The 121,896-nt window shown below is 35.3% G+C and overlaps 7 protein-coding genes across 9 annotated transcripts; 4 read left to right on the plus strand and 3 right to left on the minus strand.

The window, feature by feature from the left end:
• Positions 1 to 38,899: 38,899 nt before the first annotated feature.
• Positions 38,900 to 121,347, minus strand: LOC6643372 (potassium voltage-gated channel subfamily H member 8). The gene is made up of 17 exons (XM_002066168.4): positions 121,310 to 121,347; positions 120,279 to 120,375; positions 77,694 to 77,879; positions 73,408 to 73,518; positions 73,036 to 73,155; positions 70,581 to 70,718; positions 64,045 to 64,310; positions 63,425 to 63,653; positions 62,952 to 63,115; positions 55,494 to 55,695; positions 54,295 to 54,474; positions 54,090 to 54,208; positions 52,901 to 52,981; positions 46,170 to 46,265; positions 43,993 to 44,146; positions 43,639 to 43,763; positions 38,900 to 40,881 (listed from the first exon to the last, which is right to left on the minus strand). The coding sequence occupies exons 3-17, from the start codon at positions 77,767 to 77,769 to the stop codon at positions 39,019 to 39,021; spliced, it is 3,924 nt and encodes a 1,307-aa protein (XP_002066204.1). The 5' UTR covers positions 77,770 to 77,879; positions 120,279 to 120,375; positions 121,310 to 121,347; the 3' UTR covers positions 38,900 to 39,018.
• Positions 82,219 to 82,722, minus strand: LOC6643371. Its single transcript, XM_002066167.3, has one exon. The coding sequence runs from the start codon at positions 82,720 to 82,722 to the stop codon at positions 82,219 to 82,221; it is 504 nt and encodes a 167-aa protein (XP_002066203.1).
• On the plus strand, positions 85,166 to 87,133 carry LOC6643370. Its single transcript, XM_002066166.3, has one exon. The coding sequence runs from the start codon at positions 85,267 to 85,269 to the stop codon at positions 87,040 to 87,042; it is 1,776 nt and encodes a 591-aa protein (XP_002066202.1). The 5' UTR covers positions 85,166 to 85,266; the 3' UTR covers positions 87,043 to 87,133.
• Positions 92,501 to 93,131, minus strand: LOC6643369. Its single transcript, XM_002066165.1, has 2 exons — positions 93,069 to 93,131; positions 92,501 to 93,013 (listed from the first exon to the last, which is right to left on the minus strand). Exons 1-2 carry the CDS (start codon positions 93,129 to 93,131, stop codon positions 92,501 to 92,503), a joined length of 576 nt encoding a protein of 191 aa, XP_002066201.1.
• Positions 94,093 to 96,603, plus strand: LOC6643368 (phenoloxidase 2). Its single transcript, XM_002066164.3, has 5 exons — positions 94,093 to 94,487; positions 94,542 to 95,172; positions 95,250 to 95,883; positions 95,951 to 96,203; positions 96,289 to 96,603. The coding sequence occupies exons 1-5, from the start codon at positions 94,132 to 94,134 to the stop codon at positions 96,488 to 96,490; spliced, it is 2,076 nt and encodes a 691-aa protein (XP_002066200.1). The 5' UTR covers positions 94,093 to 94,131; the 3' UTR covers positions 96,491 to 96,603.
• Positions 108,170 to 112,640, plus strand: LOC111518724. 3 transcript variants are annotated; one of them, XM_047009653.1, is made up of 2 exons: positions 108,170 to 108,248; positions 109,402 to 112,640. In XM_047009653.1, the coding sequence occupies exon 2, from the start codon at positions 110,051 to 110,053 to the stop codon at positions 112,529 to 112,531; it is 2,481 nt and encodes an 826-aa protein (XP_046865609.1). In that variant the 5' UTR covers positions 108,170 to 108,248; positions 109,402 to 110,050; the 3' UTR covers positions 112,532 to 112,640. The 3 variants fall into 3 exon arrangements, with proteins under 3 accessions (XP_046865609.1, XP_023032019.1, XP_046865610.1); XM_023176251.2 differs by having other exon boundaries at positions 108,199 to 108,248; XM_047009654.1 differs by lacking the exon at positions 108,170 to 108,248 and adding an exon at positions 109,152 to 109,170.
• On the plus strand, positions 112,822 to 114,126 carry LOC111518752. The gene is made up of 2 exons (XM_023176368.2): positions 112,822 to 113,997; positions 114,066 to 114,126. Exons 1-2 carry the CDS (start codon positions 112,864 to 112,866, stop codon positions 114,069 to 114,071), a joined length of 1,140 nt encoding a protein of 379 aa, XP_023032136.1. The 5' UTR covers positions 112,822 to 112,863; the 3' UTR covers positions 114,072 to 114,126.
• Positions 121,348 to 121,896: the final 549 nt, after the last annotated feature.

Here is a 121,896-nt window from a genome sequence, read left to right on the forward strand (position 1 = left end):
ACTACTAAACAAAAAGGCAACAGTCTCCAATGGCATGGCAACCGTTGATAGAACACAAAGAACCAATCTCAATGAATCTGTAAGGTTAACCGTCTTATAGATAGCTCATATAATTCCTGTTTTCATAAGTGTACAATTGAAAATGTATTTTTATTTAAAATGAAATGTTGAACACATGTTAAATAGGGCTCCGTACAAATATTTGCCACTTTTTTCACTTATCGCACAAGTGAGTCAACATAAACATCAACAACATGAACAACAACAGTCAGCAATTAACATTAACAATGACAAACAAATTGTCAGTGCATTAACCTGGCTAACTGACTGACTCACTGGCAGGCTGGCTGGTTGCCTCACGGGTTGGCTGAATGAATGACTGAGTGAGTGAGTGGAGAAAAGTCCTTCGCCCGCTGGACTTTTGCAACAACATAAACTGGGCAAAAAAACAACATCAGCAGTTGCCTGAAAGTGAGTCAAAGAGTGCTTCATGTTTTGCTCATTAGCGCAAATGAGGGGGCCCAAGCAGTGCAGGAGTGAAAATCTGTGAAAACCTGTGGAAATTGTGCAAAATATGCAAGAGAGCCAAAAGACGGAGAATGAAATACAGGAAGACCATAGAAATGCATAAGAATGACGAGAGACAGACAGTTTTGAAGCTTGAGGGAAAATTATGTTATCTGAATCTTTCTCTCTTTTTTTTTTCACTTGCACAATTTCCAACTAATTGGCCGTTGAGGGTGGGCAAAGAACTATCTGGCAAGAAAAAACTAACCAACTTTAATATTAGCATGTGTCAAGATAGTTAATTGAATTGACCACGAAGCAAGCAAAACTACAGACGAGGGACAAGCAGCATAATCAGCATCTCCATCATGGTCGTCATTATTCTTATCATCATCACCTTTATCAGCTTGGTAGACATGTTTTTTGGGGCGTGTATCTATCTTTAGTTGGGACTTGTGTTAAAATTACAATTAAGCAATTTCTCACCTGTTCAACACAGAAGACACCTTGCCTGACCACAACACTAATACCAACAGCAAACGGATAGCTGAACAATGCCTAATGACTTAATGAACGCCTGCTAGGAGGTGGTTGGCGGTCCTATCTACCTGTTTCAGCCGGAGACCTGAACCTGTCCGGCGCATTAAGTTAATGCCTAACCAAAGACATGACAAGCCAAAAGGAAGATGAAGCCAAGGCTGCAACTGAAGCTAGAGAAGAGCAGGAAAGACCAACAAGACAAGGCCAAACTACTAAAAGCACTTCTGTGGCCAACACGGCATTGACTCTCCCTTACAAGCCGCCCTCGACTACCAACCTCGTCTCTCCGCTTTCTCTATCTCTCACTTTCTCTCTCTCTTTCTCGTTCTGTCTCTTGCTATTGAGGTAACCACGACAATAACAACAGCACTAGTGAAACAATGGCTTTTAGCTGGAAAACACAAGACATAAAGGTGGCCAGCCACCTCGACATATAAAGCAAAAACCAAACTGAAAGCTGCGGAAAATGCTAATGTGAGTCCGGATCTCTCTTGTTAGTGATGTTGTTGCTGTTGTTGTTGTTGTGGATGTTGTTATTATTGTGGCTTGGCCTGCTCCTGGCCCTATCCTGGCGATGGCCCCGGCCTTGGCGTCGGATTATGGCAAAGTTCGCATTGCGTGTAATGAGTATGTCCTTGAAACACAATATGTCTCTCCATTTCTCTGTCTCTTTGCATAAATTACAGTTATTTATGCCGGCTGGCCGCATTAGAATTGAAGTTGAGACACCCACACACATACACACACACACACACCCTCAAAAGGTGAGAAGTGTCAGAGAGTTGCCTCTTTGTGATGCCTGTTAGCATTAACTGGATTGCCATTTAATTTTCGCCATAATCCATTCGTGCACCGGAAATGCTGTTAAACAAAAATTAAGCCAATTGAATGTTAATCGCTGACTAAATGAAATGGAACCGAAATTAAGAGAAAAATGGTAATATGTACAATTGAAATAAATCACAACATAATATTAATACAAAGTGAAACCCAAATGAATTTAGTTTGCGTTTTATTTAAAAAAAAATGTTCTTATTTTTATACGCATTTAAATATAATAAAATAAAATTTATTATAATGTTTGGCATTAGCTGACTCCAGGTTATTTATTGCATTACTTGCTAAGCAAATATATAACTGTAAATTAGTTTAATGAGCAACCTATATAACTTATATCACGATGCATCGGCCGATATTCAATCAAACAATTTGGTATAACATAATTCATAACTGGGACCACATACAAATACTTATGTATATTCCATATACTTACTTACGGAAGCTTCAATTGGAATACTTAGTACCAAAAGAGATAATTATATTTTATGACAGTTATACGCTATTAACAAGAAGCTTAAACAAATTGGCAAATATCGGAAGTAGTGGCAATCAACAGCTGCAGTAGACGAATTCATCCACAGTTTATTAATTATCCATAGAATCGGTTAAAACTTTTTCGGTTTTAAAACATTGCTGATTGTGATTCCTATAAGCAAGCTAGAGTATGTGTAATTAAAGAAATATTTGTATTTTGGTTAAAAAAAACAATTACTAATGCGTCACTCCTAATTTGATTTGCTTTGAGGCATGAAAATATTCACATAATGCAAATAAAATCGAATTTACTTATTAATTTCAACACAATAATTCTATATGTATATAGAATTTTAACTATTATGAGAGTTCAGTATATTTTTATTAATTATTTGTTAGTAAGACTATTGATTAATGTGAAAATGAATTCAAAACGTCTTCGATTTTGTGTCTTTTACATCTTTGTCTTATGCGTAGACACGTCTTTTTTGACTTAAGCTTTTCGTTCAACTTTCGCACGCTCTCAGCTTGACTGTGTCTGCTCGTCGTTTTGTTTTTCTTACGTCGCGACGTCTCTTGATCGTCTTTGAAACTTTGTCGACTTTTTATCATCTTTGCAGTTCTCACGTCTTTTTGTTTTATTTATGATATTTTTGGGGGTCAACCTAATGTCCTTGTGTGGGTTTGATTAACTTTTGAAGCAGTTTTACCACACAACATACCCCCAAAAGATTTAAAATAAGCCCTAATCGTAGTTACATACAAAAGAAAATTTATATGATAAAGTATTTTACATTTTTAGTTGCTGAAGTAAAATTTAATCTGCAACTATATAAAACACCCTTTTGGATTTTTATTTTTTATTGAAAAGAAATGTAAACAATATTTGAAAGCTTTCATTGTTCCAACAAAATACGAAATAATAAAACTAAAGCCTATTAAACCAAATTGGTGGGTCTGATTGCTTAGCCTGAGGGCTCCAATTTCCCCACACACACACACACAAAACATTTCACGTGCCCGGGATATATTTCCTCGAAACCAAAAATCAATTACACCTGAAAACCGCTAACCGCATTTGAAATTTATGATAAGCTGGAACATCGAGATGCAGAATGGCATTGCAGGCACACGCACACACAAACACACACACACACACACACAGGCATACAGAACAACAATTCGAACAGTTACAGTTAAAGCAACATTTACCGTTTACCGTTGCGGCGCCCATTGTTTAGCCAAGCGACTGTAATGACGATGACGACGACTACGACGACGATGGCTACGACGATGGCAACAACGCGTCGTCATCTTGGCTGACAAACAATCCAACATATGGCGGCACACGGCATTCAGAATTTCGCATTGGCAAATTACACACACAAAGGTTGAGTGTGTGTGTGAGTGTGTGTTTCAGTCTTATGTCACGCAGATGGATAGATATCTGTATAGATACGGTTATATACGATTTTTATTATCATTTTGTTACGTGTGCTTTTATGGCCAAAAAGCAAAGAGACAAGCAAGGATTTGCCACACTTTTCCCTCTTTGTCTATCTTTTGATTTCTCTTTTTCTTTCTATGTGGCACAAACATTGTTGTTTGTTGCTCTTGTTTACCCGTGAATGAAACTCAAATACCTTTGACAATGTTTTTTCGTAGAAATTACATCTTGGATTCATTGTTGTTGTTGATTTAATACCCTCTAATCAGTTGGCAAAAGTATATATAGCGGGGTAAGTGCACACAAAAAAAAGGACTCTGCATATATTCATTAGCTGAATTGATCTAGCAATGGCCATCATGGCATAGTTTTCTTCTTGATATCTTAATTAAGTTTCTTGGTCTTTCTTAGAACTATCCACCAATGAAGATATTGGGTTACGAAAGTAAAAGCACTCAAGTCCAGGCCCTACTAAGTCTTAGTAAAGTTGTCAAGCACGAGTTGTGGGGGAGTATTTAGTTACACGAGTCCGAAATTCCCGGGTGAGAACAGTGTCCTGGCATTTTACACGCTACTTAAAACATAATTTTGTATATTATACTACTTTTCCATTAAATATATAAACATATTTCTTTAAGAAGTTGCAACCCTAACTACTGGTAAAGGGTAACGTTAAATCGTTCTGCTGGTTAATTTTTGTAAATGTTGTTGTCGTTCCTGCTGTGCCAGCAAAATATATGGTCATATTATGTACCATTGTGACCACATTTGTTAGATTTCTGTTAAAGCTATCACTTAAAGAGACCCTTCTCCTTACTGATTCTCTTTCCGGCATCAGGGAAAGGCAGAACTCTTGATGGTGGTGACGTGGCTGGTGGTGATGGTGGTGCTGGTTGTACGTGTGTACCCGTGCGCTGATTATTTAAAAATTTATGAAGCCAACCAAGCGCAGCTGAAAAACTTTTGCACAAAACTAAACAAACTGCAGCAACAACAAGAGCACCAACAACAGCAACAAGGACAGCAGAGGGAGTAAGTAACAAACACGGCAGCAACATGGACGACTATGACGACAGCAACAACACCAACAACACCAACACCAACAAGAACAATAAAAACTACGACGTGAGCGTGAGGAAACATCAGTTTGTTGTGTTTGTTGTTTGTTCCTTTTGGCGAGTTTTAACCACAAACGGAGGCAGCATTCGCTGCTGCTGATGTTGTTGCTGCTGCTGATAATGTGCAACGTACAAAAACTTTCAACATAGTTTGCTACTTAACTCGAGCGTAATAATAAAAGTGCTAAATCTTTGCTTATATTCACTTTGAAAATGCTGCGAGGACAATGCCAGGGAGATGGCTGACTGGCTGGCTGGATGGCTGGCTCGCGGGTGGTTCGGGACAAAGAGGATTGCGCAGGAGGCGGAGACCAAATGGGGCCGCAGGTCAGTCAGGCGGATCCACAAAAGAATGGTATTACAAATAGAGGGAGAGGCAAGCTTGGGGCTTAAAAGGTGAAAGCAATTATACAAAATGTTGTAAGGGAAACCAAGAATTAAGAGAATGGAAAAAAATGCAAAATAAAATAAAAAAAAAAGGAATCAAAAGTGGTGAGAGGGGGGGCGAGCAAAATAAACGTAAAGTGAAGTGTGAAAAGTTTTACAATTTTCATTAGATTTAATGAACAAAGTTGATCAAAAGTTGATGCAAAAATGTTAAAGACTTTTGCATTTTAAATATACATATATTTATATCCCTATCAAGAGTTACACATAAATTGCTAAATCCCACTGAAATAGTTGCAACCACACAAATCAATTTAGTAACATGAACTAATCTCGCTATTATTACACGCATTACAATATATTTACTTTACATTATGTATTAATGCATTTATAAACAATGCATACAAATGCCAAGCCAGTGACGGATTTGCAGGTGGAAAAGAGATTACAAATTCTATCCAACAAGATGAGAAAATTTCCTGCACATTTTAATAAGAAAAGATTAGCATGTGTTTAACAGCTTTTTAACCCAATTACTTAACGTTGGAAATAATAATTAAGTTAAGAATGTAGGCCGACAAAATAAACGAAGACAAGAGTTACAACGTTCTATATGTATAAATCTGAATGAATTCATGTTTTACTTTATTTAAGAAGCTCAACAAAGATATCCATATAATTACCCAGTTTTCCTCAAACATAGTATTTTACACATATTTGCATAACTCAAAAGTAATTAAAACTTTTTATTTGGGAAGCTAAATCACTGACTTACTGTGAAGGATAATTCTTAATAACCGAAAATCATCATTTAAGTATGTATATGCGATGTTATGATTCAGACAAATCGTGTATAGAATGTTACAAATTAATATTGAAATACATAATGGCATAATATATAGAAAAAGCATAAAGGGTAAGTTGTTGTTGAAAATGTGTAACAATTGAAAAATTAAAAATCGACTTTTAAAATATCTTCAGTGAATAAGAATTTTACGAGTTGAAAGCCTTGTAGCTAGTACTGATATATTTTGTTTTTGTTTAGGTCTAGTATTAATACTTTATCTAAAATTGTAAATAAATAATTATTCGAAGTAAGAAGTGCAAGGAAACTGCTTTAAGGTTTTTGATTTTAATGATTTTAATGTAAAGTCTGTAATTCCACCTTTTGACTAACACACACACAAACAGTGATTTCCTTTCAATCACTGTGTCCTTTAAGCACTTTTTATCGCAAATTTAGGATATAGAATGTATTATTTTGGTATATGTACCAAACCGTTCCCGTCTTCGTTTCTCATCAATGTGTCACTGCATTTCGAGGATTGCTAAGTCACTCAAGCTGGATTAACATTATGGTTAACAACAAATAGAAGGATGCATCTTCGCTTTGTCACCTCCCAAAAAATTTGAGTTTTAAGATGAATATTTTCACTTCGATCCCCATTTTGGTCGAGTAATAGAAGGAGTAATAGAAAAAGGTTAAAATGGCCAAAGGTATCCCGGTTTATGTCTTATTATCCTTTTAAGTTACCTATTAATGTAAATCTCAAATCCGCTACTGGTATATATATATGTGTATATGTATGTGTCATAAATAATCCAGAATTTTAATTAACTTTATTTATTATTTGGGCGGGGGATGGCCATGGCCAAGGCAATATTCCATTTGATTTCGAGGATGATGATGATGATGATGATTTCCATTAAAACGGGCTTAACACACCCAAAAGGCAGTCGCGGCAGCAATAATTGATAAGCTTTAATATATATAAACATTTATATTGTATAATATATGTACTACACATATACATATATGTATATATATGTATGTATATATAAATTTCGATTTCATTGCGTACGTTCGATTTCAGTTAAACGTAAATCCGCTACGAAAGTTGTTTGCACATTTTTAATTTGATTGTAATAATGGTAAACATTAAAGACGAAGGATTTACCTGATGCGGATTTCGAAAAATTAAGCGCCATAAAATTGCATTTGCTCACCCTCAATCACCGATCAGTGAAAGCTATAAACCCCAAAACGAAAAGTCTATAGGCAGAAATCATAAATTAAGCACATAGCATGAGTAGGAGAGGGGGGGAGAGAGAGAGAGAGAGAGAGAGAGATGAAAAAGAGCAACATGGACACAAAATCATTTCGTCCTGGAGCCTTATCAGGCAAACGGCCATTGGTCGCCTGTAACAAACAATAATTTTTTTAGCTTCGACCAACATGGAAACTGAACGGAACGGCCCGGAACGGAACGTAGCTCTGGCCAGTTTATTATTTATTTTGGCGTGAATTTTACGAGCTGCACGCCAGACTTCGATGCCGTGGCTCAGGTTCAGGTTCAGGACTGTCCGGCTGCCATATATATTTTATGACCCCTCTCCTAGCCCCAGCTTAGCTATGCTTTTCCCCCACAACATTGTTATATGGCGGGGGTTGAGACGGGCTATACGAAAAATGAAAAAATTAAATTTATTTTTTCACGCGCCAATAATCACAAAGCGCCGCGTAATCAAATTTATTGAAAAATAAAAAGCCATAAAAGCAACCAAAAAAAAAAAAAAAACACAGAAAAAACGAGAACGTGGCAAGAGAGGAGTACATCCGTATCTATATATTTTCCTATATTCTAAATTCATCATCATCGTTTGAAGGTATCTATGGTGTCCATGCAGTTCGTCCACCTGTTCTTTGTTTGTGTTCTCTACTGTTCAAAATATAGCTAAGGGAAATTAGTCGAAGTTTTTAATACCCTAGTTTAATTAAGAAATCGTTCTTCTACATGTTTTAAAAGTATATCAAATAGACAACTTCATCTGAAAAGACGTATACAAAGTTTTGGGAAGGCATCGAAACTGATTATTTGAATTGTGAAACCTTTCATTCTGTAAATATATGATATGACTCACTCCCAAAATTTGGCAAGCATAAAGAGACTCACTCACTCAATCTAAACTTTTCAGTTGCAAACACAGGCAATAAAATTAATTACTTATAGCAATAAATCCATAATTCGTTTAATTAATTTAGACAGTGTAACTCTCGTTATCGAGTAATGTATATCTTGACTTTCTCATTATTAATTCGTAAAAAAGTGTCAAATTTGACCAAATTGCATACTTTTATGCGCTTTTTTAATTATTCGATAAGTCATTTTAATTTTGCATTGTTATTACGATGCATAAAATGGATAAAATACGATCTAAAATTAATTAACTTTAACTAAAACTCTTTAGTAAAGACCAAAAAGTCTACAATTTCGGCAGAAATTGACAAAATACAAGCCACAACTCAAGCATTTTAAGATAATTTAAATTTAACGTTCCTATACATAACGAAAATTTGCGAAAAGGGGGACGAGTGGGGATGAGTTTTTGGTTTGGGGCTTAAGACAATACTCACAAGTACAAACTGGACCAATAAGTTGCTTTAAACATGCAACAGCTTATTAGTATGTTAATTTCCTGAAAAAATACACTGAAATTTGACATTACACAATACTAAATCATTAGAACTACACATGATATAACAATATAAGTACATTAACTGGACAGTGCTTACCTTGAAGATTACTTTCCATAATTTAAATAAGTTTTCTGCACCAATTCGACGAGTGTGGCAAATCATAAAGCAACTAAACACTTTTAAAAACTCTCAAAAACTATGGTGGCGCTTTTTTATCTTTTTATTATAATTTTTATAATGTATAATGATTTTACTTTAGGATTAAAATAAAAAAGAATGATATATTATCATCAAAAACTTATGGCAAAACTTTGGTCATCTGGACCAGTTTGCAATGGTGCTATTATGACTTTCATGACCTCTGAAGGTATGTGTACACAAATTGTATAATTTTCTAATTATATAAGAGATAAAAGATGTAAAAAAAAATTATGCTTATTGCTAGATCAAAACAAAATATGGCAAAAGTTGATGCGTGCTCACTTTAATTTAGGATTTTGCAGTAATTTGGTAACCAAAATTCAAGCTGAGAAATTATCCCAGATACTACATCGAAGGTCCTAAAAAATTGTCATTTATTTTCACCTAATTCCATAAATTGATATTTATAATCAATAATTCTAATAAAATTTATGTATAACTAATTTTCGCTATTTTTATGAACCCCATTAAGACGATATTTTAAAGGCTCATCACATATAAATTTGTCTATCTTTAAATACTTATTTGCTTATTCCAAATGAAGAACCATTCACATGTGCATTCCATTATACCTTCACTTTAGACTGAAGGGCACTCAAAATACAAAAGCAAACTAAATATTCGATTTTGTTGGCAATTACTTTCGCCATTTTTCATGAAAACATTTACTTCCACAATATTTGCTTATTGAATTACTCTATGTGGAATTTCCAAGAGATATAGAGCGGAAGTGAGAGAACGGAAGGGCAATATTTTTGTGTAGGAAATGGGAATGACCTGAAACCCCAGAAATATTTGCCCGCTTCAAAGTGTTCAGGGTCGTGCAAAAATTAATTTGATTTGAAATTTGAATCTGGCAGCCATAATTACATATTGATTTAAGTTAATTAATAGATTTCAAATTGTTTGGTTTCACTTCTCTCTTTTCCTCACTTTTTTGTTGCTATGTTTTTTGCACATTTAATCAAGCCAAGTGGCTTTTACATAACGCTTAATTAAACTATCAAATTATATTGGAAAAACACTCGACATACTGATGGCAGCACATATGCAAAAAAAAAACAAAATTGACTCATTAAAAAACGTTTAAATCACTAAAATGCTTTCACAGCTCGAGAGTATTTCTGATTAACATTAGATACTGCCAATAAACTGGATGGGTTCATCTAGAAATATATTTGGTAAATTAAAATAATTACATAGATAAGTCTTATTTTTGCTTTTCGTGAGCTAAATTAACCTCTACTAGACTTCTGTTAGTTAATCTGCTTTCTTTTAATACCCCGATAACAATTCGTGGTAGTATTTTTTTTAAGTGATGCATTAATTTGTTTATACACAGGTACACCAGAATATAGTTGTCACTAACTTTAAAATAGTGTAATACTAAATAGTTAGGCATGCAGTTTTTGCTCATATTACAATTCTAATTCTTTACTCTGTATTAAGCTCAGAGTTGTGTCTCTTCTTTCACTGAAATCTTCTACCCTTTCCAATTTAGCCCGCAATTAGCTGTAGTTTAGAATAATTTTAATCGGCTCTTTGGGGTAAAGGTGGTCAGCTCTTAGCACAACTGTAATAGAATTGTCATCCAAAACATATCAAATATTTAAGGCTCTTGGTTTTCCCCAAATTTAGTAGACTCAGGGGGATATTAGGTTGCATCACATAATAACAACTGTTGAAATATGCCGTCAGCATTTATGCGGAGTGTCAGACAGTCGTATCTAGGGAATACATTAAAACCATTCAATGTGATTGACATTTATTGCTAAATTTGTGGAGGTTCGCATGACTATTTAAATTCCTAACAACCATTTATTAGAAAATATAAATAACAATTGCATTATATTAAATTTACTCTACTCTATATCAAACTTCAAGCAACGGTGGATAAAAAAAAAAGTAATACAAGGTATTAATGATGGAAGCAAAAAACTTGACAAATTTTGAATTTTTCCAAAAGATACGCAAGCACGATCTTGGACCATTGCACAATAGTTTCAATCTATCCATTATAATGTAATTATACCATGCACCCATAGAATGAAATGGTATACTAAAGTCCCCAAATTGTATGTTACAGGCAGAAGGAAGCTTTTCCGACCCCATAAAGTACATATATCTTGTCGATTCGATTTAGGCATGTCCGTCCAACCGTTGCACACACAGATCTCGGTGACTATAAGACCTTGAGCCACCATATTTGGTATGTAGACTAGTGTTCGCCCCCGAAAATTAAACAAAACGAATTTTTTGAAAACTAACAAAGTTAAAGCCACCAAATTTGGCTTTAGATTTACTTAGTATGCGCGAATCGAGAAAAAATCGATTAGCTGCTGCAATTTTTCGACTATCGAAACTACACACTGATGAGCCTTATTAATATCAACCAACCTACTAAATTTTTATAAAATCGGACTAGAAACATGGAAAATATACGTATAAACGAGTTTATGTAGCCGGTCCTTATGGGCGGAGTTGGCCTTAGGATAGTGACGGCCAGGCCCGGACTGGAACCTTATGGGCCCACCGGGCATACAAGTTGAAGGGCCCCGTAAACTATATGCTTGAAAACTTATTTCCGAGGAAAATGAAAGGTACACATTTTTAGGTTTTACATCAAGTTTGATTGTTTATGTGAATAAAATAAAAACGACTTTTAACATATAATTTCAAACGTATCTTCCGAATAAGGGCCCTCCTACATCCATTTGCCCGGTTGCCCGGTGGTCCAGTCCGGGCCTGGTGACGGCGCTTGAGTGCTAGTATGATAGTAAGCGTGAGCCTGATAGCAAATTCATGTAAAAAGATTTAAAAAGTACATTGAATTTTAAAATATTATTTTACCAGGTGCATGGTATACCGAAGTCGCCGAGACATGTTTCTTACTTCATTTAGTTTGCGCACATCATCTTTGTTGTTTTCAGTAACTAAACCAAGCCTATGCTTTAAAATGCCAATAAGTTGTGACTAATTTTAATTGATTTATAAGTTTCACAATTCAGGATTACTAGACTTTGGAAAGCTGTCAATAAAGAATAATTAATTGCTGGACAACAGTCCTAAAAATAATCTCTAATTGAAAAAACCAAAAGTCAAATGTAACTCATTATAAAATAGAATTTGACAACTTATTTATTGTAGGTCACAAAAAACCTCATGGTTTGATAGATTATTTCTATGTGTTGAATAAAAGAATATAAAATTTAAAATTGCCGTCCGCTTGACTTGGCCACTCCTTTTTGTAGTATCACATTGACACACTTTCGATTTCAATATATAGTAGATGTTTTTACGATGCAAACGATCCAGCAATTTGCACTTTTATCTCGCTCGGAACAAACGGCACTGCACTAGATGGGAATAGCGTGATTTATGGTCTGTGGGTGGTTAGACAAACCCCTCCCGATCCCATCTCCCGCACCGCTATATGCCTGCATACATAACAAATGTTAGTTAACACTTCATTTATCTATGTCGCGCTAAACAAAATTCAATTTGAATTGCACTGGCAGAGACAAAAGAGAACTGGTATAAGAAGAAGCAAAAGATGCTGGCGAAGAAGAACTTAAAATGGCATAATTAATGCGGCTCTATTAGGTTGCACAAAGAGGGCAAAAAGCAGCTGCTGGTCCACTTGCCACTTGGCCGTTGCCCGACTTTAGCTGATGCTGCTGCTGCTGCTGCAGCTCCTTAAAAACAAGTTTATTGGCATTGTCAATGTGCTGGAAGCAAGTTTGTTCACTTGCAAGTAATTGAAAGTCATTCTTTATGCAATAATAAATGAGTTTTTCGCCCAGTTGGCCAACAGTAAAAGGAGCAACAACTACCCAACCCACGCCGCTCCCATCAGACAACAGGCAAGAGGCCACCAGCCCAGCAGCCACTAGAAATGGCAGCAACAACTTCAATTTGCAGTTTGAGCGTCAGTTTGATGCATGCTTCTCCGCAGGCTGCATCTGCTCCCACCTACACTCACACATTCACATCCAGTCGACTCCTCTTGGCCATCTACATATCCCTTTGCTTGAGATAAGCAACTGATTGCTGGTCGTTTGAGCGCCATTAGCCTGAGAAAGTATACAGAATACGACTGACACATTGCCAGTTCATCTCACACGCAGTCAATGACAGATTTAGTCTTGGTTTGACTTGACACAAATGGCCTCAATGTGTGTCTCTATATCTCTCTCTGTCTGTCTGTCTGTCTGTGTATCTTCCTCCTTCTCCGTCACTCGGTTTGTGTTACAAATGTTGGCAAATCTGTGTCCTAACTGCGGCCATCGAAAACAAAAATCCTTTAAACGATGCCTCAATATTCATTCGGTTCATCCATCTCTTTTGCGTTCTTCATTTAAGTCGCTTTATGCAATCAAGCTGAAATTTTTAATTTCCATTTAACAGTCGCAACAAAAGCAACAGCAAATTTTAATACTGGCATAAATCTAATTAGTGAAATCAAAACCTAATCATGCGTTAACAATTTATGCGCTTCAGTTTCAGTCCTTTATCCTCCCTCTAGGGTCTCCTCTGCCATCACCCGTCCCGAACTCCTACTCCTGCTCCTGCTTTTCTTGTTACTTTTTCCTGCTCCATTTCATTGGAAATTTTCCCCATTATGCGAAAAGCGCAACGTTGGCAGAAATTTACGTACTATATTTTTCCTGTTTTTTCTTCTTTTGTTGTTTTGTGTTTAAGGGCAACCGTTTTGCATTCAATTTCGGCTGTGGCATTCACATTCGCATAAAGTAATTGAGTGCACAATATTGCGAAAACGCAAAAAACAAAAAGACAATTTTTTCTCCAGTCTAATTGCAAATTCTTTGACTCGACTCCATTGCGACCCTGTAAATATCGCAGTTTATTGAATGAATTGAATCACTTTAGCGTTGGAGACGAAAGGGTAAAGTTACAGAAGCTTCTTTGGGACCTGTTTACATCTTGCTTAAGGACATCATAGGTAGAAAGAAGCTTGACTGAAATATTATTATATCAAGTTACTAATTACTCAACTAACCAGTTTAATTTCCTTAATTACTTTACACTTCAGGGGACTTAACAATTTTATGCGTTTCTATTTCATATTGAATTCCCAAAATACATCGTGTGAATTAAATGAGTGAGGGAGTGGGAGAGAAATTCTTATAAGAATGTACCTAGCTTATCCCTACATTTATAGTTAGGCCGAGCTGTTTAAAATTAATTAGTTAATTTACTTAAAAACTTTTTTAAAAGAAGGGATGCTAAATCCAAATACATGCCTCTGCGACGTCTGTCAAAAAGCCATGTCTCAATAGGGATAATTGTAATAAAGACCAAATAAAGTTTTAATCTTTCTAAAAAATAGCTTTGCTAACTTTCCAGCACCTTGAGGCTTATACAGTGCCGAATTAGTTAAAGGGCAAAGTGACCACGACTCCTTTAAAATGGATTTGTTCTCACAATTGGAAACCAACTCCTTATTTTCCCTTTTTCCACATAGAAATTAACTAACCAAGTGTTATCATTGTATACCAATTTATAAAGCTTGATATACCTTTTAACATTGTAAAATTAAATTTAATTTTAATAAAACAAAAAGTAGTTGACAAATGTCGAATATCTGTATAACTTATATACCTTTTCGAGAGCCCATTATGCGCAATAAAAATGCAATATTCCATAGGCCATGCACTTACATGTATAATGCCCTAGCTAAAAGTAGATTGATTATGACAAGTATAATGTTAATATATTGAAATTAATATAGTATACATTTATTTTGCAAGTATTAATGGGTTAATCAAAAAAGGTAATTTATTTTATTAACTTAGTTCCTCTCATATAGTTAGGATTAAGTAAAATTTCTCTTTTTCGTGTGTAATCAAGTGGACAATTTAAAAATGTATAGCAAAACCTCTTGGCCTAGTTTCTATTCTCTTTGGATTTCTAAAAACTTTTTAACGCTTCAAAGAAAGGCTTACCTCCTTCAGAGCGAATCAAAAAGAATTTAATTCTTTTTGGCTGTTAGTTTCGAATCCATTTTTGTCGATCTGGATGTGGAAAAATTCGGATTTATTTTAATTTCGTAATTTATTATCAACCTAGCTAAAACAACGTTATATGAAAAATTGCATAACAATTTCTTTTTAAAGATTTTTGCAGACCCAACTATATAATATAGAGTATTTAAACATTAACATGGTTTAAGCAAAGGGAGTTCTCTTTTATTTTATTTTTATTCCTTTTCGTATATCAGATACATTTTCAATGGTTCGTCACAGTTGCCAAAAATGGAAAATACATGTAGTTGCACTCGGGCTCACCCTGTGAATATGTGAATACAAGTGTATCAAGTTTTAAATTTTCCATCAGCTTTAACAGCCGCAAATTTGTGGGGAAAGTGAAAAGCGTTTATCATTTAAGTGCTGCAATTACACATACATTTCTTCCATTCAACGAAGCTAAACGAAACGAAAAACTAAATGAAACTTTTATGTACCATGGCCATAAACATTTGTTGTCGCTTACAGTTCCCCTCCCCGAAAAACCTAGTTTTACATCCACTCTCCCCCTCTCCCTGTGTTGATCTCCTTCTCACCAAGCTTACATACTATCTGCCATTTAGATTCTATGGTTGAGGGCAGGCCTATTAAAATTTTATGCTCGATTTTCAGAAATGATTTACACAAATGATGTGTAAATGTGCCAGAGCCAGACAAGCAGAAGATGTATCTGGATAAACTGATTTCAATTTGAGATTCTTTTGGCCGGCACTTAATTGGATTTTCACAAAGCTTAATTACCTTTCGCCAAAATTACAATCAAAGTCATAAAAAAAGCAAAGCAGGGATATAGAATGCAGAGGGGGATGAGGTATGGCGTGAATGTGTGTGTGTGTGTGTGTGTGTGTTGTGCGTCCTTGTCGATGTCCAACCAACAAGTTGAAAGTTTAATGCAAAGCAAACTCTGTTGTCGGCATAATGAAGCAGCAGGCGGGATAGTGGGAAGGACAACAGGCGGCCAGAAGGCGAACCAACGCGCTGGCCAACAAATATTTACACAAAATTTATAGCACGCGCACCCTGTGTTTTGTATGCCGTCCCTGGGATAAGGGTAAGCAGCAGCAACTCCAGCAGCAGCAGCACAAAAGTTGACAAACAATGCGTGGCCCCAAACAACAACAAAAACGAACAAAAAAAAAAATGAAGTAAGTAAGTCGTCTCGCCGACTTGGGTATACCATACACCAGGTGAAACAAGTATTTAAAATTTTGAAAACCAAATGTACATATGTCTATTAAATTATTTTATTATGCTCATACCATGTGCTATCTCGCTCACTCTACAAACACACGAGCACTCTAGCGCCGCCACTAGCCAACGGCCAATTCTGCCCTTTTGGATCGCGTAGCAAAATACGTTCATACGTATATTTTGTATGTTTCTAGTCCGATTTCAATCAAATTTGGTAGTTTGATAGAAATAGATAAGATTTATTAGTCTGCCAAATTTGATCACGATGGTCAAAAAGTGTTTAATTTTCGGGGGCGGAAATGGGCGTGTCAAAATTTTTAAATAGTCAATATCTGCGCGTCTATTAAGCTAGCTTACATACCAAATTTAATGTCGGTAGCTTACATAGTTTTTAAGAAAATCTGTTTTTTGTGAATTCCGGGGGCGGAAGGGGGCGTGGCAAAAATTTGAAACAAACTCGATAAGCGTACATACTACACGAGACTGCATACCAAATTTGGTGGCTCTAGCTCTTATAGTCTCCGAGATCTAGGTGTTCATACGGACGGACGGACGGACGGACGGACGGACGGACGGACAGACGGACATGGCTAGATCGACTCGGTTGTTGATCCTGATCAAGAATATATATACTTTGTGGGGTCGCAGATGCTTCCTTCTGCCTGTTACATACATTTTGGCGACTTTAATACACCATTTCACCCTATGGGTGTATGGTATAAAAAAAGAAGAAATACCTACCAGTTTAAAATTAAAAAAAATTAAAGAAACAAAAAAGCAAACCCAAGCCGGAAAAACAAGAAAAATCTGGCCAAAAAGCCAAGAGGAGACTCGCATAGGAAAAGTCACGTTTCATACGCAAAATTATGAAAATGCCAAAAGTGGCGCATAATTTTTTGACCCAAACCTACAACCCAAAAACCAAAAAAAAAGCAAAAGTTCTCCAAGGGAACAGACGGAACATTGGGAGGGGGATTGGGGCATAGAAGAGTGGCAAGGTTACGGCTGATTGCGCTTGGCAAATGAGGCATTTTTAATTAATTCATCAGCCTCGACAACAACGATGACGACGACGACGACGACAACGACGAATTCTGAGTTCAACGATGTGAAATATTTTATGAAACTAAATCGCATATTGCTGAGCAATTAACAAACAAAATCAACATTAACTTCATTAAAGATTTCTATTTGCATTTCTACGTCAAATGTTGGTTTAACTAATTCCCTTCGAAAATATTTTGTAAATTACTTAAAATTTCGCATAATTTTTCGTGGAAAATGGCTGACTGAGAGGGAAACTCTCTCTGATGACATGCAGGATTGACAGTTCTATGTTATTGTCTGGCAGCCTGTCAAGGCTTTGGCTTAATTAGAAACTCGTCTCGCAAATTCTCCTCCTCAACTCATCAACTGCATTTGGGGAGCCATCATCCTCACCCAAACTTGTACATCTCATCTTCATTTCTCCATCGGCATCATCATCATCATTATCATCATCATCGTGAGTAGAAGCTGGCGGCAGTTTCATACTGTCAACGGCTTAATTCAACCTAAAACCAACCAGCTCACCATCTTTCCCCAACGACCCACCAAAAACCACCCAATCATCAGGCTCTAAAACTGACTGGCATTTTGTGTGAGAACGGACGTGGGACTTATGTTTCTCGCACACTCATTAAAATTCAAACAAAATTGTTGCCAAATTAACTCAAACATAAGCGAGCAATAAAATTTCCATATTTTTCCCTTCTCCTACATCTTCAACTGAGAAAAGCTCAATTCCCTGCCGTCCCCCTCCCACCTTGCTGCCCGGAAGAGAGAAGCAACAACAACAACCCTCAAACTACCCATTGGTAGAATAAATATTGATATAGCTCTACCAGAATCACCAGCAGTTCCAGAAACCAGGCCTTACCCATCATCATGAAGAGAAAACCTCAGATTGTTAATTACTTGGGCAAGCTTAAAGTTTACACTTTAATAGGATCCCCCCGAAAGAAATTGACAGGAAATGGGTGGAGATAAAAAAAATATATACATGAGGAAAAGATACATGTGCAGTTGGTACTAAAGTGAAAAGCTTTCCCTGAAAAATAATTACAATGTGCATGGAAGTATGTAGTAAGTAGTTGAAAGTCTTGAGTGAATAATGAATAAGAATTCACAACCAAGAAAAAACGCAACGACTAACTTTAGTAGTGGAGCAGTTTCATATACCCCTTTAAAATGTTATACACTTTTGTTAATAAAAGTATTCGATTTTTATGAAATTTTATGATATGCTCTAATAAACATAAAGATTACTTACTTTTAGTTAACATTTTTTAACTAAAGCACATATTTTAAAATCTTCTTTCGTTAATCAACACCAAGAGAAAGCGAATAGATCGAAAAGCGAATTCTTTCTCAACCCTTTGTTGTTGTACGTTGATGACAAACTTGGCCATAAAGGTTTTATGACACTTAAGTTAATGTGAAAATGATTTTAGAGTATGAAATATAAAAAAGAAACACAAGAAGTTGAAATATGTTTACAGTTTTTTTTGGATGTGTCTGTCTATTAAAAACTAAGCGTTTGCCATAAAAAAAAATGTTTTCTATATTTTTTAATTTTTTTCTATATTTTACTATTTTTTCAAGGGAAATACATATTTAAAACTAATTGAATTATCTTTTTATCAGTAAATGTAAAAAACGCTTGACAATATTTTCACTACTTTAAAAAAAAAAAGAAAAGGCTGTCATGCCGACTAGGGTATTCCCTATAATAAGATGGAGAAGCAATACTTTCAGCACATTTAACATTTTCATTCATTAAGATCTGATTGATTTTTTAATCATTTGTCAACGAATCTATAAAAACTCGTCTATTCTTAGAAATTCTTTTATTCATTTTAAGTTTCTCTGTTCCATTTACATCTAAAACTTTCTCTATGTCAACGACACCATAAGACCAACATCAATTTTTTTCTTTTGCCCAAAATTGATTCGTTTATTCTCTTGGCACCACTTTCGGCCGTCTTCAATTTTTTTTCATGTCGCTTTTCTTTTTGTGTCGAGACTTTTCAGTGAACCGCGTTTCATTGAAATGGGCGATAATTCACCATTGATTGCACTTTGTCGCCAAAGTTTTGTGCCGCTGACAAGTTTGGCAACTGCAGTTTGCCTTTTTCTTTATTTCTTTCGTTTTTTGTGCCCTTTTTACTGGCCCTCAATGCAATTTGGCTATTTTCATATTGGCCGATGGAATCGTTTTCTCTTTTCCCTCGTTTTGACACTTTTAGTTTTTGCCTAAAGAGAGAGAGAGAGAGAGGTGGAGAGAAATGAAGAGAAAGCAAAAGTTCATCTAGAAAAGCAATTAGTTAAGATTTCCTGTCTTGCGGTGTGGAAAGCCAAAAACAGAGTGTGTCAGGGCGACAAAATTGTTGTTACAACAGGCCATGGATAAATCTTAAAGATGCCATCATCAATAGAGGCTCAAGAGCAAAATTTTGGTGAGATTGTTGACTTGTCACTTGCACTTGGCAACTTCATCAATTTCTGCTTAAGCCCCAAACAAAAACCCAAACCTAATGACAACGGGAAATTATCTAGCCTAGCCCACCAATCCCAATCTCAATCTCCCACTCCTCTCCCACTGCTCTCTGATTGGATTTCAGGCCCAACAGAGCAGAGAGCAATGAAATAAAATGCCTCAATATATTGCGTATACGCAGCACTGCCATAACCAAGGCGTAAAACTTTCAACGAATACTCTAGCAAGTTTTGTCTATAAATTTCGTTACCATTATTTGACCTGCTTGCATACTATTTCAACACACACACACAAAAATATGCCAACACCTTTATATACACACACCTGCAATTTGTCCAGGTTCATAGGCAGAATATATTCTTTAGAGGGGGGTTACAAAAGAATATTTGGAGTGAAAGATACTCATTGCAAGAAAAAAATTTTTACTTGTCTAACTTATTTTGCTTCATTTTTGAAATGTAACATTTTAATTGTGGTATTTGGTTTATTTTTGAAAAAATAAATGTAAAGCAAATCTATTTTTATAATTATAGTTCTTCATTTAGAAGTGCATCTTACTAAATTTTAAAGGGTTTAATTGTTTTACATAAATTATAAAGTTCTTATGTAAGAAGAAGCTGTCAGATTAATATTAATAAATCTTTTTTCTTGTTGTCATGCCAAAAACATTATTCCACACTGGACAAAACTGGCAAAAAAGTTAAACAAAATTAAATGTTAAGCTGAATTTCACATAAAATTTTTCACCAACCATGTTACCAATCAAGATCTATTAGTTTTGTCCTTTTCCAAAGTGTTTAACACTGGAGATTTGTCCTTATATGTCAGATTGCGCTAATTTGCAAATTGTGTCTAATCTTTAGGTCGGTGTCTTTAGACAAGTCTTTAATTCGGAGGTTCACTTGATGTAATTTCTTTTTATAAACTAGAGTAATTTGTACGTAGAATATATATACATATACACATTATTATAAATTACATATAAATAAGTCATAAATCAATTGTTCCCTTGTAGAAAAATGCTTAAAACTTGTGGTTAATTTGTATGCTTTGCAATGTTTTAGCACTAACCATAGAACACATAGATGGGACAAACTCATGATTTTTTGATTGCAAACGCTAGCCTAGTCATGGAACCCCAGAGAACTTCGGGAAAACCCGAACGCTCTCACTCTCAATGAGAGCGTAAAATGGGGAGAGGGCAAAGCAGCTACGAAAAAATTTCAGTCTAGCACAGACTACCGAACGACGAAGGCAGGCCTACGTCGCTTGTGATTTCGTTCTGTCTATGTATGTGTACGCTCGTCGGTACATGCTCAGGCTTCGTAGTGTGTGTGTGACGTGAAGTTGTACAACATCGCATTTCAATAGCTCGCTCGACCAAAATTTTTCATTTTCGACAAAACAGCGGCAATGCGAATAGGATATGCCCCTGTCGAAAGAATATCAAGAAATATTGGCATCAGCTACGTATGTATCCCGGTGGCTGTGCCGATAGAGTGTTTGCTTGGCAATAGGAATGTCGCTGGTTCGAATCCCAACTCGATTCGATTATCGTTAACGAAGTTTTTTTTTGTCTATTTTTTTTATTTATATAAAAATAAAAAAATAAAAATAAACAAAAGGAAAAAAAAACAAAATGAAAAATAAAACAAAAAAAAAAAACGACAAAACCAACAAAAAAAAATACAAAACAAAGAAACATTATTTATATTATTATTAGGATAACCCCCTAAGACTTCAAAATTTCTATTTTCCGAACGCTCTTTTCAGATGCACCGCATAATTTTTCCAAAAGCCACAACACTACTAAAATAAAAAAAATAGACAAAAAAAACTTCGTTAACGATAATCGAGTTGGGATTCGAACCAGCGACATTCCTATTGCCAAGTAAACACTCTATCGGCACAGCCACCGGGATACATACGTAGCTGATGCCAATATTTCTTGATATTCTTTCCACAGGGGCATATCCTATACGCATTGCTGCTGTTTTGTCGAAAATTAAAAATTTTGGTCGAGCGAGCTATTGAAATGCGATGTTGTACAACTTCACGTCACACACACACTACGAAGCCTGAGCATGTACCGACGAGTGTACACATACATAGACAGAACGAAATCACAAGCGACGTAGGCCTGCCTTCGTCGTTCTGTAGTCTGTGCTGGACTGAAATTTTTTCGTAGCTGCTTTGCCCTCTCCCCATTTTACGCTCTCATTGAGAGTGAGAGCGTTCGGGTTTTCCCGAAGTTCTCTGGGGTTCCATGACTAGGCTAGCGTTTGCAATCAAAAAATCTTGAGTTTGTCCCATCTATGTGTTCTATGGTTAGTGGTTTTAGGTAGCAAACCAAAAGAAACCAGCGGAGAATCTATTGATATCTATATTAAGAGGACTTACTTTAAAACAATACTAAGAGACTTTACCAAAAGGCCTTCAAAAATATGTACACAGTTTTGTATGGTATCGTTTTGTCGGTTGACGGAGTATTGAATACTTCAGATATCCTTAGGTGAATCCCATTAGAATCTTGCTGATCTGTGATCAATTTGGCTTGGTTAAGACTCCTTAATAACCCCTCAGCCTTTGCCACTGTCCACACACACAAACACACACACACACACTCTCTGGGTCTGGTATACCTAATGCAAGCAGGCAATAGCCATGGCTATGGCGTTGATAGTGGTCGACCTCAAGCGGCCTCAAGACAGGCATTCGTGCATGGCAAACACTTGAATTGCAATGCACCAATTACGAGCATGCTGCAGCCTGCCGAGCTGCCGAGATGCTGAGCTGGTGACTAGCTGGTATGTTGCTGCTGTGTTGCAGCTTCTGGGGCCGCTTCTTGGCACCGAAGCATAACTAATCTTTTGAGATTTCCAATTAAAAGTAAAACAAGCAACGCAACAACAGCAGCAACAAGCAAAGAGAAAAACTAGCGGGGAAAAAAAATAAGAGAAAACTTGCAGCCTGCAGCAAAAAGGAAAAGATGTAGGCGAAGGCGAAGGCGATGCCTCCAGAGTATTTCATACATTTTACGTGCAAAGTGTCTAAATTAACAAGGACGACAAAGTCGACAGAGGGCAGAGGCGAAGGCAAAAAGGAAAAAAAGCAACTTTATAATTATGTTAAGCATGTTTTCAGCATGCCCCACAGTGTGGCAACAGCAGCAGCTTATTTTGCCGGCACGCTCCACGTATTTGTCTTGCCTTTAGTCCATTTAGTAGGCACCAAGTCTCCACTAAGATGACTGATGCCAATGTCTTTCACCCGCGCTTTCCTTGGCCATGCCACTATCGACACACAAACACGCACACACAGGCATCTCAGGCGCAACCAAGTTATGCCTCGGCTTTACCTACCCAGTTGATAGTTGCTGAGTTTGCAGTTTTTGGCTTTTGTGATGGGCTTTAAGTTTCTTTAGATTTTGGTTTTCTCACTTTTCCTTCTACTGAGCGCAGTATGAAAATTACTTTTACGTCACTCATATGCACTCGTTGGGCACCCGGTGCGTATGAGTAACTTAATTAGAAAACTTTACCATAGCCAATACAGCACACCCACACACACACACACACACTCATGCACAAATATAAAAAGAGATAGAACAGATGATGAGGTATAGGAGTGAGAGAATGGAGGCTCTTAAGCAAGGCATCTTTCTACTGTAAGCAAGTTTTTGTCAGCTCGTGCAGCAGGCAGGCTATTTATGCCAAGTTAAAGCAAGAAAAAAAAATGAAAAACATACAGATTTGGGATAAAGGGAGTAGGAAAATTGCTGCCTGCAGGCCTTTGATACACACTCACATTTGATATCAAGGATGTGTGTGTGTGTGTGGAAGTGTGCTGGTTTGGCTTTTCACAAAGTGCATATGATGTGGTTTTCCTTTACAGCAAAATGACTTTGAACTTTGCATTGATGGCAGAAGCAAGCAATAGAAGCTGCCAAATTGTACTTCGTTTTCCAGAGGTAATTTACTTGCCAGTAATACAACTTTGCATGGCTTAAATGCTTGGCCTTGCCTTTTTTTTTTGTGTTGGCATAGTGTTAACAAGCTTGCCAAAAGTAAGGGTTTATTAATTTTAACTCACATATGTACATACATGGTAATTCTGGTCTCTACGGTGCTGTCAAAAATGTTACTCTACAATTTTGGTGAGATGATTGCAATCAAAACCATCTCATGTTCATTTTCAAAAATTCTGTAGTCCCTTGACTAGTGCTTACTAATTGGAATAAGTGCCTTTGACTGACCATCTATTTAAGATACAAACGATACGAGCAAGAAGAAGCCCTTTTAATTGATTGGAAAAAGTCCTTATTATCTTATGCAATTACTTGAGCTTTTGTTCTACTTTAATTTGTTGTGATAACCATATTTAAGTTTCAACCTGTGTCACCACATATCGCAGAAATGATATTTCTCTCCCCCTTAAAAGCAAACACAAAGTATACACTTTAATTTTAAATGACTGGCAATTGAAGAAATTAATTTGTTAATTTTCCACGACTGCCACTTTCGTTCCTTTGTGACGAGGGCTCAAGTGAAAAGTTGCCACAATTTGTAAGCTCTTCATGTCTCACAGGCGAAACAAATTTCCAGCAATCATTCAGTATATAGAAAAGTGTATATATATAGATCTCAATATAGTAAAAATCACTCATGCCAAAAGTGCAAAAACAAACAAACAAATAACAAGCAGAAATCAACTGAACGGAGAACGTTTAGTATCAAATCGATTTCAAGTTTTTGGTCAAAAAAACAACAAAAACCGGACAACAAAAAAAAAATGAAAATAAATAAAAACACAAATCTGAAAAAAGGGAAAGGTCTCCGACCCATACACACACACTTACGCTTTAACACACACACACACAGGCACACATATACATGTTCATATAAGCACACAAACTAGAAATCGAAAAGCAGCCAAAAACAAATCCAATGAACAAACAAATGTGGAATCAAGCCGAAAGCTTTTACAGTTACAGCTGCTGCTTCTGCTGCTGGTGGTGCGTTCATTTTTTATTAGAAATAGAAACAGAAGCTGTAACGGGTGAAAGAAAAGCGGGTAAAAATGGAGGGAAATGGCATGTGGAGAAGAACGAGCATCGGTTGACGCTATTGGAAAATGGTGAACATATTTGTCCCTGGACGGCAATTATTGTTATCGTTATTTGGCATCGCATCGAGAGATTGACTGAAATTTATTTCAGTTTGGAGAGTGCAACACAACAAACGGCAAACGGGCAAAACGAAAAGGGACAACGTGCCCCAAAACATGGCAGCAAATGGCAGACGCAGACATGCTTGACCAGTTTCACAGAACAGCATCTCTAAAACTCATTTTGCAACAAGCCAGCTGCAATTTAAAAGCGTCCAAAAATCCTAAAGACCAAAAACACAACAAAAAAAACGAAAATCAGGCACTACCAACAATTAGGTCGACTAGGTGATACCCAGTAGTGACAAGAAGTTCCTAAACTGGAAATGTCCTTTAGGTCCTTTTTCATTTTCTGTTGTATTTAATTTAATTGGAAAATGGACAATTAATTACCCTTCTGGACAATATTATACAAAAAGTAAAAAGAAGTTAAAAGTATTATTACTTACAAGAAGGTTAACTAATTAAATGTTTACCCCTTGATGGAAAGCATTACATTCGAAAACAAGATTATTTATTTTATAAAGTTTACAATAATTAATTAAAAATTTATAAAAATTGTATTTAAAATATGTAAGTAAAAGTTTAACAATGATATTTGGAATTATATATGGTAAACTTTGCAGTTGGAAAGTTTGATTTCCTTATAACTTTTCACATAATTGTAATTCCCAACTAGTTTTAGTGGAATGATATTGAAATTATAGAGGGATAAGAGAAGTGCAGTAATTAAAGAGGCTGCTTACTAGCGAGTTGTCTTTACTTAAACAACCTACTCATATTTATTCATTTTAATAAATGAAAATTAAAAAGTTTATCAGTTAAACAATTTTGTTATTAACTTTCTACAATGGGGTAAATACCTCAGATTTTAAAGTATAAAGTATAAATAAGATATCCTGAGTAGAACGAGGACCAAATAAGTTACAGACTCCATAATGGTTGAAGGCAACTTTCGATCTACTACATAGACCTACTATAGATCTATATAGACATGGCTGACATCAATATTGATGTTTTTTTCACACGTTAATAGTACACTTCAAGTTCAACATCATAGGGTATCAAATAAGGGACACAGACCATCTAGCCATGCAAAGAGAATGAACGAAAGAGAAACATACATAGTTAGAGATAGAGACAGGGGATAACTTGAATCGAGGCCTGCCGCAAAATGGGCCACAGTTTCCTGGCCTTTGCCATTTTTACCTTTACTCTCATTTCTTTCTCTTCATTCTATCTATCTACCCTTTGTATGCATGTGTGAGGCATGTAGAATATTTAAGGTGTCGCTGGACTAACTCGATTAGTTTTACAGCTTCTCTTCTTCTTCAGCTGTTGTCCTGTGCCTCAGTTCTGTGTCTCAAAGTTTCTTTCTCTTTCTCTTGCTATGTCTGGGTCTGGCTGCCCCACGCATTAGGATAGCGTGTCAGTTTCGATTTTAACCAATACACGCCCCAAAGACACAGATACACCGTAACACAGATACATTTACAGATACAGATAGTAGAGAAAGAAACCCAGCATCTTTCCCCTCGTCTTCATTGCTTCCTCCCGCTTCTATTTTTTGGCTTTTGTTTTGTATAGTTCCTTTTTTTTCCTATTTGACTTTTGTTGATTTTGTGTGGGTGCTTCCCAAAATCATGGCCATTGTTGTTTTTGCAAATTGTGCGGTTTGTTGTTTTTTTGTTAAAAGGAGACGGAACAAGGCAGAGCACAGAGGGGAGAGTGAGTGTCTATACGGCTCATGATGGTGGTGGTGGTATTACCAAAACAAAGATGGGTGCTTGGCTTTTCGACCAAGCTCAGATTTTCTAATCAGTTTTGTAATTGTTTCTTTTTGGTTTTTTGTCTCGTTGTGGGTCAACTTTTGGGGTAAGCCCCAGTCTGCTCAACCCTTTAGGGCTGCCAGACGCAGACTTCTGAAAAGTTTGCCATATACTTACTGTTATTGTATTGTATTGTGTATATATATTGATATCATGCCGGTTAGGCCATTGCCATCGCTTTGATATTTTATCAAGTTAATGAAACTATTTTCACATTCTTTTTCCTTAAAAATTAAAGTTGAAGTTTCATACTTTGTTTTCGGTTTTGACCCTTAAATTCTTTAAAGTTCGCGAAAAAAATGTATCCTTTGTATTAAATATTTATGCATTAAAGGGTCCTATTATTCTACTTTCTTATCGTTAGCGAAACAATTTTCCTTCGCCTCTTTCCTTCTAATTAGCCAATAGTTTTGATTGCAATCCTGGTTCTTCACATATTGTCGAATGTATTTTTTGAAATGAAATTTAAAGAAAGGTTTATTTGATACAAATCCATTCTCTGCAGAAGTCAACTTTGACTTCATTCAAGTTGAAATACCATTGAAAACTGAATTACCTCAATGGCAAAAAAGTCACGATTTTTCTTAAACTTTGGTGAGAAGAGAAACTGACTGTGACAACGGATAAAAAGGAGCAATGTGAAGTAAATTGAAGTATTGAGAGATTTCTTTGACGAGTGATTGTAACCGCAAAAGCTATTCCATTTACCTTTGCCCCCTGTGCTATGCTTCACTTGCTTTACTGCAACACTTTAACCACTCAATTGAACAAAGTCAATCGTTCACATCATTATTGATAAACACATCATAAAAAATCAATTTCATCTGACCATAATAATGACTTTAAACGTGTCACATGTCAAATGAAATTTGTCGCCTTTTAGTTTCTATGGCAGCCTGTTGCTCTTTGCCATAATGTGTAGGAGCAGCAGTATAAATTGAATTGGATTACATATAAATTAATAAACAAAAACACAAATTGTGAGTTTCAGCATTAACATTTTTCCCATGAAATATAAAATTAAAAAAAAAAAAAAAACAAGGGAGAAAAGAAAAATTGTCACATCAAAATGGATTATTCAGTCGTGTTGAGAAGGGGACAAATAATCACCGCTGCCGTCATTTACATGTTTACACGCCGCGGTTGCCAAGTTGCTAAGTCTGAGGTTAATTTTCGTAATACGATGTAATTTTTTAATGTGCCACAAAAATGAAAGCAAAAAGGAACATGGAAAAAGAACGAAAAAACGGTAGCAAAAGGGTTGAGCAAATAAAATCAACCGTACGAAGGGAAAATGCGTTAAAATTCATGGCCAAATAAAATGTAAAATCGACTGAAAATGAAATAAAAAATGAAAATCCTATTAACATAAGGAAGTCAACGGCTCAGGGATACCCTGTATCAGGTCAAGATACAGATTTAATATGTTTTTTTCATGAAATTCTGAAAATATTTAGTCAATATATATTTAATCTGGTAATAATTCCAAAATATGTAAGTGTTATCAATTAGATTACGATACGAAAGGAGCCCATTCCTAAGTTCTTTGACATCAACTCCTAAACTAAGGAAACGGTTACGAAAACTGTGAATAGGTGAATGGATTGGTCTTAGCCAGATGGGTATGAAAACAGTTAAGAGATTGCAAAGAAAGATCTGAACAAACAGATAACTTAAAAAATAGGCATTTGGAGGAAGAGTTGAAAGATAACAATCCTACTTTGGCATATTTACATGATTAAATGCTGGTGAAAAATATGCCTCTATGCTTTCTAGGGTCGAATTAATTTGACTGCTTTGAACCTTTAATACCCTTACATACCATCAGGATGCGCGGTATAATGAGAAAGATCGACCTTGACGGAATTGAAAGGCGCAGCATTGGCAAAAGAGTTCAGTACAAATGACCTTTTGGGCGGCTGCATACAAAATTTCACTTATTTATTTGTTGTACTTGGTTTTTTATGTGTTTTTTTTTTTATTTAAACCAAAAAGGGGCCAGCAGTCGGGGGTGGACAGCAGACGAGATTGGCGCAATTAACAAGAGTTGGTCTCAAATGGGGAAAAGCGAAACAAAAGCCAAAAAAAAAAGAGAAAACGAAAAAAAGGAATGCAAAAGCAGCCGCTAGTTGCCTGCAGGCAGGCAGCCAGCATCAGCATCAGCAGCATCCACTTATTTATCAAATCGGCCTTCTCCCAGTGAACTGCCATTTATCTCAAAGACAGAAAAGGGCCAACAGCAACAGCAACAACAACCTCAACAACAGCAAATCCGAAAAAAATACAAGCAACAAAAAAAAAAAAACAGCGGCATATTTATTTTGACCTTAATTAAAGACGCGAACGCATATTGCCCGGCTCGTTATTTTTTAGTTTGCCTGCAATCTGAAGTTCAAATTTACTGCCTCTTGTTTGTTTTAGAGATTCAACTGTTTCTCTTATCCGTAGCTTCTTTTTTTCTCCACTCTTCTTTTACTGCAAATATTTGGTTAGGATGAAAATCTAATTAAAGCAACTTTTTTTGTTTTCACTTAATTGCAAACTAATGAAATTTGACCAATCTGCTGTCTACTTCTGGCATCAAAATGAAACAAGCCTCATCTGAAGTAAAATTCTAGTGTGAGTTGCTTAATGTATTGTCTACTTTTAGGCTTAACCTCAAGTTAATCCTTATTTGTGTTCATTATCTCTTGGAATTCAAAATACCTTGACTGATTGCTAACATTTCTTGTTCTTACGGTAAACTATAAGTGAATTAAAGTTTTTACCTACTTAATGTGAACTAGACTAAGACAATAAGGCTTATATTCCAAATAAAGACTTTATACTAGTTCTTATAAATAGGTATGTAACAAAAATGTACATATATGTATATACAGTGAAACCTCGATATAACGAACTTCGTTATAACGAAAAACCCAATATAACGAATTTTTTGTTAAGTCCCTTGAAAGGACTAAGGTTTTACATTTCAGTACCTATAGCGAATCAATAGATATAACGAATAATTTTGCGATCCCCCTCAGATTCGTTATATCGAGGTTTCACTGTAATTATAGACTCACACTGCAATGAAGAGATGAGAAAATTAGTGGCAGAAATAGTTTGTTATAGCTTCAAGCAAGTATTATAGCAAAATCTTGACAAAAGAGAAAATTTAAACAGAAGACTTCAGCTTAAGTCATAATGTCAAACTAATTCTAACCCACATTTTTAGTCTCTCATTTCAATATCAAATATTATAAGCTAACAAAGTTAATACTAATTAAATGAACAAGCTTAAATGCCAAGTCTTGATGATTTTGTACTATATTAATCCATTTTAACATTGACAACTTTATTACCACATTTTCCAAGGAAAGATATTTCACGTGAGGTTTTCTACTTGGCGCACAAATTGTGGCTATTATTTCACATTAACAGTATACAAATGCTGCTAAAACGATTCGAAGACCATTTAAAATAATACTTAGAGATCGCTATGTGCAAGATGTTGATTTCTTCTTATGATTGATGACATTTTGTTGTTATTCCATTTTCCAACTTTGTTTTTCCTTTCTTCTTAAAGTATTCATTACTCAGGACTAATTAAGTTGACCAGTTAAGATGGCAGGTAAACATTTGATCGAACACTTTTAGTTTCCCACTTTCATTTAGTTGACTGGTTTTAGCTCATTAAATGCCACTCATTTCTATTGCTGTCGCCGATTCTCTCCTCCTTTTCGATTTCTCGGTGCGCTAAAGTTTGTCACTTTGACTCAAAAGTGGCCTCGGGGTTAAAACGCGAGACCTAAACTAAGCTTCAGAAGAGTTATGCTATTACATTTCTCAGCGTGTTTTTCCTGTATATTTTTCTCGTTTCTTTTTTTCTCTTTCCTTCTTTACCAGCTGCCACTTCAATTACATAAAATTCACATTATTGGGGGGCATGAGAGAGAGAAAAAAAATAGAGAAAGAGCAAATGGGCGCATTTGAGGCGAGACGGCGTAAAAGAGTTTTTTTTATGTTTTGTTTTTGTTTTGTTAAATTAAAATGCCCAAAGGCAGCACAGCAAGTACTGTGCACAAGAGAAAGGGAGATAAAGTGTGAGATAGAGAGATCAGATTGATGGCATTTGTTCTGACATCAGCCGGAAACATTTTGCCCACCAAAAGCCCAAACCGAGCACACAAAGGGCGAGAGACAAACATGGTCAAAATGAATGCCAAGGGCCAAAGCAATCGACACAGCACAACAAACACCCAAACATGGAACGAAGCAACAACAAAAAAGAGACGAAACCAGCAGAAAAAAAGCTTTGACCAAAAACAATGGCAATGCGCTTCTAATTTACATGCTGGCTGAATGGCTGCGAGGATGGCTCCTCGTTATGTTTTTTTTTCGCCTTTTCTTCCATTTTTAAAACAATACAAAAAATCTTCCCTAAATGTGTTACACCGACTCTGAATCACCCTGTAACTTCATCAATTCATTTTTTGTAAATATTCTTTTGAAAATTAATAAAGTAATTTAACACAGAAATCATTAAATTATCACAATTATCACAAATTAATATATTGTCCTTATTTAATGACCTTCTTTTGCCAAATTCTGTTCTTTCATTCTTAATAAGAATATAATATGTTAATGTTTGATGTATTTAAAATAAATGCAGCGCTTAAAAATAAGATTGGCAGTTTAATATATAATAATAATAACATATTTGGTTAATTGATAGACATGTTTAGGTAATGCTTGAAGGGAAAATTTAGTAAAGATGGAAAAAGCTCGATAACGCTTAATTAAAATAAACTTGCTAAAAAAATTCGCCCTCAAAACAATTCAAATACGAAATAAACATTAGCCAAGAAGCCAGTCTATAGTTGCTTTTACTTATTATTCGTTATATAACAAACGAAACGTAGTATTTCTAAGTGCAGAACATACAAAGCAATCTCTGCTTGATCAAAGCAACTAAATTAATTCATTGTGTGTGCCTTATTGGGATTTACACATTTATGCGAAGGCTTTATATAAAGGCAATATGTGTAGAAACATCCTCAGATCTCGAACAACATCTGACAACCGATTTCTTCTTTTTTCGTAGCATACATTTGTGCGAAACTTAATATGCTCTTATTCCAAAATGCCTACGCGGTACAAAAACACAAAACTGTGCCGCTTTTCGCGCATTTACCGTTAAAAATTAATGCCATACCACTTTGCGCAGAAGAGGCAACCAAAAAAAAAATTACGCGCCAAAAAGGAAGTTTCCAGTTGCCAACTCAATTTCGTAAATAAAGCAGAGGGAGACAAAAAAGGGTAATTCATTTCCCTATCTCTGTATCTTCTTCTCACTCACTCGCTATTTCTTTATTTTCTCTATTCCTCTTACTCCCTCTCTCCCGCTCTCGCTCTCCCTGCCAGCCTTTGGGCAAAACAATTAAATCACAATGTCTGTCTGTCTCACTGTCTGTCTGCTTGCCTAAGCTGCGTTAAGAATTTTGCCCCGCCCAGAAAGGAATTCTTCTTTTTTTGGTTTGGCAAAGATGAAGAAAACTTTTTGCCATGGGAAATTTGTGTATAAGTTAGTATATTTCTTTGTATGTATATGTGTGCGTTTGGTCTAAGTAAAAGAAAATCCCATTCCAGACAATTAGGCGCAATTTGCATGCATCAAACCAAAGCCACAAAGAGCATGTTTAAGTGCCGCATATGCGGCAACAACAACAACACAAAACTTTCACCAACTCTTGAGGAAAATTGAGGCTGCTAAATCTCTCCGTCTCTCTTTTTTTTTTTGTTATGTGTGTGCTTCCACTTAAACGCTTTCGAATGAAGTTTCACGCGTAAAAGTCATAAATAAAAAGACAACCAGCTTTGCTGTATATGTGTGTGTATGTGTATGTGTATGTGTGCGTGTTCTTGAGTGTGTGTGTCTGACAAATCTGTAGAACAACGCCCCAGTGCCATAACCGGGCAGGCGACTGTCAGCCAAGCACTCGCTCATATGAAAAACTCATTTAACTCATAAATTATGCACTAAAAAACAAATAACTCATCATTTTTATGCGTTCGTCGAAGTTCTCTGTATGCGTATGTATTTGTATGTGAGTATCTGTGCGTTCGTATGTGTCGCTTGCATTGTGTGGGTGACACTTGCCCCATAAATACACTCGTGGAAAAATGTTGCTAGACACAAAAATGACAAAAACAAAAAAAACACAATGAAGAAAAAAAACAATCATAAAACAAAGAACGAAAAAGTTAAGACAGACCATAAAATCCCTATAGAACGCAAAACTAAATGTCAGGAATTTGTAACTAGACCTCTTCAAACGACTCACGAATGCCAAACTGGCAGCTGCTTTCATTTCAATATTTCCAAAAAATTAAAATTGAAAAAACAAACTTATAAAAGATAGAAGCATGAACCTTGAATAATCGAAAAAAAGTATTCAAGAGACTATTAACTTTGGACATAAACTATGAATAACTTTTTGATATTTAAATGCAAATCTTCTAAAATCTAATTTCATTTTAATCTTATTCTAATTCTAATTTTATTCTAATCTAATACATCATTTCGAATATCAGATAGAACAAAATTATATTCTTTAATTTCTAAACCTTAGAAAAACTGAACGAAAATGTTGAGAAAACTTCAATTTATTTAAAAGATTCGTTTTCAATTTTTAGTAACATTTTTAATCAATAGCTTTGATAATTTCAAACAAATCTATTTTCTGAAAATTCGAAATGTTAACTAACTTTCCGATAATAAATTCCAATGAGAGAAATTTAAGTCCAGCAAGCTTTAGAAATAAAATTCCGACATTGAAAAGCAATTCCCATTTTGTCGAGTTTAACTAACATTTTTTCCTTGTCCGTATGAGTTTCTCTCGATCGCTTATGATATATAAGTGGTCGGAGTATGTATAATGTATTATATACATATTTATATATCTATATTCTTTTCATTGTATGCATGCATGCTTTCGCTTAACACATATCTGACATTTAAGCACACTCGAACATATCTTGAGGCAGCCATTTAGCAGTATTTAAAATTTATGACTTGACTATTAAGTACGTATTAACTGGCAAAGCAATGAGGACAAAAGCACAAGGCGAATGCGATAGAACAAGTTGAAGGAGCAAAAACGTAGAAGAGGGAACTTTTAATGCTATTGGGTAAGAGAATAAAAAAAGGGAAAAGTGAAAATTACCACAAATATGGCTGCAGTGAAAGTTGCAAGAGGTGCAAAAGTTTACAGCACACAAAAAACCAAAAAAAAAAAAAAAGGATATTTTACCTCATGTTTTTTGTTGCAGCCACCTGGCAATGGAGACGTTCGTTTTTTAAGTGAGTGGGTAGGATGAGAAAGTTGGGAATGATGAGAGTGCAATTAGAGCGGAACTACATTAGCTAATCAAATGTTGGGGGCGTTGCCGTTCAGTTTTGCAAAACGGCAAATGCCGCTTTGCTAATTACTCCCATGAATCCTTTTAATACGATTACGCGAATTGACACAAGCATCTCCCCCAAATGTCCTTGTGCCACCTGTAGTATACAATGTGTGTGTGCGTGTGTGTGCACTGAGTGTGCGGTCAACTTTGTCTAATGAAGCGCATATTAGAGCCGGGGCGACATCAACATTGCTGCCGCCAGCCAAAGCACTTGCCATTGCCCGCTGACTTATTGGCATTTTCTTTACAAACGCATTTAACGCGCAGGCCAGAAAATCCGATGCTCCACCTCTGCAGTCAGCATCATCCTACAGGCAATAGCCTGTTAAAGGTAGAAGAGCTTCGAATGATGGCTCGATGCCTTGCTGGTTAGTTGACTGTGAGCCATCCAGCCGTTCGTTGCCGTTCAATTCAATTTCAGTGTAAAACTTTTGCAGCCAGCCTTAACACACACACACACACACACACAAGCACACACATACTCATTTAACCAACCGCACAGTGCATTCATTTTGGTTTGCCTGCCTTTTCTCCCTCACTTGGGTTTCCATTTCGTGTTTTTTCTTTTTTCTTCTTGTGTCGTAAAAGTTTTCTCTCCTTTTCGCCCCGCCTGAGTCAGCCGCTCGCTTGTTGTGCCGCTTCATCGATTCTGACTGGTAATTTGCTTTATGTTCGTTTGCTTTGCCTCTTTCACTTACTTAAAATAAATTAGAAATTATTGAAGCATTTAGATTTGCCAATTGATTTTAACTTTAACTCATAAATATTTCTCCAGCGAGAAACAACAAACTAACTGAAACTAAATCGAATGATGCCAACTGATTGACGGCGAGTGCAAAAAGTGTTGCCTACTGTTTGGCGCTGACCCAGACTAGGGCAAGAGAATTGGAGCAGAAATTAAGCTTATGACTGTCATCTAGCTACTTTGTAACCAGATATATGCATATGTGTATGTGTCTGTGTGTGTGACATTGTCTTTGCGCGCGTATGAGTGTGTGTTTGTGTGTGTGCGTGTGTGAAATTGCAATCAATGGCTTTTGTTGTATTTGTCACATTGGCAACGGCATCCGGCAACAACATAAATGTGTGTCTCTAGCTCTCACTCACTCTCCCTTGGGCTACCTCCCATCCGTACCAACATTTACACTGCCGCGCCATGCCATGAAGCAATTTGTATTTTGCGTAATTAAGGGGATGGCCATTGGCCAGGATCTAATTGCCGTCAATGTCTGCGTTTCTAATTAAAACAATATCCACTTTGAAAGCAAATGGCTGCTTCGCATTTAAACGCATCTTATTAGGCAATTTACTTACCACCAAAGTGCAACCTCAATCACATTTTTTTCCCTCACTTTCATTTCCCTCACCCCTTTTCCAACGTCCCAGCCGTTTTTTTTATTTTCTTGTGGCAGTAAAAAGTTTTTCAAGAAAGTTAAGGGAACTGGTAAACTTATTTTCCTTGCGTTCAAATAGTTTTTTCTTCTTTGATAATAGCTTCAAGTTATTAACATAATTCAAATTTAAACTTACTGTAAAAAGGGGTTGGAAAAATTATATCGCCATTTCGGTTTCTTCCATCTTTTATTACAAGTTTTTATATAAATTATTACAAAAAAAATGCATTTAATTGTAAGAAGAAATTTTACTAATTACCCAAAATTTAAAAGGTAAAATTAATATAATCAATTCAGTTTACCTTATTTTAATCTTTTCGAAATATGAAATACTTACCGAAAAGTGGTTTCTTCTCAGGATAACAAGCTTAAAAAGTTATTAATGAAGCTTTAGAAGAAGATTGCCCAAACATAGGTGTGAGTATTTTCAAAAGCTTTCAAAACTAACATTGGGGTAATTTGTACTATAAAAGTCCTGTCAAAACGTGAATAAAAATGTTGATTAGTTGTTTTGGGTTTATTTTAAAACTTAAGCCAATAAAAGGGGAACAACTTTATTCTTCAATTTTATAACATGGTGCTGGTCTATAATATCCTTATAAGTTTGTCGTCTAAAGCTTTAGTACAAGAGTGGAAAAATGTGAAAGGTTCGTTAAAAGCTCCAATTAGACATCAACCAAGGATGCTAGAGCTTTTATCACAATTATTTACCATAGCTTTAAAACCAAAACATCGCAAAGTATTGTTTCCAAATGTATTTAGTACACATTTTTAGGGTCTACCACTCTTTAATTTGTATAAGTTACGAATATAAGAGTCGAGACAGTCACCTGTTTGAATTATGATTAACAAATCAATTTGTATTATCGTTTAAAGACTCCTTAGTAATATTATCTATATCCTTTCTGTATTGCTTTTACTTCTTTAGTTGCGTATATTTCCCATGCAACTGAACATCTCGTGTATGTTTTATCTGTTAAGAAGCTTATCAGCTACAAATTTGGCAAATGTTGACTCTAATACCTCCATTGACATATGAACTTACCACATACACAGACACACAAATACATGTATGCATAGAATTGGTCTATATAGGAAGCTAGATGCTAACCCCAATTGAGTTAATCGCATTAAAGCCAGACTCATATGCTTTAGCATGCAAAATGGCCAAAAGAAAAAAAACAGAAAAAAAAAAGGGAAAACAAGTATAAGGAGAGAGACAGAGACTGAGCCGAAAACAGCTAAGGCCAAAATCAATTTGTGCTAAGCAAATCACAATCTGTGTGTTAACTTGATTGCTCTATTAGTTAGTGGGCATTCCCAAGAGTAACTGAAATGCATACTAACCACAATTAACTTCTTCAATTTCACATTAAATTGTTTTATTTTTTATTTTTCGTTTATTTGAAATGTTGAATATCTTTTTCATGTTCCATATATAACTACATTTGTCTATATATACCAAATATATTTAATAGACGATATATATATAGTCTCAATATATACACATACATGTGTAACATTAATTTTTTAAAACAATTAAAAACGTTCAATAGATTTTGTTCTTTATCTTTTTTTCACATGAAATAGTTAATTCTACCCATAAATACATACAATTTGCTTGATTAAAATATTTTTAGTTATATATATATATATATATATTATATATATATAAATGTATATATAGTATTTGGTATTGATTTATGTATATATTCTACCACATATAAAACCTACACAAAAATGCTTACATCAAAGATAGAATGAAGCCACAAGTCTTTATAGTTGTTTGGGAACAATTATTACATACGAGGGGCGGCAAAAAAGTTATCGTTTAACCATTTTGATATTGTTTAATTAATTTTGGTGTTAATTCTGAATTGAAACATTCAATAAATAATATACAAGGAGGTTTTTATGCAAATCTTCTTTTTGTCCACATCGATTAGTTTTTTCTTCCGCCCCTTTTATGAAGGTATAGTTACCATATAAATTAGATACATATACATACATATGTATGTGTAATTAGATTTATGTATGTACAATTTGATGAATTACTAGAAATATACAGTTATCTATATTTTTGACCACACAAATGGGTAAATGTTCTTAAATTTTAATTATCTTTCATTTGATAAACCCTTTCTGTCAATAGGGCCACAATAATTGTTTTCTACAATTCGCGCTCTCCTCGTAATCACAAATATATCTCTTTCACTTTATAAGTAAGAGAATCCGTTGAACTTCCAACTTTGCTACTTAGCGCACACGATTGTCAATTAACTTATATGATATAGAGACATTTTGGTAAATCCTTCACTTCTTGTCCAATACAATTTCTTGGCCCTTACTAAAGGTTTTCTATCTAACTTTACCATAATCTCATCCAATTTTTTTTTTTTTCATTTATCTCAACAAATTGGCATCAAATTTTCACATTTTTTAATTGCCAAAAACTAATACTTTGAATTTCATGATTATGTATGTTGCTTTGCAATATTATATATTTTTTATTAATTACTAATTTAATCGGAGGTTTAATTTATAATTTTCCTTTTCCTTTTTTATTATTAATATTTTTGTTTATTTATTTTTTTTTTTTTTGTACTTTGTCTTACCTCACAGCAAACTGCAAATAAAATTTGTTGGCAAATCATTGACCAAAATTATTGATTTGAATACTGTTGCAGATTGATCAGTTTTCTAAATCTATAAATTATAATTCCGAATAATTTTCGGCTTTAATCTGATAACAAAAAGAAACGTTTAAAAGGAAAATTGATTTTTTAAGGAATTTAAAGTTATATTTGGTAGCTATTTAGATAATTATCTATGGGCATTAATCGGATACCTATATCAATCTTCTTAAAACGTGAAATGTATCTGCAAGAGTATTCACACTTCGGTAAGCCGAAGTTAATTGGGTTTGTTTGCCAACCGTTTGAGATTTTGCTTTTTAAGAATCAAGTTCCTGTAGTTGACATTAAACATTGAGATATAGATTACACAATTAGTTGTCGGTAATTAATTCTTGTCTGTCCATATGGTACAGACAATTTAAAAGTGGTAGATTTTCTTTTATGTTTTTCCTGCACTTGCTATTGCTGACAGCCTCTCTTTTAAATTTTTACTTTTTACTTATCGCTTCGCCGGATAGAGTTAAAAAAATATATATATATTTATATGTATGCATATGTAGATAATCTTTTGATATGCTAGATTTAAGATTTAAATATGTATATTAGATTTGGTTAACAAAACAAACGAAATGATTTATATAACAAACTAGTGTGTCTGTGTGTGTGTGTATCTTAAAGATATTAAAAAGTACAAGCGTCTTCGTGTTTCAGTATTAATTAAAAAATAAATCACGCAAATGTCTCTCCACGCCTTCTAATCATAGTTGTGACTCCTTTTACTTGACACTGGGATCTCGTAGGGAGCGCGTGGATGGCAGACCACGCAGACCCTTCTCCAATTTGTCGGCATCGCCAGCAGAAAACCGGAAATTCTGTGCATGTCCCTGGCCCTGACCCTGCACAGTCAACATACGTGTCGAGGTGGAGGTGGAGCAGCGTTTACTATCCATGCCCCGTCTTCCAGGACCCAGCAATTCTACACTCTCCTCCTCCTCGTCGTCCTCTTGCCCACCGTAGCCAAGGGGAGCTGTTGATGGCGCTGGTACCTTAGCTGGCGGAGAATATTCTGCTTGAGCCTCTGTTAAACGACGATATTCACCACTGCGGGAGTGCTGCAACTTCCAAGAGGCCCTCCTGGTGGTTGCAGCCGCCACACTGGCCACACTGTGGCTACTATTGCTGCAGTGCACCGCCGCATTGGTGGTGGTGGTATTGCTGGTCAGATTGCCAGTGCTCTGTGAGACCAAACAATTCGAACTAGAGCCATTTGAACTGCTGCTGTTATTGCTGCTATTGCTCGACAAGCTGGAATTGCTACCTCCCACAGCCGCTCCACTGCCTCCTCCATTGCGTCGTCGTTTACTTTTGCTAATGGGCTGCTCTTGCAGCTGCTGAAGTTGCTGCTGCTGCTGCTGCTGTTGTGTATTGGTGGGAGAGCTGAGTAATGGATCTGTGCTCTTGCAGCAACTTTGATGGCTGGCCGAATGCCGAATGGACCAACGAAAGTCATTAGAATTCTCATCATCCATCTGGGGGAGAGCCATGGGACGCTCCTTGGGCGGCGAAACGCATTCATTGATTGTATTGAGGGGAGAGATTTGCACAGTTTGCTTTTGTTGCAGCATTTCCATTTCATTCTTGATGGCCGGCTCAATACCCAGAAGGCCCAGCACAAGACGCGGATTGGCCAAAACGAAACGCTCAAAGGTGGGAAAATCAATGCGATAGAAATCGGTCTGGCAACTGCTATTGGTGGTGGTTACAGCTGGTGGGGTTGTTGATACTGGAGCCGGCGGTGCCGCTGTTCTGGTGGCAGATTCGACTGGAGAGGTGGTGTTGGCGGCTGGCAATTGCATTTCACGACCCCAAACCTCAGGCGGATGCGAGGAACAGCGTTGCATAGCCTCGGCAGTGCTCATATGCTGTCCATGAATATCTAAGCTCACCTCAGCGGCAGTTACTCCACAAATATTGGGTATGGAACGAGCTGGCGGGAACTTAATGGAGCCATGCAACGTGGCTGCAGCTGTTGAAGAGGAAAATGTCATTTCCTGTAGGGCGCTAATAGCATTCCTCACTTCCACGCTCAACTGGGCAACATCCTGATGCAAAGTAGACACTTGGGAGTCCAAACGTTCGAGCGAAGGTCTCTTTGCCGGCTCCTCCTCCAGTGGCTCGGGCTCTTCAAAAGATCCACGATCCAAACTGCTGGCTGCATTTAATGTTCTTCGCTTATTCGTCTCCCTCAGTGTTATAAGTGAACGTCCACGCTGATGCAAACGCTGGTGATGTCGCGGACTGTTGGCCATATTCATACCCAGCAGAGGAGAACGTGTTCCAATGCTATGCAGAGGTGAGGGCGAAGGCGTTGCCCCTGTTCCGACCCCTGTTCCACCATTCTCCTTGTCTGCCTCACTACCCTCGTCGCCCTCCTCGCGATTCTCATCGTCCTCACTGATGCTGGGCAGGGGAAATGATGGCCCAATATCCGACTCCTGATTCTCATATCCCTCACGCAAATTGAAGGTCAAATCATGCTGTATATCATTCGCAAACTGTTGCTGATATTCTGGATACAAGCGAAGTACTTCCACCAGACCGCCCATGTGGATGCACTTCAAGTCGCAGTAGGTGAGAGCCTGCAAAAGGAAAACCACACACCAAACATAATGTAAGTAAGTCAAAAGCCGTTTTGTTTACATAAACGATTATGCACTCGGCACAAAATGAGTGCGTTTTATAAAGAAAAGCCACAACAGCTGCATCAAGGATACTTTTTAATAACCCGAATGCACTCAATAGTATGTAAATACCTCGCAATCGAGACTTTTACATGGTATGATGGCCATGGAAATTAAAATAGAAGCATAAAATACATTGAAAACGAAATTAAACAAAGAAATTTTTTAAATTGTTAAATAAGTAACTCGGAGTTGGCTCGGAGTTTTGTTTCAAGCGCCATTTTATAACAAATAACTAAATCTGATGACGCAAAAATATTATACGTGGTGTTTGTAAATTATGATTCTCAACTAGTTTTTAAGTTCATTTTATGAAGTGGAACTCTTGAATCTTGGGCACTGCAAAACCCGCTATCCTTGTAGTCCCTAGAGCCAGTTAATTAGCAATGTTTATTTATCAAGATTTAAAATCCTTTAAAATTTTCTTTTTTTTCTTTTTATATAATACACCCATAGGGTGAAATGGTATATTAAAGTCGCCAAAATGTATGTAACAGGCAGAAGGAAGCATCTCCGACCCCACAAAGTATATATATTCTTGATCAGGATCAACAACCAAGTCGATCTAGCCATGTCCGTCTGTCCGTCCGTCCGTATGAACACCTAGATCTCGGAGACTATAAGAGCTAGAGCCACCAAATTGTTTATGTAGACTCGTGTAGTATGTAGAGTGATCAAGTTTATTTCAAATTTTTGCCACGCCCCTTTCCGCCCCCGCAATTTAAAAAAAGCGTTTATCTCAAAAACTATTCCAGCTAGAGACACCATATTTGGTATGTATATTTGCTTAGTAAATGCACACATTTTGTATGTATGAAAATTTTGCCACGCCCTTTTCCGCCCCCGTAATTTGAAAAACTTGATTATCTCCCGTATTTTTTTACCTCAGGCAATCAAATTTGGCACACTTAAATTTAATACTAATATCTATCAAAATACCAAATTTGATCAAAATTGGATAAAAAACAGTCGAGTTATGCATATAAACGTTTTTCCAAAAGGCCAGAGTTGGCCGTTGGCTGGTGGGGGCGCTAGGGTGCTCGTATGATTGAGTGAGCGAGATACTAAGATATGCTTGTAAGAAGCATGTGAAAATGCTTGAAATATTTGCTTTACTAGTGTATGGTATACCAAAGTCGGCGAGACGACTTACTTACTTCATTTTTTTTTGCTCCTTTTCTTCAATTCAGTTTCTATTCTTGCTTTTGGTATTTAAAATATGTTTGCCTACATTTGTCAACTCAAAAAATATACTAGTTCCAGGGTAAATTCTTGTCGATTTAGAAACCGACTTAGTATTCGTTTCGTCTTTTTAATCTTGACGCCTTGTCGTCATTTTCTGTTTAAGCTCAAGAACGACATCTTGGCGTTTAAATACACACAGATACTCACACACATTACACATTACACACACACATACGCACACCCATGCAAACACACTCTTTGGCTTAAGTATCACTCATACGCCCCGTTGTTGTTGCCTTCTACTTGTTAACATGAAGTGGCGCTGCTGTGAAAACACATTCAAAAACAACATCACCCTTACAAACACACACACACATATAGAGAAACGCGCACACACTTACATTATGTCTGAGCTGCAGACATGCAAATAAACACAACATTAAAGTGAAAGTACAAGTAAAAGTAAAGGTAAAAGTAAGCAAATAAATAAGCAAGCAAAACAAGCAGAGACTGAAAAAAATATAAAGAAAACAGAAACCAAACTAAGCAACAAAGAAGTACATAAGAAAAGAAACAGCGACAAAGAAACAAGAAAATAATAGACAGAGAGAGAGAGAGAGAGAATGCGAGGGAGCAAAGAATTTTTGGCATAAATTAAACTGCTCGAACTAATTAAGCGACAATGAAATTCCACAAATTTTTGTGGTTATTTTAAATCTTCTTTTTGGTCCATGCCTCTCCGCGCAATTTGATGGCAATTAATTAGGCGTGAAGCTGAAGTAACCTGACCTAACCGCTGCAACATTATTGCCATAATTAGTAAAGATATAGACACGCACACCAATACCCAAACAAACTTACACATACACACACACAAACACACATTTATCCAACTGATACTTAAGCCTCATTGCCTTTGTTTGCTTAAGTAAAACAAAAATATTTACCAAAAACAAAAAAAAAAAATACAAAATTTTAAATGTTGTGCAGTCAAGTTGAAAGTTAAAAACACAAAACATTAAGATTGGAGCGAAGAGTAAGAGATACCCTGTGCCCATTAGGTGCTATAAGTTTACCAAGTTGATACCGATTTGTTTTAATAACCATGACTCGAAATATACCCATGAATTTTCATACGTCATTCAAACACCTTTTCTTAACCTTTAAGATATATTTGGGTTAAGAAAATTCATACTTTCTTTCAGCCTACACAATACTACAGGGTATATGAAACAAAGAAAATTCTTAGGCATATTCCATTGCCTCTTCCCGTCGTTTAGCCACGGCAATAAAGTTTAACGAGTCACAGTCTCAACTTAAAGTTTAATGAAAAACAACATGTACATATATGTAGACATGTATATGTGTAATTAAAGTATGGGTAAAAAAAAGAGGGAAAATAATATAACGAGAGCATCAGCATTTGAATACTAAGAGGGTCATTTACTTTGGCTTAGGTTGGAGACCTACCTTGATGTCGCTGCTACTTCGAACTACCACATCCTGGCCGGCACTATTGGTGGTGGCTGTCATCTGGCCATTGCTGGTGGCCACCAGATGCACATTGATGTCGGAGCCAACCAGATCACCCTTACCTGGAATAGAATGGTAGAGGGAACAATAAAAGGTCGTCGTACAACACAAAAGAATCAATAAGCATAAAAATAGCTGCCATTTGTCTAGGCTTTGGCTTGAATAAATAACTAAGCGCGGCGCAAAGCAAAAAGCGAATGAACGCATTTCTCCACTGGGGAGGGCATGAAAGGGGCCAGTGGGACAGGTTCAATAGACTCGCAGCATTAAATTTTTTGATATTTAACTTACCCAAAATGGCAACAACCATATCATCCTTGATCACCTCCATGGAGCCGTTGCACAGATAGTAGATATAGTTAAGTGCGTCGCCTTTGTGTATTAAATATTCACCGGGTGCACAGAAATTCGTTTTTATGTGCAGTGACAACAGTTTCAAACACCCCTGCAACGAATACAAACGCAAATACAAACACAAATATAAATGCGAATGCGAATAGGAATACGAATAAATCCAATGTGCCTGGTTGCTAGTTAGTTTGGGTCAGCAATAAAAGAAAAAAAAGAAGAAAGAAAAACCAAAAGCGACATCTGCTACTGGTCGTGGTCCTGTTCTGCTACCATTGAATGTCCTTGGTCTCGGTCTGGGTCTCAGTCTCGATGTCGGTCTTTTGGTGTCCATCTGCTTCGCTGGAAAAAGCGAAAGCCATGCTATTGGCCACGAAAACTGGCTTAAAGCGCGCTTATAACTGTTGAGTGGTTTTTGTTTGCCTTTGTTTGCCTTTTCTATATGTATGCCTCTATGAACATACATATATAAGCTTTATTATTGTTTGCATTCCGTATTTGTCGTTTCGTTTAGCTATTTTACTTGAATTACATTTTGTGCCTTCGTTGATTTGTTGCAGTCACCAAGTGCTTAACTTTCCACGGAGAGCTCAGTTTAAAGACCATTAAGAACATAATTTACTCTAGACTTTCTACCATTTACAATAATCAATTTAGAATACCAATATGAAATATATAAGCAGCTTGGACTCAAATCGTTTTTTTTTTGTAATAAATTATTTAACGATAGAGAAAAGGTAACACAGTAAATTGTCTTGCTAGGTGCTTAGTTTTAGAAATTTCGGTCCACGTTAATTAGTCCTCGTGCCGTCTGCATGCGTTAGTCAGTTGGTGTAGTCACAAGGCACTCATTACGCTATTGGAATGATTAAGTGCTTACGAGACATCTTTTTAAGTGGATCTCACCCCTCTATTTGATAGTCCATACAGACCTGTCCTGGGGTAACCCCTGCTGATGCAAGGGTGAACTGATTTGCTTCAATGATGTCCAATACAAAGTCAAAGGAATAGGAAAAATTCATATAAATGGAATAGACAGAGGACACTTATGTAGTCAAATGACTAGTCCCTCGCTGGTTCTGGTTCAAGTATTGCGATATATTGAAACTCCTCTTCACTTATTTATCTTTTTATATAGTCATATGCAATTAAACTACGTCATGTTTCACATATATATTTGTTATAGTTTCTTGTAAACCTGCCTTATATATTTGTCGTTTCATGTTGATATTCTGAAAATGTACCCCAAATTTAAAATAATTGTATTCAGAGGTTTCGAGATGGTCACCAGACAAATTCTTTCGCTTCTGCTTCTGTCTGTGCTGATTTTTGTCTTAATTTTTTGAAGGTTTCTAGTAAAAGTGAAAAATCAATTACTCTAGGGTTGGGCAAGTACGCATCGTTTCGCTCTTAGCACCTTTTGGCCATAAATGATTGCCCTTCAGCAGCAAGTGCAAACACACACACACACACTCACGGATAGCTATCTATGTGTTTGTGCGGCTTAGTTTTGGGCAAAGCCAAATGACAAGGGTACTGACATTGGCATCTACGATAAGCAGCCAAAGAACTACTTGCAGAGAGGCAGACATTTTTGCTTACAAGTTTGTTGTCCCGTCCATTGCCTAAAACCTTTTTCATGCTTCAGAGGCGCACACACACACTGACACAGTCACGCATAAATTTCGATGTGTCAGAAAGTTTACCTGTGACCATATACTAGCAACTCCAAGGGGGTGGCGACCATAACAAAGAAGCAAATTCACCGAAACTTGACTTTTTGCCTGATGTTTGCCTGGCTGGTTGGCTGCTTGGCTGGCTGGTTGGATGCCTCCTTTTGCCGCGTGCCACATGCAACCATCCAAGTTGCCTGTTGCTGATTATTTTGCCATCGCCTGCCATTTCGGTCCATTTGTCTGAAGGGAATCACTTTTAAAGCGAAATCGTCAATGTATCCTTCCATTCAGCCCCCTACAGTTCCAAGAACAAACATGAAAAGCACATCCATTCAGAGGATGTCATGCCCCGACCTTACCCCCGGCAAAACTCAGACCCTGTCGACCCAACACAGAAAAAAGAAGAAAAAACACCTTTTCACCGATCCATATTCATTCACCCACCTGTGAGGCCGCCTCGAATATCGGCAGCTGTAATATTTCACGATGTAGATGCATGGAGACATCGCCACGGAGTTCCTCGGGAAATTCGCGTAGCGTCTGAAAAAAAAGAAGAAGAAGAAAATGTGAAAGTGTATAGTAAAAGTAGAATGAATAAGCAGCAAGCATAAACACGCTTGTCACACACGACGGAGTAAATATGCCTTAAAGCCATAAGAGACACACACACCCACTTACCCATACACACACCACACACCACACACTCATACTCGCAGAGAGAGACAAGTGAAAATTGAATTGCACGAAATTGTTTGGGAAATGTTTGACATCTCTCTGGGAAATGTTAGTGCACATTTTTTTCGTCTTGCCATTCTTGTTATTCATTCGCAATATGTAAAAATAAGTGAAAGGATATATGTTTTGTGTGCGTGTGTGTGTGTGTGTGGCTTTTCCTTGGGGTTTTTTCACTTTGTCAAGGGATGAAATTTCGAATAAAAATTGTTCTTGCTGGTTCTGTCTTTTTCCTGTTCTCGTATCAGAAAGATTAATATGAAAATTGAAAGGAATTTGCATTTTGTTTGTTTGGTTTTGGTCTGTTTTGTTGTTCTGTTTGTTTACCTTTTTTTTTTTTGATTATTTGCTTTTGTTTTTGTTTCTATATTTGTTGTTAGATCATCATGTGTGTGTGTGTGTGTTTGTGTATATTTGTTTGCGTGTGTGTGTGTGTGAGTGAGCATTGAAAGAAAATTATTCATTGACACGCTTGAGAGCATTTATCTCTGACATAATTGGTTTGCAAACATTCAAGTGAAACGTTATCGGCCGATGGCAAATAAATAAGATAACTTCGATTAGATCGGGGAATATGACTTTATATCAGATAGAGCAAACAACTTCAAATGCAATTCTTTGCACAAATTGAATATTTATAATCTTTAATATCTTTGTCTTAGTTTAGTTTGTGACTTGTTTAACTTATTCAATAACATGCTTGTCTGGACATTTGAGTCATTTTGTAAATAATAAATATATATATAAACCTTTAGTTCTTTTTATTGAGTAAACTTGATTTCAATCAACAAGCGTCTATCAGAACGATTACACCAAATAATGTTAAAGTTACTTAGACTGAAATAGGATACATTTGATTATATTGATATGTATATCTATGCTAAATAAATTATGTTTAAGCACAAAATTCGTCTTAATCTAAAATGTTTAATCCACCATTTATTTTATATCAATGCCTCATTCTTAAAGCAACAAATCGTAAAAAAAAAGTAAGTGAAAAATATCATTTCAATTAAATTGACCATTAATTAATTAACAAGTCAAAATTAAACACTCAAAATTATTGGAATTCTCTTATAAATTGCCAAATGAGCATCAAAATTTTATGGATGTTATGCAAATAGCTTTCACTTTACACAATTTAATTTAATTGAATCTGTAACAAGCAAAACTTAAAATTCATATATTGAAATGAATTCCAACTAACATTCGTTGAAATGAAAATCTTTAAAATATTCTCATGAAGTTTTCCCTTTTTTCCCCATTATTGACCTCGACCTCTTGCAGCTTTCCATGAATGCTTAATTTTCCAATTTTTCATGACTTACAGCGAATTGATAAGTCCTTCTGCAAGCCAAGCAACAACAATCGAGTAAACATATTTAAGTCGGAAACTATTAATTGAAGCAAGAAGAGGCAAAGGAGTAACTTTTACTGGTGGCTCTTTAACATTTGGTGTTGTTGTTCAACTGTTGCAAGGTAGAAAGGTGTTAGAGTTCTGTGCTGCAACACTCACTCACCAAACTGCCACAAAAGCGCGGGCATATAGAGGAAACTTTATGTTGTTCGAACTTTTCGCATAAAATGGTCCAACAATGAGGCAGCCCGGCCAACCATCAGTCAGAAAGATGGCCAAGAGCAGAAACGGTTTGCTAATTTCCATTAACAGCACAAAAATGGCTAATGAAAACTTTTCATAGTTGACTTTTACAACGATAATAATGGCAATTAAAAAAAAAAAAAAGAAATATAATAGCCTCCTCCTCGCACTTGTATGCATTTGTGGCAAATGATAATTTCATGTGCAGTGCAAATTTACACGAATTTGTCAAATTTGGTTTTGGCAAATTAATTAGCGGCATTTGTTTGGCTTGGCCCTCAGGCTCCTTTTGATGTTGGCATCGCTAAGCACTTGACTGACAGTTGTTGCTTCGTCTCGTTCCTGATGGTGTGGATGTTGTGTGTTACTTCCTGTCAGTTGCCAAACGTTTCCCCATTCATTTATCACGAAATACATTCGAGATTTATGCACACTCCCACACACACTCGCATATGGGAACATGTTTGTAAGTCAAGCAGCTTAACTGCCAAATTAGCAACATAATCTCTGCAATTAAATTGCCCAAAAATAATGTCTAAAACAGATTTCCTACTTACATATGCATACGAATATAACAAGAGAGTTAGCAATAGGGAAATGGTTGGGGGGTAGGTGCTATGCCTTAGGGTGAAAACATGTTTTATATTGTTTGAAATTTATGGCAATGTAAATGCGTTGAAAATGTTTTAAATCAAATTTTAATTTAATTACATTAAAAACATGAAATATAGACACGAACAGGCCTATACACACACACACACACACATACACTCACACTTATTCTTCTCGACGCAACTTCTGAGCGGTCACGGGTGCTTCCGTGGCTACCTACACCGGTTTAGACACGCATCAAGCCCAGAGTGCGCATGGTGCGCCAATGGAGAAGACGAGACGGCCGAACATGTCCTCTTCAAGTGCGGACGCTTCGAAACCGAGAGAGAACACCTCGAGGCGGAACTCGGGGAGCAAATCACGGTATCCAACTTGGTCCCAATGATGATTCGTCGCAGGGAAAACTGGGAGGCATTCAACGAGTTCGCGGCTATCGCCATGACTGAGCTCCGCAGAGTGGAGCAGCTGAGTCGAGTCGAATGACCTGAGAGCAGGAAGCGGGTGGAAGCACGCCTGTGTGAAGCAATACCCTCGCTGGCAGTACCACACAAGCTACTTCCCCTCGCAAACTTTTTTCCAAATTTCCTTTCCTTCTTTGTATATATTTCTATCACTTAATAAATGAATTAAAAAAAAAAAAAAAAAAAACACTTATTCATCCGTGCACACACGCTCAAAACATGCCGAAGCCAAAAGTTATGCAAAATGTATAGCATACAAAATGGGGCAGTTTGGGAAGTGGGTGGCAGTAAATTAAATTGTTAATTTATTGCTCAGGGAAAATTAACTGGCAAAATGTCAGAGCCTCAATGTTGGTATGGCACGCGTAATTTTCGTACCATCCAGACATACAGTACCATATGGTAGGAGGGAGAGATGAGAGAGGGTAAGACCGAATATTTTCCTTTGGCCTGCCAATACAAATGAGTAACTAATGCATTAAATTGTACACGGATCAAGCAACCTGTCAAGTGCACTGTTTCCCATTCATTGTGCTTGACCCAAACAGAAGTTTACATCTTCTGCATTTGCTTTTCTTTAAGTGAGGAGATATCTTTCGATGGGAAACATCAATTTTTTCAGAAGTTTACACGGTTTGGACAACGACCAATGGAGACTGGCCACCATGTGTTCTATGAAATTCCTCAGAGATTTTTGACTATGATGAAAAGTCTACTCGTCCTTTTAACCCTGACCAGACTGAGCTATTTTCACTTCCGTTCTACTCTTTGTGCTCTTTCTCTACCTACAGTGGCGGTCACGTATTTAAGACGTTTTTTTTTTTTTTTAGTTCTAATTTTCTCGGCTCCTAAATAACTTAATCGAATAATTTTTTCTGTAATTTGTTGGTTATTGTGTTCAGATTATGAACCGTAAAAATGGTCTTCATAGTTTAATCCGTTTTTTTCACAGGTGCATTTGAACAAAGAGAAGTCTTTTTTTTGGGGGGCATTTATTTAAGACGTTTTTTCCAAAATCTTAAATATTGAAGATAGACGTTTGAAATCTTCGAAGAAGTTGAAGATCTAGCAAAACTAAGATATACTGCATACCACTAATTTTGGATTTAGCCCCAACTTTCAATTTGGGGCCAATTGAAAATCTGAATTTTGTATGAAAATTTTTGGTCCTTTGGGCGAGTCCATTTTACGACACTAATTCATACTAAAGTACTTTTTTTCTTTAACTACGAAAGAAAGTAAATTGAATTTCCCGTCGAATGACATATTTTTCATTAAAATCGAATAAAAATTAGATAGTTTTTTTGCCTATCAATACCACCCTTCTATACCCATAAAAAGAAAGAGACGGAGAATAGAAGGGCAGTTTTGCATAAAAATTCTTCGAAGATTTCAAACGTCTATCTTCAATATTTAAGATTTTGGAAAAAACGTCTTAAATAAATGCCCCCCAAAAAAAGGACTTCTCTTTGTTCAAATGCACCTTTGAAAAAAACGGATAAAACTATGAAGACCATTTTTACGGTTCATAATCTGAACACAATAACTAACAAATTACAGAAAAAATTATTCGATTAAGTTATTGAGGAGCCGAGAAAATTGGAACTAAAAAAAAAAAAAAAACGTTTTAAATACGTGACCGCCACTGTATGTAGGAAGTCCACACACCCAAGCAATGAACGCTTTTTAAAGACTTTCCTTTTCGTCGTGATTTTCTTTAACTAAATTTTCCCTCTTCCTTTCTCTTTACGTTTTTCTTTTAAACTATTTGCAACCCTCGCTTTTTCTTCTCGAAGAGAAACTTTTGTGTCGCCTTCAATGCAATTAATGTAAAATATTTTACACTTCTTTGCATTTTCCGGTCCACACATTCATATACACATACACACACACACACACACTCACATACAAATAATAATTCTTGCCCTTTGGGCCAAAACCAAAAAACTGTGTCATTAAATAAGCAAATAAACAAACCAGCATACAAACAAGCAAATGGAAGGCTAACAAACCCAACGGGCAAACTTTCAACATATTTTCCAAAATGGGTTTTCGGGTTTAGTTTTTACTGTTTCACATTTTTTTTCCTTCTCCTCACTCTCTTTCATTCCCACCACCCATCTGCCGTCCTCTTGCCCTGTTCATTTTTGTTATTTGGTTTATGTATTTGCATTGGTCGGTAGTTAAATTTTTCCTGTCCACATAAATTTTACTTAAAAGCCAACAGAGCAAACATAAAATTTGCTGACAGCTCATTTGCCCAACTATTCAACTATTTGAAACTATTTACATTTACTTTTCCAGTCAAAAGCTATGATGAGGGAATTTGTAAATTAAAATTTCTCTGCCACGAACATAAATATGCATCTATGTACATATAAATGGAGCTATAATAATTGGTATATTGAACATTCTATTTGCTCAATCAAAATTGGTCAATTTATGGTTTTGTATGTTGTTAATTAAGTTGTATGCAAAGTTAGATGGAAATGGGAAAGAATGAAAAATAAATTTTTTAAATGCCAAACTTTTTGCATATGACGAGAGGAAAATTTATGAACGATATGATGCTTTTCTTCCAAAATAAGTTTTTTTCTATTCGGATAGATGACTTTTTTAGGAGAGTGTTCAAACTCAAGTTAAAGCGAATAATTTCCTAACCACCATTAAAGAGAATCAGTAACAGAGTCAGTATTGGGATTTTCACATTTAAGGCTATAATCGACTAAATAATGACTAGTATTGATTATAATTAGATTTGAAACCTTGAAAGCTTTAAAATCAATAATCGATGCAGACAGCTGACTGACATTTCACAAGGGAACATCACATCGAATTGACGTAACCTTATTGAAAAGTAGTCACCAACGGAAACATGACAATGTCCGTTGTTGTCAATCCAAAATTAGGATCCTTTCTTGTTAAGCCCAAGGAACCAACGAAAAGTTGTATACAATTACTTGGAAAATACTTCAGCTTATGTTAATTTTAAACTGGAACTCGGCTGAGGCCGATTCAATTTGGAGATCAAAAGTATTAATTAAATTTATTTTACCAACACATTCGTTAAAACCATTATTCTTACAGCCGAATAAAGAATTTTAATTTTGATTTACTACTGTGTATTAAGTCAATGCGTTTGCCAGTTCGTATCCTTTACAAAGGATAATCAAGCAATTATTCTTTTGCTTTTTCAATTAAAATATTCATTTAAACGGGCTGATTCCACTTTCACCCACACACAGCCGCACATACATACACACACAACCATACACAATCGTATGAGAACAATTCAATAAAACATTTAATTTTAACTTTTAAATGGGCTGAGGCTTTGAAAGATAGAGAGAGAGAGAGAGAGAGAGAAAAGGAACAGATGAGTGAAAGACAGAGTCAAGCACCTGCAAGTCAATGATGGCTGAATTCTGACAAGGATAACCAATCAAAGACTGAACCATTCCAACTGAATGGCAATCAATAAGCCATGACAGAACGAACAACCATCCATATACTTATATATAGGGGTATGTAGGTATGTATGTATATATCTATAGAGATATCGTAGGACCGCTAGGCATTTTGCTTAATTAAAGGCAACAGACATATCAGAAATGCCAATGGCAAATGTCATGGCACAACTTTTACCAATGAAGATTGAGAGGGCCAAGATTTTCGTTGTTTTTTATGCTGCTGTGTGGACAACTTTTTGCACATTGAACGATTGAGATTAAGTTGGAGTAGAAGTGAAAGAAAAGGGCCAATCTACTTACCTCATATATGTCGATGCCATGACTGAGTGACCAAGAAGTTTGAAAATAATCCTCTATGCGTTGCTTTAACTCCTTGGGCATCTGCAAATAAGAAATGTATAATATAAATAGAAATTATAATCAAGTTCTAATATAGTTCGTATTACAATGCCACTTAATGAGTTTGCATCTCTCTCTTTCTCTTTCTCTCTCTCTACCTATCTTTTTATTCTCCCTATCTATCGTTTTCTTCACGTGTCTGTCTCTTCTGATAGTTTTCACTTCATTTGCATGCATTCCGCAGATGAAAGCAAGCAACACAAATGCGCTTAATTATGCAACGCTTCCTTCTACACATCCTCGGTACAGAAGCCGCCTAATGGAGCGACGTGAAAGTTTGTGCTATCATCAACAGGTTGCAACAGCTCAAGTCACGGAAAAACATATATAGTACACACGAGCTCTCCAGAGGCAAATGGGATGGTTTCAATTGGGGTTTATAGTATATACATATACGAAGGGCAACCGCATACACAATCGCTAGTTGACGTCCTTGTGCTATGCTTACCCCTTGTGTCTAATGTTGCGTGGCATATGGCAAAACTGTGTGCTCTGCATTTCCAATAAAACTCAATGAACCAATTGAACTCTCATGCCACTCGAACCGCATCCATAAAAAGCAAGCACGAGTATGAAAAATGAATTTCCTAAGCTCAAACCCTCTTTTTTCACACCAAAGTGAAAATAAAATTGAAATCCTAGGGCAGGTTATGAATCAATAAATTGTTAAGCTACGAATATAATGACAGATTTAAATTTCATGATATCCAATAATTTGCAATTTCTTCGATTTCCATAGCCAAGTGAGCCATTAACCTGAGCAAACTTCATAAAAATGGTTTAATTAATTTCCATTGCCTATTTTGGGGAGCATATATATTCATTTTTATTGCTATGTGAGTGTTTTTATGGTTGCTGACGTATACGTATTTGTATTCTTAGAGTTTATAATAAACAAGTATTCCCTGTCACTTTTCTGCAAAAACTAAACATGTTTTATGTTAATTGCCTACTTTTGGGGGCACATAACTTAATTAAGGTAAGTTCAGTTGTTAGTTTTTTAATTGGCAACATTTATTCTGTCGTTCTTTAGGCAAATTAATTAATTCCATTTAATTTTCGTGCCATTGAACTTTAATTTAATACTCACATTGTGCAAGGCCACAAAATCCTTAAGATCCCGCCACTTGCTCTCATAGAGCGAGCGACGTGAATACATTCGCTGAATAATGGCAGTCACGTTACCAAACACCACGGCATGCATTAGAGCTGAAAGTACATATTCGAACGTAAACTTATTGATTATATACATATATATTTCCTTTGTTGTTCGTTTTTTTCTTTGGTTTACCCACCGCCAATCAGCATCATGATAATGGTGAAAACCTTTTCGGCCGTGGTATTTGCCGATACATTGCCAAAACCGACCGATGTCAAACTGGTAAATGTGAAATACAAGGCTGTGGAATATGTCTCGGCCGTTGTCAGTATGGCAACGGAGGCATTTTTACGTTCGGCAAGCAATTGTAGCCAACCTGTGAACAATACTTGAGGAATTTAATATGCGCGATGCGATGAGTATGAAGATTGAGGCCAAGACCAAAAGAAAGAAAAAGAAACTTGTTTTAGTATGTGAAAAACCCAACTCACATCTGTCTATCTAACGCATAAGCATGTATGTATGTACATGTTCCTGTGTGTGTGTGTGTCGGTGTTTTGGCGTATGTGTATGTGTGTCTGTCATATTCTACATTAATTGTAATTCAGACCAGCAAATTGGTCTTATTAAATTGACAATGACTTGTGCAAACTTCTTCTGTCTGCCTCCAACTGCTGTCAGTCACTCACTAAGCTGTCGTAGAGCGTGCCAAAAAATCTGGCAAACTGCTTTAGCCTGATACTCAACTGAACTGAACCGAACTGAACTAAACTGAACTGAAAGTCAAGCCGGAAACGTCAAAGATTGTAGGCAGTTTGGCCAACTTTTTGCCTATCATCCACACGCTTGGCTCAATGTGAAAAGTTAACTGGCAATTTGCTGCCTTTTCCTTGTGTATGAATTTTTTTTTCTTTTGTTTTTTTTTTCTGAACAACAACAGTTGTCAGTTCATTAGACCGTTTTATACATTCTTGTTATATATGTAGGTAGATGTAGGAAATTCTATGCCAAAACAAAATGTGTAATAAAAAACTTTTGCTTCACACGCGTACTTTTGAATCACAACATATGTTGATATGATTTTATTTCTTAAACTTTTTCTAAAGTATTTAAACAAAATGTATATATTTAAGGGTAAATACATGGAACAAAATGACCATGTGTGTGTATTTGTTTGTGTGTGTGTAGTATTTTGAAGGTCTTGACAGGAGAACAAATTCATTTAAAGGCAACAAGCAGCCAGTTAACCAAATTACACTAACCAACACACACTGCGTAACTGCTGTGACTAACGTATGACCTTGGGCCTTTGCCTTGGTTTTTGGTTTCGCTTTTGCGTTAGTTGGTTGGTTGGTTAGTTAGTTAGTGTGTTAGTTAGTTTGTAAAACAACTCACCAATGTTGCTCTCCGGGAACCATTCATACTCCTTGACCGCTATCACATACCATATGCAAGCCAACCAATGAGCAGCCAATGTGAATGAGAACATCAGAAGAGTCAGTATCATGGCCGTGTGCTGGGAATATCGATCAATTTTTTGCAATAGCCTCGCCAGGCGTAACAAACGCGTCAATTTGACAAGATGAATGTGGGATTCCTGATAGAAGGAGGGAGAGACAAATATGCATGCATGTATCTATAGTATAGTTCGTCACAGGATATCATGTTCAAAATCTGCAAAACAAAAACAAAACCTGTACAAAATTCCTTTTGTTTTTTTGATGTGCGGGAGATTGATGGTCATGCCCATTTCGCGTAAGCTTATAAACAATTTTTTTTTGTTCAACTTGTTGTTCAAGTTTTTTGTTCAGCTTTAATGTTTGCCTAATGGCAATTGCCTGTAGAGCACTTCAACTAACCAGAAAACTTTATATGTATATATATGTACATATGTGTAAACAGTAATGCATGTGTGTGTATGTGTGATGCGTGGGTTTTTTGTTGCCTACTTTTTAGAGCACAAGCAATCTTGATACATTTCCCTTATTTATTAGCAATTTCCCTGCTCTAAATATAAGTTAGGTTACTAAAAATTACAACTTCCGTTCACGCCCAACAACAAAAAGGGTTTGTTAAATAAAAATCAACCAAATAGCCAGCAACTGAGTAAAAAAAAAAGAAGCATCAACCTAAACCCAAAGCGAAAAAAGGTCATCATCATCAGCAACATAAACAAGCTTATCACCAAGCTAAAAAGGAAGACCAAAGGCCTCGGCCTCTATGACTCTTTCTCTTTCTATCTTTCTCTGTCTGTCTTTGTCCCTCACTCTTGGTATAGTCAATTGAAGGTTAATGCTGCCTCATTTAAGCTTAACCAGCTCAGTAAAAATTTTTTATATTATTTTTATTATATTTCTTATGATTAAAAAAGTTATATAGAGACCAACAGGCCAGGCTAGACCAGCATAGCCATTTTCATGCAGTTAGCTGACAAGGCGCCATTTCACAAATGGATTCTAAGTAATGGTTAGAATTATGCGGTCTAAGCATATTTTTGCTATCCTGCAACAACCTTGCAGCAAATTCAATAAACGCACCACCAGCAGCGGCAGCAACAAGGTTGTCAAACGCAGCTTAAAGAGCGAAACAGCAGCGACATGGCGAGAAAAAGAGAAATAGACAGCAAGAAATGTAGAATGCTATGGCAAATGGTAGACATTAAATCAGAACAGATTCCAGTCTGGCCCCAAGACAGCAGCAAAATGAAGCGAAATTAAATGCATTTAATCAAACTAAAGAGAATTCAACTAAAACTAGTAGCAAGTAACAAAGATAATTGCGTAACTTTTGACTGACTTTATCTAAAGGCGATAATCCCGCACAGACTTAGGAAATGGAAACCGGATACACGTGTTATTTACTTGGTCCATGTGTTTCCTAAAGTCGTTTGAATGTTGAACAACTTTTACTCCCTATTAAATTTGTGATTAAAAGAATAGTACGACTGTCACAGTCCATGAAGATACATACATACATACATATGCATGTGCCAGGTGTGGAAAGAAAAGAGGTTGTTTTTGACTGCCATCATTTCGAATTCAACAGCTGCTATCCTGGGAGTATCTTCAGCAACTCTCACAGTGAGAATTGCTTTTTAGTGTCGTGTCTGAAGAAAGTTCTCTATATTGATTGATGTGTCCCTTGAGTTCAGTCAGCAGTTTTCTCCATTTGTTAGTTCTTACATATGTCTGTCAACATTTTCCAATGATTTTAAAAGTTTATAACTTTATGAATATTGATTGAATATTAAAAACTATTAAATTAACCCAGAATTAATCCTATTAATCCTATATTTCAATATTGGAGTCGGCTATAAGTAGAAGTACATACATATATAATCCTTTAAAATATATGATGTTATACAAATACTGTGGATTTTATGGTTTTCAATATAAACCTTTAAGGCTTTTCTTGCCTCTTATGTTTCATTACTCCATCTTTACCCTAAGTTTACTTCTTATTTCTTAACCATTAGAAAGGAAGAACTATTAGCTTAATGATGTATGACATTTAAGGTTGTTTTGATTTAAAATTTGAAATAATTTAGGTCCGTTTTCCATTTACTGAATTAAGGTTTAGAGCACACCTCACGCATTTTATATCCGTGTTAAGTAGCCTCAGGGGAACTTTATTTTCAACAGATTTGTCATTCAGGTTGCAATTTGTGCAGCGCTTTGACGTTTTTTTTTTCTTTTCTCCTTTTTTTTTTGTTATTTGTACACTTTTGTACTTTAGCACGCCTCCGCAAACTCTTTGTCATCGCGGCATTTTTCTTCTTACAATCTTTTTGTGTTGCTCAGTCTGGCAAAAGTTTCGCTTACTTTATTTACTGTGTCGCGTAGCAGGAGCAGATCGACGCCTCATGGACTTCTTTTTAGAACTTGACTGCCATGGCAACTTCCATTTCCTGTTGGTCGACAGACTGCCATTTCTTTCGTTAAATTCGTTCTTCTTTTTAGGTTGTGTTTCATTTCAGGGCTGGGGCAGAACTCTCAAAGATAATTAAAACTTTGAAATAAACTAAATATGCAAAAAGTCAAAGTTTCAAGTGCATTAGCTTGAAAAAGGCAAACCAAGCTTAAACCAAGGAAATGGGAATACAACAAAAAAAAAGAAACACATTTTTGAAGTATAAAAATTATGAGAAAGTTTCTACACATAAATGACTTTTGGCTACTTTATAACTTTGTAAGCATCTTTCTCTTTGGTGTACTCTCTCTTTTTCTCTCTCCCTGTCACACACACACACACACACGCACATTTTTGCACTCTTACCCACACATCCACAACAATTTTGGCAATTAGAACACATTAAAGTTTTATTGAAAATCTGGTGAAAAGAAACAGCTTAACACACGCCAAGATTTATAAACCAAACAGACAGACAAAGTTTTTACTTTACTTTTCCTCAGACGAATAATCTTTTAAATAAGTTTTAGTAACGAATAGCTGATACTCTTTACTAAGGAACTTTAAATTATTTGTAATAAATTAAAACTAAACACCATTTGTAAAACTGATTTTCTAGGTCTCTTCTGAAATCAATCTGGAAAACACTTGATGAAAAAATTGCGAATTGACTACAAATTCTTCACTGATGTCCTACAGGATATAGGGTATAGAAATGGTTTCTGATAAGCAGCGAAGCAGCAACAACAATTTTCGAAGCGGAAACCGCACACAAGAAAAATCAATGAGCAAAAAATATGGCCAAAGAATATTTATTGAAAAAATACTTATACAATGAATGCATTTTACAAAATCTTTCCGATTGCATTTTAAAGTGAGTTGAGTTGGATTATGTTCTAGGTTTTCCAACAGGACCATGTCCTTGAAATGTCAATAAAAGCAGCGACAGCATTTCCTACTTCGCCTGACCACTTTCAAGTGCGAATGAGCTGGGGCAAATGGAAGAAATATACAGGAAGAATAGCAGCAACAGCAGTCGTTAGACGCACCAGTAGCAGTACTGGAGGCAAAAAAAAAAACAGACAGAGAAAAACAAGAGACCAGAGAGAAAAGCAAAAAGCGGTAAGCTGCTACGGCGTATTGCTTCAAGTGATGCTTGGCCATTGTTTGTCAAGGCTGGGACCGCTTCGCTCTCTGTGCCGTTCTCTGTCGTTCTGTCTGTCTGTCTGTCTGTCTGTTTCACTCCCACTATGTCTGGGGCTCTTACTTTAGTCACTTTCTGTTGCGATGACAGTTACTTGGCCAGTCTGTCTGTCCGTCAGTATCGTAGTAATTGTGATTTAAGCTTTAAATAATCAACCAAATGCACTTTATTCATAGTCTACTTTTTGGGGGGGCTAAAAGCGAAAGAAGAATAAAAGAGAAATTTATTTGCTGCACATTTGGGTCACAACCTTGTCTCACCCAAACCACTTACTACTTACGCTTATAATTATAACCAGAACTGTTATGAAAACAGAGCGAAACGGGCGAGATAGGAGACAGCCCAATGTAATCCGCTTAATGAGCTTTAAGTACGCTACAGAAAAATGGTCAAGTGCCGGTGTCCACTTGTATCTGTCAGGCAAATAAAGTTGTTTAACTGAATTGATGCTGCTGCTGCTGCTGCGCTCTGAATATGCATTTAAATCGGTTTATATTTAAATTCGTATACATAAGTCAACTTAGAGCAAAATGCTGTCATCGTCAAATATCTACATTATGCATGCTGGCACAAAACTGTTTCGGGTTTTATGCAAATCTTTTAATGCTATTTACCACTTGAAATTTGGTTGAGTTTTACGTATAAACGTATATATATATATTTTTCTGCCTTCTGCTTAAATGATTAATGCCCCTATATAGCATGAAATGGAAATTTTGTGGGTAGGCAAAAAAGTTTGCTCAAGAGTTTTCTTTTTTCCGTCGTCTTTTTGACAGCAATCAAAGAGAGACAGTCGAGAGAAGTGAGAGAGGAGTGAGCAGGCATAATGAAGCAAATTTCCCAGATTTGGACTTTATTTAATGAAATATAGTGAAAAAAACCACTAAACGGTGAAAACTTTGACTCCACTTCAATTAAAGTTAAGAAATTTTTATCATAGCATTTGGCAAAGTTTATGTGAATTTCCATTGAGTGTATATGACATTTGCAGGTGGTTGAACTAAAAAATATATCCGTAAATGGATTTTTGCCTCGAATTCAATTAATATTTACGATCCCTATGCACCTCAGATTAAAGGAAATATAAAAATTTATGGTGTCAGAATACTGGCTATTCAGTTTAAATTTCTTGGCCCAAATTTATTTGCCAATAAAGATTTTACGTATGTGTTGAATTAAGCTGAATAGTTAAAAGAAGCAAAGAAATTGGATTAATATGAAATGTGTTGTATTAAAAAAAGTTCTAATTTGAAATCCAGTTTTTCCTCTTTGTTCAATTTTAAAATACATTCTTTTTTTCTGTATTTGTTAAAAGTTTTTGATTCTACACTAAAGCATAAAGCATAAATTTATTAATTTAAGCTGTGTTTTATTAAGAATATTTATTTCCAGTCTGAAAAAAGACGTTCTATTTGACCTATGACAATTTTCCAATTGAAACACTTTCGTGAATTTTAAGTCCAACTTTAATCAACGAAGTTAGCCAAAGTATTTCCTCACAAACTTATTTGGTTCGTTAGCGCAAACTTAAGTTTGATCTATGAATTTGCTTCTTCACCTAAATAGATAAACTTGACAATCTTGTGTGTTAATATTATTTAAGCTTATGTATTAGACCCGAATAAATTTGAAGTTTGTCTTAACTTTAAATTTGTCAACAAAAACATGGGCCAAATAATGAACCAATATCAGTGAATAAATTAAGTAAACTTTATTGATTAGATGCAGACCAAAAGTTGACGTAAAACTAGTTGCACAGCGTTGGAAGAAAATCACTACTTTCTCCAGTCCTATATATGTATGTATATTTAGCATCTAATTTTAGCTCTGTTTATTCATTTTTGCACTTTCCGCATTTGCAACATGGAGAGACAATGGCATATACCTACGTACACCCAGCGACAAAAAAAAAGCCGCACCCGGCCGTTTTGCAAATTGGTGCGTTCTTTGCTCAGAGATTCATCTAAATTTCAATGCATTGATTAATTTAAAATTTTTTTGGATTAATCAATCAATTCCACATACATTTTTAAAAATTTAATTTTTATACGTCTTTTATCCAATTAAAAAAAAAAATTTTTCTGAAATCACACAAATTAATTGATTTTTCACTAAGTTGGTCCTCTTAAGTAAAAAAAATTATTAAGTAAAAAAACAAAGAATTTTCAACAAAAACAAAATTTTTTCATATTAATTAAACTATTTGCTGTTAATATAAATTATAATATAGTCCAAAATATTTCATTCTGAATTTTTAAATTAAATTATAAAGATATCAATATTTGGTAGTGCCACCTTTGGCCTTTATAACACATTTGACCCTATTCGGCATGGACTCGTACAAAGTCTCCAGATACTCCGCCGTTATATCCTCGAACCACACTTTTTCAATCGTTTTCATTAATTCCTGTAATGATTTTGGCTTTTCCTTTCGAATTTTGGCACTCATAAGGGCCCAAACATTTTCAATAGGATTGAGGTCAGGACTGTTCCCTGGCCAATCTAAGGACTCAATACCAAGTTCTGACTTCAAAATTGATATCTGTGGTTAGCGGATAGTTAAAGTTTATTAAAAAATGATCGGAATGACTAATTCTTGAAAATCCACTTACAGAGCGCGCCCGATGACAAGGTGCAGAATCGTCCTGGAATATGGGCTCTTTTTCTCTTTCAGTAATCGACTCAATGCTAGGCACAAGTCCACTGAGAATGATTTCTTTGTACTTCTCTGCATTCACCATCCCTTGAAGCATAATAAGTGATTCTGTTTTGTATTTGGAAATGCATCCCCATATCATAACATAAGGCGAATGCTTAACAGTGGCAACACAGCAGTTTTCCGAATATCGCTCTCCGTTTCTGCGCCGAACTTTCAAGCAGCCATCGGGTCCAATAAGATTAAATTTGGACTCATCAGAAAATATGATCCGTGACCATTCAAATTGACCCCAATTTTGCTTATTTTTCGCCCAGTTTAAGCGAGCTGTCTTCATTTTCTGGTTGAGAAGAGGTTTTTTGGCTGGTGTCCTTGCTATCAAACCCATCTCCTTGAGCCGACGTTGAATAGTCCGAGCCGAAATTTCTTTCGTAAATCGTTGCTGCACTTCAGATGCAATTTCGACGGCATTTTTGAAGCGATTCTGGAGGCTCGTTCTCATAATAACGCGATTCTCCCGTTCATTTGTGCAATTTTTTCTGCCTGATCCTTTCGTCCTCCCCAATTCCTCCGTCTCACGATATTTTTTCAAAAAGCGTCGAACTGAACTTTCATTAAAATTAGTTTTATTAGCTATTTCACGATTCGACACGTTTTGCTGAGCCAAAGCAATAATTTTGGCCTTTTCAGTGAGGGTCATCTGTTTTCCTTTAACCATAATGTTTAATGTTCACCAAATTGAATCTCCGCAAAATGAAATTTTAGCAACCGACAAGTCGAAAATTTTGCAAAAAGTGAAGAAAACAATCGAGGGGTTCCCCAAAATAAAAGTTAAGCGACTAGAATACAATTTGGGGAAACCCCGAGCTAGAGAAGGCAAAAGTTGCAATAACCTTAAAGTGCGGCTTTTTTTTTGTCGCTGGGTGTATATAGCTCTATCTTCACCTCATGCATAATGCAATTTGAAGAGCTATGCAAATTTAAAAAGTTCCAACAAGCTTACATATATGTATGTACGAAGAGGTATACATATACATATATAATGTTATATATCGTTTGGTATGTATCTAGTTTATGTACTTACCTCTCCATCGTACAAATCGGAGGCATAAAGATGATCAAAGGGCAAAGCAGCCAATAAATCCAAGGCAAACCAGCCACGAAAATAATTGATGGCAATCTGTTTGGAATTGGAGACAACCTCACCTTTGCGCGAGACAAAGGTTGTGCGAAAATTCAAGAGAATGTCTGCAAAAGAAGGGAAAAGTGAGAAAAAAAAAGAGCAAAACGAAAGGGTGGGAAAGGAAGCAAAGGATAAACGGTTTATAAGAGATACAAATTCAATTCAATGCAGCAACTAAAGATGCTGGGCTTAAGGCCAACTTCCACACTCTTCCTTTCGAAACCAATAACAATAGCAACAACAACAACAACAGGTGGCCCATAAAAAAAGAAAACTAAACGAACTGGCCACAAAAAGGAAAACGGACAATGTAGCTTAAGTCCAAGTTGTATCCTCTTGTGTGTGTGCGTGTGCGTGTGTGTTCGTATACTTACCAACAATGAAAAGCGCCTCAACAATGACATCGGAGACCATCGTTTGGCGATCCGCCTTGGCAAATGCTGCATTGTAGGGCACCATCAATGCCACGTAGAAGGTGGCCACCAGTATGACCCAATCCCAGATGCCTTTGAATACACCATAATGGGGCAAAATCAAGCGTGACTTTTTTATCGATTGGGTTTTGTATTCAGGAAATGGAGCCTCCGTTGAATGCATGAAATTCTATTATGATGAATTCCAAGTTGTCGATGAGCGAAACATGAAAAGTAAATTTCAATTACAATTTAAGGGATTAAGTATAACCCAAAGAGAGTGAAAGAGACAGAATACATCTTAATCAAATTAATGGAAATGGAAAATCTTTCTATCCCTCCTTGTTCTCTTCTTGGCGAACAACAAAGCTATATAGATGGTTTTAAATCAAAACCAGTCCCGAAACAAAATTTCACCAAATTTAATTGAGTCTGTCGTCGGAATAGGCCCAAAAACGTGACCTTTTCTCCAACATTGTTAGCATTGTTGTTCGTTCAACTGTTTGGCTGTGGGGCAGGTACCAACAGGTAACCTGTTACCTCATGCTCCAGTCACATCATCTGCAGCTGGTGATACTTACATTGCCGAGCTTCAATTTGGTTTTGACGCCACCCTTCTCCGGTTTATAGTGGCCGGATAGCTGATACAGCACCGCTCGGCTACGACGTCGTCCCATATTACAGCCAGCGGGTATATCCAAATTGTTACCCTCCCCAGCCTCGGCATCGCCATCAGTGCCATTGGCGGCCGGTCCACCCAGACCAGGCAGTCCGCCTAGGCCCAGCATGCCGGCATTCGAGCCGGCACGAAATCTCGCGCCCAATAGTGCAGCTGTAAGGGCAAAAACTTACAGAGTTGCAACCAAAACGAAAACAAAAACCAACGGAAAAAACATATTTGATAATATTTCAATGGACACACACCGAAATTGGTAAGGGAATATGGAAATGGTTTTTGTGTGGATTTCATGGGGTTTACAGATTACGTGTGGGGGTAAGGGTGGAGGCAAAAAATAATTACAATGATGGAGCATTTTTTTTTTTTTTTGGTTTATTGTGTAGGGTGATTAAAGAGAAAAGAGCACAAAAATTGGAAAAGAAAATAAATACATATAGAGAGAATCGTACAAAAATACATTATGAATTACAATTTAAATTAGTCAAAAATTAAAGGTATATGGTTTTTATTTAAACATTAGTTGCATTTAGTTAATTTTTTTTTAATTTCTTACAATTTAATTGAAGCTTTTAAAGGATTAAATTCGAATTGACGAATTTCGTTATATCCTTGCAATTTTTTTATGACCAAATATGGCTATTCAGTCTTTTGAATGGTTTTGGTTCAAAGCTAAAAAAAGTTGTTTCCTAAAAGGCTAATTTTTAACAGAGAAAATTAAAACATGAAAGGAAAACTGCGTTGCTTTACATTTCCCAATCTCTTCATTATAGAACTTATCTTGTTTATTACTCTACAATAAATAATAAATGTTTTCTGATTGGAAAGCTGAGATGAAGCTACCAAGAAAAGTTCCTTTCATATTAAAATAACTACTTCACCTTGACAACATTGGGCTAGAAAAGAAATTTCTTTTGATTTTTATTTGATTAAAACAAAGCTATGGTCGCTTTCATAGCTTAAGAATTAAATGAAAATCCTTTTACTTTTATTATCTGAGTCCATTTAATGCTCGACTGTAAATTAAGTAATTAAATGTTTTTTTCTTAGAAAGTTTAATGGACAAATCTTTTCAATAGACGAACTATGGCCATGGAAAGGTAAATGAAAACTGACATGGGCTGAGATTTGCAAGACAATTTACTATGCCCAAGGGCAGGTAATCGAAAACTGGCCAGATACATATGTGGAACACTGACAACTCATCTTCCCCATCACATTTCAAAAGAATAATAATAGCCCTTCAATGCTTGTCGAGTATTAATTACACAGTTTCCTGAAATAGTTATCTGAATGTAGCTTACTGGGATTTCCATGGATTCATCCTGGCTTGCAGTAACAGAAGCAGACCAAAAAGACAGATACTACACATACAGATTGATGGCCATACATATGTCTATCTATACTCCATGGTGTCGAAGATGAAATCACAATTTCGTTTTTATTGTGCAAGGATATATGAAAGCAAAACACAAAGACCACAAAAGTGAGTTATAGTGTTTGGTGAGCCAGAGTTGTGCTTTAATCTGAGTGTGCGTGTATATGTATGTGTATGTTTAGGTGGCTAGGTGTTCTTGATATGGAATATCAAGCCTGTATCAACTTTAGTCAGACAAAAGGGACATATTTTATTTCTTCCGTTGTGCTCTTGTCCATTTCTAGTGGTACATTGCTCAAATGTTTCCATACAAATCGTTTACATCTATGTAATTTATTACACAACACACACACACACATACACAAGGATATATACAAATATTTGACCTGCCTGCATACCTAGAAATTGTACAATGAGCAAATACAAAATAACAAAATAAACATAATATTTCACATTGAGGCAAACACAAGAGCGATAAGAAGAGCACAAGTTGCAAGCGGAAAAGCGAAAATCCACCAAGGCAAGAAACAAAAGCCTCGAAAAGCAACCTCATTAAATTCAACTTAATTCTATTTTTGTGTCTTTTTTTTGTTTTTGTGCCTTACCTCAAACGATGAGAATGATGCCGCGTGCCATTATAAATAACAATTAGCTTGATTGTGAAAAATTGCGAAACACACAAAAAAGCACACACACAAAATTGAAGCGCGACAAAACACACAACGAGAGGTTTTCTACACGTTTTTTAGCTACAGAGCCTACTAATTATGGTCAAAAGGAGATAAAAAGGAAGTGGCAACAACCAAAAGAGAAAAAAAAAGGGACACAAATATGCAAATAAAAACAACATGAATGGTTTCTATAGAGTTGTGGACTTTAAATTAAATGAGAAAAAGATCCTTTAAAATATTTTCACATTTATAATAATTAAGTTTGTAAATTAACACTTTTGGTTACAAGACATTCTGAAGCTTCTCTGTCTTGGCTTAAGTTTTCTTCAACTGTAGTGAAATTTGAAACATAATAACAAAGTTTTACACTTGACCTTACAATTAATAAAAACTTTAAACAACTTTCTATGAAATTAAAATAAAATAAATGTTGTCATTTTTGTTTTCTCATCACGATCATCCTGTTTAAACATATTTTAATTTCCTTACGAATAAAAAAGGACTCCGTTTCATGACATTTTAATCTGTTACCATAAAACAAGCTGTACCAAAACTAATATGGCCACCCTCCGGGTTTTTTCATCCACCGCGGTGTACCGTTATAATCGCCATAATTCTTCTTTTAATTTAAAGTTTGGTTTAAATTTTTTTACTTTCCTACTTCTTGTTTGACACGTTTCTCACTGAGCCTACTAATTATGGTCAAAAGAAGATAAGGAGAGGAAATGGCAGCCAAAAAAAAAGGGACACAAATATGCAAATATTCTCCCAACAGCAACAAATTTGAACAACTTAAAATTTGATTTCAATTTTTTACTCAGCTGTTCTGTTCTGAAGGGTCGGTCTATTCCCTGGGCTTGGGCAGTGAGCCAGGTCTTCGTTCTGGCTTGTCATATCAGAATGCCAATTAAGCTTGTCGAGCCGAAAAAAAAAATTCTTTAAAATGTTGAAGTTACCTCTCCCTTTATAAATTGAAAAAAGCACGTGGCTTAGGCTTTCTGAATACAAAAATATACGCGAAATAATATGAAAGACGAATAAAAGATGGCGCATAAATATGCTCGATTACTTCGAGTGTGGCAACTCTGGACATTTTTGACAGGCCTAATGATGTGTGAAACGATGGCGACCCATAATCACCATCCCCCATCCTTATCACTATGGCAAAAACTGTTATTTTCAAATTATGTGTGTGTGTGTGTCTCATCAAAAGCCGCTTTACGTTTTTCCAAAGAGATTAATTCTCAACCTAAAACATACCGGAAATGAATATACTCTTAGGATTATGGATATAGAATGAGCAATTAAATGCTTGCATATACATAAAGTCATTTAAGTTGTATTTGTGACGACTAATTCACAAAATAAATGCTATTGCCTCTGACTGAATATTGCCAAATTTAGTTGACACAATTTGTTAGTGTATAAACATTTAAATCTAATTGCTTTTGCTTTCCTTTAAGCATTGGAAATGTGAAGAGTCTTGCTTTTTTTTATTTCTCTACCCCATCCACCGAATATCCATGGCACGCATTAATTTCTCATTGATGTGGATCAGCACTCAATTTTCCACTCAGCTTGAGCGAATTGTATGTCAAGGTTTGTTAGCCAAAGTTGATTTAATTTCATTTACATAAATTAACCAAAAAAGGAAGGGAAAAAAAAAATTGTAATTCAGTAAACAGGAAAGACCAAAATTGAATAAGGTTCAGCTATTGAAAAGATTGCTTTGGCGAGTTTATGCAAAAAGGCAAACATAATTGAATATAAGCTAATTGAAAATGAAAATTGAATTAAACATTGCAGTTGAAGCATGTAGCATGAAATACAATTAACTTATATGACATTTAAAGGCACACACACACACTGACAAACATGGATACACAAGCTGCAGACAGATGCACAAACACATACAAAATGCATGGAATGATTGTCAGCAAGGACTTGTGTCCTTGCAATTGCAATGTGCAACAGTTGCGAAATGCGTGCATTTTTTATAACCCATCAGCAATCTGCCAACTGCTCCATGCCATTCGCCAACTTCTTATCAAAAAAAAAGAAAAACGGGAAAAAATAAACACACAAAAAAATAGAGGAAAGACGTTAAGGATAATGCCATCAGAAGCTAAAATCATTTAAAGCAGAAGACCAGTTTTACAGGACATCTGATGGAATCTTTGCATGGCTGCAGTGGATTCTAGCAACCTCTGCGGCGACTCCAACAAAAACAACAGAAAAACAGAAACTAGAATTAACGAGGGCTATAAAAAGCTGCAAATGAATGCCACACAACCAACAGCAACCCCAAATAAACATGGACGTAGGACGAGGGAACATTCAACCAAATGAAAAATATGCGGAATCGATATACAACAGAGACTGACTTTAATTTGACATAAAGATGTCTTAAGTCTTACAAAGAAAATAAAGATTTAAGAAAGGTTTCTTTATCAATTTTAAATAAAAGCAATATACAAGGTGGCGCAAAAAAAGTCATCCGATGTTGTTTGGCTCTAATTTTTTTCTAAATAAAAAAAAAACTTATGTTTATTTGGCCAATAAATTTCTCAATGTTTAAATAAACATAATTTAAAAACAGAATCAAAGTTTTTTATAAAAAAAAAATGAGAGCCAAACAACATCGGGTGACTTCTTTTGGCCCGGATGACTTCTTCTGCGCCACCTTGTATTTGACCAAAAAAAACTCCCGGTTGAAAGGATGTGGAAGGTACAGATTGGACAAAAAAGAATTTGAGGGAATCACTAACAGAATTAATTCATTTGGGTCTAATTGTCATCTACTTGAGAACATAGTTTTATGCCCTACCTAAAACTTACATATGTTAGAATATTAAAGCAAGTGTCATCGCGAGTATTTCGTGGCGCTTAAAAAGAATACATAGGTGTATTTAGTCCCCGAATTATTGCAAATTCTTCATACTTAAATGCCTATCCCATAAATTTTTTAAAACCAGCTGTTTCTATTGCATCCTTTTTCAGTCTTTCAAATAAGTTAAATTTAATACATTGTTTTGAATTCTTTTTAGAATACTCAGTTCTAAATCTTCCTCTAATTCCTCTATTCCTCTTAGACGGGCTACAAACTTCTTGCATTCCCTGTGGGCTAACTGAAGAGACTACTAGTTAATTGCTTAATTCTTACAGTGTCTGTTTGCCCCCAAGAATGGGCTATGATCTGGACCATGGACACAACTCTACAGAATTCCTTAACATATATATGTATATAGCATATATATTTATTAGTTGAGGGGCTATTTTCCTCCTCTTATCTTGTCTTTGCTTTAACTTGGCGCAACTGTCAGAATTGTTGGCAGCAATCATTTCGAAGTTGACGCTCGGCTTGAATGTGCATTAATATTTAATGCATGCTTTTGCCATTCTTTCTCTTTGTTTTGCTGTCCATGTTTTATCTTAGTTTATCTCTTGGGATGACATTGGCAAACTTATCTTTGCCTAACTAAGTAACTAAGTCAATGTATTTGATTAGAGTTAATTCAACTAAGACTAAGACTCATAGCTGGATGGGGTTTAATAAAAGTCTATCTGAAAGTTAATTAGCAAAATGGTGGCAAAAAAACACAGTTTACAGCCAAAAAGGCCCAAAAAATTATTCACCAAAAAAGCTTTATGTAAATGATATTGAAAAATGTAAAAAGTTCAAAAATTTCTTAAATGTATTTTAAACCGTACTCAAAATCTTAAGGTAAAGCATTGACTGGACCGCAAAAGACATGCCACAGAAAAGAGCAAAGTTGACGGAAAGTTGATGTTGCTGGTATTGGTGTTGCATCCATGAATTAAGGTTGAAAATATTTTAATGTCAGAGACAGAGACACCATAAAACCAACACCCAAACCCACGACTCTCTCAAGAGTGTGTGTGTGTGCAAAAAGTCTGCGCAAGAAACAAACCGCGAAAATGAAATTGGAGGAAGGGAAAGTGGATGAGGGAAAGGAAAAGCATGGCAAAAGTTAAAGGTGACGTGCTGACACAGACAGAAGGAAGAGCGAAAGATAGAGACAAAGAGAGAGAGAGAGACTCTGTATAAAGGATATACCACAGCAGACACATTATAATCATAATATTTCATCTGACTTTACCGCATTTCGTTTGAACATTAACTTCAACTCTCTATATCAGCAATATTTGCCCAACTGATTGGAGTTTGGGTGTGCACACATACACTCACGCTTACAAGTCCATATATTTCATTCACAGATTCATTCATTATTCAAGCCTAACTAGTGCAGTTCATGTGGGTGTGTGTGTGTGTGTGTGTGGCTGTGTGTACTTTTGTGTGTGTCGGGGTATGTTTTTTCTGTGGTTTGTGTGTTAACTTTTGTGAATATTTATTTGTTGAAGAGTACTTACCGCTATCACATTCTTCATTCACATTCATCTCCAACATTTTCGTATGTGTGATGTCCTTGTGTGAGGCCAGAAAGAGAACAACATCGCGCTTCTCATTCTTAATCGGAACAATATCGAAAAGACACCAAAATGGTGCTCCTGCCAAAGTAGAAAAGAAAGTGTTTAAATTTTAAAGTATGTATGTACGTGAAATTACGTATACGACATGTATGCTGCACAAGATTTTTGCGGTGTGTAATCCGAAATTGCTTCGTGGTTTGCCAAACTGCCTGCCCCATCACATACACATATTGATTTTCATTTACCACCACCTAATTGAGGTTGCTTATTGGTCGACCAAAATTTCGCAAATGTCACATTTGCGTATAAAACGAATATTTAATCTCATCTCAGATCCACTTTTTGTTTTTGGTTTTTAATTAGGCCTTGCTACGAAAAATGAGTTTAAATTGCCTGACAACTCAATTAAATGGCATTTTAATAAACCTCCACAAAAAGTCTTTAAAATGATGCCCAAGGCCGATTCCATTGCATTTTAATAATTTCAATAATTAATATACGTCATAGTCTTGGTTAAAAGTTTTAAACACCAAGTTAATTAACAAAACTTATCAGCAAAAAAGTTTCTTGATGGCAACTAATATAGATATAGATACCTAAGTATATACATATATATATATCTATGAACCTAAAAGCTAACTTTGACTTCATCTTTTGCTGATTAATCGTGACCTCATTTAGCAGGGGCGAACGTGCAAAAATGTTAAGAGATAAATTTATTGCCGTCTCCATTTCACCAGTATGCCTAAGTGGCCATCATGCTCGACATCGCCACTTGGCCACAAGGCGGCATCATATCCAGGAATTTCGTGTAGAAGGATGTCTTTTAGTCTATTCAATTTGTATGTGTTGCTGCTTCTCTACAGCTCACAGCTGTCCAATACTCTCTCGAATTGGGACCATATGTTGTCCCACATTTTCAGGTCCTTCCAAAAGTCTTGACCAACAATAAAAGTCATAGCCATTTTCGTAGTTACTTGTGTTCTGGTACTCTTTGAAGCCCACTTTGTCATGCGATCTTATGACCTACCTTCATTTGTCTAATAGATGCGGTCTACTACTGTCAACAGCTTTTCTTTTCCTCTAATGTCAACACAGGCTTTAAATGTTTGCGGGGGTCGAATGTTTGTATGCTCGTGTCCAGGTCCTTCGAGACTTGAGCTACTTTTAGCTAACTAACTCAATTAAAACTAAAGGATGCTAACGCAAGCAAACAAAAAAAAAGAAACAACATACTGCATAGAGAGCAAAGCAAACATTTCGCACGATTTTAAAAAAATATATATACATAGTTTGTCTTTGTACTAGGCAATTATTTAAATAAAGTTTAATTAGGAATTTTTAATTTTCTCCATTAATATATGTTACTACATTTGGGTTCAAGTTATTATTTATTCTAAAGCTAACAAATTTTTGATCATACTTTTTTAATGAATAAAATGTTTTGTATCATCTTATGGATAAATCAGCCTTTGTAATATAATTTTTGTTAACAATTGTAAATTGTTTAATTTTTAAGAACTGTCGTGGAAGCTGATTTCACTTATGTAAATTAATATTTTAATTTATTTAGAAAACCAATGATGATCTCCAATCGAACATAACTAAGCATAATCCTTTCTTTTCACAGAAAAACAAAATCGTAGTATCAACTTTCTGTTTAATTATTAAAATCACAGACAAAACAAAGTACTGCCTTAATTGATTTACTTTTCTCCTAAAACCCTTTCATTTGAACTACGCTCCTGGTGACTTCTGTGCCCAATTCACTGGCTCTTCGCTTGTTCCCCCCTTACCAAATTATAAGTCGATAAGAGAGGCAGTTTCGTGTGTCGGTCCAGTTTCTACTCTGGGGCACTTAGTTAACCTGTATTGTCTGTGGCATTTGTGGCAAGTTGAATTTTATAGGTGGCAAACCCACACAATTGATTTTTAACTTTTCATTAGTTTTTCTATGCTGGATATCGAAAGTGGCAACAACAAGGCGATTGCAGGTATTAATCCTTTTTACCTGGAAGTGAAACTTTTATACCCACAACAATACACTCGCATAAAGTTTGTGTGTGTAAGTGTGTGGGTGTGCGTGTGTATGGTTGTGGTTTTTTCAGTTTGTATTAGTTTTTCTAGACAAAGCCATTTTCCATTTGGCAAGGCAATAGAAAAAAAAAGGGAAATTGTACCGCCAATCTATTTTTGAAACATTTTTCACGCATTTGTGCAGAGTGAAAAAAACAACAAACAAAAAAAAAGTTGCAGATTTTTAATTAAAACTGAAAACAATTTACTCAGCATTTTCTCACATACTTAGTTTCCTTTTCATTTGGCTTTTGCTCTGTTATGTTTTGTTTTTGTTTTTCCTTTCTCTCTTTCGTTTTTGTAGTTGTCGGGGGCTTACCTTCCTTTTTGTAGAAAATAACCTCCAGCTTAAGTTCCGTCTTATTTGAAAGACTTTTCTCAATTTGCTGTTTATGCTCCTCCTTTGTATCCGGTCCGTAAAGGAAATGACATGAGCAGCCTGTTGTTGTTTGCCATTTTGTTGATGTTGTTGTTGTTGTTGTTGTAGTTGATGTTGGGTTGGGTTTGGAATTAGGGGCGGAGAAAGAAATACAATTGAATAAAATGTACAATACATTGAAATGAGTATTCAAGTGTTAAATAAGTTGATGTTGTCTGTCTGACAGTCTGTTGTCGTCCTGTCTGTCGTTGTGTCTGTTTGTTGGCCAATTCTGTCCCATCTTCCTTAGTTTGTGTGTCTCATCCTTCTTACCCTTTTGCATAATTTGAGCGCGCGAATATCCTGTCAAATCCACGAACCCATCCGAGCAATAAACAATTGGATTGCCATTTGCCTGCGCATTGCCAAGCACAAAATTTGAGTCTGAAAAACAAGAAAAGGAGATTCGAAAAGAAAGCTCATGATGAACGAACGAACAAATGAATGAATGAATGAACGCATAAGGACTATGAAGCCAGCTGTTTCTCATTTCAACATGAAATATTGTCTCGACAACAATAACAATATTCCAAAACAGCAAAGAAGAAAAAAGAAAATAAATTCTTAAATGCCAACGTCGACTTTGAGATACTCTCTAATAATTTAAAGTTATTTATTACTAAAGCCTCAGATTGAAAACTAATTTAATGCCCTAACTAATAAGAAGTCTTTGTAGAAGTTGAAATTCAAATGAATAGACCTTTAATTAAATATAAAAAATAAAATCAAAACTTATCTAAAATATTTTTTTCTTTCAATTTATCATATTTTTCATGATGACGAATATATTTTATTTTCTTTCTCTAAATTGGTTTATCCTTTTGGCTAGAGTAGAACAATGAACACTGTTGTTCATGTTCTTCTTTTTGTTTACGGACATTTTCATTTCATTGGCTCCATTTCGTTGGAATTCCTTTGCTTTTTCCTTTATTTCTATGTACAGAATTTTCAGTGTCACCTTTAACTCAGAAATGGTTTCTATAAAATAAATTTTTGAAAAACATATACCCCAGACAATGTCATTGGGCAATTTGCAGAGTTTCATCCTTTTGTGTTTATTTGGTACTTGACCTTCTATGTGGAAATGAAATTTAATTAAATTTTTTACTGACAAAGTCAAAATGAAATTCTTTCGCATGTTTGCCATTTTGACAAATTAACAAATATTAGAGTATTGTCCGTAGCCAGTCAATTCTCAGTAGTTAAGCTTTATTGTGGCTATTTACCTTTTCAATTTGAAATAGCTAATTGCTTTGTCTTTTTCTTGAGCAACACGTTTCAAGTTTGGACAATGGCGACAATGGGAGTGAATAGAATCTTAGCCATTAGGTAGATTGAAAAAGTGATATAGCAAGGACTATTATAGAGATATTAGACACATATTTAACAAAGCAATTGGTGTTAAACGAAAATAAATTTAGCTATCAGTTTTTTAACAAAATCCACAATTCTCTTCGTAAAAGTTTCAATTCTGTCACCTCTGAGGCCTTTGCGAAGCTAACATTCATGGCATAAGATGGCAATTTGACACTATATTAACAGTTGTTTTAATGTTAATTACTTGAGCAAATCTTAATTACCAATTACATTGAATTCTTACTGACTGTGACCATGATCTTGATAAGCTAATACAGTAAATGGACACAGGGATTCTAAAGCTCTTTATTCCCAGTTACCTGATTAGTTTGAAAGCCATGAAAGGATACAATGCATACAAATAACGCACACACACACAGACACACACACACTTACCCGCCCATAGCAAGAAAGATCTGATATCCTTGGGTAACCTTTCTCTGCTCAGGAACAAATTGAATTAAACGACTCAATGGCACTACTAAATGAACGCCCACATAGTATCAAATCAAATGAATATATGTATATGTATATATGTGTGTGTGTGTGCAACACAAGAAGCAAACGTACAACTATCAATGTGGCAACAAATCCCCATTGTCAGATAACAATTGCAACAAGCAGAAAGCGTATTAAAAAAAAGGTAGCTGGCTTTTGTATTATATGTGGCAATTAAAAATACATTTGCAGGTAGATCAAAAGTTTTTTCCAGTGTTATTAAAGTTGAATAAAAAGTCAGCTCTCGCCCATTTGTGTGTAAAATTCATACGCCATGTGGGTCCGTTGTGAATTATACACTTGGCCATGGCCCTGTCTTTATACCGAATTACGTATACGCATATTTGTCCATATATATTTGCGTCTCAACGGAACGACATCAACATGAACATCAGGCTCTCTGTCAGTAAATATATCATACTGAATGTCTCAATGCTTCTGCTCATTAAAAATGCTCGGTTTTTTTTTTTATTATTTATGTCTTTCATAAAACCTTTTTAATCCACACAGCAGACAAAACAATAAAATTAATTTCATATCGCTAAAAGATAATTATCACCCGAGCCCTTCTAGCAATAAAACAATTAACAAGTATTTTGACCTTAGCAACCGAACAAACAATAAGAGAAAAAATTATAACAAATTTCATTTTAAAATGTCAAATGCTCATTACTCTGCAGGGCATCTTTCAAGGATAACAGTAAGGGAAAAAATGAAGCCAATGTTTTTTTCATCTGTCATTTTCTTAATAAAGAAAATTAAGGTCTCCTAGATCATGGTCATGTTTATTTATTAAGCATTCATGAGGCTCACATACTTCTCGGAAATAAGAACCCTTTTGAATGTGGATATTAAAAAATTAAAATCAAAAAATGAATAGATGAGGTGTATCTTAACTTTACACTTTTTATTGGAATAACAAATAAAGTTTCTTCTTTTTTTATTCGCTCTGTATGATGCTTCTACAATTGTGATGTCCCATAAATTTTACAATATAGGGAAAGGATCAGGACTTTAAAATTTCATTGTTTTCGAAATTGAAACTTGTGAGTATTTTGGGCATTTTTGCGTATGTCATGTTCTGGCAGGAACATGAATCACATCTACCATCTAAAGTTATTTATTTGAAATTGCAAAGCTTTAATACAGTCCCAAGTGCTTCCCTAGTACGAGATTGCTTAAAGCCAAAAACAAAAACTGGGCTAAACAGGCAACAACCATAAAAATGCGTTCAAGTAGGAAATTGTGCGCTGCATCAACAAATTTCAATCGCTTCTGTTTCACAAAGGTCACGGTAAAAGAAGCCATAAATCGCCATGTGTGTCACGTAGCATCATTCAGTTGCAAGTTAAGGTCGTCGGTGACTACTTAAAAAAATGCTGTAGATTCACAAAGAACTCTGGAAGTATTTCGTATATATTAATTAGCTAACAAAGTAAATGTTTCTTAATAGTCTTATTTTTAGAGCAACTGATTAAGTTCACAATGGAAAAAGTTTAATAACAAGCTTAACAAAACTTTTTCTAATGTCCGGACAGGAACTTAAGCAAATACACTAAGCCAACTAAAATCAATAATGCTTAAAAGAACATTTGATATAAATAGCTAATGAAAAGCCGATTGAACTATTCAAACGAAATGAAACTAAAAATAAATTTTGAATTGCATTGAACAAAATTTATAAAGGATATACAACATTTCTATACAAAATGAAATATTTAATAATAACTGGGCAAATGCAAATAAAGCAAACAATAAGCTGCTTGATGGACTGACTGAATGATAGACTGATTGTCAAAGTGTCAGACTGGGGTTTTGTTTTGTGATATTTTAAGGTTTCGGCTCCTACTCTGCTGCCACTTCTCATCCTTATCCCACGGCACTCTGTTGAGCCTTTGGTGTATTGCGTTGCCTGGCGACACAGCAGCACCAGCACCAGCAGCAACAATAATACATAACGAGTATACACAATACATAGTTTTAATTTCCCAGTGCACACACACACAGATACACACACACACACACACAGGCACATGCATGGTTTATGAGTGTCGTTGGTAGATTTCAATAAGGATAAAGCTTTCCCTGACGCTCGAACCCATACTTTCTCTTACATTTTCCCAATACGCGTGCACTTAAAAGGTTGCCAGCCGATGCCAAAAATCTCTACATATATATGTACATACAAACATATATGTATATATATTTATATATACATATGTATGTATATTTCGTTTTACGATTTAGCCAAATGCCAAGCTCTTGGCTTTCTTTCTCGTTTGCTTGTCTTTCCAATAAAATTGACATAAATATTACATTAAAAATCATATAAAATCCTAAAGGAGAATCGTTTAGCTTTCTTAGCTTTTTCCGCTTTTCCGCTTCTTTCCGTTTCATTTTTTTTTTTTCACTTTTTGATATCCTGTAATCGTTGACAGAAAGTTAACGCCTAAATGTATGCAACAGGCGGTAAAAAACACATACACACGAACTTGAGATTACGAAGAGAGAGAAAGCTTATCAAACCATGCAAAATGAAATTTAGTTACTGAAACCATTTCAACAGAATTCCATTCCATCAGGGTAAAACCATTCCTTTTAGGAATTGATAACCAAATGCTCTATTTTAGTTAAAGGGTATCTCAAAGTCGACATTTCTTACTTCATAAATCGGCATTTTATGTTTTTTTGTGTTTTTCACTTACGCGTTCCATCGAAGCGTGTGGCAATTGTGTCCAAGAATGTATTTTGGGGCGCTAGCAGCCCCTTACGGGCTGGCATGGGAATTCTGAGGCCTTAGGTGCGCCTATACAAGCGCTACTTCTTGGGCTAAAGGAGAAGTGCTAGGGGAAGCTAGCCGGGCGGGTGGCGGCGGGCAAGGCGTGGCTATCCTGTAAAGAGAAAAAAATGAGATGGAAAGAAAATTTATTGTTTGAGTTTAGCTAAATATTTTCAATTTAGAATTTGAATTTAACACAATAAACTTCCAGTACAAACAAAACATAAAAAAATGTCTAAATTGTTGCCGACTTTTTAATATTTGTGGATATTTTGTTGCTTCTTGTTCTTCTTTTTGGCTTCGAGGCAGAACAAGCAGAAGCACTTCGTTATGGCTACATGTAAATTTTATTCTCTCCTTTTTTTTATTGTTTCTTTGTTTTTTTTTTTTTTTGGTTCTGGTTTTATTCTGTTGACCAGAGCAACAAAAAACCACAACCGCAACTCTGACAGCTGTTGCGCTTTTGCTGTTGTTGTAGCTTTTATAGCTATTAAATAAAACTGAACAAAATGGCAAAAAATGTCAAAACGATAAGCGAGTGAAAGAGAACGAGATGGGGTTTATTGGAGAGACACAGAGAGAGAGCGAAAAAGAATAAAGAGTATCGACTATTAAATGTTAACCAGCCAGTGAGCGACTAAATGGTTGAATGAGTGACTAACGACAGTTTGGGTTATGCGGGTTGAATAAGCCAAATGATAACAATTGCTTTCCCATATACGAACCGAACTGTGAACTCTGAGTTCTTCTGTTGCTGACAAACAACACACACTCACAATAAATATTCGTAGAACTTTGTTTTGTTTTGCAGACATCAACTCATAAGATAAACATATTTTGTTATTTTTTATATACTAGACCGACGGTTCACTTTAGATATCCAGCGAACAACGATGTGGCAAGACATGAGTACTATAATTTTAAATCTTCTTTTGAAGAATACAACAAATTTATTTAGTTTAAGCAAGTTGAGCACCGTATTTTTTAAGCAGATTGTATTAAAATAAGTCCTTGTCTGGCATTAAGAGTATCATAAACAATGTGACGATATGAGTCTTGACTCATTTATGCATAAATATATGCTTATGGTTATTATATGTGATAATATCTTATACTTTATTTAAACTATTCAAGAAATTGCAATAAAAGTTTCACAAATATGTGTTGTATAGATTTTTGTTATCTCATATATAAAGCGAGATATGGAACGATTAACCTTTCTACAGGCTATGGACAATTTCAAGTTATGAATAGTTATTTTTGGTTTTACAATTAAGTGTCATATATTGAATTTAAGTTGCATTTCAGATAGAAGTAGGCATTGACATCATGAAAAATAAGTAATAAATGTGTATAGCTTTTCTGTAACTCGTAATTTTTATTTTCCAACTTCAAGTAAAACGCAAAGTTTGCTTCTTTCTTTCGTTCTTCTAGGTCTGGGACGGAGTTTATAATGCGGAATCCGGTTATAATGACTCCGATTATAACGTCCGACCGGTTATAGCGACTAAAGTTCGATGAGTGAGTGGTTATATGAAAGGGCCCCGGTTAGTACGTCTTCTGGTTATAACGACGAAAATTGTCGGTCCCTTGAGCGTTCAGTCTTAAAGTTGCGATTTTTTGTAAAAATTATCATTTATTTCCATTTACTAAAAATGTCTCAACTTTGGGCGCCTCTAGCAACCATGATTCTCAACCGATTTCAAACATTTTTGGATTCATAATCTCTAAAGTATTCCCTATCGACTATATATATAATTTTTGCTAAACGCGATCATGAAAAAACTGTTTTTTGCAACGCTATCCGAGCAGAGGCCCAACTGTGCGTCGTTATAACCGCATTCTACTGTCTATATGTTTGAAAATCGTTAATTCCTTTAATAAAATTCCTAGAATAAGTTTCTTTTCCCAACTATGGTTGCATTTTATAAAATTTTTTGTAATATTTTCTGGTCCATGCCGCTAAGCCTACTTTAATAGGATTTTTTATATGTCTTCTAAGATATTGCTCAACAAGAAGGCTTTTCGATCGATGGATTCTATGACAGCAATATGTTTGAGTGGTCCGATACGATAATTTGTAAAACCTAATCTCAATTAGGCAATACAAGTCTAAAATACCAAGTTTAAATAAAGTAGCTTTCTATTTAATAGGCACAGACGGACTATAACTATATGGAAACAGCTTCTCACACTAATCAAGAAAATGCAAACACATATACTAGCTTACGGGGTCGGAAGGGCCTTGAGTTAAATTATGTAATTTAACTCAGATGTTTGTAATGCAAAAAAAAAATACATATAGGTACATATACATATACATATAATACCCTATAAAAACAAAAATAATGTAGATATGTACATATGCAAAGAAAACGGAAGAGGTCAGTTGAATCATTTGAATTTTTAACATTTTTCACGATTAAATAGGATTGTAGTTATATTAAGTATCTATCTATCTATCTATCTATACTAAGTATCTATTTAGTAGTAACAAAGGCATTTTTAGCAAGGTTTCTGTATATAAATTTTTTGTAAAGATACTTTTGTTGATTTAACATTAAAGTTTCCCGTATGAAAATTGCATAGTGTAAAAGCTGATTTTTGCCTTTTATGCTCGTTAGTTTAGTTTAGTTTAGTTTGGTAATCTGAATCACGCTGTGAAATTTGCTCAGCGGGCTTATTACATTACATATACCACGATGTCTCTCTTTCTCTCTCTCTCTCTCTCTCTCTCTCTGATAACAAATTGATGGGTGCGGGGGAGTGCATGGGGTCTCTTTGATAAAAGGCTATGGTAATTGGTGCTTGCTAACTAAGCCCCCAAAACAGATGAAGCCGCAAGACCAACCTGGTGAAAATTAAGCGACCACAACCACAACTATGCAAATTTAGTTACACGGCCAAATGCAATTTTAATTAATATGCCATAAGTTGGTCGTACACTGCCTAGGTACCCATAACCTGCATTGGAGTCCCCAACCCTTTAACCTTGTACACCCCACTAACACACACACACACACACATGCACACTAGGTGCAAGAACAATATTTTGTGTGTGTTGTGTTGAACCACAAAATTTTCATTTCCAACATTTCCGCAGGCAATAGACGGAAAGGCGAGCAGCAGGTGATGCCGCAGGCAGATGATTTCCAGGAATCTCTACAACTTTAACACAAACACACACATAGACACAAATATGTTTATATATGCACATATACATATGTATAGTGTGTTTGAGTGTGTTCGTGTGTACATGTGTGCAATTTCCGTTTCCGCCTTTTTCCACATGATTAGACTGATGATACCTTAGTTGCTCTCACCAGCTGAGCCACAGTTGAGGAAAGGCTGCGGGCATACTTACAACAAAATGCACAGTAAAAACATATTTTTTATAGTATATATATGTATGTATGTTTGTTTTTTATTATCAAGGAAAAAACTTTGAGCTCAGTAGAAGTAAGAAAAATCTGTTTTCCATAAAACTTGGCTTGGCTTCTCCTCGTCTATACTGGTATGTACATATACATATGGGGGTATAATTTTCCCTTTGACCTGCCAGCTTAAACTCTTAAATTCGAAAGGTCAATTTGATGGCACTTAGATGGACAACTTTTCAAATGTTTTTATCTGCATAATAGGCAAAAATATCTAATATGGAGAATAGATTGCACACACAGCCGCAAGTTATTTCCCTCATGTCCCCACCAAGCCGAATACTCGACGACGGACCGACGGACGGACGGACAGACCGACGTGTTAGATTCATTTGAGCAAATTTACTTGCTTTATGCGCGTACATTAGCCAGAAGCTGCCCAGGAGCTGGGTTTCCATCTCTATCTTCCCCTATCTTCTGCAATAATAATGTTAAGTTGGGTATTAGATGGAACCCAGAGCAACCGAAAATGCCTTGTAAGAAATGAAACGCGTCTGGCATTTTTAATTCCAACTCCAATGCCAATTCCTTTGCCTAGTCAAGCACGTGCGCCATATAAAAAAAAAAAAGGAAAGGAACAAAAAAACAGCGAAAAAAACCAAAGTTCCTTAGTCAAGTTCAACTAAGACGAAATGTGCATTCTCTTTCCAAATTTTTATTTCAAATGTTAACTGTCTGAGATCAATTTTATAGAAGGAATGATCCTCAAAGTCCTCAAGAATGAAGCCATTGTTTCATTAGCAATTCTTAAGCTCTTCTGGAATTTGGTATTCTTTTTGGCCAAGATCTCTATCTAATATAGCTACTGCAAACATTTTATCGAATTAATATACCCCTGTCCAAGTCTAAAGGCCACGCTGAAACGATAAAAAACTTCACACACTTGACTGGATAAGAACCAAGAGGGGGAAGCGACTGCGGTGTTGGATTAGCAAAATGTGCTAGCTAGTGAGCTTTTTTTTTTGTATTTATTTATTTTATTATTTCAACACAGATTTCTTTCATTTTGTTAGACTAAATATCGCTGGACTTTTTGCTGCCACGACGTCTTTGCACGCGACTCTGAATGAATCCCTTAATGATCTTATTATGATTGACTACAAACTCAAACCACAGATGCATATCGGCCTCGAAACTGAAAGCTGGTAAGGTTTGCATATCCGTGCGATAGCCACGCACATAATAGCGCACATCCTTTGGCCAGGGACAACGTTTCGGTATATTGCTAAAACGATCCATATTCTCGCGTCCCAGTTTAATCATGGTTATTTGATTTTTATTTGACAGCAAATTACAGCCATCAATATCGGTTAGATTGAAAAGTGGAAAATCATCGCCCACACTCTTCGGTCTTGGCAACATGACACGCATATTGACCTTAAATTTCACAACAGGCTGTCGGAATTCCAATTCAATTGTGAAGGTGGGACGCTTTGAGCTCTTGCTTATGCCACAACTAAGATGTGAGAGCATATTCTCTGGATCATCGCGGGTGCAGGAACAATTGTTAAATATCATATCGAAATTGGACTACACAAAATTGAACAAATATAATCCATGGTTAGTTTAAAACATATATTTATCTTACCCTGCTACTGGTTACATATTCAGCAAGGCAAATTAAGAAAAACAACGAGCTGAATTTAAAATCCATTTAGCCTCTCAACCGAACACAAAATAACAATTGTCATAATATTATCATGTGCATTACATATATTGATGCCAGAAAGGCCAAAAAAACAAAAAAAAAAAGATCAACAAAAGGAAAACAATCAGCTGGTCCATGGGCGGTTAACCATTTGGCTAATTATTCATATTTTTAATTGCTTTTTTGTCGTCGCAATGTTCGCATGTGATTAACCCAAAGCAGTTAATGACAAAATCATTATGGATATATACGACATGGATACACTAGGTATATACGACAATTCAAACTTATTTACATATTCAATCAACAGAGTATGAAATTATCTCGAAAAGTGCAAAAATTCTACATGAATTAAATTTACATTATGCTTATTCGCTTGACCATTTGGTTATGTTTATTGGTTATGTATGTTTACATAAACATTCCCTTGGTTACTTAAATTTATAAAAGTATTGCATGGCAACAATTTTACTTTAATACAGATTAGTCATCGAATGAACGGTTTTTTTTTCATATATTACGCCACGATTCTAAGTTGAATATTAATTCCTTGTTATTTGCTAAGAAAAGCGACTTAACTTGTTGCCTTTTATGTTTATTTTCAATTTTCATGAAATATCTACTCGCCACAAATTACCTGGAAGATATTACAGATATTAGTGATACATATAAGATAGCTGCATGAATAACAGAAAAATTTCATTCAAATGAATCCTTTCGAGTTGAATGCAATGAAATGTATGCACTTATTAAATTTTATAAAATACGTAACTCAGTTGAATGAAACTTCATTTATTGAGATTTTAAATGGACTAAGGCATTTCAATTAATTTGAATAACTGTCCCATTTTATTTGAGAAATTTTAAAGTAAACAAGCAAACAAATTTATTATAATGCTTGGATAAATTATGGTCACAAAAAATTACTGGCTATTAAAATTTCAATGTTCAATACACTATAAGTTTTAATTCGCAGACGTTTTCGAATGCGAAAAATCTATTTAAGGTGAATGGTTGCCTGATTGACAATAATCCAGTAAACATAATTGAAACTGTAACTTGCTTTGTCGGCTTAAGGTCAAAATTTTTCCGAATAAATAAAAAAAAGACTGTTAGTTTTTAAATATATATTTTATATTCCGATATAGTTCGGCCAATCATCGGTGGTTGTCTTCAGTGTAATTATTATTTATTTTCGGAGGTATTGCGTTATCAATCAAAACAAAAAAAATATTTCCTTCGTCGATACTTCAACCCGAGAACAACAACATTGACCAGATCAATTCTAAAATACAGTAATCATAAATTTATAAAAATATACAGTGTACGTAAATACTAAATTTAGAACTGGAATTCAAATGCATTCGAAGCATCTCATTGTCCTACATTAAAACTCATTCAATTTGTTTTTTATTTCGATTAAATGTGCGACTAAGCTTAATGCGAACGCACTTATTCACTCCAACTCGATTTTCAAAATTCAAATTTATTTATATCGTTATGAACATTGTTAACTCAATCTTATTTTTGTGTCATTCATGCATCTTTCTAATATATATACACTTGTATGTACATATGTATATACATACATATATGTAGTTAGTAATATCCAGTGACAAATTTCAGTTAGTTTTGCTGAAGGATTTAAAAATTTTGTTGTGGTGTGGTGGGGTATATAGGATCGATTGTATATGCACTGAAATTAGTTTTTGTATTTCAACCTATTAATAGAATAAATCTTTTGGGTTAATTTTGCCCTATTTTCATACCCGCAACTAGTGAAACTCGATTGGTATCTGGCGAAGAGTTTTAATTTATTTTCAAAAAATGTCACGAACTTAAGCCCCGTCGATCCATAATTGACTTGGGCAACACCAAAAACAGTGCTGTCTAATGGCAGTGTTGGTAAACGGCCTAAACGAAGAACCGATACAAAGCTTCACATTTTTATTCATATAATATTTGAGACAAATATTTAACACATATTTCGGAATCTCGCCGAAATACTTTTAAGTTTTTACGTACAATACATTTTTAATCAGCTGTTTTAATAGAACATCGGCAACCCAATATTATCGTAATTTTCAACTTAAGTATTTCTTATAATAATTCTTTGAATATTTTAAAGTGTGTAATCAGCATTTTTTTTTTATTAAGCTGAACACAATCATCAAAAATAAATGAGTATTAAAATATATAATATGAAAATTTTTTGAGATTGCGGTGAATATCGAAAATCGATAGGTGGTTCCAATTACTGGTTCCGATTACTTCACGAATCGATGTTATGACGACGCTTGGTTTTTGCCCCAACATATCTAGAGTTAATATTTTTGACATTTTCCTCCAATCATTTTGTTAGTTAACTTTTACAAATTAGGAAACTTTAATAAATTATATAAACTATTTCCAAAATGAATAATCAACACCCGGAATCAAGTGGAGTCACCCCAAAGGAAGAGAGCCCTAACTCAGATAGGAAACAGCATTGGTCATGGAATCTTCGTGTGCTTATTTCTAACTTGTACATGAAGACTGAACGACGCCTGCCGGGAGCGAGTGTGCCGAGATGTCTCCAAAACACGAGCCAATGCGTCAGCAAGCATCGATGTGCTCCACTGCCCGATTACCCCTGTTTTGAGAGTGCACAAGCTTTGAGGAACACCCTGCATGGTCAGCACTATGATACATTTTTGGAAATTGTCGAGATGAAAGTTCTGCAGGGTATCTATCCTGGCGATGGGATCATGGAGCGCCTGGCGGATATGGCTATGATTTTGACAGCCAAAGGTATTAGTGTTGCAAAGCTGATCAGTCTTTATGAAACACTTGTACGTGTATTTTATTTGCTTTTAAATACTTTTCCACCCTGTTGGACGGGCTTGCGTCCCTATTACCTTAACTTTTTGAAGATACCAGTTCCTGAAATATGCACAAGGCATTCCAAGCCGTTGCGAGGAAAACTACAATTCTATTTGGATTTGGTTGAAAATATTATACCCGAATGCAGCGATGAGGACATCGGCAAATTAAACAAATTTTATCAAAATCATGTGTACAACTTCACCGAAGAAGAGAAATTAAATTTGTCGCAAGAGACTGTCTTTCTACGCCATGTCCAATCATATAATTGGATGAACGAACTTTGCTTAGACGATTTCAATCAGTTGGACGCTCCAGTACGCCTGTCACGTGTTTTCGATGTACTTAACATGCTGACCCGAGTACTTGAAATGGAGTTACTTTCCTGGCTAGATCACAATCGTTTTCATCAATCAAGTGTGGAGGTGTTTCTAGAAGGCACAGAACCTTTTGCCGTTTTAGTTTTCAATCTGAAACCAAAAGAGTTCTTTACGGATTCAGTTCGCCAGGTGATGAGATTGTTTAGCCTTGGGGCAGCCAAGTCCTTAGATTGGGAGCGTTTAAACATATTACAACGCTTGATATCCCTCATTATGGAGGTCAGCAGCACTGCCGAGATCAAGTATGTGAACAATGCTGTCATCTACCCCAATTTGGGGCCATTTACCCAAAAGCTTATAACTGACTTCTTTGCTGTATTTAAAACACACAATACCGAAAAGATCCAGACTTATATAAAGATAATACCCCAACTGGATCAACCATATCTACGCTTTGAGTTCGCCGATCATTTCCTAAAACTCTTCTTCTACACCAGAAATCAACCGTTCGGACCTCAGAAAGTGTACAAAGAATTCCAGTCCAAACAGTGGCTCAACTACAAACCCAAAACTGAGATTGCTCATGATCAGGATGGTGAAATACAGCTTTCCCGCGAGGATTATCTCGATATTCTGTTGATTGCTCTGAAGGCCTATTGCCAATGGTTAGACTTGGATAAGTATTGGAATTACTTGAAGACGAAAGAAATTATTCAACCTCTGCAAACCACAATCAGCGTTCCGTTTGGCAAGATAAAGGAGGAACCCCATACATCACAAAGCAGCAGGAAGACCAAGATGATTACCAGCAGACCCAAAATCAATGTGCCAGTGGCTAAAATTCACCTGAACTCCATGTGCGAACGCTATGGCTCTAGTATTCTTTATTTACGCCGCCTCAGAAGATTGCTGAAAGATAAGGTAGCCAATTTAGTAGATGTTACTGCCTGGCAAATATTTTTAGATGATTTTGTTGACCATAATAATGAGTCAGGTCTAGAAACCTAACCTGTTCCAGATCTGCTTTTTGACTGTAAACCAAGTTTATATGAAAATTTAAAATGAATTTATAATAAACAACACTTATTATTCAAGTAAATCTAAAAGGCGTTGCTATATGGATTTAATTGGAAACTCATAAAAATTTCAAGGAATCCACATATTCTTGAAATTTATTTAGTTTAGGACTAATCAAAGAGCTTCATTTAACACAAGAAAAAGGCTTAAAGGGAAAATTCATTTTAAGTCTTTATTCTTTTCCAACTAATTTTGCCTAAAGTATTATATTATAGCTATCTATTCCATGTAATCTACTTTTTCGTTTGCAAATTTTAAATATTTATTTATTCACATGCTTTTGTTGAAAAAGAATTTAAGTTTCTTTGTTAAATCAAGAAGCCAAAATGCCGATTTAAATTGCAAATAAAATATATAAATATTTGTTCTCTGTTTTCCGTTAACTGCAACGAAAAGTGTAAAATAATTTCTTAATGAACTTAACAATCAAATTATTTTTGCTCTCTTAAATGAATTTAAATATTTGATATGTAAAAGTGAAACGTATTTATATTTCATTCAATTAATAAAAAATCCCAATTGATTAATATTTTCAGAATTGCAATTATTTTTCTTTGCTTTATTTTTATCTGACCTCTGAAGAATTATTCGACAATCAAATACTCTATAAACAAAAGAATTGAGAATTTTACAAGAATTAAAGACTTAGATTGGTAAAAATCAATGTTAAATGATTTACTTAGTCTATTATTCTTCACCAAAATTGATTGAAAATTATCCAATTAGAGAATTTTAGAGTTAAGCTAAAAATCAATTGAAAATGCTGTTAGAAATAAGAGTTATCTAAATGAAAATTGCATTCTCAACTGACAAAAGGTGCAAATTGCCTTTAGAATTATGTCCAAAGTCATTTGCTCAACAGGCAGAAAGAAAACTTACCCCAAGGGCAAAAGTAAAATAAATTGGCCTACTTGTATTTTGAGTAGATGGCCATTATATAAATTTCGTACATAAATTTAACCACCCAGAAGATGAAACTAACCATTGTCTGTAATAGTAGAAATGGCCATTCTATAGGCGTTTGATGATTAAAGTATATGTATCTATACTGTAAATCAATTTTTGATGCCTCATGACCAGACACCAAAAACTTTTGCCATTGTCAAATAATAAATGTTTCTCTGGCGTTGAAGTTGCTCGGCGCATTAATCTGTGAAATTGACAGGAGCAGCAGCAACAGCAACAACAAGGACAACAACCATTATATGGAAGAAAGATGAATTTTCCACACAAAATGTTGTCGAAACATGAAAATGGCTTTTCGTTGTCATAGTCAAAGTTTTGTTTTGGTTTTTGTGTTTTCGCCTTTCCTTTCTCGTCTTTCCCTTTTGCATTTCCGTCTAATGTAATTTTTCATTTGATAAAATGTTTGCTTTGCATAATACAAAAACCAAGAGCAATAACAACTACACTAACTTATTTTAATTAATGATAAAAAAATTTTGTGTGGATGGCCACAAAATTAAATTTTCTGTAATTTTCATACAGAGTTATATCCATATACAGTGAAACCTCGATATAACGAACTTCGTTATAACGAAAAACCCAATATAACGAATTTTTTGTTAAGTCCCTTGAAAAAACCTCGTTTTTACGAAGTTTTTCATACAAAAAAACACTATAGGTATAACGAATTTCTGAGCCTAAAAGCCTCTATGTAAAAAAAAAATTTGATAAAGAGATGACTAAAGCCAACCGTAAAATTTTATTGCTCGTTGATAACTGCATGGCGCATAAAAATCCTACTTCGCTTAAATCCATTAAATTACAATTTCTGCCGCCAAACGCAACATCGAAACTACAACCTCTAGATCTGGGAATAATTAAAAATTTTAAGCATTTCTATCGCAAAGAGGTGGTCAAAATTTTTATCAATGACATGGAAGAGGGGCGCAAGAGCAATATTAACGTTTTGCAAGGTATCAGAATGGCCCATAAAGCATGGGAAAGCGTAAAACAATCAACGATTGTCAACTGTTTTGCGATATGTGGCTTTGTCGACAGTCCAAATATTACGGCTACAAACGATTGTATTCAAGACAGTGAAGAATGGCTTGTCATTAAAAACCATTTTAATTTGGATGAACATTTTGACGATTTTGTTACCTTCGATGACAACGTTAGTGCTTCGGGGCCTTTAACTGATGATGACATTGTTGGTAGTTTTGCGAAGACAGTCGATGTTGTCGAGGAGGAAGAAGAGGAGGAAGAAGAGCTAGAAACGGTTATCACCGCAAAAGAAGCTAAGCAAATGGTTGAAAAACTACAAACTTTTCTTGAGGCACAAGAAGCTACACCCCAGACTACTTTTGATGGCTTAGCATCTGTTGCACAAACTATAGATGGCTGTATTCAAAACTTGCGCAAACAAACTAAAATAACCAATTACTTTAATAAAGTCTAATAAAAAAAAAATGTTTATTTTTTGTATATTTACCCCCTTTCAGTGCAATTTAGCATTATTTTGGTGGAAACAATGTTTATAACGAATTTTTTTTCAGATTTCTTTAAATTTCGTTATACTAAGGTTTTACATTTCAGTACCTATAGCGAATCAATAGATATAACGAATCATTTTGCGATCCCCCTCAGATTCGTTATATCGAGGTTTCACTGTACATACATATATACTGGCATAACCGAGATTACAAATACTCGAGACACGTGCAAAAGTTTAGTCGGTTCTTTGTTTTTTTTTTCTTCCATTTTATGAGCACTTCCGCGCTTACTTCACCCAAACAAACAAAAGTTTAAAAGTCTTAAAACAAAAGCCAAAAACCAAACTCTGTGGTTTATATGATAAAGACAAAAAGTAAGTACTTACTTTTCTGTCGATGAGCAGTCATAAAAAGGGTTTTGTGAAAACAGAACCCACATCTAATTTAGTGTGATTTTCGTAATAAGCTGCTGGCCAGGTCTGCTCTTACATTTGAGACCTACATGAATTAAAAATTTAAAGAAACTATCTACATACATACACCCACATTCACTTGGGGGAAAGGGGAGCCCTAACCACATATATGTACATTTTTGTGGTGGCCTTGGCTTATCAAAATGTTTGCTGTTAATTGCTTGAAAGAAAACTGATTAAAATTTCATTACTTGCCCATATCTAATTACAATTTAAAAGCATTTTGCCAACCAAAAAAAACTAAATTTGACATGAGACAAAAAAAAGAAGAAGGCCGGAAATTGCATCTTAATGAGGAGACTTTTTTGGGCAAGAAGCCCTCAAACTCCAAAGTAAAGACTGTCAATGGAAAAAATATTGAAATGAGTTTGGAAAAACGAGTTTTTAGAGAAATGTGATTACTTAGTTTCTCTATAAATACATAAGTAACTTGTATTTGTGATAATTAAGATAATAACAATATCAATAAATCCATACATTTTTAAAAACTTTCGTTAAAAATCAATTTTCATTTTAAAGTTTTTTAGGTATTCCAAAAATTTTACTGTCTTATTGTGAGAAGAAATCTGAATCATTACAAATAAAAATGCTTTATTTTTAAATGAGGTTCCAAAACAAGGTGCTTCGTAGAATGGTCGGTGACCCGTTCTAAGTCCGGAACTCTGTTCTACACAGGGTCTTACAAATCCCCATAGTCCACAAGAAGGTCCTGAGATTCGGAGTTCGGCAGGCTTACCAATCACCCCAACCGGCACCCACTGGATTTGCCCTTCATACTAGTCTCCTCGGTCCCAGCAGATGAGGACTGAAGCCCACCCGATAAACCCTGATGTGGCTTTATTGTAATTTTATTAATGCCCTGTATTTTATGTTTAACATAAAATTTAATCATTGTCCAAGTCTAAACAGATTTTAAATATACTTAACACCAAAAAAAACACAAAATTTCAAATGAGGTTTCTATTGAGACTTTTTAAATAGAATCGTCCAATTTGTTTCAGGGAATGTGTAAAGTGGGTTTTTTTTTCTTTCTTTTTTTAGCCTAAAGTTAGAGAATATTTTTGTTTTTTGAAATTCGAAATATTCGAGGAGATATGACGTTTTTTTGTAAATGAGGAAACTTCAAAAGCGTTTATCTCGAAACCACATTTCTTGAACAGGCTACAGTCCTTTATTACGAGCCGATTTTAATGAAACAAAATGCAATTAGTATTTAAGATTTCTTTTGGCAATATTCTGATTGAGGTCGGAAACAGAAATACATCTATGCTGAATCTTACGCCAGGTTAAACTTTAATTTAAAATTTTTTAAGAAAGTGTCCGAAAAACATGATGCCAACCAAGAATACCCCCTTTAGATCCTACAAGCTCAGAGACTAAACTGCTTTAAATGGTTTGTTTTGTTCCGCGTTTAAGGTGGACTTAAGTTGTATTGAAAATTTTCAATTAAAATCATTCTCTGACACTTAATGAAATATTTACATTCATAATTCATGTGAAGGCGTTTGCCTATAAACCATTTTCACTTACAGGACTGGCCGCAATACTCCCTTAATTAACGTCTGGCCTTAATTGGGTGGGCTGTGTGTGTGTGTGTGTGTTGGGGGGAGGGGTGTAGTGTCGGTTTGGATGTATGTGGGCTAAAGGGAAAAAAGGGATTTTCCTACTGCTACTACTAAACACAGAGTTTTCCTATGGCTGACAACTAGTCAGTCAAGTTTAGACAAAGTTAATTGTATGCAAATCTCTGATGTCTAATTAAAAGACTTTTGTTACACAACTGGCAGAAGGAAGAAGCTTTCAGCTTGTTTTTAGCCCTGACAGCTGCAACATGTGCCAGGAAGTGAAACTGGCGTAGAATGGCAATTTTTGTTCTCCCAATCTCTCTTTTTCTTTTAGTCATTTGCCCACTGTCTTTCATTATGTGTGTGAGAAAGCGAGTGTGTGTGTGTGTGAGCCAAGTTGATGATTAAAAAGGGAAACGTTATTAGTTACCGTTACCATTTTCCAGAAGTTGTCATCTGTCAAATGCCAAAATTGTGGCAGCTGGTTTTCGAAATTGTGTCGCCATATGGCTGCAACAATGCTTTCTCACTCTGTAATTGTGTGTAAGCGTGTCGGTATGTCGGTGTGTGTGTGTGTGTGTCTGTTTGTGTGAGCTTGGCTCAGGTAATTGAACAACATTTGTTGAATGGCATGGAACAAATTGCCACATCCACAGCCAACCAGAGCATCAGCTGGTTGCCTTTGTTGTAGGTGTCAGACCAGTCAGTCAGACAATCAGCCAGGCAGCCAGCCAGGTGCCTCTAGATGATTTTCTGCAATATTAACTCTCTCTCTCTCTCACACTCTGTCTCCCTCTCCCTTTTTTTTCTATCTCTTCATTACTTCTCTCTATTTTCTGTTATTATCTGCTTTTGCTCTGACATATTTTAATTTGCTTCTTCTATCCATCTGTCACATAGATTTCAATTGAGGTTAGACTTTAGATTTCTTGCCTCCTGTGACAGTGCGTTGCACACGTGCCACCAAATGACCCCGGACCAAGGTCAAATGTTTACGCTGATAGCCCAAGACAACCTTAACCGGTGTCTCCATTTCAACAGCTGGTATTAGACTCAAATCCATACGAAATCCACGTATATAGTAAGTTATGCCCGTCTCGAAGGGGCATTGTTTGGGTAGATTGCTGTATCGCTCGACCAAACTGCGTCCCATATGCATTAGGGGCACTTGATTTTTATTGGCCAACAATTGACAGCCATCGGTGGTGAGATTGAGTAAAACGAAATCCATTCTCATATTCGGACGGGGTAGCACAATTGTCATAAAAAAGTCATGATCGTTCAGAGTTTGCTTCAACATGAATTCCATACTAAAAGTTCGTCTCTTGAGATTCTTACTTAGACCACATTTGAATTCTTGTATAAAAATTCCTTTATCATCGTCAGTGCTGCATGTGAAGTTCTCAAATTGCATTTCAAAGTCGTTCTAAGAAAACAAAAAATTCAATTGTTATCCTCGACAAAACATTACGTATACGCACCTTAGACTCTACCAGGCCCACAATTGTGGCAAACAGAAGCCACAGAACAAACTTATAACGCATAGTCTCGAGTTTACAGTTACAACTGTTTAACAATTGAACCAGAAGTAAATTGAAAACCAAATCTAACATAACAAATAACATTATTTTGTTAATACCAAAATAATAACAATAATTGATGAAAATTTACCAAACTATTGAAGCATTACTAATGAGGGGAGGGTAAGGGGGAGAAGAACTGGGCCCCAAATCAACAATTACTATTGTTGTTATAGTTAGTTAGTTAGGCAAAATGTCCATTGAAGTGATTAAATATCAATACAATTGTTTAATGATATACACACAAGCAAATTCATAATAATCAAATGCAAATTTCTGCCGATGCCCTACATATGACTGATAATCTCATTCAAGTGAATTATTTGCACAATTTGTGTGGGTAAACGACTTCAGTTAATGCGAAATATGTCAATAATGATGCCAAATTAAATATAGATTAGGTTTTTCCACAAAATTATTTCAATAGATATTCAAATGAATTATATACATATTTAAATAATAATAAATCAATATATGAACAAATATTTGCCATTCCAACTTTACAATAATTAAAAACAAGAGTTTCCCACACAATTTCACATTTTTAATTCTGTTATTAGAAACCACCGAAAAGAGAGTGAGAGAGAGCTAGTATTTGGCTAGTATTTATCATCTTGTGGCATTATATTAATCACAATTTCTTATTTTGTGGTCTCTGGGAGGGTCTTGAGTAAAGATATATTGCTCAGTTGTGTGGGAATACTTCCACAAACATTGAAGTAATCGCTTAACCAAATGTTGCAGCAAACCTGATAAGAATATAATATACTTCTTCTGTTATCTTTGTTGTATGTGGCTTGACCAATGCAAACTTCAATTTCATGCCACATGATTCTACATACATGAACATAATTCTTGCGGTCTGGATTATTTTGCTATAAAACGGCATTGAGACATGCACTATGAAGACAGTTGAAGTCTAACACTTTGCAGAGTAACTTCATCAAGAACCTTTCTCTTAACGATGACTAACACGGATTTGAAGGCTTTGGAGTTGCTTTTCCAACGTCCATTGGAGCCAGTGTTTACCACTCGTGACCAGGGCAAAACGGTCTTGGAATTACCCGATAGTTTCTATACGGATCGGTATCGTAATGATGCGGACGATGTGTCCAATCGTTTTTCCCAGAATGTGGAATTGAAAATTCCAATTCAAGAGTTGGCCAGGAAACCGAATCTCGACTTTGCCAAGAAACTTAGTCTGAAGAATCAATTTTCCTTGTTTAATAGTAATCATCAGGATATTGCTGGCAAGTTGATTCAATTGTTTTTGGATGCACCCAATCTAAAGCAATTCGTTTCACTGGCTGCCTTCACCAAGTAAGTTTACCCACTGACATTGTTAGAATTACTTTTACGAATTATTTTTTTCAGGGATCGTTTAAATCCAGTGCTCTTTCAATATGCTTATGCCGTGGCTATAGCTCATCGTGAGGATACTCGAGAGGTGCCAATTACCAATATTTCGCAAGTGTTTCCGGGTAATTTCGTAGAGCCATCGGCTCTGAAGGATGCTCGTCAGGAGGCCTCAGTTATTGCTGATACTGGAAATCGTGTTCACGTGGATATTCCACGTAATTATACGGCCTCCGATCGTGAGGATGAGCAACGTTTGGCCTATTTCCGTGAGGATATTGGCGTGAATAGCCATCATTGGCACTGGCATTTGGTATATCCCGCCTCAGGCCCTGTGGCAGTGGTCAACAAGGATCGTCGTGGTGAATTGTTCTACTATATGCATCATCAGATATTGGCTCGCTATAATACGGAACGTTTCTGCAATAATCTTAAACGTGTCCAGCCGCTAAGCAATCTGCGTGGCGAAATTCCCGAAGGTTATTTCCCTAAGATTCTCTCAAGTGTGAATAATCGGACATATCCATCTCGTATTTCGAATCAATTATTGCGGGATGTGGATCGTCCGGATGCTAGCATTGAGATTGCAGAAGTTGAACGTTGGCGTGATCGTGTCTTGGCTTCCATTGATCAAGGATTTGTGGAGAATGTAAGTGAAATAATCAAAGGAGTGAAGACAGAAGAATGTAATTTTCCCCTCCATTCTCTCTCTTTCTCTCTTTTCAGTCGTCGGGTCAACGCATACCCCTCGATGAGGTCACTGGCATTGATATTTTGGGTAATCTAATTGAGGCCTCATCCACGTTGTCGATAAACAGTCAGTACTATGGCAATTTGCACAATCAGGGCCATACGATCATCTCGTTTGCTCATGATCCCGATTTTCGCCATTTGGAGGAGTTTGGCGTAATGGGCGATGTTACCACTGCTATGCGTGATCCGGTCTTCTACAGATGGCACACTTTCGTCGATAACATCTTCAATAAGTTTAAAACTTTGCTAGATCCGTATAATGCCAGTCAATTGGGATTCGATGGCGTCAGTGTGGATTATGTTGAAGCTAAGCTTGGTGCATCCAATGCCCAGGCAAATACTCTTTTGACCTACTGGCAAAAATCCAGTGCGGATTTGGCTGCTGGCTTGGATTTCGGTCCATCTGCTGATGGCAACATCTTTGCCTCATTCACCCACTTGCAGAATGCTCCATTTACCTATACCTTCAATGTCACCAATAATGGACCAAAGAGGACTGGAACTTGCCGTATTTTCATTTGCCCCAAGGTAGATGAACGTAACCAACCCCTGAGACTGGAGGAGCAGCGTCTTTTGGCCATTGAGATGGACAAGTTTACTTGCGAATGTAATATAATTTGACCTTCTCCCACTCTTGGGCTTTCTCTATCATATATTCATCTCCTCAATTTTAGTGCTACCCGGTGAGAATACCATCCGACGTGAGTCTAGCGATTCCTCTGTGGCCATTCCATTCGAACGCTCTTTCCGTCCCATTGGCGCTGCCTATCAGCCAAAGGGAGCCGATGAATTGGCCCGTTTCCGTTTCTGCGGCTGTGGCTGGCCACAGCATCTCCTTTTGCCCAAGGGTAAACCTCAAGGCATGCTATTCGATTTGTTTGTCATGATTTCCGACTACTCCCAAGATGCTGTCCAGCAACCAACTAAGTAAGAGTCAATCCCACTCCATTACTACAATTGAAATGGTCTTTAATCTATATTCCTCCTCCTCTTCCTCTTCTGGGATTTGTAGCACTCCCAACGATGCCTGCAGCACTGCCTATTCCTTCTGTGGCCTCAAGGATAAACTGTATCCCGATAAACGCACCATGGGCTTCCCCTTCGACAGACGTTTGCCAAATGCAAGTCTAGCCGAACTGACTGGTGCCTTCTCGAATATGGCCAAGACCGATTTGAAGATTGTATTCAGCGATCGCATAGTTGACAAGGCTTAAAAAATTAAGAAAATTACATAAAAATCTTGATGACCAATGAATTCCGTAAACCCATAATTCTGTACATCTATTAATACCACTTTTTATTTACCATTTTACAAAATATAACTGAAGAAACGTAAATAGATGTTTTTTACTAAATGAAATCCTTTACAAAGTTCATATCAATAGTTTTTAAAAGAAACGAAATTAGCTAACAAATGAAGTAAGTAAATGTAGTTCTGCCGCAATCAAATAACTCAAATCAAATGGACTATAAACTGTTCTTCAGGACCATCTTTGGTTGATAAGAACCCTTGTTCCATCGAATTTGGAATTCGCAAAAGAAAGAATCAGTAAAAAAATAAATTAGATTCCAGCAAATGTTCTCAACAACTTCTTTAACGCTTTGTGGAAAAGTAAATAGTGAACCAAAAAATTCAATATCTTTGATGAATCTCAAACTCAGAAGATCAGAATCGAATTTACATAAAATTACTTCAATCAAGTGATAAAAGTCATACAAATTTAAGCAGTTGAGAACTCAAAAATTGAAATTTAATGTTCACATGGGGAATATTAACGATTCCATCATAATTAAGAATTTCATTTTATTTTTTAACGTAAACCATAATTTAAAAAAATAGATTATTGAAATCTGGACATATGAGAAGGCATAGAATGAGCTAGAGAAGGCTACTGAATAGGGATTCCGGGAGATAGAAAATAACCCAATCTTCATTCGTTGAATTCAAATTATGAACTATAAGGAATCTTAGGCTCTAGGAGGTAACAATTGTTCTTAAAAGATCTTATTCTAGTACTACTCACACCCACGTATTCGGGGGTTGAAAAATTATTACTATTTTGGGCACGGCGTCGGCCACTTGACATCCTGCCGATGTGATCGTTTGGGTTAGTTCACTGATTGTAATTCTAGTCCATATGCTAGGTTAGATGTTTGTGACAAAAGTACAGCTGTATTATATTTTATTTATTGCATCTGATTTGGTTGACGCCGCTTTAGATGAACACGATGTTTATTCTTAAACATCTACATATATACAAATTGAAATAGAAGCGAAATTAACAAGAGTATTAGATAGTATTAGATAATATAGCAAAAAAAAGACCAATCTACAAGAAACAATTAAAAAACTTGAGTCAAAAAGAGAAGCATGAACAGAAAGAAAGAAATTACTAAAGAAGAGTCTAAAAATTCTTCTTTTAATATTAAGAGTTTGACTCATATTTCTTTCATTTTTCATAGAATTTCTTCAATTTAACCAAGCTGAGAAAAATTTTATTTATGGCACGGAAAGATTAACAAAAACTATTTCCAAAAACCTTATACCGGGAGTTCATGAAATTAAAATTACTGGACTTGATAAAATTTAAAAAACAAAAAGGGAATAAAATAACCAAGTTAATTGGATAAGCAATAACACAGGCTTACAAGGTTTTGAACCAAGCAGGTACAAAACGTTTTTTGAAACCTGACCTGATGGCAGATTTGAATTCAGCGAGAGAAAATACAAAGAAAAACATATTTGCCTACCCGGGTCCAAAAATTTACCGAAATTTTGTAAACCTGTGTAATCACATAGGGGAAATGGTACAATCTCTTTTTAACTTACAAGATTATACGAACGTAAAAGCTTATACAAATTTATATTTTTCCTTATTTATTGACAATTGATAATGTTAATAAAAAACTTTTTTATAAGTTTAATTTATTTTGCATTTATTATTGTTTAGCAAAAGATTTAAAGAAGAAAATCACACTATGGATGGGGGCAGAAAGAGAAAAGAAATATTTGTTCTTTTAAATTCTATGGTTCACTAAGCAAGCCCATAAATATTTCATCAATATCTTATGAACTGTTTTATGAATCGTTTTAAATGGGTTAAGTGTTTTTTGTTATCTTTATGGATTTCTAATAACATAAATTTTATTTCTCAGCCTAAGTAACCTATTTATATTGGGGCTAAAGATGGACATGATTGAATGGCTTTAATAATATGGCTAGTAATTTTAAATTTAATTGTTTGATATACATAAATGTGATAAATTTCCCAAAGCTGTATTTAATATCAATTTAAAATTTAATAAGAATGTTAATTGTGAATAGGCTTATAAAGTTAAACACTTTAAAGTCACTCAAAAAAAAGTTGAAAAATTAAATCTCAGCACAATATAAAGTCGATTGAATAATAAAATAAACTTCAACTTTTAAAATTAAAGGGGTGTAAAGGTGATTAAGCCAGTTAATTTGTTATTGTTCCGCTTGAAAAAACCCAAATGCAATCTGAAAAAGAGTTTCAAAACTAAATCTCAGTACAATATAAACTCGATCGAATAATAAAATAAACTTAAACTTTTGAAATTATAGGTGTGTGAAGACTAATTAAACTAGTTAATTTGTTATTGCTCCGCTTGAAAAACCCAAATGCAATCTGACATTCTGCTCGAATTTTCAAATTTGTTTGACTCACCATAAACTCTCTGTTAGCAAGTTTGATTGCTCAATCGGAATATTGTATTGGCTTACAGATTTGCAGACTTTGGTGGGATTTTTTTTTTTTGATAGAATGAAAAAATTTCTATTAGTGAATTGGTTTGATGCAGATTGATTTGGTTGTACCAATGCAAAGTTTGGCCAATTTGATGTATTTGTGTATTTCAATTGAATTGAATTTTTGTCTTCAACACGACCAAGGTCCTTTTGTGTGTGTGTTTATGTATTTTCCCTCACATACGAAGAAATTGAAGTTTAAAAATATTTACTTGGCAAATATTTGCTTAATATTATTGAATATTTTTGATGCCAAATGCGATTCCCATCCTTCATGTTTTCTTTGCCCATTTTCGCCATCCCTTCTGACTAGATGCCTTACTTGTTTATTTGCCACAACAAGACGCCCACACTGTTTGAGCCGAAGAAGGATGGTTGTGTGTAAGTGGGATTCGGGTAGGGGGGTAGACGATGGTAGGTCAGAGGCAGGATGTGCGGGAAGAGGTTGGTGGCTGAGGCTAATCCTATTAGACTTCAAAGCCGTTTTTGCCCAACAAACTTTGGCATTGGGTAAATGTCCAGACATCCCAGGCACAAGCTCTCGCGCAGAGGCAACCGAATGGGTGGGATTGAGTGAGAGTTTGGCGGGATGCTGGAGGTGAAGAACACCCAGGCATGGTGCCCCTTGTACATGGAGGAGCTGTTGAGCTGTAGAGTTGCTTTGGCAACAGCTAACAAAACTGTTTTGCACGTGTTGCGCTTATTAATTTTAGACCTTGGCTTAGTTCCTTACTTTAATTAATGCTCCACACACTTATCTATGCTGAATACTTTTGAGTGACTCACATAAGTGCCACACAAATCCCCCACCAATTCCCTTGTCTCATCTTCCTCTACCATAAGTAATAAGTGGCCAACAGCTGTCGGTTCGGTCAGTAGCTGTGGTTAACAAATTGATTTTTAATGGTTTTTATGGCCAACTCATTGGCCACATTGAACTTATAATTAAAAAAAAAAAAGAAAGAAGAAAAACCTACAGAAAAAGCTGAAGCCATAAGCTGAAAGTGCTGCAACAAAGTTTCAACCAAAAGTTTTTAATAAAGATCTAACAATAAGTAGGGGATTACAAAGCGAATGAAGTTAATGTTTAAGTTTTCCCTACCCAAAGAAAAAAAAAAGTTGCAACTTGCATTTAGTGTACAAAATTTTCACCAAAAATTTAAGTACATATACATTTTTTATTAACACAAAAAGAACTTATGAATTTCAGGCCAATAGACCACAAAAGTCAAAATATGGAAAGAGAAAAGAAGAAAAAAGAAAACGAAGTAAAAAGTTAGCTAGGCAAAAATACTTTAATTTATTTTATAGCCAGGGGGCAATTTTCAATTGGGGGTGGAAAGAAAATCATGGGCAATAGAATGAAGTGGATTTTGCCTTCCCATTTTCCTTTACTTTTCTTCTTCTTTTTTTTTTTGTGCCGTATTTGTTATTTTTATTTGGCATTAATGTTGCTTATGTTTGGGGCACAGCTTTTATTTTTATTATTTCTGTAGAAAGTAGAAATAATATTTGTTAAGGACTTTTTAAGAGGCAGCTTCTTCACATACATATATTTACAAATATACACTTATATATATATTAACATGCACATGGACCCCATATACATACATATATGTAGTATATGTTTTGAGGGCCCTTCAGGGCTCAATAGGGTGAGAGATTGAAGGGGCTGTGTTTATGTATGTATATTAGACTTAGGCTGCTCTCGTTAATTTTTCGTTTCTTAACTTAAAGTATCCAAATTTAATGTTTTTTACTTTAAACTGTTTTAAGTAGAAGTAGAAGAAGTTTTGAAAGTAATAATACTCATACGACGCGTTGTACGAAAGGGTTGCACTTATTTTTCAGAGCATTGCTGTATTTCTTTTAAACTAAAAACAAAGTTTTTTGTTCTTATTGATGTCTAACTTAATTTAAACGCTTTCGTTTCAGGTATAAGGACATTAACATTGGTAAATGTTAGACCTTTCAGATGTATGCATAACTAAATTCCATAATCTGCAATCGGTTTTCGTTTTTAAATCAATTCATGGTTAAATCATAAACCAAACTGATTATGTTTGACGTTAACAAAAGATACGAAACCCGCGTGAGCTGTCAAATACAGTGTTGGCAAAAAAAAGTTGCCCTTTACAATTCTTAGATCATTAGTCATAATCTAAGCCTTCATTTCCATACAACAGTCGCTTACTTGGCTCCTCTGCTGGCGATATCAAAGAAAACAATTGCCATTTATTGACCATGAATAAAACCAACATTCTGTGGGATAAACTTAAACTTAAATGATTTTTGATAGGCTTATTAATGTGAACCTTGTTCAAGCCTATTGAACCTATTGAACAAGGACCTACCAAGTTTTTATTCAATTTATAATTCATATTTTCAAAATATTAAATGTAACAAAAACTTTTAAATTTTGTGTTCAATTTTATTGCTATTTCTAGATTCTATTTAAAGTCTTTTCAGACAACCCTCGTTTGTATATATTATCTATGGTTTAGATTAGTTGACTTTGTGGTTAATATTAGTGAATAAATTTCTTAAAGCTAAAAATTCAAATGTAAATTATTTCACTTAATTTATGGTTGAATTTTCATTTTTGGTCTAAAATAAGTTGTTGCATTTGCTCAACTGCCAGAAGAAGCCCATTAAAAAGTCAATCAAATGTGAACACAAAGCAGCCAGACGTCTATACGCAAATAGTGCATTAAAACTATATATACATATATATACTATATATAGTCTTGTTCAATTTGTGTATATTTCATATAGAAACACAGTGAGAAAGACCTTGCCTTGCATTCAATTGTGAATTATTATTGAAAGTAAAAACAAACACCTTGCTGTTTTGTTTTCTTGTGTTGTGTGTGAGCGAAAAAAAAAATTGAATTTCGAATTTTGAATATGCGTTTGCATTGGCATTTAAGGGGAAAACATTTTGGGCCTTGAAAACAAGAATCGAAAATCTATGCCAAATTGGCTGGAAACATGAAACATGTGTCTGAGATTGCTCTGCAAAGACATAAGCCTACATATGCTTATTTCTTCCCCCATACCGCCCCCAATATGAGGGAGTTCCACGAAAAGAAATGACTATGATTGAAATTGAATTCCCCCAAGTACTAGATGACTAATCCAATGTGAAATGCGATAGCTATGCACAGTTTGCTTTAATGATTGCGAACAAAAGGCAAATGACAATGACATGGCTGTATTTGCAGCTCCTCCACCGTTTGTGGCATCCATTGCTCCATGGCTCCTCTCTGCCATGGAGCATGCTAATTGTTTGCAATTATGCTTTGGTCTCTGGCATTAAGACCTGACATTGCCAGCCCAAGTACCCGAGTCTTTCTGTTCGACATACTTAGAGGCAGGCCCAGAGACAACATTTCGCATTTCTCAACCTTCTCTTTGTGATACTTCAAATTGAAATTTCAAGTACAGCCAGAAGTAAAGAGCTTAGACGCAACTAGACCAATCAGTGAGAAATATGTTTACTACTGAGTTTCATAAAACCAAAACAATAAATAAACTAAAGAATCTGCAACGACAACAAAATGTCGAGTTTGTAACATAAATTTTCAAAGTCAATTTTGATGGGCTACTTTAGAAATAACAATTTAGTTAAAGGAATTATGTTAAAGTGCAGTTTTATCAAGCACATTTTGCAGTCTTCGAAGGTGTATCTAAACTTCCTCTTTGGATTCTCAATACTGATAGAAAATTCATTTCTCAATATTTTTGTCACTGCTCTTTGCTGTCGATTTACAATTTTCCAAACCTACCTTTTTCAGTCTATAATTAGGTTTTCATTTCCTGTAATTCTTCACCCAACTTTCAATTTTGTAACTTGTTTACTTTATGACCCATCAACTTTTTTTGGACTCCTTTCCCTTTTCTTCATGCGATGTAAAACCTTTTTTCGTTATTATTTCCCCCTTCTTTTGACACTTTGATTCCTTCTTTGTTTTACTTCTTTTTAATCTGTTTTCTGCTCACTTTCACATGCCCGTGTCCTACTCAGCTTTTCCTCTTTCTTATACACATTCTCACTCGATTTCATGTTTTTTTTTTTCTCACTGTAACATTTTAACACATTTCTGCTTCATTTTTTTACAGGCTTTTACTTCCTGTCTTAAAACTTTAAATTCCTATTCTTTCTCTTTCCCCACATTCCAGTCTTCTCTGTTGTCTGTTCGACTTCATTCCATATTTTTCTTGAGAATCGGAATTTTCTATTTGTAATTTGTCGGGTCGATTGTCATTTTACATATTTGTGTTTGCGATAGACAAATCTTAAGTTGGAATTTAACTGAAGTTTTTATACCATACACCCATAGGGTGAAATGGTATATTAAAGTCGCCAAAATGTATGTAACAGGCAGAAGGAAGCATCTCCGACCCCACAAAGTATATATATTCTTGATCAGGATCAAAAACTGAGTCGATCTAGCCATGTCCGTCTGTCCGTCCGTCTGTCCGTATGAACACCTAGATCTCGGAGACTGTAAGAGCTAGAGCCACCAAATTTGGTATGCAGTCTCGTGTAGTATGTACGCTTATCGAGTTTGTTTCAAATTTTTGCCACGCCCCCTTCCGCCCCCGGAATTTACATAAAACTGTTTTTCTTAAAAAGTATGGCAGATAGAGACATCAAATTTGGGTTATATACTTGTTTAGTTAGCGCGCAGAAAATAATTGTTCCAGCTTTTTGCCACGCCCCCTTCCGCCCCCGGAATTTACATAACTCTGATTTTCTTAAAAACTATGAAAGCTACCGACATTAAATTTGGTATGTAAGCTAGCTTAATAGACGCACAGATATTGACTATTTAAAAATTTTGCCACGCCCATTTCCGCCCCCGAAAATTAAACAAAACTGATTTTCTCGAAAACTAACAAAGCTAAAGTCACCAAATTTAGTATGTATATTGGCTTAGTATGCGCGCAGAATACATATATTTTAATATGTTGCCACGCCCACTTCCGCCTCCATAATTTAGAAAAAACCGATTGGCTCTTGCAATTTTTTGACCACCGCGATCTAATTTGGCAGACTAATAAATCTTATCTATTTCTATCAAACTACCAAATTTGATTGAAATCGGACAAGAAACATACAAAATATAAGTATAAACGTATTTTGCTACGCGATCCATAAGGGCAGAATTGGCTGTTGGATAGTGGCGGCGCTAGAGTGCTCGTGTGTTTGTAGAGTGAGCGAGATAGCATATGGTATGAGCATAATAAAACAATTTAATAGACATATGTACATTTGGTTTTCGAAATTTTAAATAGTTGTTTCACCTGGTGTATGGTATACCCAAGTCGGCGAGACGACTTACTTACTTCATTAGTTTTAGCAATTGATTTTTGGTCAATGTATTTAAACTACTTATTTTATATGATCCTACTTATGGGTTGGATCCTACGATTTTTGGATTTTAACATCGCTGGAGTACATATTAAACACTTTCAAACAAAAGCATAAGTTTTTTTTAAATATCTGTACAAGCTCAATGTCAGAAGTGGTTACCTGTCCCCACAAGCCGTTTTGTGGATCACCCACCTGTAGCCAATAAGCCCGTTCATTTTGTTTAAATCTCAATTAAGCCATTTTGAGGCACCTAACGAAAATGAGTCCCAGGTGGCATTTACGCAGATTGGGAGCTCATTTAAAAAGATAATGAAGTACAAAAATTTCACCTTGAGTTAACATTCTCTTAGTATGCCTAGCAACAAATTATAGAATGACCTTTCAGATCAGGATTATATACATATGTAACCGACCGAACGATCAAATGAAATTGATTGATTTAATATCCAATTTTTAATGCGTGTTGGTCATGTTGAAATTGAAGACGATTGCAACAATGTGTGGCAATACATCAAAATTGTGTGGCAAATTGTTTATTAGTTTGTTTTTATTTTGTTCTTGTGTTGTTTTTTGTATGAATTTGACTGTTTATTTGCAATAAATATTGAATATTTACAGTGGCCTATTTGTTGTTTATTTGCCACGCGCTTGGCTTCAACATTTCTTTTTTTACTTCTGGATGGATCGTTAATGCTAATATTCAAATTAATTGCTAATAAACCCAAACATTATCATATCATCAATGACTGGCTGTTTATATACTACTCTTCCACTTGTTCATCCAATTCGGCCAACAGACATACTGACATACAGTCCGATTCATCTCTTTTACTTTATATATATATGTGTATATAAATCTCCCTTCAATGTATGTTTATAGCCCACCATATGGGGTTGGCGAATCGGAATTACTTTTATCTGCCTTTAGTTTGATGCCTCGGCTTCTGTTGTTGATGTTGCTGTTCCTATTACTGAATGCCACCAGGTAGCAGCTGTGTTATTTTAGCGTCGTTCAAATTGTAAATAAATATTGCATATATACATACATACTACTACATAACCCCTCGCCCCCACATACATATATACCTGTGTATTTATATAAATACATTGGGTATATATATACCCAAAAATAACAACAACAACAAAGATAAATAATAATGCAAATGCTATTAACTATGATGTCAGAGAAAGAAGGAGAAAGCAAGATGTGTGTGTGTGTGTGTAGAGTGTGCGAGTTTATATGGCAATTGTTAATTAAACAATACGTTAATTGTACCTACAAAAGAGGCAGCAACATTTTGTTCGGTTAATATTTAAAAAGGCAATGAACTGTCAAGGTGCCGAGTTGAGTTATCCTTTGTTTCGCCATCGAAAAGGAGAAGAAAAATATCAAATATTTAAGACAAAAGGGCAAAGTAAAACAGAAAAACAGAGCATGAAACTTCGATTACCATATCATAAGTAACAACAAGAGTTTTCAATTAAAAATGCATTTCAATCAACTGCAAGAATCGCTGGGTCATCATATTCATTGTTTACTGCACATATTTACTCTACATATTAAAAACAAAAAGAGCGAAAAAAATGATTATTCCTTCTTAAGATCTTTCTGTATTATCAGTCATTAATTTTAGTTAGAGTCAATGTATTTGCTTTTTCTAGGCGTTTGTTTTAAAAATATAGCGATGCATCTTTAAGTACAAAGCTGTAATACAATACCTAAAACATTAATTCTTATCATCTGGTTAAAACAAATTCGCTTAAAAATATTTAAATTTAAATTTTTAGCCTATATTAGCACTTAACTCTAGTTCTGTGAGTCGTGTGAGTTTACTTATAGTTTGAGTCACTGCATCATATCGTAAATACTTTTTAATTAAATAAAAATGTGTATAGATATAATTATAATATTTTTGATTAGCGAAAATCTAGCATCAACTATTTGAGTTGATAAAATAAATGCCAATTTTAAATATATTTCATTATTATAAAAATATCTGTGATGACAAGTTAAAAGACAATTAAGATTTTAACAAAAATTGTAATATGTAATATTTCCGAGAAGAAAATTTTTAAGTAAGAAAACTTATCGACTTCAAGTATAATGAATAAAAGTGAGCCAAGTAGGAGAAGGCAAATGAAATGGCATTTATAATAAAGTTCACGGTAGTAAGCCATATATGTATGTATATATGTACATACATACATGTGAGTTGAGTGGGCTTACTCAACTAAGTTTATTTATTAATTTGATTTAAAGTAGTTTGGAAAAGTTACAAATAATTAAGTCTTAATCTGCTGCTTCGGTTCGCTCGCTTTTTCTCTCACTGCTGTCTGCTGTACCCTGCAATTTCAACTGTCTCTCTCTCGTGTTCTTCTCTTCTGCTGTCTGCTGTACTCTCTGTTGCTCTGCTGCTAAACTCTGCTGTTAAAGATCATCTGCCCGGTTGCTGCTGTTAAGCCTCTGTAACTCTCCATCGTACCTTACATACGTATGTACATACATATGCACTTTATGTACGTAGGTCAGACAATATAACGTATACGCACGGTGCTCAAGGGGAAATACAATATTGCCGAAAGTTGACAATCCAAAGATCAAAATAATAAAATATTTAACTGCAGCATCGAAAAGTATTCAAAAGTCAGATTTTCCAAGACAAGAGCTAATTTCTGAGATGATTTTGGGTCTAATGACTATATACTAATTTTGTTGAAGAATTCTTCAACTCTTTTTATGTTAACGCGTACAGAAATTGGTAAAAAATTAAAAAAAACAAAGCTTAAAAATGTGGGTCGTCAGCTGAATCTTGAAAATAAAAGTCTATATTTCTTTAAATATATTCACTCTATGTGTATATTTAACCTATCACCTTTAATGGCTTGCCGCTATGATAGGCAAGAGTAAAAAAGAAACAAAAGAGAATAAGTATAAACACATGAAAGTGAAAAGAAAACATTGAATATGTGTACATACATGTATGTACATATGTATGTATGTGGTAAATTACGAAATGAAAAACGAAAAGCGCCTTAAGCGAGGGCAAGAAAACGATATTTTTCTTTCATACAGTTAGCAAATTTGACTGACACATTAAAGTGTTTAAATTTTGATGATTTCATATGGCTATACAATGCCACATTTTTCTATCTGCCATTTCTATTCATAATTTCCAAGAATACCCTTAGAAATAAAACTTTGCCACAGGCACTTTTAGCTTTGTGCAGGTTGCACAATATGCATAGAATTACAGCAATTCAAGTCAGAACAGGATGGATGGTTGCGAAGGGGGGGGGGGCCTGGCTAGGACAAGCCACAAGAGAGATATACGCACTCACAAACAACAATTATTTTTATTTCCATGGCAAAGAGAGTGGGCGTAGACAACCCACACATACACACACACACACACTTAGAAAAGACACCATGATGGGGGGTCGGGACAAACAAAAAACGACTTTCAACGCACAGGAACCCAAAAAAATCAGCATGAGCTCAAACGAAAGGACTCCCACATTGTGATACCCTATTTCAAGCTGTCCATCAACTTAATTTGTTTTAATGACAACTGTTAAGTAGGTCAAATATTTTGTACTTGTACATTACGCCTTCGTCTTCAAATGCACAACATGTCACCTATAGCATAGCTGGCAATTAGATCTATCAAAAGTCAACCCTGTCGATAACAGATTAATCGCTTGTTACCTCATCCCTATCTACTTGTTTTTTCATGCACAGATTAAGTAAAGTAATAAAGGGTAAGTCGAGCCAGCAGCCGTCCTATAAAACTCAACTGATGTACGAGCTATTTCCCAAGAAAAGGTAATTATTCGACTTTTTTTTTCTTAATTCCAGGTTTTTAATTAAAAGAAGCTATACCATAACTGTAAATATCTTTTTCGCATATGTTTCTACTCTTACAAGGGGAACTTCTGGTATGCGAATCACCGATTTGGATGAATTTTGTAATTTGAAGCTGTGTGAAACATTTCGGTGCACTATTCTATGTTTTCCAAATAAATCGGCTTTAAAGTTATAGCTTTGGTGGTGACTTATACATACATACATAAGTAAAACGCCGAGTGGACTTCAAGCAGCTCGAAGCTGTTTGAAATATTTCGGTGCACTATTCTATGTTTTCCAAATAAATCGGCTTTAAAGTTATAGCTTTGGTGACTTATACATAGGTAAAACGCCGAGTGGACATCAAGCAGCTCGACGGTGTAAGGGGTAGAGATCTTGCCAAAACTAGTTAGTTTTGGATTTTCATTTTTTTTTTGCTTTTTTAATAATTATTTCTTCAAATAGCAAATTGGTGATTCGCATACCTGAAGTTGCCCTTGTTAGTGGTATAAGTTTCCAGAAATTCTTTGTTTTATGCGCCAATCGAACAACTATTTCAAATTTATGTGCTGAATTTCTACATTTTGAAAACGTTTTAAAAACAAACATTAATCTGCCAAGCTTCTAATACTTTTTAATATAGTATTTCGATTGTTTTTTTAAATAATACTTCTTTTATCTCAAAATTTTAAAACAAACTGAAAAAACATCGATAAAAATTCTAAACAATCTTGAATTAATGTCTTATCTACGTAAAAGTTTTTCTTCTGTGCTCTAATAAAAAATACAACTAACAGAACCGATATTACTCTTGTTTAATTATTTATAAAAGCGAATGTCATCTAAATTATTGTTCTTTCCAAGCGATTTACAAAGTGCATTCGTTTGTCTGGACTAAAGGGTATTTATTTACATAGCAAAAGGCAATAAAAAAGAGGGAAATAAAATAAATTTAATTTATGCCCAAACAGTTTTTCCAGCACAGCAACAAAAAGCAAAGTCTACATTGGCTTTAATGTCGATTTCTGTTTACTTCGAAAACCTTTTTGTTTAATGCAAAAACAAAAAAAAAAATACTTTCCAAATTTAACCGAAATTACTAAATTCTTTTTTTTTTTTTTTGTTTCTTCAGTTTCAATCGTTTTTCCTCACTGATTTCCTTTGTAAATATAAACCTTTCTTTGTGGCCAATAGAACCAAATATGAACACTCAAGCTGGACCTTCAAATAATTTCAAGAGACGAGTGGATAAGCCAAAATCTAATATCAAAGTTGGGAGTGGATCAAACGACGCTGAAATGTCCAGTCCTGTGCTCCTAAAGCCTCAAAGTGATGAGCATTTCCCCAAATGCCGATGCGTGGAGCTGCTGAAAATTGGTGACGGTGCGGGCCACAGGATCAACGAGGAGATAGCTTCCCGTCGCCGCCATAGAGTACAAATTATGCTAGTGGGTAGCAATCCCTATGGAGATGTCTATCAAGAGGCCGTAAACGCAGCAATGGAGGCAATTAAAAATTCCAGGATCTAACAACATCGTCCCCTTCATCGAACCTTCTCTGATGTATTCGTCAATCCAGACCGTTCTATAAATTCCAAGTTGTAACAATTTATAAAAACAAAAAAACCTTTTAATAAATTTATTTTCGATTGTCAGTGACCTCCATGTGGAATTTCAGGCGTACCTTAGCCCTCTTAAAGAAACCGAAAGTTGTGCCATGGCTGCCCTTGCAACCTAGGCCAGTGACAGGTGTCTCCTGCCCTTTTCACCCCCCGTTGCAGCATGGCAGCAATATTTTTCGCCAATGTTGGCAATTCTATTGCCAATGATAGGCAACAGAATTTAGTTAAAAATCCAAGAAGTAATCAAAACTTTGCGAGTCCTCCAGATCTGATCGAGTTGAAAAAAGAGTTTCAGAAATTTTGTGTCAAGAGAAAAAAGATCAAACCAAGAACAAGCAAAAATAGTGCCGGACCGACGCAGACAGAATCGTCTCTGGAAGCAGATAAACAAGATGATATTGAAAAATCACAGAAACATTTTAAAATACCCAAGAGATATCATTCTGATGGTCATGTCAAGAAAGTTGAAGAACATTTGAAAACCTTATCCAAATCACTTCCTAAGCTTAATACATCGACAAAGAAAAAAGCATCTAAAAATGCAGACAAGTCTAAAGGAAAAACTCAGGAACAAAGATCAATATCTGCATCTCAACCCATATACTCAAAAAACTCTATTAAATTTAAAAAAAAATCTGAATCTAGCAGAAACACATCAGCGCAAAGATTTGCAGATTTTTATAAAACACATGAACTAAATACGTCATCTACATCAGATTCAGATTTCATATCCGAATCAATTGCAAGTGGCAATAAAGCAATTCACAAAACGACCAATTATAAACAATTAAGAAAAACTCAATCTGAATTGCCCAAAGAAGTCTCGAAATCGATAAGAAAGCTTAAGAAACATTCAGAGGTACCTATTTCAGTTGAAACAGGAAAAAGATACAAACGGGCAAGGAAATTAAAGTGGGATTCTACTAAAACTAATATTCAAGAAAACACAGAAACTACACAAAAAGGACGAGAATCCGAATTGAATAAAAGAATACCCTTTAAAAGTGAACCCACTTGGAAAGATCAATTAAAGAGTTATGCCAAGTTACTAACAGAACTTGAGCAAGAAAAGGTAATAAAAGGTCACGAAAGAAAATCCAAATCACTTCCCCAGGTTAATGCCAAATATGAACACCTTGAGTCTTTGCTAAAAAACCGCAAATCAAAGCAAAAGCAACGCAAAACAGAACTTAAAAAGGTATTTGATATATCATCAATCCCCCTTCAATTAGGAAAGAAATCCGTAGACGATTACTCCTCCGAACAAGACTATGAGGAAGATGCTAGTGTACCCATTAGAAGCATGCCAAATTTGAGAGACGCATCTGTACAACCTAAAAGGGAAAAAGTTGAAATTATTGAAGAATCGAAAGCATTTCCCATGATTTTTACACCTTTACCGAAACCATTCGCTGGCTCTTATGAACCAAAACAAAAACGTTCCAAGAAAGCTTTGATGGAATCAACCATGAGATTCAATTGGAAAAAGCCACCCTGGAAATTGGCAACTAAAAAACGCTTGACTCATGACTCTAATTCATCAATATCAATGGCAAGATATGCAAAGGACTTAAGTCATAGAAGACCAACTGAATTGTCCGCAGCAACCATCAGTAGCATTTTTTCAAGGGCCACCACCTCATATTATTCAGATTCAGGTATTCCCACTATTAGGAGTTCAAAAAATAATTCCACAATCTGGGCAATCAATGAGATAGATCCATCATTAGCCGCAGTGCAATATTTTAAGCCAATCAAAGCCAAACTGCCAGATAAAGATCTAACTCAACCGAAGCCAATGCAAGTCAAGCGTCGCAAAAGTTCGAAAAAGACAACCATGTCCAATGAATCCATTAATTCAGAGCAGAGCACAGAACCTGCGTTAAAACCAATAAAATCTAATAAATCTATTTCTTCGGATATATTTAGACTTGGCCCATCCTCGATCTCATTCGATTCACAAATTCTATGGCGTGATCATATGTTTTCAGCCATTAATTTGGATGAATTTAGATGTGTCCATGGCACAGACTGTGATGGTGTTTATAATTCGTGGCCCAAAATATGGCCAAAACCGCAAAAGAAATCACAAGGAAAAAAGCGAGTTAAACGACCATCAACTAAAGTGCTAAATCCTCGATATTCGGCCAGATTACTTCGTCTTAGTATGCGTAAAACTGTGTCCTGCCAAACAGAGCAAAGATCACCAAATGAACTTTGCCTCAAATGCGATCCAATAAAGTTGATTGAAACGAAAGGGCCAAGACAACTTAACTACAATTCAAATCATGCCCTTCGACATCATGCCAAAAGAAGGCTTAAGCTTAGACATAGAAGAAGAACGAAATCCTGTCAAACCGATGAAATGCCTGTGGATGATAATTGCTGTCAGACTTGGCCATGTTTTCGGCACAAGGAACCCGATCAACCGTATATGCTAGAAATGAGAAGGGAAATGAAACGCCTCGAACTGAGAAACTACTATAGACTTAAATTGCAAAAGAGGTCAAATAGCTCTCTAAATCCATTGGAACTAATGCGCACCCAACTTCAAATGTGCCAGAAAATCCTTTGCCAATGTGATCAAATGGTAGAACAAAAAAAATTAAATTTAGAACCTCATTCAGGCTGTGGGCTTTGATTCAATGCAAATGCTGTCAATTGCATTAAATCAAAGCCCATAACTTGGCTAAGTAAACGACAAAAGTGCAATAAATGTTTTAAGAATTTGACTAAAAACCTAAATCATAGTTGTCTTTGTTTTAAATGAATTGGGTAAAAAAGTGATACATATATATTAAAACAATTGCAGAGGTTGTTTAATTTTAAAATAGTTTTAAGGTAAGTGGAAGATCTGTCCATTCGTTTACAAAACTTCCATTTGACAAGACAAAAATTAATAACAAAAAAAATATATATGAATAACAAAATTTTCAAGTTTTAATTTTGATTTTTTGTTTTAAAATAAACATAATGAATATTTTGCGGAAAACGCGACTAATAGGAGCGAAGCCATTTGCCGCCTTGCCTCGAGAAAATTGTCAATATCCTGGGCTCTTGGATAGGGAATGCCTTAAGAATAAAATCACGAAACTTACCTTTCCTTCTGAGGCGTCGGATGCTTTCTTTCGTGACTCATGGAGTTACTATGCCAGTGATTGCAAAACGCGTTTGCGTAATATACGTGAAGGCATTTGGCAAAACATTGACCATGTCATTCCATTCCATAAAAGAAAAGCATCATCCGCAGCATCAACGTTCTTTCAGGAACCAAGGCTTAATCCCTTATTATGTCCTGCACCTGATAATAACTTCAATGTGGATAGAGTGTACAAGGAGTTTCTCAAATGCTTTCATCCAGAACGATCCTTAGCTTTGGACAGAAAAAAGAAGGTCAAGCCTGAACCTAAAATCAAGCCAAAACCGAAACCCACAATTAATCAATACTCAAATGAAGCTGCTAAAATGCATTGTAAATATACTCCAAGTTATCAGAAACCTCGCTTTGCAAGTTGTCACATATTCAAATACGTCACGGATAGGCAATTGTTGGAATGGGAGAGGGAGGCCAATGAGACAAAAGAGGTTATCAAGCAAACTAAAGATCCGTATGTCATGAGAGAACTCACAAAAAGATTAAATCGTTTGAATAAATTAAAAGCATTGAGAGCTCTAAATACACCTGATATGGAAAGAACATCAGAGTCTATCCCAAAAGGCAAAGAAAACAAAAAATTGCTTAAAGACAACAAGCGAATATCACCCATCACCAAAGGACCATATCATCCAGATATTGATTCTCCGAAACGTTTTCAAATAAAACAGCCCAGTTTGAAGAGCCTGCCAGAGCCAAGAGCAAGGCAGAATAGTTATCCACTTTCTATAGCCAAGAAAAAGTCAGCAAAATATTCGGTTAGTAGTATAAAAAATAAAAATGTTGATAGCTCTACTGAATCCAGCATCTACTTGGATACCACTCCTAGAATCAAGAAAAAGTCTGCAAAATATTCGGTTAGTAGTATAAATAAAAATGTTGATAGCTCTACTGAATCCAGCATCTACTTGGATACCACTCCTAGAGTCAAGAAAATGTCTAGAAAAGATTCGGTTAGTATAAAAAATAAAAATGTTGATAGTTCTACTGAGTCCAGCATCTACTTGGATCCCACTCCTAGCGTTAGCACAGTTGAAGGTTCTATTGAAATGGTTACGGACACTCCTCATTCTCATGAAGCGACACCAAAGCCGAACACTAAATATGCTTTGCAGATCTTAGAGGAATTACCAAAACCTCCAAACATTGGTACCAAAGAAAGTTATCATTTAGAAATATCAAAATCAAGAATTGTATCCACTATAACAGAGCCAAATATTCAAGAAGTCGGCAGTGATATTCCCGAATTTCCACCCAAAGCGATCGAATCGAAAATAGACAAAGTTCATACCACTAAAAGAGGGCAGGAATCTCATTCTAAAACACACAAATTGAAGAAACTCAATAAATCAGCTAAAGTAGTATCGCATGCAAAATCTTCCAAAGTAAAGTTGAAACAAATTCCCAGAGAAAAGACATTGCAATCAACTACGGAAACTGTAGAAAAATCAAAAACCAAATTAGGACCTTTTCAAAAATTTAATAAGGAGACAGATGATGTCACTTCCCATACAAAGTTTCATGAATCTCTTACAAAAATGTTACCAGGAGAAAACAGTGAATCTGCTCTCGATTCAGGAATTATAGAATTTTTGAAAATTCAATGGGAGCAAAATCCAACAAATAATCAGATATTTGATGAAAGATATATCAAACCGGACATTCTAGAAGTGATCAAACAGGCTTTAAAAATTCCAATTGAGAAAGATGACGACGATCATTCAGAACAAATTCAGAACTTGACACAACTCAAAATTAGCTCAAAGTTTCGCAATGATTTGAGTTCTTTTCTTAAACGTCGACATCAAGATGAAACTAAAAACCAATTGGACAAGAACAACAAATTTAAAGGTTCTCGAGAAAGTGTTCGAACAAGCGAACTAAATTTAATTACTCCCATATCGGGAAAACACCCAGGACATAACAAGAGAATCACTTTACCAGAACCCAAGCGTTTGCGTATCCTAATGAGAAGTTTCAATAGGAAAATCGTTTATAAAAATCCGTATGGTAAGGGAAGAAAACTCACGGCAGAGCAACTGGCAAAATTATCAAGGACTCGCCCACACTTGAACTATCTTGACACAAAACATGATGAGGATACCTCATCGCTATATAGCACGAAGTCATTACATAGACCATTACGGAGACCAATCTATTTGAATAAATCGCCTATTTCACATATCAGCGATGTTAAAACGATCCCGGACGACACAGAGTATCCCTTGCCAGAGAGTAAGCCAATGGTCATATCAGAATTGGTAGCCGATTTTATGAACACTCGCAAAATGGAAGATTATTTCAATAATCTTTATCCGGGTGTAATAAAGCCTCTACTTGAGGATGAAACACCATCTAGTAGTGATTCAGGACTCACAAATCCCTTGCCATTTGATAGGCCACCAACAAATCGCTTTCATTTAGAACCCGACGATTTTCCCATACCAAAGCCGGCGCAAAAATCACCGCCACCCATCAAAAGAAAACGTAAAAAACAAAGAGTTAATTTTAGAGAAAAGACAAAAGTAATCAAAAAATTGGAGGAAGAGAAAGAAATGTGTTGTCTTTGCAAGTTAATATATGGTTCGTCACAGAAGACTTTACCCCCATGTCCTCGCTACATGAAAAATATGCAACGTCGTGTTGAGAAATTGCAATTGCGTAACTATTTTGTACAAAAAATGCTAGAGAATGCTAAAGCATCTAATGAGCTCAATGTAAAGGATCGAACGGAGCCACGAACTGCCTTTGACCTTGAAGCCCTGTCTAGTTCTTATACATCTCTAAAGTTATGTCATTGAGCAAAAACAAATCCATAGGCTTTTACATTGCCTCTGAAATCATCTCGTTGAATAGGTGTTGAAATCTATCAAAGACTAACAATTGACAGTCTGAAACATGTGTGAATGTCACTTGTCTTTGGCTGTCAATCGTTAGTCCAGATTGGCAAAGAACGAAAGATTTGTATTGTGATTTCTTGTAGATAGTTGCAAAATAAATGTGAAACAAATGTCTTTAGGAAATGCTTAACCTCTGAAGCTTAACCTTGCCTTGGACTTTTATAAAATTACAGAATATTTTTTTAATTTTGAGTTGATGTTCTACCATGTAGATTGATAGATTCTTCATACAACTTTTCAATTAGTCAGTATATTCTAAAATTCCTACATTCACTCGTTGTTTTTTTTCCGACTAATGAAAGTTATCTTGACTAATGAAAGTTATTTCATTACTTACATTTTAAAAAGAATTCCAAATATTTTAATTTTAACGCTGCTTTAGATTTTTGCCATATTTTGTCTTGACTTTTCGCCTTTAAAACTGACATCGTTTAATTTAATGTGCCATTGCACATTGCAAATATCAAGCAGGCGAGCTGAAATATATAAAGGAATGTTTTTTTCTTTCTCTGTGTGTTTCTTTTTTCAATGCAATTCCATGTAAATGTCAATGCCAAACAAGACTGCATTTTACATCGACTTATCAAAATCCCCCGCTGACCTATACATAGATAAAATTTCATGCCAAGCTTTGCCCTTTTTCAAGCAGAAAAAAAAACAAAAGCAAAACCCAGAGAGAGCAATCAAAGCATAAGCCAGCAGGAAAGAAGTAGGTACAAAGAGATTAAACCAAGATGGAATTTCTTCTTATATGCATGCAAATTTATAGTTTATTAATTTTTATCCCTTTTGTGGAGCTAATTTTAAACAAAACCATTGGAAGCGGTGTTTTTATGTAATTAGCAGAAAAGTATGCTATAGAATATGCAATATGCATCTAAGGGCAAACAGGTGTGAAGGTTACATTTACATATGCTCGGGTATGAGTGTGCGTGATGGCCAAGACAAGTAGCACACACACACACAAACAGATGTTGCTGCTTCTGTTGGCCATCAACTGCCTGTGGCAGCAAACTCATTTACGGCCAATTAAACGGTAGACGAACAACGTATAGCAACAACAACAGCAACCAAAAACAACACAAGGATGAGTTGGGTAGAAAAAAAAAACGGAAATGAAAATGGAAAATATGAGAAATACGCTGGCACCCTTCGCTCCCTGCTTCCGCTTTTCCGCAGCTCGCTCTTCCTCTCTCTCTCTCTCTATAAATCTCGGTGCATGCGTTTGTCATAATTGAATATAACTCAGTTAAATTTATTTATTTAACGAGCTCGCTCACTCACCTGCTCTTATCTTACCAATTAAATAATTTCCATTTTTAAAACAAAAAGTGTGTACCTTCCCGGGGATTAAATTGATTAAATTTCAAACTAAAATTAAGCATTTAATTGCTTTTAGTTGATAACGAAACAAAAAATATATTTAAATAGAAATTTATAATTTGTTGACAAGTTAACAGGATTTCAATTTAAAGTAACTGAAATTCATTTTTGCATTGAAAAGCAGCTTAATTGGCACAGATCCCCTTTCATTCGTTTCATTTCACTACTCGATTAGTGGAAAAAGCCTTTTGAGAGTATTCAAATTAAGCTGCTTATAATTATTGATAGAATATTCGATTAGAAATATCCTAAATGGCTTACAAAAATAAATGTGACCAAACTGAGTGGCTCAGAGTTTGAACATTAAAGTCGCTGTTATCCTGTACGCAAAAATAAAACATTACTTTTATAATCTTGCCAATTGAAATTGAAAAAAACAAAAAATAACTAAAGTTTGTTTTAGTTTTTCAACTGACAAATGAAAAGATCTCAAAAATAATTTTTGAACCATAAAACCTGCGTTCAGACACTTTTATATCGACCACAGAAATCTTTTTTTTGGTCGGATTTTACAGCTTTTATAGAGCAGACGCTGTCTGAAGCTTTTTGTTAATTCCATAAGTTCTCTACGATTTTAAATTGATTTTCTGTCAATTAAGCAGAAAATTCTTGTTATCCGAAACATTGACTCATTGTTGATTTATTTACCAAAATAAAGTCCCATCCAGACCAAAGTGATAGATGACGATCTTGATAACTGATATGCCAACCGCCTATTTGTAGCACCAATTACAGTGATAGATTTTATAATGTTAAATATTTAAGCTGTTAAACTTCAAATGGATCTGACGCCTACCGAACAATCTAGTACCCTGAGATATTTGACAGGCGACATTTTGATTGGTATATCATTTATCTAGATCAACGCTTATCATCTTGGGTCCTTCCCTTGTGAGCAAAATAAGTGAATTGACGAAAATTTTGTTTTTGAAAAACAATCTATAGCCATGTTTAAGTTAATTGTTGTTTAAATTTTAAGTTGAAATTTTAGCCTAGTTTTCAATCGAGCCAACAATATTCCAAAAAACTGCAAGGACTTTTCATTGCAATGTATTCCAAAAAGCCAAAATTTCATGAAGCTCAATTCTGGTCAATTCCTAAAGAATTTTAAAAAATGTCATCTTAATTTTTATGCTAGAATAATTTCTTTCAATCTCCATCGAAACCTGACCATTTTTGTTGTCAGTTTTTGCATGATTTTTTTGCATTTGACCATTTTTTTTATACTTACTAAATTGCGATTAATTGATATATAAGTTTTTTAAAATTGATTTGAAGTTGCCCAAAACACAGTGCAAAAAAAAAAACAGATTGATCAAAAATGTATGTCTAAAAAACTATCTTTGCGAATCTGTAAATTTGCTATTTTGTGACCGATTTTCATTCATATCCTTACTTTCAAAATAATCTTTTAATTTTTCTACTAATAAAACCCCGAAAACTTGTTTGTTACAGACCTCGCGTTGACTTAATCCTGAAATCCACCGATTGTCTAGTATTTAAATTTTTTAATAGTAACTAAATGAGTTTATTATTATAGTTAACGTTTTTTCGATTGCCTTTAAGAAACAAGGATAATAAAATGCAAAATGTAAACAATTTTACAACAGTCAAAATCTGTGTAAGATTGAGATTGAGGGCGTCCCAAAAAATAGAAGGTAGTTCATTAAAAAAAAAAATAAGCGTGGCCAAGTTTATTTAATTTTAATGATAAATTAATGCCCTCGAATACAGTTTAAACTTGAATATTATTTTATAATAAATTAACTTAATAATCTCCCAAAAAAACATATTGATTAAATTTATGTACATGAGTGTTTTTGCCTAATGCTTAAAATGTTGTCTTAATTTTTGGAGTTTTTCTTTAACTTAAAGTTTTTCCATTATATTTACGAAAATAAAAACTTTTAATTTAAAACTTTATACATTTTTTATTAGTTTTGTTGGATTTTAGCTTGAAATGTTTTCATCAACTTTCTGGCATACAAATTTAATGTATAAAATTTATTGCAAAGTTTATTAAACTGAATGCATGATGAAAACATTTTAAATATGGAGATGTTAGAACAACTAAAGTGATTAAAGAATTTGGGATAAAGATACTAAAGTTTTTTGTTGTTAAAGATTTAAAGTGTGATTAAAGACTTTACTATAAATTCTAAAGTTTTTAGTTGGCTAAATAAAACAATTCAATAAACCTTCAAAGAATGCATTTTGGCAAGTCTTTATATATTAAGTTTAGTTATAATAAAATAAAAATGTTCATGTCAGGCTGCAACTTTTTCAAGTTTTTAAAAAAAAGAAAATTCATTTGGCTTGTTTAAGCTTACAAATTTCAGTTCAATGAACAATAAATTTGTTTTTAACTTTGCCATGAAAGCATTTGTGTGTAAATAAAGGAAACAAAATATATATGTGTATATATCCTTATGGCAAGCGATCTGCAACGTTAATTTAATCAAATGCAAACAATGAAAAATTTCCACTTGCCATAAATAATATTTTCACAATTTTTTATAGCTTTTCATTTTTGGAAAGTAAAAAATCCGCTTTGCACTTTCTTTTGCACGGCATTGGCAAAGACTTATTGTTCAAAAATCAATGTACCATGATGAACTTTGTACTTTCGTATCTAACATAATTATGAGGAATACAGGGAATGTTTGGAGAGGGCGCACACACACACACACACACGTAGGCACACTGGCGACAGGCATCAATCAATCATACGCAGTGTTGAACCCTCGCTCAGAGGACATGATAATCACACGCGCCCCCAATGAAAAAAAAAACCCCGAACAAAAATGATATGCATATATGAACACATATCGGTATATATATGTATACATATATATTTTACTCGTCGGGGGGGATTTCAATTCGTTGCGGTTTCTTTTGAAATGTAAATTGGAATCAAAAATAAAAAATGGATAATCAAATAACCAACTTACCTAACACAAAAAAAGAGGAGGCCTTTAAGCCAAATGCTGCTCTGTTGTTTTGGCGCTTGTTGCTTGTGATGTTTGCTTTGATTCTATGCTTCAACTTCTTTATTATCAGTTGTCGGTACATATATAGAATGCAGATATACAAATGTACACATGTACATACATGTACATGTTGGCCAAAATTTGTTTGTTGCGGTGGAAAAAGAGAGAAAAAAGTACAAGAACCAAAAAAATAAACCAACAAGAAAGATATGAAAATGATGAAAAAGGAAGATATATACATATATACACATAGTAGAGGTACATATGTGTATGTTGTTTTTACTTTCTCTTTTTCGCTTTTCAAGGGTGGCCTTCTCTTTTACTCTTGTGTGTTCAGTATGTGTACATTACATATGGTAATTTGGTAGATTTCTTTTGCTTGTTGCACGTTTGTTTTGTGTTTTGGGCAAAGCAGGGTGGAGGGCGCGGTGGGCAGGGCTAATGGTTGGGAGGTTGCCTGAGATTATAATCAGATTTTTCAATATGTAGACGCGCACGATTGAATTAAGCGTGATTTTTCTTCATTCTATGGCATTTCATTCCTTTTTTTATATGATTTTTTTTAGATGTTAATTTTGTTGTTGCTTTTTTTTGCATATAGAATTTATGATTTTCAAACTTTTTGGCACACACATGTTTATTTCGGTTTCTCGTTTTTTTTTTCGTTTTGTTTTTTGTTTTGATTTATTGAATTATTTCTAATAAAAAAAAAGTTGGGCCAAAAGTGATTCAAACAAATTTCTATATTTTTTTTTATTCATTATTTTATATATTTTATAGACCGAAAGAGTCTATGCGTTAGAAATTTATTTGATGTTAGTCCACTTGTGGCAACAACTTTGTGGCAACATTGTTGCTGGCAACTTTGAAAGGCTCTTCTTGCACTTGAACTAGTTTTTCGCCTAGTTGAAGTTTCAGCGTTTTTGCCTTCCTTTTTTTTTTTTTGTTGTTTGACTCCAACTGATAACGTTTCGCGCTTGTTTTAGATCTACCTCAACTGCGTCTTTTTTATCCGTGCCACGTCTAACTTTCGAAGCCACTCAACAGCAACTGTTGCAAATATCGAAAAGCCAGCAACTTGTGGCACACACAACAGCAGCATCTTGGCCAAAGAGGAAAAAAGCTTTTCCGTTGGCTGCACGGCACGGGCACTATGGGAAAAATTAGAGCATTTCTCGCTAAAAATTTTGATATGGGAATTAGTTTTTAGTGGAATGGCAAACAATAAATAAATCCTTTTCTTTATACATATAAGTATAAAGTCGAAGTATTAAGTTGAAGTATTAAGTCGAATATTTGACATTGGGGTAAGGAATCGTTTTCAGTTTATCTTAATCTTGATCAAAAATCGCCGCTTGAACCGTTTATCCCTCTTGTTATTCTGGTTCTTTTATAGAATAAAAATTAAATTCTTGTAAACCATAAATTTACTTTCTAATGGGATGGGAAGATTTCAAATTGTGGAATCATATGTCCATATATAGTACATATACCTCAAAATGCAGACTTTGTTAAAGCAGATCAAAATTTATTCAACTATTCAAGCAAATTTTTTCATTTTTTTAGTTTATTCACTATA

Source organism: Drosophila willistoni, assembly GCF_018902025.1.
Source record: "Drosophila willistoni isolate 14030-0811.24 chromosome 2L unlocalized genomic scaffold, UCI_dwil_1.1 Seg168, whole genome shotgun sequence".
NCBI classification, from domain to species: Eukaryota; Metazoa; Arthropoda; class Insecta; order Diptera; family Drosophilidae; genus Drosophila; species Drosophila willistoni.

Bases quoted from the DNA above. Each gene is read 5' to 3' on its own strand.
- LOC6643372 (XM_002066168.4), bottom strand. From the start codon at position 77,769: ATGCCAGCCCGTAAGGGGCTGCTAGCGCCCCAAAATACATTCTTGGAC. The intron at 64,311-70,580 runs GTAAGTACTCTT...CAACTCTGTAAG, and splicing joins GAATGAAGAATGTGATAGCG to TTTTTGCCCTTACAGCTGCA. The intron at 63,654-64,044 runs GTAAGTATCACC...TCATCATAATAG, and splicing joins CCAAATTGAAGCTCGGCAAT to AATTTCATGCATTCAACGGA.
- LOC6643371 (XM_002066167.3), bottom strand. From the start codon at position 82,722: ATGATATTTAACAATTGTTCCTGCACCCGCGATGATCCAGAGAATATG.
- LOC6643370 (XM_002066166.3), top strand. From the start codon at position 85,267: ATGAATAATCAACACCCGGAATCAAGTGGAGTCACCCCAAAGGAAGAG.
- LOC6643369 (XM_002066165.1), bottom strand. From the start codon at position 93,131: ATGCGTTATAAGTTTGTTCTGTGGCTTCTGTTTGCCACAATTGTGGGC. The intron at 93,014-93,068 runs GTGCGTATACGT...TTGTTTTCTTAG, and splicing joins TGGGCCTGGTAGAGTCTAAG to AACGACTTTGAAATGCAATT.
- LOC6643368 (XM_002066164.3), top strand. From the start codon at position 94,132: ATGACTAACACGGATTTGAAGGCTTTGGAGTTGCTTTTCCAACGTCCA. The intron at 94,488-94,541 runs GTAAGTTTACCC...TATTTTTTTCAG, and splicing joins TCACTGGCTGCCTTCACCAA to GGATCGTTTAAATCCAGTGC. The intron at 95,173-95,249 runs GTAAGTGAAATA...CTCTCTTTTCAG, and splicing joins ATCAAGGATTTGTGGAGAAT to TCGTCGGGTCAACGCATACC.
- LOC111518724 (XM_047009653.1), top strand. From the start codon at position 110,051: ATGGCAGCAATATTTTTCGCCAATGTTGGCAATTCTATTGCCAATGAT.
- LOC111518752 (XM_023176368.2), top strand. From the start codon at position 112,864: ATGAATATTTTGCGGAAAACGCGACTAATAGGAGCGAAGCCATTTGCC.